At 47.1% G+C, this 140,020-nt stretch overlaps 7 protein-coding genes across 14 annotated transcripts; 5 read left to right on the top strand and 2 right to left on the bottom strand.

The window, feature by feature from the left end:
* Positions 1 to 22,877: 22,877 nt before the first annotated feature.
* On the top strand, positions 22,878 to 25,550 carry Tas2r40 (taste 2 receptor member 40). Its single transcript, XM_013122775.2, has 3 exons — positions 22,878 to 22,910; positions 23,459 to 23,463; positions 24,548 to 25,550. The coding sequence occupies exons 1-3, from the start codon at positions 22,878 to 22,880 to the stop codon at positions 25,548 to 25,550; spliced, it is 1,041 nt and encodes a 346-aa protein (XP_012978229.2).
* A 24,979-nt stretch (positions 25,551 to 50,529) lies between these two features.
* Positions 50,530 to 55,286, top strand: Gstk1 (glutathione S-transferase kappa 1). The gene is made up of 8 exons (XM_005083078.4): positions 50,530 to 50,709; positions 51,417 to 51,498; positions 51,664 to 51,792; positions 52,227 to 52,327; positions 52,469 to 52,504; positions 54,231 to 54,347; positions 54,666 to 54,759; positions 55,051 to 55,286. The coding sequence occupies exons 1-8, from the start codon at positions 50,638 to 50,640 to the stop codon at positions 55,098 to 55,100; spliced, it is 681 nt and encodes a 226-aa protein (XP_005083135.1). The 5' UTR covers positions 50,530 to 50,637; the 3' UTR covers positions 55,101 to 55,286.
* A 1,628-nt stretch (positions 55,287 to 56,914) lies between these two features.
* LOC101833092 (60S ribosomal protein L37-like) lies at positions 56,915 to 69,228 on the bottom strand. Of its 2 annotated transcripts, none has more exons than XM_040740451.1 (3): positions 69,220 to 69,228; positions 66,708 to 66,712; positions 56,915 to 57,266 (listed from the first exon to the last, which is right to left on the bottom strand). In XM_040740451.1, the coding sequence occupies exon 3, from the start codon at positions 57,251 to 57,253 to the stop codon at positions 56,960 to 56,962; it is 294 nt and encodes a 97-aa protein (XP_040596385.1). In that variant the 5' UTR covers positions 57,254 to 57,266; positions 66,708 to 66,712; positions 69,220 to 69,228; the 3' UTR covers positions 56,915 to 56,959. The 2 variants fall into 2 exon arrangements, with proteins under 2 accessions (XP_040596385.1, XP_040596383.1); XM_040740449.1 differs by having other exon boundaries at positions 56,915 to 57,271; positions 69,220 to 69,227.
* Positions 68,104 to 72,143, top strand: Tmem139 (transmembrane protein 139). 4 transcript variants are annotated; one of them, XM_040740447.1, is made up of 5 exons: positions 68,104 to 68,308; positions 69,243 to 69,323; positions 70,024 to 70,071; positions 70,559 to 70,820; positions 71,305 to 72,143. In XM_040740447.1, exons 4-5 carry the CDS (start codon positions 70,576 to 70,578, stop codon positions 71,711 to 71,713), a joined length of 654 nt encoding a protein of 217 aa, XP_040596381.1. In that variant the 5' UTR covers positions 68,104 to 68,308; positions 69,243 to 69,323; positions 70,024 to 70,071; positions 70,559 to 70,575; the 3' UTR covers positions 71,714 to 72,143. The 4 variants fall into 4 exon arrangements, with proteins under 4 accessions (XP_040596381.1, XP_040596379.1, XP_040596380.1 ...); XM_040740445.1 differs by having other exon boundaries at positions 68,105 to 68,308; positions 69,974 to 70,071; XM_040740446.1 differs by lacking the exons at positions 68,104 to 68,308; positions 69,243 to 69,323 and adding an exon at positions 69,519 to 69,662 and having other exon boundaries at positions 69,974 to 70,071.
* Positions 72,144 to 73,010: 867 nt separating this feature from the next.
* On the top strand, positions 73,011 to 91,048 carry Casp2 (caspase 2). 3 transcript variants are annotated; one of them, XR_002385638.2, is made up of 11 exons: positions 73,011 to 73,161; positions 75,500 to 75,650; positions 75,920 to 76,087; positions 76,236 to 76,317; positions 76,905 to 76,999; positions 77,262 to 77,438; positions 81,377 to 81,505; positions 85,257 to 85,347; positions 85,432 to 85,492; positions 88,248 to 88,397; positions 88,543 to 88,652. XR_002385638.2 is itself a non-coding variant. In XM_005083076.4 (11 exons), the coding sequence occupies exons 1-11, from the start codon at positions 73,088 to 73,090 to the stop codon at positions 88,927 to 88,929; spliced, it is 1,359 nt and encodes a 452-aa protein (XP_005083133.1). In that variant the 5' UTR covers positions 73,012 to 73,087; the 3' UTR covers positions 88,930 to 91,048. The 3 variants fall into 3 exon arrangements, 2 of the variants coding, with proteins under 2 accessions (XP_012978235.1, XP_005083133.1); XM_005083076.4 differs by lacking the exon at positions 85,432 to 85,492 and adding an exon at positions 88,798 to 91,048 and having other exon boundaries at positions 73,012 to 73,161; XM_013122781.3 differs by lacking the exons at positions 88,248 to 88,397; positions 88,543 to 88,652 and having other exon boundaries at positions 85,432 to 85,496.
* A 5,373-nt stretch (positions 91,049 to 96,421) lies between these two features.
* Clcn1 (chloride voltage-gated channel 1) lies at positions 96,422 to 126,923 on the top strand. Its single transcript, XM_005083075.4, has 23 exons — positions 96,422 to 96,692; positions 99,752 to 99,872; positions 100,313 to 100,444; positions 101,016 to 101,144; positions 101,331 to 101,464; positions 102,632 to 102,709; positions 103,820 to 103,898; positions 109,194 to 109,319; positions 109,613 to 109,697; positions 109,925 to 110,026; positions 110,479 to 110,563; positions 110,770 to 110,919; positions 115,510 to 115,579; positions 115,751 to 115,861; positions 118,052 to 118,265; positions 118,496 to 118,629; positions 121,077 to 121,309; positions 121,714 to 121,828; positions 122,044 to 122,123; positions 122,339 to 122,377; positions 124,113 to 124,217; positions 124,308 to 124,394; positions 124,849 to 126,923. The coding sequence occupies exons 1-23, from the start codon at positions 96,507 to 96,509 to the stop codon at positions 125,230 to 125,232; spliced, it is 2,979 nt and encodes a 992-aa protein (XP_005083132.1). The 5' UTR covers positions 96,422 to 96,506; the 3' UTR covers positions 125,233 to 126,923.
* On the bottom strand, positions 126,488 to 135,823 carry Fam131b (family with sequence similarity 131 member B). Of its 2 annotated transcripts, none has more exons than XM_005083073.3 (7): positions 135,677 to 135,823; positions 133,005 to 133,114; positions 132,657 to 132,692; positions 132,288 to 132,381; positions 131,829 to 132,026; positions 130,023 to 130,166; positions 126,488 to 129,805 (listed from the first exon to the last, which is right to left on the bottom strand). In XM_005083073.3, exons 1-7 carry the CDS (start codon positions 135,702 to 135,704, stop codon positions 129,333 to 129,335), a joined length of 1,083 nt encoding a protein of 360 aa, XP_005083130.2. In that variant the 5' UTR covers positions 135,705 to 135,823; the 3' UTR covers positions 126,488 to 129,332. The 2 variants fall into 2 exon arrangements, with proteins under 2 accessions (XP_005083130.2, XP_021090357.1); XM_021234698.2 differs by lacking the exon at positions 135,677 to 135,823 and adding an exon at positions 133,254 to 134,454.
* Between the last annotated feature and the right edge of the window lie 4,197 nt (positions 135,824 to 140,020).

Raw genomic sequence — 140,020 nt, 5'->3', positions numbered from 1 at the left:
TAGACTAGAATCTGGAATAAAATCAACTGACAAGAAGGGCCAGAGAATAAAGAGTAGCATAAAGGGCCAGAGAAGCAACGAGAAAAGACCCTTGCCACTGACACCAGATGTAAGGGTGAGTTAAAATGAGGCAGTTTGTTAACCTAAGGGTAAAGAGGCTTACTGTGTGACTCACTGTGCCACACGGCAGCTTCCATGATGAGATTTTTTTCCTTTTCTCCATTTTTTTTCTTTTTCCTTTTTTCTCTTAAATCTTATTTTGTTTTATTCCGAGGGGGATGGGGATATGGGTGGGGTCTGGAGGCACGACATGAAAGACACAAAGAATAAATAAAAAGAACGTTTAAAAAACGATACAACTTGGAAGAGACTAGCAAGATGCTTAAAATGCCTCGTGTGGGTCCGTAAGCCTTTTTCTGTCTCCCTGGCAAGCCTCTCTGAGGAATCTTTTCCATTCTAAATGGTCATGTGCCCTCAAACCAGTGCCTTCCAAATCCATCTGTCATGCCTGGCTCCTGGTCTGTAACAGCTCTCTGCCTCACAGACAGCCTCTCATCATGAACCTTTTTATTGGAACCAAATCATTTGCTAAATTAATCACTCCCTCTGTAACTGTTCTCCGCCTTGAAATTGAAAGCTCTTTGCGTTCTAAGAACAATTGTAGGTTGGCTCTGTGGCTGAGATGAAAAATAACCGCAGTAAACTCCCCACACACTGTATTTTCCTAAGGACCTGCGGGCTTAAAGAATGCAAATCAGACACTGATCCAACTGCTACCAACATGCCAGAGGAAAATGATGTCATTTGCATCTGCACTTCAGGTCCCCCAAGAGCTGCAAATAAATCAAGATCTGGTTGGAACCAGAATCCAGGCACACGCAGGGAGCTTGAGTGGAGGAGTGTTTGGAAAGAGAGGCAGAGGAGACACAGCTCAGAGAGTTGGGGGTGAATGAATCTGCATCACCATCCAGACAAAAAGAGGTGGGCAATTTATTCACACATACCTACCTAACCCCACTCCGGTCTCTAATTTTATCAATGGCAACTCCTTTATTTTAACCTAAAGTGAAGAATTCGAAAACCTGTACACCTGGTTTGGGGGATAACCTTTCCTCTGACTAATGTCTCCTAAAGTTCCCCTTTCTGCTAAACTATAAACCCTTTCCACCAAATGGGTAGAGCAGAAGAAAGGCTTGTGCTTGCATTGATCCGTTTCTTCTAATCCGTGCCCACCCAGCTCTGCCACTCAAACGCTCTCCCGGACTGGAAGTCCAAAGTTAGCAGGTAGCAAGCATCGTCCCCTTTAAGGACCATTCAACTTACATGCCGCCACCATTCTTTTCTGAAACATAATGGTTTACAGTTGTCAAAAAGTCAAAGTCTGCCAATAGAGAAGAAGTAAAACAGAGTGCTGAGAACAGTGTCGACCTGGATTTAGAAAACAAACATATGAGAGGGGGAAGGAGGAGGGAGAGGGAGGAGAGGCTTCACAGGATGATTCTCTTTGGGAAATAGCAGGGCACTGCACTGGGAACACATACGTCATAGTGAAGGATAGGCATAGCCAAAGGTATGGAGAGAGGGCCATTTCAAAGGCAGAAGTGGTTTGAGGAGAATGCTATAAAGCATTTTTGTAGCAATAATCTTTGGCCATGCTGATTAATAGTAAGAGGGGTATCATTTCGAAGTTAACTGGCTGGGCAAGTGTTCTGGAAATATACATGAAGAAGTATGTTTGGGATAAGATTGTTGTGACATTTGCATTAGGTGCTAGTCTGGTAGGGTCTTTCATGATAATTACAGATTCATTGTGTGTAGGAACACTTGCTTGGACCCGGAGAGACAACTCAACTACTAAGAGCATTTGTTTCTCTTGCAAAGGATCTGAGTCCATTACCCAGTGCCCACATAAGACTGCTGAAAACTGTCTGTAACCCTGCTGTATCTGTATTTGTGAGTACATACCCACATAGAGACAAACACATACACATAATTAAAACTAAAACACACCCCTCTCCTTTTCTTGAAATATGGTCTCACTGTGCAGTCTTTGCTGACCTGAAACTTGCTAAGTAGACCAAGTGGGCCTTGCACTCACAAAGATCTACATCCTTCTAACGCCCAAGTACTTAACTGTGATTAAGGGCTTGTGCATAAATCTTTTTAAAACATAAAATTAAGTTAAAAACTCTGCCTCCGCAACATCTCAGCTTCGTTTACTTTTTTTTTTTCCTTTTAAGGTTGACACAAGTGATCCCATTTTTGTCTTGCCAATTTTTACATTTCTTTTTAGAAAGAAGTCATTTAAGTATTTTTAGACATTTTAAATTCTGTGAATGTTGACCAACACCCACCTGTATATACACAAATGATAGCTGACATGTGTGTGTGTGTGTGTGTGTGTGTATGTATGATGGATGAGATAGATAGATAGATAGATAGATAGATAGATAGACAGATAGATAGAGGTACTTTGCGTTTCAGTGTTCAAAGCAGCTGTCCATGCTAAAGCAACTTATTTATGACGGACACATTTACAGTGTCGTGCAAGTAATTTATGAGGAGAGAGCAAGACAGTCACGTCTAAGAATCAGGCAACACAGAAAGGACACCTGTAGGAGGAAGCCTGTATGCCGCCATTAACCATGTGACTTACTAGAAGTGTATACAGATGAGATAATAAAAGAGCGGTTTACCACACCGCTAACCACACCCACTTTAGGCAGGACTAAAGACATATACGGACGGACATAAAGACGTATACGTACGTAGGCAATGAACTACGTCACTAGCCAGGCCCACTTTTGGGCATGGCTAGGGGGTGTTACGGGGGAAGGCATAAAAGACAGCACACAGGAAGTCTTGTCTCTTTTCCTGGATTTCGGCTTCCGGTTCGGCAGCGGGGGAAAACTACTGGGCTCATCTGGGTTACTTGTTTGGTATCTTGTGAGTAATTTCTACAATAAATACTTAGTTTTACTTTCAGTAAGTGTGCCGTTTATCGTTACAGCGTCCTTTGGAGCTTCATTTGGTGTCAGGAGTGGGATTCAAACCCACGCCTCCAAACATGCAACTGTGGAGCAAAAGATTAAACTACCAAACATGAACAGGGAAGGAGACCTCACCCTCCAAGAGAGATGGGACAGAGGCCTTAGGGCAGAAAATAAATTTTTAAAAAGGCAGTATTTCAGGGAAAACAGATTGATAGATGTGGGGACAGAAAGAATGTACATTATAAGGTCCTGAGCTACATGGTGGCCAAGAGGGATGGCTACCCTCCCTGGTGGAGTGATGGCTGGGCCCCCGCACCACAGTCCTGAACAGTACCAAGCACCAAAGCAGCTTTCCCTGCTTTCTCAGTCAGGAACCAGAGCTTCTCACACAGCTGACCGTCCTCTCCCGCCCTGCTTCCCGGACTCCTTACTCTCCTTCTCTCCCTCCTCCCTCCGCCTCTCCTTCCCTTCCTAACCTCCATTCTTCCGTCCTCACGTTCTTCCCCCTTCCTTTCCCTCCTTCACTCCCTTCAGGAGACCACCTTAATCTTTAAAGTAAAGTAGGGGCCAGCAAGACGGCCTCAGTGGAAAAGGGACTGAGTTCCACCGTTAAAAAAGAAAAAAAAGCTCGCAGTGGGAAGAGACTCCCCACCCACGCTGTGGCTCACGGAAGCGCACATCTCACGCACGGTTGGGTAAATAAGCTTAGCTCATAATTTCAAGTAAGAGTAACTATCCCAGAGTTAGCTAAGAATGGAAAACTGCACTGAGCAAGGCAGACTCTGTTGGGTACGCACCTGAACAAGCTATTTCTACCCAGGCCCTTTTCTTGGCCAGATGATCTGTGCAAGGCTCCGGAAACGAAGGTGCCATGTGGCCACGGAGATAGTCCCAGAAGCACGGCCTGAATTCCAGCAGCCACGGTGCAGCTGCGTTAGCGCTTTAAAGGTTTGTCGCTATTTCTGAACTAGAATCGGATTAATCCCACTTAGCTCTCTTTGCTCCCCCTGAAAAACCTTGTCTCATTTTACTTCTCATGTAAGAACTCTTCACAGAATGGTGGTAATAATAATGATAGCTGTTAATAATGTCATCTTGAAATTCTTAAAGTCACATACACACATTTCACCTGTAATAAAAACCACGGGCAAGGTGATTTTAGTCTAATGATTACCATGTACCATTTTAGCGTTGTGTGGGGGAATTCCCCTACTGCGCCCCTGGGTCCCGGTAGGACAGGATGAGGTTGGAGAGGAAGAAGACTCATTTACCTATGAGGGGACAATATTGGGTTTGTATCCAACTGGTGTCCTCAAGAAACCCACAAAAGTTTTCTGTTTATAGCTTGAAAGTCTAAGCAAGCCATCTCTTTATGCACTGGGAAGCATTTGGAGGCTCGGTTCTGAGCTGCTGAGATTCAGGCTGTATTCGCCTTTCCCTGGGTAGCCATATGCCCCAGCATTTCCTGCCAGCATAGATTTAAATATTGTCTCCTTGTTCTTCCTTCCTGAGCGGGCTGGTAGTCATTAGTCCAGGGTTCCCATGCTTCTCGAACTCCCTCCTTCTTCCTCTTACCCCTTTTCTCAAACATCTGAATAACAGAAACATAACCTTGTGCGTCTGGGGAAATAGGGAAATGCAGGAGTTTCCAAGGTCTCCAGCAACCTCCCTTTCTGTAAGAGACGTTCCAGTCTATGGCTGGCTCAACAGAACTTCAAAATTCCTTTTGCCTCCGAAACAGCACACTCCGGGTTCATCGGAACACCTGGATTCCAGGAGGCGTTATGAAGGGTGACTTTCTCTACACCATTGCCTTTCATTCACTCTTCAAGAGTTTCTCTCTCCAGCCAAGAGCAGTCAGTCTGGTACAGCCTATAGTTCTCAGACATGTCAGGAATTAGGACAGTGTGATTTTCAGGTTAGAAAAGTTTTGTCCTGTTTTAATTTTTTTTCAAGCGACTATTACCATCTAACTTAATGTTCTGCGATACTAGACCTGAACAATAGAACTCCATTCTTATTTTTAGCAATAAGAAAGTGAAGTGGAGTCTTCCGTTCCCTATTCTCCTTGATCAAAGGTACCAATCCCTCTGAGGAGTCAGAGAAGGAAGGAAGAACCTCAGGGATGTACCTAACTACACCATGATACTGACTGCATAGAATACAAAATAATGTCCCCAAAGAGGACAACCTTCTAATGTGTCCACAGACATGATGAAAGGGGACTTGCTGATGTGATTAAACAGAGAACTGTGCAATGAGAAAATGGCCGTGGGGACAGTCGGAAGGGCCAGCATCCAAAGGGGGATGTGACAATACAATCAAAGGTCAGAGTGCTGCCAATGCTGACTGAGAGCTGAGCTACGGACAGAGGGCAGCCTTGGAAAGCCAGGAAGGGCAAGCAAAGGAATCCTATGGACAGATCTCCGAGGGAGATCTTCCTGCCAGCAACCTGACATCCAAAATGATATGACATAATAAATTAGCAATGCCAAAATCGCTGTTACTGTGTAATTGAGAGTGCAAGGCAAGCTATTGAGCTACTCCCTTGTGTGATACTTGATAGATTTTTCCAGATCCCACAGTAAACCCTTCTGATAGAGTGGCTTTCTCCAAAACAGAGTTTCTTGAGCATGAGCACTGGTCAGCACGCCCAAGGGGGTATTTAGAATGTGTAAAGACATTCAAGGTGATCATGGCTTGCCCAAGGGGGTATTTAGAATGTGTAAAGACATTCAAGGCGATCATGGCTTGCCCAAGGGGGTATTTAGAATGTGTAAAGACATTCAAGGCGATCATGGCTTGCCCAAGGGGGTATTTCTAATGTATGAAGATGTTCAAGGTGATCATGGCTTGCCCAAGGGGGTATTTCTAATGTATGAAGACGTTCAAGGTGATCATGACTTGCCCAAGGGGGTATTTCTGAAAGACCCCGGCCCAGCACAGGTGGCTGAGGCCTATGGAAAATTCCTTTCCCCCACAGCTCGGCCGAATAGTCATTTTTTTGATCAGAAAGAAGCTCAGCTCAAGGTCTTTACAGCTGAATAGTCACTACTATCTCTGTCCAGGCAGGACACAGGTGTCTGCTATCTGCATAGCGTCCGCATAGCCAGCCCAGCAAGATTGGGCAGGCACAGAAACCTTTTGTTCTTCAGATAGGGCCAAGGCCGAGAATTGAGTTCTGAGAGAAACCTTAATTGCCCTCGTTCTGAGCCCCAGCCTCATTTAAATTACCCAATCAGGGTCCCGTAACTAGGCTTCTCGCTTCTGTACTGCGCTTTTTGCTATAAAAGAACCCCTGAGTCCCCAGCTCGGGGCTCTCAGTTCCCGAGACTGAGATGCCCCGGGTACCCGTGTATTATCAATAAAGCCTCTTGCTGTTGCATCCAAGCTCGTGGTCTCGGTGTTCCTTGGGTTCGGGTCTCCCGCCCGTGAAAGTCCCCCGCCTGGGGTCTTTCATTTCTAATGTATGAAGACGTTCAAGGTAATCATGGCTTGCCCAAGGGGGTATTTCTAATGTATGAAGATGTTCAAGGTGATCATGACTTGGGAATGCTTCTATCCTCAAGTGGATGTGCGAGCACCCCGCAATGCACAGGAAGCCCCAGAGCAAAGGACTGTCTGGTCCAGGACCGAAAAGCCTTCACTAAAGCAAGAAATAAACTCCTTTGACCTCATGTAAATCTCCTTCCCCTTCAGCACAAAGTTCCATCAGAGTCTGTCAAAAACAAACAAACAAACAAACCTGAACCTAGTTTAGGATGTAGCTCACTTGGTAGAGTACTTGTCTAGTATGAACAGAGAAGCCCTGGATTCAACCTCCAGCACCATGTAAAACTGGACATGGTGGAACACATATGTAGACCCAGAATTTAGGGCATAGAGGCCTCATGGCATCAGAAACTCAAAATAAACTGAATATGGTTAACGTCTACCGAGGGCACTTGGAGAGGAAAGCATTAATTAACCACACATTCCAGAACAGAAAAAACATTCAGAGAAACCTGCATGCGCTCTCTCTCTCTCTCTCTCTCTCTCTCTCTCTCTCTCTCTCTCTCTCTCTCTCTCTCTCTCTCTCTCTCTCTCTCTCTCTCTCTCTCTCTCTCTCTCGCTCTCACTCTCTCTCGCTCTTTCCCTCTCACTCCCTCTCTCTTTTTTCTGGAGGATTATATGAAAATTATATTCTCATGGAGGCTGGACAAATAGTTCAGTGGTTAACATTTGCTGCCCTTACAGAGGACCATAGTTTTGTTCCCAGTACCCATGTCTTCATGTGACTCCCAACTGCCTGTAACTCCAACCCAAGGAGATCAGAAACCCTCATCTACCTTCCATAGGCCCTGGCATGTGCGAGTGCGCGCGCACGCGCGCACGCGCACACACACGCGCATAAAATACATTTCTTAAAACCTTGACTCTCTGTTTCACAGTTTAGAGTGCTGAATGCCATTATGTTACTGCATCTCGGGCACGCTCCACGGCATGAAACATTTGTAATCTACAAAGCACTGCCCGTCGCAAGAAACGATGACTGCGGTGATGAACAGGCAGCCAGCTGACCTGCCTAGGGCGGGGTGTACATGTGCCAGACATCACACTGCCCTCTTCTCTCTGTGCTATCACAGGCAGCTGCGGAGCATCCTCCTTCAAGATCCACCACACTAGCAACACATCAACCTCTGTACGGATGTCGCCCTCAAAGACAAGGCAGTGCTCCTCAGAGAGGGCACTTTGTTCCCCACAGATGTTTGGCACTGTCTGACAATATTTGACTCTTTATAATTTGCCCAAGAGAAGTTATCTCCATGAGATCTGATAAAGGAGAAATTCAGAATTTTATATATATATATATATATATATATATATATATATATATATTCTATTCCAATAAGAGAAAAAGAAGGAGGGCTTCAGAGAGTCACAAAACTGTTGAAATTTGGAAGTGTGGAGGAAAAAGAATGGGTAACATACTAATAAGAAGTAAGCTGAACACAGATGTTAGCATGAGGCTCCTTGGCTGGAGTGGAGTGCAGAACATAAGCTGCATCCAGAATGTTTGTGAGAAGTGAGAAGAGCTTCCCTTGGGGCAAGCTCTCACAAGCTTCAAGTCCAGTGTCAGGGTTTGGTGGGAGAGCGATTCCTCCAGGACATGGGTAGGGGTGACTAAGGCTCAGACCTGCTATCTATATGACCCCAATGGCAGCAATCAGGCCCCACCTTAAGAGGGAACCTCTTGTTGGCTAAGAATGGCACCACACGCTTATAATTGCAGCGCTTGGGAAACAGAGAAGCAAGAGGTCAAGGTCATCCCTGGCTCCGTAGTAATTTTGAGGCCAGCCTGGGCTATGTAACCAAGATCCTCAGGAGGGAGAAGACATCCTGCTGTCAAGAGCTAAACTACCATTGGGCCTTAAAACAAACAACAAACACAGATCAATTTGGCCTGCTACAGCCCCTAAATAAGCGAAGGCCCATGTAGGCAGCTGTTGGGGAACAAGAGGACCAGAGGCCGATAAGCTAAACTGGGAATGGCTCAGGCAGGGAACTGCATAGAGACAGATAGGCCCATAGTCTGTGTCCAGAAGCAGTCCTCATTGTGGCCTGGGGTTTGATAGCTCTTAGCCCAAGGAAAAGGAGGTGACTCCACCGCCTGAAGCCACCGTGTATCGTTCACAGACCCTGAGAACTCTGAAACCACAGCAGTGGACTTGGTAGTCAAGGCCGCATCTATGTGCGACGTGATTAATACTCGGGGCATCTTGAGAAGTGAAGACAGGTCCTCCGCCTGTGCAGACCTCATTTCACACATGCCCAACATGCTGGGGATGTGTTCCAGGCTAGAACTGGAAGAGGAGAACCTGCCCAGCCCACAGACTGCAATGCCAAGCGAGGCCAGCAGAGACTCACGGCACACAAGAAAGGGGCTTGACAGTCATGAGATGACTCTCGCCCACACCAGCCCTGTGTGCCAGCCTCAGTCATGAGGAAGCCTAGGTTCCCTGAGCTCCGCTCATCACTCCGCACATGTAACTGACACTGTCCGTTCTCTAGGGGCCCAGCAAGGCTTCCTTTGCTTTCTGACTTCCGTGTTTCCTGGTCTCCTTCTTACTGAACTCCAGCAACATTTATACTGTGTCATATTTGGGGAGATGCTGTGCTTCCACGTTCTAATTAACTACACAATGTTGTTTATATATTTATTTCCACTGCTCCGTTCACAGTGGTTTTTCGTGGTTTATTCTTCTCCATGGCCTCATTGCCCTCCTTCATTTTTTCTACAAATCTTTTTTTTAATACATCTTTATAATATTTTTATTTCCTTCCATAAAATTATCTACAACTGTTTTTTGAACTTGTTCGTTATTGGAATTCCTTTCTACTCCCTTGCTTTTTTCCTTCTCCAACATAAGAGTTAATTTCCACACCTCTTTTCTTGGTTGTTTTTTTTTTCTTAACCTTGTTCTTTATTTCTCCACCATCTTTCTCCCTTCATTTATTTCATTCATAAATAATTTATTTTATAAATGACTTATAGCTCCATAGCATACTCTACAGCAGTATTTACATTTTCCGTTTTTTTTTTGAATTAGTGATGTCAGTGGGCTTTAATTCATTTTAGATTTTTCCCCCCTGTATGACTTGATGTTGGTGTTGTCACAGCAGTTCCTTTTTCTTCTCTTTGAGTTGTCCTGGGATTAAACCCTCATAAACCATTTCCTCAGTTAAAGAGAGAAAGAGATTCACAATAAACTGAAATTAGATCCAAAGCTGCAGGAAACCCAGTCACAACAGGGAAATTCTGGGAACACGGGGAAGCAGAGCCACCCGACGGCTCTGAAAAACCACGGCCTCTAAACTGATGAACTCTCAAGCATGCTGAAATAAGTTAGTTACCACACGCATGCGTCAGAACCTTCCTGTTAAAAACGATGGATGACCTACAGGTTTGCTGCAAGATTAGTCCACCACGGAACACTGCATGCTAAGTTCTGAACGCTAGGAAGGAAGTCTTTACTGCCAACTGGAGGCTGCCAGGGGAACTTGCCCCAATATGCAGCACCGAACCTTACACCCCGCTATCTTCTGTGCACAGAAACCACATCCTAATTGTCGTACTTCGGTTAGTAAGAAGTAGAACCGTTTAGGGACTATGGACTGGTCTTTGATGGATTAGGTCTTCCTTCCTGTTTTGGTAAATGTTGGGACCTATGTAATGGGTTTTGAAGTCAGAATGGTGCCTCCAACATGGCATCCATTGAGCTAAGGTCTGGGGGGGGGCTATTATAAACTGAATTCAATTCAGGACTTAGAGTTGGCAGTAGAGGTAAATCTCATCAAAACGGATGAAAGAATCAGCAATAAGCCTGGAAATATCAGCAGCATGGAAGGAAAGCGTCTCCAAGGATGTTAGGGTTTTGGAAAACTAAAAATCTTGAAAATGAAAAAGCTCAGTGAATCAAAAAACACAGTGAAAAGACTCATACGTAGATTTGATAGAGCAGAAAGAGAGCATAGGGATGGAGGGCAGGTTGATCAAGCACTGTATTCACATGTCAATAAATAAGATAAAGAAGCAAAAGAACTCTAGGACGCAGTCAAAGGAACAAGAAACTAAGGCAAATGGTAGCAGGAAAGGAAACCTCCTCAATGAAATTATACAAGAGGGTGTTCCAGATTACAGGGGGATCCTCTCACCTCAAAATGTCTGGATAGAAGGTGGGCCTTCCCCACATCAAACGTCCAGGTGCGGTCAAGTTGACAACCTAGAATAGCCATCTCAGTGCCCTACCAAGACACAACGGATGGCGGAAATCCAGTGGTCACACAGATGATCACAAAACAAAGCCAAAAGCTGTGACTCTGGGAAAAGGTAGGGAGAAAGAGGAAAATGATTGGAGTGGGAAGAGATAAGAGAGGGTGGGAGAAAAAATGATCAGGATGCACCCTACACACATATGAAATCAGAAAATAACAATAAAAGCAAAAGGAAGGATTACAAGGCAAAAAAAAAAGAGTATAATGTCAGGAGAAAATGCCACCTCGCCTACAAAGGCCGACATAAGGAATAGCAGTAGAATTTTCATCAGTAACCCTAGAAGCCAGGGGGAAAAAATGAAAGGACATGTTTATTTCAACCCCAGAAACTAAATAATCTAGATCTGTATCTCTCCTCCTGAACAGAAATCAATTCAAAATGACCTCAGTGGAAAACCTGGAGCTTTGAAAAACAGAGAAAATATTTCAAGACAGAGAGGTTAGGTATGAACGGCGACTTTCTGGAAAGATGACTGACAGCTCAAGAGACAATCCCAAACAGATGAAATTAAAAGGCTCCTACACAACAAAGGAAACAATCGTCAACGTGAAGAAGCAGCTATGGGATGGGAGAGAAATCTTTGCCAACTACACATGAAATGGACTTAATACCTAGAATATAGAAGAAAAACTGTGAAAACAAAACACCGACAATCATGCAGTCTATAAATGAACTAATAAAATGAACAGACAGTTCTCAGAGAAAGAAATGCAAACCGCCAGTAACTATCTTGGAGAGCGTCCAACATCCTTATCTATCAAGGAAATATAAACTAGTACTGGTTTGACATTCATACCCACACGAGTCCGAATGCCTATCAATTAAAAAAATTGATAACAAATACTGACAGGGTTCCTCAGGCTGACATCCTCCCACTTGCCCACTCTGGGATCTGCTGGCCAGTGGGACTGGGGCCACATCCACTCATCCCCAGAGGATCAAGCAACCAGTGACAGTGTCGGCCTACTCCCGCCCCCACAGAGGTGAGCTGCACCGCCCCCCCAGCTAGGTCTGGACTTCCTTCTGCTTGCCCTCTCTGGGATCTCCTGGCCTGGGGACTGCAGACAGGTCAACTCAACCCTGGCTCAAGAAGAAACCTCGAGACTGTTGACAGCACTGTGCTAATTCAGCTCCCACCCACCAGGAGAGGGAGTACCTCAGACACGTTTGCACCCACCGTGAGATATTGGACCTGCTTGCACCCACTGGAAGAAGGGATGGGAAGACGATAATATAAGAACACATTCAACAACACAAAAACCAATATGACGCCACCAGAGTCTACGGACTCTGCTACAGCAAGACTGGGCCATCACAACACAGGTGAAGCAGAAGAGAATGACCTTAAAAACAACTTCATGAAGATGATAGAGACCCTAAAAGAGGAAATGAGAAAATCCTTTAAAGAAATGGAAGAAAAGACAAACCAAACATTGCAAGAAACAATTCGAACAGTGCAAGGTTTGAAAGCTGAAATAGAAACAATAAAACCAACACAGTCTGGAATTAGAAAAGGTGAGTAAAGGATCAGGAACTACAGACGCAAGCATAACCAACAGAATACAAGAGTTGGAAGAGAGAATCTCAGGCGTTGAGGATTCACTAGGAGAAATAGATTAATCCACCAAAGAAAATCTTAAGTCCAATGAATCCCCAACACAAAATATCCAGGAAATATGAGACACCGTAAAAAGACCAAATCTAAGAATAATAGGGATAGAAGAAGGGGAAGAAACCCACCTCAAAGGGGCAGAAAATATATTCAACAAAATCAAACAAGAAAACTTTCCCAGCCCAAAGAAAGACATGCCAATGAAAGTACAGGAAGCCCAGAGGACTATACGCAGCAAAGCTTTCAATCTCAATCACCATATATGGAGAAAACAAGATATTCCATGACAAAACCAGATTTAAACAATGCATATCCACTAATCCAGTCCTACAGAAAGTACTGGATGGTTAAACATATGAAAACCTAACAATGTAATACACTGTATAAACAAACTGAGAAAGAAAAACTATATGATCAACTCACTCGATGCTAAAAAAAAAACCTTTGACAAAAATATTCAAAACACATACAGAATTAAGAAAGAATATTAAGAGCATACAGAATTAAGAAAGAATATTAAGAGCAGTGAAGGAAAATGGCCAAGTAACATATAAAGGCAAACCTATCAGAAGTACACCTGACTTCTCTATGGAAACTCTGAAAGCCAGAAGGTCCTGTATAGATGTTCTACAAACATTGAGAGACAACACCCCTTCATGATAAAGGTCCTGGAGAGATCAGGGATAACAAGAACATGCCTGAACATAATAAAAGCATATACAACAAACCTACAGCCAACATCAAACTAAATGGAGAGAAAATCATTACAATTCCTCTAAAATCAGGAACAAGACAAGGCTGTCCACTCTCTCCATGTCTCTTCAATATTGTACTTGAAGTTCTTGCTAGAGCAATAAGACAACAAAAGGAGATCAAGGGAATACAAATTGGAAAGGAAGAAGTCATACTTTCACTATTTGCAGATGATATGATAGTTTGCATAAGTGACTCAAAAAACTCTACCAGGGAACTCCTACAGCTGATAAACACCTTCAGCAAAGTGGCATGATACAAGATTAATTCAAAAAATCAGTAGCCCTATTATATACAGATGGTAAATGGGCTGAGAAAGAAATCAGAGAAACATCACCCTTTACAGTAACCACAAACAATATAAAATGTCTTGGGATAATGCTAACCAAACAAATGAAAGACCTGTATAGCAAGAACTTTGAGTCTTTAAAGAAAGAAATTAAAGAAGATACCAGAAAATGGGAAGATCCCCCATGCTCTTGGATAGGTAGAATCAACATAGTAAAAAATGGCAATCTTGCCAAAAGCAATATACAAATTCAAAGCAATCTCCATCAAAACATCCCAGAACAATTCTTCACAGACCTTGGAAGAAGAACAATCAACTTTATATGGGAAAACAAAAGACCCAGAATAGCCAAAACAACCCTGGACAATAAAGGAACTTCAGGAGACATCACCATCCCTGGCTTAAAGCTCTATTATAGAGCTATAGTCCTGAAAACAGCTTGGCATTGGCACTAAAATAGACAGGTAGACAAATAGAACCAAATTGAAAACCCTAATATTAACCCACATACCTAGGAACACTTGATTTTTGACAAAGTAGCTAAAATTATACAATGGAAAAAAGAGGGAGGAGGAGAGTGAGAGGGAGCTGGGACTGACATGTGAAGCAAGCTTGTTTCTAATTTAAATAAAAGTAAATATTAAATTAACTAAAAAAAACAAATACTTATGGGTACATGAGGAAAGAGGAACCTTTTAAACTGTTGATGGAAACATGAGCTCTCCAGTCACTACAGAAATTGGTACTGAGATTTCTCAAGAACCTAAAGACAGGTTCTTCCCATATTACCCAGCTATACCATTCATAAACATATAGCCAAAGGACTCTTACGTCAGCCTACCACAGAGATCCTTACATGTCCATGCTTATTGTTCCATATTTATTATAAGTGGGGAAAAACATAGCCTAGATGTCCATCAACAAGTAGAGTGGGCATAGAATAATGTGGTACAATGAAACTTGTAGAAAAATAGATGGAACTAGAAATCATTTTGAGCCAAATAAATCAGAGTAGAAAAGACAAAAGTTCCATATGTGGTACCATGTTGTCAGACTGCCTTCTAAATGCGTTTATACTCATAGACTTCTGCTGCTGTTTGCCTTGGTCAAAGAAGCTTCTCTTTGCAGTGGGCAAGATTATCAATTGGCCAAAGTATAGAATATAATTCCCAGGTCAAGTAAGTCACCAGGATCCTCAGAGGGGGCAGGACATGCTGGAAGTCAGGTACAATTGTAAGAGCTAGTAGGTAATAAGTCTGAACTATGCACAGGCCAAGCATTTGTAATTGATATTCAGCCTCAAAGATGGTTATTTGGGACCAGGAGGTTGGAGCAGGAAGCTTCCATTTACAGGATTTCTCTGTGTGTCCCCGGCTGTCCTGGAACTCATTCAGTAGTTCAGTCTGGCCTCAAACTCAGAGACGCATGTGCCTTTACCTTCCAAGTGCTGGGATTAAAGGTATGTGTCACCACTGCCCAGCTATGTGGCTTGTTTTGTTGTTGTTTATGTATATTTCTCAATGGGTAGTGAGACCTGGCGTTTTTTCCCACATGGCTTTTTTACTATTTCTGTTTGGAAAAAATCCCAATCCTTTGCTCATTTTTAATTGAGTTTTTCTTATTATTTATTAGTAAAAGTTTTTATATAACAACCTTACTTAAAAACCTCTTGTATAAAGAAAATATATAGTTTGAAAGTATATTCTTCCACTCTATAGAATATTCTTTTATTTTTCATGTGCATTTTCATTACCTTTTGAAGCACAAAAGGCATGTTTTTAATAAAATTTAACTTATTTTTCTTTGATTATTTGTGTTTTAGGTCTCATCTCTAAGAAACCATTGTCATAACCCAAAGTCAAGACAAGATATAGATATATAGATATATGTGTATTCTTATATTTAAGTTTTCAATCCATTTCTGGTAGAATACTTGACAACAACAGTAAACACTATTCTTTCTCCCATTTCATAACTGTCACACACTTGTAGAAAATCAATACTTTGATTGACATAAGTTGCCAGCTGAAATTACATCATTTTTTACCTATCATGTGTCCTTTCAAAACTCCATCATTCTCCTCCCTCCACCCTGTTCCCATCTGCACACAAAGTAAATGATTCTTTTTATGAAGACAGTTACATCTCACTTAATATTTATTTCCAGTGAAATATTGGGTACTTACTGAATATTCATGTTAGGAAGGAGACTTGAATTCTGCTGAGTAATAAGGGTCATTTTTGCACATCTGTACCTAAGTACAGATAACTACCTAAAAGAAACACACAACTAATTCCTGAATTGAATAAAAGAGGACTAATCAGGCAAGTAACTATCCACTGGTAAAGACACAGCAGAGAATTTAAATAGAAACCAAATACAAGTATGGAAAGCACCAGTCAAACACATACCTTGGTATTTCAAACATGATCTCAGTGGGCATATGGCCTCGGGTGACTCACTTCTTAGTCTACTTGCTCTGGGGTTAGACCAGCTCTCTCTCAAATGCCATTATTCTATTATTCTGATGCCTATTTTATTTCAAAACTGACTCTATCGTTGCCTGAAACTCCAGAAATTAGAATTTTTTTACTTGCAATTTACTCTGCAAAAATGGGTATAGCCACTCTGTTTAAAAAAAAAGATAATACTTGAAAAAGATATAAACCTAACCATGATAACAAAAAAAAAAAATAAGAAATCTCCCTAAAAGGTTGGGTTGGTAAAGCTCTTAGCCAACTGCCTAAAAGGAAGAAGGTTTTCTTCAGTGATCCCACTAGGAAAGACGGAACATGATTGCTCACCAGTGGATGAGCTGAGGAATTGCTCCACTTACAGAACACTCCGTTTTTCAGCTCCATCTCGTGGTGAAAAGAGAGAAGTATTACATAAATATTGAAGGTGCCAAACGTGCTCTGACAGGGTCACTGAAGACGTCTGAATCCACAGAAACCAAAGCCATATAAAGATATATGGTTAGCAAAAGAAAATTCAAACTAGCTACCTAGAAAGTAACCACTTCAGCTTGCCAAACCCTGCATAAGCATGTGCATACGATGACTGTTTTAAGTCCATTACTTAAGAGAAAGCTAAAAGTAGAAATATTTTATTTTTAACAATTCTCTCGCAGTGTATTTATACCTTTTGTTTTAGACCCAGAAATTTTTTGGCTTTCCTTTGATGAGACAACCGCTTGTCAATATGTCACTTTTCAATACACACAAAGAATTCAGCCTCGGTTAGAAACCACTCACTGTGGCAAGCATTCAGCTCTATGCAGTTTAACAATGGAAAGGAGCTGTTCACAAAGCTACTTAACAGGGCCTTAGTTTTAAGTGCATCTTGGGAGAAGCTACCTGGTTGCATTCTTAGCTGAGGGGGTAACTGGCTGCTGAGGGGAAGGAGAGCCGCTTTTCTTTAAGATTCTGACTATTGATGTATTGCCCATGTGGATGGCTACCACACCCATGCACATTTGGGGAGCAGTAACAGAACTCAAAGGAAAAAAGTGAATAAATCTAGAATTAGGAGGGAAAAGAGTTGGAGAGTAGAAGCTGGATACAATCAAGATATGTTGTACATGAGTACAAAGGTTTCAGAGAATAAATAAAAACATTTAGAAAATAATTTCCAAAAGGGTGTTTTCCTGTTAGTTATTTTTTCTTTTTACTGCTGTGACAAAATATCTGACAAGGCCAACTTAAAGAAGATAAGCATTATGGAAGCATAAGGGAAGCACGGTCCATTTACACAAGAGAGGCGGGGCAGTGGGATCTTGAAATGACTGTCACATTGGGTCCACAGTCAGGAAGCAGAGAGAGCAGCCTTTCTCCTCTCTGTTCATTCCAGAACCTCCATCTGCGGAATAGAGCTGCCCACAGTGAAGGAGAGTCCTCCCACCTCGGTTAATCCAACCTAGAAACTCCCTGACAAACATGCTCAGATTTGCCTCCTAGAAAGTTGTAGATCTTGTCAAGCTGCCAATCAGCATTAAGCATCACAGCTTTCCAAAGTGAGTCCTTGCACAGTTGTTTAAAGTGTTTGTAGGCGCTAAGCCTCCCGGTCGTCACTGCACTAAAATTTCCACACCGTCTGTGACACCAGGGATCAGCCTTCACTGCACAGGCTAGGACCTTGTGTCTCACTAAACCACAGGATTGCCTCCCCTAATCTGAACTCATAACCATATGGAGAAAATAACGCAGGACTCATCGTGCCCTCAGTAACATCCCTAAGAACTAATACACACACACACACACACACACACACACACACACACAAAGAATAAGAAATGAAATGCCAGATGTGTCTCCTCACCGTGTCTTATAACCACTGTGGTTGCCTTTGAGAGAAACATCCACAGGGTTTTTCCCCTCAAAAGACCGATTGTATGATAACAATCTTTACTGGTCAGCATAAGCACATTTTTCCTCCGTCAGATGATGTAAGTTTATTTCTTCTGACAGACCAACAACAGCCCTTTTGTTCTGCTGTGACCAAGCCTCCTGCCCTACATGCAGTGAGTGAACCACATGCTCTATATCTGATTGTCAAGTAGGTGCCTCTAGCTTGGCCAGGGGACTTAGTGCAAGTAGTGAGCAATGTCTGTGACAGCTTCCATTTTTAACTTCTAGCAAAACCAATGCCTGTTGAATAATGCAAATGATCCTATGCAAAGCCTGTGTCCTTACATAACTTGCCACATAAAACTCAAGTTTCATTGCGAGCCCAGAATTAACTCCGTACATCACAGAAACGACATTACACAGGCACACAGATCTATATTCAATTGTTCAAAAGCTTTCCTTTTCCACAAAAGCTAATTTCTGAATTACTTTCCAGTGTCTCATTACTTCACGCTGTCTAAAATATTTCCAATCGTAAAAATTCGCAACCCATGGTGAAGAAATAAAGTTAATTATTACATTAGCATATTTTAAACATGCGAGTGGATGACACTCACAGCAAACTTTTTACATAATTTATCTTTCAAATTCTTAACCATGTTTAAATAACACTGCTACAGAAACAATGTCATTTAGCATTTTTGCAACAGTGTTTCTGTTCACGTGCTAAGATCTTTATAGGATTTCCACTACATCTAATGGATACGTCCACAATTTGCTGTCTGTGACTAATTTCATTCTCTGGGCACATATATATTTCACTTAAATGCATAACTGCTTATTTTATAAACAGCCAAGATAAAAATCTTGTTGACATTTCAATTATTTTTCATTTCATTGGATAGAGTATTATCTTTCCATATCTCTGGTCTTTGTTCCTACAGTAGCTTGTTTCATAATGACCTCCAGATTATTTTCTTTCACTACATCCTTTGCCAAATATGCACATAAAAATATTCACTGATGGACAAAGTGGGATGTGTGCCCCTCTGGGGTCTACTTTTCTTTCCCTACTTTTATAGAGATACATATCCAAGAATTATGCTGCTTTCTAACACTAAATAATGTATTTATTTCCTATACCTTAGCCGCTCAATTGTATTTCCTTATACCTGATAGAAGAATACATCTTTTTTAGTGTTCCCCAGAAATCCTCTGTGTTGTCTCCCAAATAGAGGGTACAGAGTACCATTGTTTTTGTTGTCTCAGAATTGACTCCAGAGCCCGTATGATAAAGTAAAGGCAAGTCCCCTTAATGGGTGGTGGGTCTTAACATATCCCCACCACCTCTGATGCCTTACTAAGCAAAAACAGAGAGATATAAAATGCCAGTGCTTAGTGGTTCTCCAGAAAAAGAATTCGAAATCCGGTGAAGTGGCATGGGGACATGGATGTTTTTCACAAGGCCTTTGGGAAATTCAGATAATGACACTATATAGACCTGCAGAAGATAGGTCAAAAGAAAGCAGCCAATGACTAAAGCTAAATGCCAGTTAGAACGCTCATTAAGAGGCTTCAGTGACAGCTGATGGGGATGTCCTTCTGTGTGCTGTGAATATATGTTTCTCCTATTGGCTGATGAATAAAGCTATTTCAGCCAACAGACAGGCAGAATGTGGCCATGCAGGAAGTATAGGCAGAGCTACCAGACTCAGAGAATTCTGGTAAGAGTAACACAGAAAGAGTCTCAAAGAGATGCCATGTAGCTACTAGGAAGGTAGGTCATTTGGGCATTCTCCAGTAAGCCAAGACCATGCAGAGATACATAGATTAATAGAAATGGGCTAATAGTTAAAAGAGAGTTAGGCAGTAAGAACCCTGAGCCATTGGCCAAACAGTTTATAATTAGTATAAGCCTCTGTGTGTTTAATTGGGACTAAATGACTGAGGGACCAGGCAGGACATAAACTTTCACCTACAACCAGCTCTTCTGCAACCAGCCCAGACTCCGGTGTCTAGCTTCTTCCAACCTGTATTTAAACAAAAAAGGTAAGTAAATCTATTTATATAAAAAGAAGAACCCAATGCATTCTATCACGCACATGGATAGCTGCCATTCCAAAGGGCTAGATGGTCAAATGGTGTTGTCGAAGGAAGCAGTAATCACAGGAAAGCACGCGGTAGGAGCAGCCAATTATATAAAAAGAAACTCTTTCTTGTCTCCCACACTAGCTGGGACTTGAGGAAGGAAAAATGGATAGCTGAGAGCCCACCCCATGCCAGCCAATCCAGGCAAACAGAGTCTTAGCTACAACGAAGTAAGACAAAGGGAGAAAGTAAGATTCAAACCAAATAAGCAAATAAACTGAATTGTTAATATTTTATTATAATAATAAAAATCTGACCAATGTATCACTGTGGAATGGCAACTCAACAGCGCTCAGCTGAACCCATGTTTGGTTAATCCCCTTACGTGAGTTGACATGACCCATAGGGTAATTATATTTTTGTGTTTTTCTTGGTCACACCAACCAGCCTTATTATACATGTCCTTACTGGACTTTCTCCGGAGTTATCCTTTTTCCTCTCTCTGAGATGAAATGCATGCTCCTTTAGGGGTCACACTCACGTGGCGTGGTAGAGGGAATGGAATCTGTCCACAGCCTTCCATTTATTTTCATTGAATGTTTGACATTTTGTCAGAAACACTTTTTAAGTTTCACAGGTATAACCTCATGCTCTCCATGGGATTCATTAGTTTCTTCAATAGGGTTTTATAAGAGCTTAGTGGTTTTGCTGAGGGATGTTTTTGTAGCCCTGTCTGCACACCCACGAAGTCTTAAGAAGGTGATCAGAGCTCAGGCCTTTCTCATCGAGCTCCCTTCTTCTTCCTCCTCTTTTTCTTTCTTCTCCAACTCAGAAAGTCATTTTCTATCTATGTATTGATGGAGAGAAAAAGTATTTCCTCTAATTAAGTGTTCTCCCAAATCTGACAAAAATTTTCAGCCTCATAGCCGTGGCTCCTTGTGGGATCTTCCTTGGAGAGCAAGTGCCTCCTAGCTTGATCTGTTATATGCTATCATAATAGAAAGTCACAGGTAGGGCAATTTATTAAGATTAGAATTGTGCTGTTGCTGTTGTTTGCTTTTTATTTTCTGGGAGGTTTCTCTGTGTAGCCCTCCGGCTGTCATGGAACTCACTCTGTAGACCAGCCTATCCTCAAACCCAGAGATACATCTGCCTCAGCCTCGCAAGCGCTGGGATTAAAGGCAATCATCACCACTGCCTGGCTGGAAATTTATTTCTTAAAGTTCTAGAATCTGAGAATAACATGACCAGCTTTCTTCATCTGGCAAACATGTTCTTGCTACATCCTTCCACGGAAGAAGGCAGGGAAAAAAAAAACGTGAGCAGGAAGTGGCTGAACTCGTTTCTGTAATCAACATACTGCTGAAATAATACCAACCTACTCATGAGGGCAGGACTCCTATGACATAATCATCTCTTAAAATTCCCTCTCAAATGTTCAGACTTAGATGAGACAACTCCCTCCCCCACGGACTCATCTTCCAACATCTTAGAAAAGGAGTGAGGGGTAGAAAGATTGTATGAGTCAGAGGTTGGAGAGAAGGGCTGGCTGATAAATTGTGCCTTCTAGTCAAGCTAACACCACGGATGGCGCTCGGAATCTCACAGCACAAGACTAAGTCGCTCAAAATTCCAGCATGTATGAGAGGGAACCTCACAATGCCCCACCCTCAGCTGAGGAAATATTGGCAGCTGGTAGGTGCTTGGGAGTGGAAAGCAGTGTTGTTGTTGTTGGTGGTGGTGGTGGTGGTGGTGGTGTTGTGTGGCCCCTGATAGGTTGTCCTCGCTCCAGAGGATGACACTACACTCACTAGATAATTTCACATAGCACTAGTTGGACTCAATGAGTCATTTAAAAAAGGACATGAAGTTGCATGGGAAATGTGTTGGGGACATCTGGGAGGAGTTTGAGAGGACAGACATGATCAAAATACATCACACACAGATTTGTGAAACTCTCTAAAAATAAGTTTTTAAATGTTTTTTTAATCTTCCCCTCTCAACACTGTTGCATTTGGGGATCAGGTTTCCAGCATATGAACTTTAGGGACCGCCTTCAAGCCATTGCGCCTCCGTTCTAGATCTCCAGATCTACAAAGAAGTAGGTCAGCACCACTACAAACGGAGCACTGTGAGTGGTTTAGATTCGGCAGCCTCAGAGTTGCAGCCTGTGTAGAGCCAGAGAACCCATCCCTAGAGCCACTGTCTGCTGCTCGCCCTCTTGCTCAAGTCCCTGTGGCTGCAGGCAGACCCTTCCTAGAATGCCCTTCTGCTCTCACACCCTAGGAGCAAAAAAAAAAAAAAAAAAAGAAAAAGGCATGAATGAAAACCAACAGAAATGGTACTAGAAGAGTGGAAATCAGCAACTACAGATGAGAAAATTGTGCATATGTTATTTATTGCGAACTTATGTGAGTTGAGACAAAGTAAACAAAAAAACATAAAGATTGGAGCTTTATAATATGTAACAGCTGCTGACCGTCACTATGTTCCTGTCCTGGGAAAGGTGACCGAAGCCACAGGAAATGTCAGACTGGTCAATAAGTACTATTTCCTGTTCCTGCCTGTGATGACTAAAGCAGTTATGAGCTTTCTTGTGTAAGTCCCTACGTTGACATTAGGGGTTCTTTTTCTGTGTAGAATACTTTAGTCATTTTGTGACATCCATCTTTGTCTAGCAGTATTTTTACATGTCAAGTAACACAATATAATTCCGCAGGGTTTAATTTTTGTGTTTTATTTTCTGTTTGAGACACAGTCTTGCTGTATGTAACTCAATGCATCCTCAAACTGGCTGTCTTCTTGCTTCAATGTCTTGCATGCTGAAATAATAACCAAATTACACCCTGTCCAGCTACACAACTCAGGCTCATAGCAACACATTTTAACTTCCTTATTTTAAGTCAAATTAATTTAGGGTTGTGGAAATTCATTATTGATCATCCTTTTCACATGGTAAGACAAGCTCATGAGCAAATGATGGCCAAAATCAAATCTCGATGCCAACAGGAGGTAAGTACTGGACTATTCACTGTTCAGCTGAAAAGCATATTCATCATTTAAAACAAGCAACCTGCCTTAGTTAGGGTTACTATTGCTATGATGAAACCTCATGACCAAAAGCAACTTGGGGAGGAAAGGGCTTACTTCATTCAGAGTTCCATATAAATATCCATTTTCAGAAGCAGTAGGGGAACTCAAGCAGGGCAAGAAGCTGGAGGCAGGAGCTGATACAGATGCCATGGAGGGGGGCTGCTTACTGGTTTGCTCTTCATGACTTGCTCAACCTGCTTTCTCATAGAACCCGGGACCACCAGCCCAGAGGTGTGCCCTCCTGAATCAATCACAAATTAAGAAAATGCTCCTTAGGCTCACCTATAACTCACTCTCTCTCTCTCTCTCTCTCTCTCTCTCTCTCTCTCTCTCTCTCTCTCTTCTTTTTCACTTTTATTTCAATTAGAAAAAATCTTATTTTACATATCAGTTCCAGTTCCCTCTCCCTCCCATCCTCCCATGTCCCCTACCGACTCCCCCCATCTCATGCCCCTCCTGCTCCTCAGGAAGGGTGAGGCCTTCCATGGGGGATCATCAAAGTCTGTCACATCATTTGGAGCAGGGCCTAGGCCACCCCCGTGTGCCTAAGTATTTTGGTTGTGAGCCTAGCTTTTAATGGCTAAGCCATCTCTCCAGTCCTGCCTGCAACCCAATCTTATGGAAGCATTTTCACAGTTGAGGCTTCCCTCCTCTCTGATGTCTGTGGCTGTGACAAATCGACATGAAAACATCAAACTAGACAACGCAAAACCGTTGGTCAATCAAGTCTCTGTGCAAACTCAAAAAAAAAAAATTCTGGCTGCGTGAAGGATGCTGGTGCTGCTAGGAGGATCAGTGACCAGGTACATGGACCCACACCAAGCAGCCTGCCGGTCCTCACAGGACAGCAGGTTCATTCATGGTCCTACATCCATCCAGTAACCAGAGGTAGACAAAGCCGTCCCTCGGAGGAGAACTGTATCATCATCCTAGCTGGTCTTTTTCTGTGTACCGTTTGAGGCCTTTCTAGAGGGAGCTTCATTCTAAGTGAAAGATGTGAGCTAACGTGGCTTTGTTCTTTGCTTACGTGGTAACTGTAAAATGAGAACTTCTTGCAAAATACGGGCAATAAGAAACAAAGCAAGAAGACTAAACACAGTGGTGCATGCCTGGAATCCCTGCTGTTTAGACAGTAGTAGCAAGAGAATCGCCGACTAGCCTGGGCAACACAGAAAGGAAACCTGAGAAGGCAGTATGTTTTCACAAACAACAAGAAATAGCACAAGTCTTGTGAGCTAAGTTTTAAAAAACAAAAAAAAACCATGGGACACTGAGATACCTAACTCAGGATTCTGGTGAATATGGACTAAAATACATACGATGTGAAGATGCTGTGCTAGACATTCATTGTAAATTCTGTGGAATAAGTTTCTGAAAGCCACCAAGCAAATGGGTGTCTATGAAATGGAGTCAGAGCCAGTAACCAAATCCTTCCATAATTTGCATGCCAAGTCTCTTACGTGTAGTCATATGACAATCAAATGAAGAAAAAATAGGAAATGACTTTCAACTAAGAGGGGAAGTGTTGCTGTAACGCTGACTGTGGGAGGATTTAGCAACGGATACTTCTCAGTGAGGAACCTAAAAGTCAGAGTCAGTGTGGCGATGGTAAGCACGTATGTTACCGATTACGCCCCCAGGTACAAAGTCCTTATGACTTTTGTGATCTCTACAATGCACTGTATCATTGGCATCATTGGCAATGGTTTCATCACAGTCATCTATGGGACTGAATGGGTCAGGAGCAAAAGATTCCCCACTGGTGACCACCTTATGTTGATGCTGAGTTTCTCCAGGCTCTTGCTACTGATCTGGATAATGGTAGAGATTACTTGCAGTCTGTTCTTCAGGATCATTTATAGCCAAAGTGGCATGTATAAATTCTTCAAAGCTGCCACTGTGTTTCTGAGCTACTGTAACCTCTGGTTTGCTGCCTGGCTCAACGTCTTCTACTGTCTGAAAATTGCAAACTTCACTAACCCTCTGTTCCTCGTGATGAAGCGGAAAATCATAGGGCTGATGCCTCAGCTTATGAGTCTCTCAGTGTTGGTTTCTGCCAGCTTGAGCTCCTTCTTCTCTAAACACATCTTCAACGTGTACGTGAACAACTCTGTTGCCATCCCTTCCCTTAACTCCACAAAGAGGCAGTACTTCTCTGAGACCAATGTGCTGGGCCTGGCGTTTTTATATTATGTGGGGATCTTCATTCCCTTGTTCATGTTCATCATGGCAGGCACTCTGCTGATTGCCTCACTCAAGAGGCACACCCTACACATGGAAAACAGCGCCGCGGGCTCCAGGGACTCCAGCATGGAGGCCCACTTGGGTGCCATCAAGTCAACCAGCTACTCTCTCGTTCTCTACATTATCAATGCACTGGCTCTATTTATCTCCATGTCAAGTATCTTCGATGCCTACAGTCTCTGGAATAGCCTGTGCAACTTTATCATGACTGCCTACCCAGCTGGCCAGGCAGTCCATCTAATCTTGAGAAACCCCGGGCTGAGAAGAGCCTGGAGGCGGTTTCAGCACCAAGTCCATCTTTACTTTAAAAGGTAGAGCCAGTGACTGGAACCCAAGGAATATTCTAAGATCTGGTCCAACCAGTTCTGCTTTTCCTCACAGACATCTTCATTCACTTTTCCCACATACAAAACCTTCTCCTCAGGTAACTGAATCCTTACATGAATTCGAAGTTGGATTAACTTAAGGATCTAAGCAGAGGTAGCTAAACAAACTGAAGGTTGACACTTGAAAAAAATTTCTTGGCACAGATTGATTCATCTCTGGTGCCAAACTCTTTTTACTCTCCACAAACCCCTGAGTCTGGAGAGAAGTTGTCCAGTTTAGCCAGGAGAAGCTCTGATTGCTATCTGTTATCTACTGAACACCCTTTGGTCCTTGAAGATATCTTGATCTAGATAGAAAATTACCTGGTTAGTCTACTTTTAACTCCCTGATAACTCCAGAGAGTACAAAGAGGACTGCTATCGGGCTTCGTATTCAGGCCTAGAGGGAAAAGGGAAACCAGAATTCCTACAGAGAAAGGAACTTGGGAAAGAGCAGCTGACCACGGCCATTAAGATGTAAGATGTTAGGCCTTCCTAAAAGAGTGAAACATGGTGAGGCTTTGGATTTGATGCCATGGAGGCCATGCTTATCACTAATGGAGTGATAGGGTGGCATCCAACTTCCAGAAGCCTCCGGAGAGGGAGATGCAAAGATGAGGGCAAAGACCAAATAACACAAGGATTTCTCTCCATTAAATGATGAACTAGAGGGTGGAAGACGGAAACATACGCGGTCAACTGAATGACTTATTTTCCCAAAGGGGAGGGGATGAAGAAAAAAAGAGAGAGGGAAACACAAAAATGGGGGGAGGGTCAAAAACGAGCACAAAGGCCAGATAAAATGTCTATGATGTGTACTAACCAACTCACTGGCAACCAGGGGGCCACCCACTGGCTTCACCTATTCCAGGCTACCTTGAAGAAGCTGGTGGGGAAAGGGCGGGTCCCACGGGGATAGCTGTGGAGAAAGAAAGCATCCCCCTTCACTGTCGTCACTCTTCAGCATAGCATTGGCAGCAGAGTTTCAGAGGACTGTTCACAAAATGGGAGCTTGACTATTCCCTCTACTGTGTGCTTTGTGAATTAAAGTTAATGAGGAAAACAGACAGAGAAACGGCTGCCCGTAGGAAGTTAGGAAGCCCCCGGATGAAAACCGAGACTGACAGCCAAGACAAAGACTAATCATTCTGCGCTCCTTGCCTCTCAGACTCGCGTGAAGGAGTGTATTACACCCAGAAACAGCAAACTGAGGAAAACAAATCTCCACAACACACACATATCCACTCGCTCAAATATGTTGCCTGGTGATTGCGAAAATGCATTGTTTTTGTTTTTTTTTCAAGTGATACCTTATTTTATTTAAGTGGCGATCGCCTTCTTATACTTGCCATTGTAAAAATAAATTAGATTGCAAGTTTCATTCCAGTTCCTATGGGATAGAGAAAAAAAAAACATTCTCCAAGTAGCGGATGCTGACAAAGAGCTTCCACACCCACTGTCTATATGCTAACTCATCACAAAAGAAGCAGGCAGATGATTTGGAGCTGATGGTGCATTAACACGAAGGCTGACAAGAGACTGACATGAATAATGCCTCTCTGGGTGGGCTTGTTCTGGAGAAGCGGCACCTCCTTGTTTGCAGGCACCTACAGCAGCAGACAGGAAACTGAGTAGCTCCACACTGAGTGGCTTCTCTGAGTGTCGGGGAGTTTGCAGGTGACTTCATTTTTCATTCCCTCCTGCAGGCAACGGATTCGGGGGGATGGGGGAGAATGCTCACCTTCTGTGTCCTCCTCCGGGAAGAGGTAAGCAGAAGTCCCTTGTGATGATAAAAAAGAAGACGGAAATACTCGGGAGCCTGTGGCTAGGAGCAGACAAGTCTGGGCGGGAATAATGTGGGAAGAGGAGCTTGGGGAGGAGAAACTACGAAAGGGAAGGAGAGGGGTGTGGAGAGCTGAGGGTCCGTCTTGGCCAGAGCTTCACATCCAGCAAAAAAGGGTCGTCCAAGAGTGTTCCCAAGCAGCATTTCTCAATAGGAAGATTCCTGGTTAAGAATTGGTATGGCACAGGTGCATTCATCTACCAAGAGCCTCCACTTAGAAAATAAAATGTTCTGGTTCATCTTTCAGATAAAAGATGTCTTTTATGTACATATTTATATTTAAATATAATGGATGTATATGTTATTTATACATACATACACAATGTTTTATAAATGCTGACTCAAGTTGCATCAGGAAAAAAAGACATAATGGGAAAATAATTGGGGGGGGATTTTTTGAGACAGGGTTTCTCCCTATTGCTTTGGAGGCTGTCCTGGAACTCAATCTGTAGACCAGGCTGGCCTCAAACTCACAGAGATCCGACTGCCTCTGCCTCTGGAGTGCTGGGATTAAAGGTGTGCGCCACCAACGCCCAGCTTGGGGGAGAGGGTGGGATTTTTTTTAAAGTGATACAAAAAAAGAGTTGGAGAGAGATGGTTCAGTAGATAAGAGCAATTGCTGCTTTTGCAGAGGACCCAAGTTCAGTCCTCAGAACCCACATGATGCCTCCCAACCCTGTATAACTCTAGTCCCAGGGGAATAGAAACCCTCTCTGGCCTCTGTGGACATCAGGCATGCACATGGTGCACATATATCCATGCAGGAAAACATTCACACACATAAAAACAATAAATATTTTTATTTTAAAAAAAGTGATATAAAGAGAGAAGAATCCGTGGTTCCCTGGGTTTGGGTGTGACTGGGTAGCAAACCAGGATGCAGAGGAGAACCCCAGATTGGAAAGTTAATAGGAAAGCTTTGGGGATCCCTTGCAAAGTGGCACCTCCACCCCCATGTAGTCCTTACAGGCAGGAAACCATATCCGATCCCTGGCTCTGATCTCTATTAGTGTGGGCTGGCGGCTGCATCTCTGAGCCTCTGTAAATCCTAACACCCACCCCTAGACTCAGTGTCCAGAGCCCACTCAGACCCAGCTGGATACACGGAGCACTGGGCGTGGACACTTCTTAGACTTGGGGCAGAGCGTGGCCACAAGGTCAGTAACTGTCTGTTCCACTTGAGTGGAAAGTGGAAAACAGAGAGCCGATACCCTGGAGCCTTCAACCCCTGCGTCTGCCCTGGGCAAGAAGAGACCTGGCTGACAGGCAGCAAGCACTCCAGCTTTGAGTGCCTGGCGACTGTTTCCCTGCTAATTTGAACAAAACGGGGCACCAGGTCAAGGCTCAGCCAACCTTTCTACCGAAAGCTAGATAGCAGATGCTTCAGTTTTTGTGAGGTGCAAGAAGTCTCTGTCACGGGGACTCGGCTCTCCTGTGGCAGGAAAAAAACAAAAAAAGAAAGAAAAACAAACCTGTAGGAAACAACTTTTAAGAGAATGGGTGTGACTATGCTCAAAAACAATTATATTTATGGACACCAAAATTTGAATTTCATATCCTTTTCAAATGTCATGAAATCCTATCTGCTCTTGAGTTTGTTTAATCATTGAGAGTGCCAGGCATGATGGCACATGCCTTTAAACCCAGCACTGAAGGCGCAGAGATAGGTGGATTTCTGATTTTGAGGCTAGCCTGGTCTATTCCAGGACAACAAGGGCTACTCAGAGAAACACTTTCTTAGAAAACAAACAAACAAAAAGATTAAAAAATATTCTTAGTGCCTGACCTACCAAAGAGGAGAAGGAGGAGGAAGGGAAGAGGAGGTTTAGGTTTTGCTCAAGCCAGAGCTGTAGACACTATGTGGCAGTTAGGTTGCACTGTGGCAGTTAGGTTGCACTATGAATCGTCAAAGCACAAAGTAACAACCTGTGGCTTTCAGCTTTCCCAGTAATGTATCTCTTCCTATTTCTCCGCTTGTTTTCCACTCCTTTTTAAACCTCTCAAACACAACCCTACAGAAAGAACCATCTCCCATAAGCTGTCCTCTGACCTCCATAGGTACTCAGTGACTTACGTATGTTTGAGGACACACACACACACACACACACACACACACACACACAAATAAAAATAAACAAACAAATAAATACATGTGAAAAAATAAAATTAGGTCCAGTGAGCTGGTTCATCAGGTAAGGAATGACCTAAATTCAATTCCTGGGATCCACATGGCAGAAGGAAAAAAAATCGATTCCAGCAAGTGGTCCATACTTGTCATCCTGTCACTTGAGAGGAGCAGGCTGTGGAGGATCAGAAGTTCAAGATCATCCTCAGCTACAAATCAAGCATGATGCCTAAAGAGAATGCATAAGGTTGTCTTTTTTTTTTAAACGTAGCCCTTCAGTTCCTTGTAAAAACATAACATCTGGTTTAATAGTTTCCTCTGTGAAGGGTGTTACACAGGCCATGGTGTTTTGTTTTTTATTTGTTTGTTTGGTTTGGTTTTTGTTGTTGTTCTTTTTATTTAAATTAGAAAACAAGCCTGCTTCACATGTTAATCCCAGCTCCCTCTCCCTCCCCTCCTCCCCCCCCCACAAATTCCCCATCCTATTCCCCCTCCACTCCCCGGGGGAGGGTGAGGCCCTCCATGGGGGATCTCCAAAGTCTGTCATATCTTCCAGGGCAGAGCCTAGGCCCTCCCCCATGTGTTCAGGCTGAGAGAGCATCCCTCCATATGGAAGGGGCTCCCAAAGTCCATTCCTATGCCAGGGAAAAATACTGATCTACAACATGAGGCCCAATAGTTTGCACAAGACCTCCTCACTGATATCCACGTTCAGGGGGTCTGGATCAGTCCCATGCTGGCCTCCTAGCCATCAGTCTGGGGTCCATGAGCTCCCCTTTGTTCAGATCAGCTGTTCCTGTGGGTTTCGGGCCTGGTGTTTTGAAAGATGCTCAGAAACCACTCGTTCATTAGTCAAAAACAGCATAAATAGAAAGAAGTGCACAGCTCCCATCTCTATGAGAGCTTCTGAAGGCATTATCTGCATCTTTCAAATAGTCACTTCCCTGTCAACCAACTCTGCTAGGCTGAACCTCAGGCTAGACCTTTTCTCTTCCTGCGTCTAACCTGCGTGGCAAAGCTTTTGCTTTGTATTCTTTTCATGTGTAAGTTACAGGCTGGCTTAGTATATGATGACACGTTAGCTTCGCAGTCCTTATGGTCTATGAAGAACACACGCTCTTTGATGCCAAAGCTCTAGATTTGGATTTCTGCTATGGTGATCATGGATACCACTCTGAGCCATCTGGAAAGCAGAGATAACCATAATACCCACTTCCAGGGTTGCTGTGAAGCTCGAAGGTAATAATAAGTATATAATATACTAGAAAGCACCATATGAAGATTGATGCATGCATTCATCTAAATGAATATATATTCGGCCATTCAAAGATTAAGTTAACAAAAATCTCTTCCTGTAAGAGTGAATCGTCGGAGGCGGGAAGGCTGACTAAATTATATTTGGGAGCTACTCTGTCTGAAGCTGGGGTGGGGAGAGTCTGTACACTGTGGGTGGAGTCAGGAATGTAAATTAAGCCTCAAGTGCACACCATTAAACCTTCTACCCCCAAAATTATAAATGGTTTCTAAATCCTTGCCCTCCCCCCCCTCTTTTGCTCTTTTGCCAGGGGAAGGAGAGAACATGGAGAAAACCTCTTGATCTTACTATTTCAGTTAGAAGACATCAAGACTGGAAGAAAAGGGAAATTCCTGCTGAGCATCTTCAGAGACCCACATTATAGATGATGCTGCAAATCAGAAAAGGGTCCTATTACACTCCGCCCTCCCTAGGGAAAGCTGCTATTTGCGTGTCCTGCTTAGAGCTCAAAGACTGCAAATGAACCCCCCTGGCTTAGTCAAATCATTGAGTGGATGATACATTGAGGTCCCGATTGCAGCTGGGATCACGAATGACAGACGTGTTCATAAGGAAAAAGGTGGCAACATAACTCTCAGAAAAGAGAGCTCCAGAACCACGCAAGCCCCTCCCATTCTCATCGTGCTCAGCCGTGGGATATCATCACACACACCACACTCGTATGTGCAGTGAAAAGGAAAATGTGTTTGTCTTTGCATTCAAAGGCCCAGAAAAAACACCTCTGAAACCAACAAGTAACACACAGAGTCCAAAGTAAGCATTGACTATAGTGTTTAGTCACAAAAAAAAAAGAATAAGTCACATAACTTTTCACGTCTCTGAAGTGTCTCTAAGAAAATAGGGCCACCCTCCAAGGTTTAGAAAATCAGTCACCACATATTGATAAATAAGCTCAGAGTCCAAGCTGAAATCACAGGAGTCTGCATGGCCTAGAACTGTTCTCTATGCTGCCTCATACAACCTCTGACCAAACGAAATCAATCGCTTTCCCCTTGGAAGACTAGGTCATCTTTTTTTTTTTCACCCAACCTTAACCCAGGCCCTCAGTCCTAGCACAGAGTAACCACACCAAGAGGACTTCATCAGGAAACCCTCCCCCTAGACAAACCAAGAGAGTCGGTCACCCCAACACCCCCACACCATCCAACTACAGCTTTCAGTAACGACCTTAGAACTACAGCTGGTTTTCATTCTAATGCCATTTGTTTGTGTGCAGGAGACATATGCACCCACGTGCCCCTGAACTACATATGCACATGCACACACAGGCTCACACACACACACACACACACACACACACACACACGCTCACACCACCTACTTAAAATCTTCCAAAGAATTCTGATAGCCGTAGATGTGTCCACTCATGTGAGAATCACCACCCACCCTCGCACCCCCCACCCCTGCACCCCCCACACCCACACACCCCGCCCCCTACCCCCGCTGCATCTCAGGTCAGCCTTTTCTTGACAGTTCTGGATATTTTTTCTTTATTCATGCACCCTGGCAAACATAATCCCCTTAAAGAGCTTGATGGTTTGGCTCCCTTTACGATTTTGATTTCGGAAGTTTTCACTCATGCAGAAAAAGTAGAAGAGATACCACATTGTGCCGACCTCGGCCTTGGTAAGGGGTTGTTTGGGGTCTGAAGTGTCGTCCCCCTTCCCCCGAAAGGCTTAGGTGTTAACAGCTGTATCCCTGGATCTTAGCAGAATGGAGAGTTACAGGGTCAAGAGGACTTAGTCAATGGATGACTGCTCTGCTGAGGGCCCTGACCAGGAGGAGCGCATGCCTGGGTGGGGAGCTGCTTCCTTGAAGGGTGCATGGGACCCTGGGCTTCCCCTCACTCCTGGCTCTCCCTCCTTGTAACCTCGGTGTAATGCGGAGCTCTTCTCCACAACCCTCCCTGCGGCACCACAGGCCCACAGCGATGGGCCAAGCCACCCGCCAACGGAAGCTTCCGAGATCGCACACCAGAATAATTCTCTCCTCCCTTAAACTGTCAGCCCGGGGGTCTTGTCACAGCTCCCATCAAACGTTTTGCCAGAAACTGACCGGCGAAGGCTGTCGAGGGAGGTTACTATACATTTTTAGTATTTCTTGAGTCTCCAAAGCTAAAGATGTCTATGGGTCCTTTGACCTCACGTACATTTCTACTTCATATATATATATATATATATATATATATAATGAACGGGGCTCCAAAATAAGTCTTTGAAGTGTAGACTGAAATAACACCAAAACGCAGCAGGATTCAAACTACAGACGGGTTGGCTTAGCTCCCTTAAGAACAAAGAAACAGAGACAGACTCCGGAGATTCCGCTTTATTGAGTACAGCATTATATTTGTGGCGTTAGCAGGTGCTCGGCTCCCCTAAGGCTCGGTTTCCTCACCTTTAGACGGGAGAGATAAAAGCGTGTCTCGGGGATGAGTATTGATTGCGCTTAGACGTTTTCAGAGTGCCTACCATGGTGACTTTTGGACGTGTGCCACTAGATGGCGACCGAGTCATTTCTTCAGCATAAACCTTTTCTGTAATTGTCTCCCATTCGGATTGACGAAGTTTATTTTCCCGTCCGCAAACTTTTCGTTATGAAAATTTTTGATACTGGCCCTTGTATGCGTGCGGCCGTCTCTCAAACCCCATGCAGGAGCTAGTCTCCATTTGGGGATGACTAGTTCCCAGTGAGGTAGGAGAAAAGAGCGCTAACCACCGCCACAGCTGTCCCTGAAGGGAACAACCTCACGGCTTTGCCGCCCATCTCCCTGGAGAGAAGACAATGGGGCTTCAATTCCGACCTCCGCTGTCACATTTCCCCTCCCTAATCAATGAAAGGAGATCACGAATCAATTCAAATAGTTTTATGGGTGGGTTCTGGCCAAGCAACAGTGCTCGGCAGATGGAGTATCACACAGAGGCCAGTCTTCCCGCAGACAGAGGAGGTAAAAGCAAACGAAGTACCACAGAGAAACAAAGAATGTACATTGACTAATTCTCCTCCGGTGCCGAGAGGGGGGTGCAGAGATGAGCGCTGGTTCCTAACAAGAAGCCATGTCCAAATGACAACCAGTTACAAGAGACAATTACTTTCCTCCGATGGAAAACCACACTTAAGGAAAGCCTCATACCCATCAATAGATGGCCAATACGAAATGAATGAAATGGTTTTTGTGAAAATGTTTTTGCTGTTGTTGTTGTCATACTGGCCTTTTGCTTGTGTGTTACGGTTTATGTTGTGTACGCGCACACACACACACACATATACAACACCAACAGGAAGGTGATAATTCTTTGGACTGGTGGATAGAGAAGGCATCCATGCTTGCTAATAGCCAGAAATATGTCTGTTAACAACAAGCCAGGTGGTGGTGGCACATGTCTTAACCCCGGCAGCGCTTGGGAGACAGAGGCAGGCAGATCTCTGTGGGTTCACGGCCAGCCTGGTCTACAGAGTGAGCTCCAGGACAGCCAGGACTGTCTGTTACAAAGAGAAACCCTGTCTCAGAAGTTGACTGATTGATTGATTGATTGATTGATTGATTGATTGATTGATTGGAGAAACAAAAGAGTGAGGTTTAGCCGCCTCTACGTGGCCAGGGCTTCAGCTATTGGCAACTCAGTCACCCACAGTCAACCAGAAAAAACAAAAAGGCAGGAGCTGCACCACGAGATTTTTGAGAGACTCCTCCATGCCCACGTGACCTCTACCACAGCACAGCTACAGCTCCCTTCATTTCATCATCAACCATTGTTAACCTCTTACTGCGACGCATTTACACATTACACTTTACCGGGGGGGGGGCTGGGGAAAAATGATACGTATGAAGTTCGGTGCCCTCTTCAGTTGCAAAGATTCACTGGGGGGTCTTAAAGATCCTCAGTAGATAAAGGGTTGGGAGACCGTCTCAATATTTGATTTCCTTCAAAAAAAATTACGGAACTCGGAGGGGTGCTTCCTGCTGCTGACTGGAATACCAGACTGCACTGTCATTCCGAATATGCCGTGCACATCTCGAACGCCCTTTGACTCAGAGACCTGCCCCCTGGGGAGGTTCCAGGAGAAGTGCTGGCGCCCGTTGATAAAAAGGGACACAGATAAGATTTTCGTGTCATTGATGTAATGAGTCAAAGCCTCCCCTGTGGGGAGAACAGGTTAATGGGGCGTGGTGGGCAGCCTGGGTAAAGTGTGTGGGAGTCAGAAGCAATTAGCTTTGTGTGTAGGCAGCACTGCGTGAAGGACATTAAGAGGAAAAACACATGACACGCAAAATGACACCGTGCGTTAAAGGTAATACTTAGGCCCGAGGTCGACATCAACCGCAACAGCTGGTGAATCTAGGACACACACACACACACACACACACACACACAGGCACCCAGGACAGGACATCAGATAACGCAGAAGTTAAAGGCATGGCTTCTACATCGGGGCACGCCCTGACTCTGCTACCAACTTAAAAAGAAAACGAGAGCTTTCCGTTGTAACTCTTTCTACAGAACTGTTTTAAGGCACTATTGAGTGACTATAAAGTAATCAAAAAGTGTCTGGCCACTGTAGAGCTATTTACTATTGGCAATCACTGGCTGCCGGGAGAAGAGGAGACAGTTTCCTCTGAGAGTGCATTGCAGCCCCTGGTAAGTTGACCGTGAAGGGAAGAAAGACGGCACAGCCAAGAATATTTGGGCAGCACAAAATTGTCTTGAAATTTTTGTTTCTCTTTATGGGGAGGGGGTGGATCTGAGAAAAGTCGGGGGAGGATGAATATGATCAAAGCATATGGTACCAAACTCCCAAAGAACGAGTTTTTACACGTGCCTGGCTTTAGAGAGTAAAGTTTTATTACAATAACAATATAAGCAGAGGATCAGGAATGAAGAGAAAAATAATAAGGTCTTTGTTAAACAAAAGAAAACACAGAGAGGGAGGCAGGTATGAGAGTACCTGTGTCATCCCAGCACTCACCCAACACCATCAAATATTAATTTCAAGGCAAGCTAGGCTACACGGTGTGAGAGAGGTCAGTCTCGCGTTATAATATGGGAAGGCCTGCGGTAAGAGATTGTGCAGATAACACAAAACCACAAAAGAACATTGCACTCTGTGAATTGAGGATCTTCAGAAAGGCATGACTCGGGGCCTAAGATTTGGGACACAAGTCAGGGTTACAGTTATGTCTTCATTTTCAGCAAACAACATTTCCAGGCCAGCATCACCTACAAGACAGCCAGGTCCTGTGAATACGGTACTAGAACTCAGAGAAGCCTGTAAGCCTCGCCACAGCCTCAGCTCTGGTCAGACTTCTCTAAAGGTAGTTACAGCCTTAAAAAAGCCATGCCCAGCATGCCTTCAATCAACTGTGTGTGTGTTCCCCTGGAGTCAGGATGACATGGCTCCTTCTCGCTCTGTTCAGGATGTGTAGAAGGGGGCTAAGTTCTTTTTTTTTTTTAAGATTTATTTATTATGTATTCAGTATTCTGTCTTCATGTATGCCTGCAGGCCAGAAGAGGGCACCAGATCTCATTACAGATGGTTGTGGGCTACCATGTGGTTGCTGGGAGTTGAGCTCAGGACCTCTGGGAGAGCAGCCAGTGCTCTTAACTGCTGAGCCATCTTTCCAGCCCGGCTAAGTTCTTTTATAATCCTCAGCAAAGAGAAAATGCAGGGCATGGTGGTCATATCACGTCTTGAGAGCAACGGAGGCAGACGATGATGGCAACCTTTAAAATCAGAGGGAAGCAAAATTAACAGCCAGAGGCAGAGGGTCCTTGAGCAACTGGCTCCCAAGTTCCTTGGCAATCCACACTGTCATTGGCAAGCATACTGGAGGCTACCAGCTGCTATGGTAGAAAGAAATCCAGCAGGCATATCGACTAAATCGGTAGCTTGGATGTTATTTCATCCTAAGAAGATGGATCTTGGTCCAAGAGCAGGGATTTGTTCACTGGAGGGCTTACAAATTCCAGCTGAAAACATGACCAAGGCCTTTTCACATTTCTCATGGAGGAAGCACAAAAATGGAAAAACACTTCGGCATCCTGTAATTTACTTACGGATGCACCTTACAAGCAAGGGTGGAAAAAAAAAGAAAATAACAGGGATTCTGTCCACTCCCTGTGGACAGAACTGAACAGCTATTCTCTAACATTCCTGAGACGAAGTTCAGATGGGGTGTCGGCAAGGTTTATTCTTGAAAGCTGTGAACACCTCCCGAGGTAGTTGTCACCGACGTTCTGTACAGAGTTTGCAGAGGTAGGCTCAGGATAGCAAAGCTGCCACTGCCGTCTCCAACACCTTCATGATCTATGTCAAGCACACAAAGTTCCCCACTAGTGTGTAGGGATAATAGCAGTGACTGACAGCACTCACCTGCTTCCAGGGGTTTTGTTTGGTTGGTTGTTTTTTTTTTTTCTACTGTGATAAAAAACACCAAGACCAAAGCAACCCCTTGAAGGCAGCACTTATTGGGGCTTGCGGTTCCAGAGGGACACCATCACGGCAGGGAGCATACAGAAAGCAAGTAGGTAGGCATGGTGCTTTAGCAGCAGCTGGGAGCTCACGTCTTGAACCACAAACAGGAAGCAGAGACAGCACAATGGGGACAGTGGGATGCTTTTGAAGCCCCATTAAAACATACTGATGCGGGATGTCATTCTGTGTATATGTTGTCTTATTGGACGTTGTTGAATAGAGAACTCACTGTTGGCCAATAGGGAAGCAAGATAGGTGGGACTAGTTGTCTGGGAGGAATCTGGGAAATGTAGTGAGGTGGGTCGTCGCCGTATGATCCTGGGGAAAGGACACATGACACCGTGCCCTCGGAAAGATAAGTCCTTATAGAAATATGTATTAGTAATTATGGGTTAGTACAGAGCTAGCCGATAGGAAACCAAGCAAATGGCCAACAGCTTCATAATTAATTATAGTGTCTTGGGTGCTATTTGGGGGCTCAGACAGCACGGCAGGGCCCAACCGGCTGGCGGGAAGAATAAACGTTACAACACACCAATTTCAATAGACCACACCTCTTAATCCTTCCCAGAGAGTTCCGGTAACTGGGGACCAAGTGTTTAAACACACTCTTGGTGGTCATTCTCATTCACAGCTGTTTGAGAAGTTTTGTCAGTTTCTTAAAAAGTTAAGCACGCTTACCATTCATCTTAGTAACTCCACTTTTAGATTACTCAGAAGAAATACAAATGTGTGCCCCCTGTTGCAAGTGTTTACAGCAGCATTGTTCCTAATGTCTAGTGTCTGAAAACAACCCCATTCACCGATAATACAAAAACTATGATACAATCCATACAACATGTTTTTGACAGCAGAGAGTAAAACACTAATGTCACATGCTGCAACATGATGGTCACCTCAACAGCATGCCAGCTAAGCAGAAGCCAAGGGCAAAGGGCTGTGTGCGATATGACATCCGCATGCGAAGTCGCAAAAGACAGATCTATTGACGGGAAGCCCAGAGCAACTTGCTGAGGCTGGGCTGGGAGGGGGACTAAATACAAGCTAGTACAGGGGAAGTTTTGGGGTGATAGTAATGTTTTAGAATTGGATCGGGGTGATGGTCGTAAGCTGTGTGACTGTGTGTATCCTAAGACCCTTGAATAGCACATGCAGTGAGTTAATCATACGGTAAACAAAGCTGCTAAAAAACATACCTAACTCTGGGTTGTTAAACTAGTTAACACTTAGGAAACACGATAGTATGGAGCATAGGGAGCTCAATGTGTTCTTCCTAAATAATAAAAAACAAACAGTTTCAGTTGTGCAGCTAATCACTGGAAAGATATATATTAACCACTCTTGTATGTGCTCCTGAGAACTTCATGTAAATTTCTCTCTTCTGTGAAATGTTTATAAAATCACAGTGAGTTTGAGGTCAGGTCAGTAGAGACATAATCTCAGCACATAACCTGTGTCTGCCTGTTCTGGCTCCAACCTCCAAACCCATTGGCTGAAGAGAGCTAACTTCGCCCGTTTTTGTTTTTTTGGGGTTTTTTGTTTTTGTTTTTGTTTTGTGTGTGTGTGTGTGTGTGTGTGTGTGTGTGTGTGTGTGTGGTTCCAGTTAAGGAGGCTGTGCAAGGGGCTGGCTCACTGTGGAATATTCCCTCTCATCTCTTCTGTGCCTTAGAATGGATGTTTGTCTCCCAACAAAATCATGCTGAAATCCTAGACCTCTAGGAAATATTATTAGGGGACGGGACCTTTTGGGGTGAACAGGTCAAAAGGGAGGAGCCTTATGGAAAGGGAGAAGTGCCCTCATAAAAGACACCATACATTCTCCAGGACACAAGGAGATGGTTGCCTGAGAACCAGGAGTGTGTCTTCAACAGACACCAAATCCACTGGTACCTCCAACTCAGACATCTGAACTTCCAGAACCATTAAAAAAAAAACTTACTTTGTTTATAAACAACCTAGTCTGTGGTACCCTGTAATGGAACCATTGATTAAGAAAGTGTGCATGCAATGACAGCTGACTGGACAAGGGGGAGCTCTTGAATCCCAGACTGATGGCTGAGAGGTCAACAGGGAACTGATCCAGACTCCATGAATGTAGCATCAGTGAGGAAGCCACAGAAATCTCTGGGGCCTTGGGTAGTAGATCAGTGTTCACCATGGTTTATGAATGATCTTTGGGAGCCCATTCCAAATAGAGGGATGCTCTCTCAGCCTGGACATATGGGGAAGGGCCTAGGTCCTGCCCTGGATGAAATGACAGACTTTAGAGATCCCCCCCCAAGAAGGGCCTCACCCTCCCTGGGGAATGATGTGGGGATTGGGTGGAGGGGCTGGGGGACTGGTGGAGGGACAAGGGAGGAGGGGTGGGAGAGGGAGCTGGGACTGACATGTGAAACATTCACATTTCTAATTTAAATAAAAACATATATTGAGAAAAAAAGTGTGCATGATCTGTTTCCTAACGGTCCTTCAATCTTCACTTAAAGTCTCTTCCACTTTAGGTTTTTCTGGCTTTTGTTTTTGCTCATTGTGCTCAGTATGCCTACAGTATACAGAGACACAGACACAGACGTGCGCATACACACACACACACACACACACACACACACACACACACACACTGCAAATGTACTAAAGTTACCAGCTAACCTTGCCTTTTGGTTTCAACTTCAAAAGTTTAGCTGAATGCTTATATCCCCCAAACACTGAAAACAGTACATGAAGGGAGAAAGGACACAACCTAGATGCCCCTCAGCCGAAGAATGGAAAAAGAAAATGCAGTACATTTGCACAATGGAGTACTACTCGGTGGGGTGGGGGTGGGGGAATCTTGAAATCTGCAGGCAACTGGATGGAACTAGAAAAAAAAACATCCTGAGTGAGGTAGCCTAGACACAGAAAGACAAACAAGGCATGTACTCACTCATAAGTGAAATGTTAGACATAGAGCAAAGGATAACCAGCCTACAATCCACAGCCCAGAGAAGCTAGGAAACAAGGAGGACACTAAGAAAGACGTACATGGACCACCGCCCCCAAGAAGGGGAAAGGGACTTGATGTCCTAAGTAAATTGGGAGCATGGGGTGGGGTAGGAGAAAGAGGAGGGGATAAAGGGATCAGAACATGGGGGATCAGGAAGGTCGAGTTGGGGGAAGGACAGGGAAGGAGAGCAAGGAAAGAGATGCCTTGATAGAGGGAGCTGTTATGGGCTTGACAAGAAACCCGGCACTAGGGAAATCTCCAGGAATCCACAAGGATGACCCCAACTAACAATCTAAGCAATAGTGGAGAGGTTACCTTAAATGCCCTTCCCCTATAATGAGATTGATGACTACCTTAAATACCAACACAGAGCCTATCCAGTAGTTGGGGAACCAGTATAAGATCCAACCAGGCCCCCTGAATGTGGGTGTCAGTTGGGGGACTGACATTTAATGACATTGTCATTAAATACATGCAGCCTATGGGGGCCCCTGGCCATGGAACCAGTATTTATTCCTAGTACACGAATGGGCTTTGGGAACCCCTTCCCTATGGAAAGACACTCTTTCAGCAGCCTAGATACCAAGGCCCTCCCCCAAATGATGTGACAAACTTTTTTTATGATTTCCCCCATGGGAGAGTTCACCCTCTCTGAGGAGGGGATGGGAGGGTGGGATGGGGACATGGTGGGGGGATGGGAGGACAGGAGGGAGAGGGAGCTGGGATTGGTAATGTAAAATAAGATTGATTTGAATTTAAATTTAAAAATTAACCAAAAGAAGAAAAAGAAGGAGAGGAAGAGGAAGAAGAGGAAGAGGAGGAGGAGGAGGAAGAAGAAGAAGAAGAAGAAGAAGAAGAAGAAGAAGAAGAAGAAGAAGAAGAAGAAGAAGAAGAAGAAGAAGAAGAAGAAGAAGAAGAAGAAGAAGAAGAAGAAGAAGAAGAAGAAGAAGAAGAAGAAGAAGAAGAAGAAGAAGAAGAAGAAGAAGAAGAAGAAGAAGAAGAAGAAGAAGAAGAAGAAGAAAGAACTCAATGACCTGCAGCACAGAACATTCTACCAGAGTGGTCTTAACACCACCCAGGGATATTTAGCGACTCCTTCACCTCAAAGATTGTCCCCGTGCCAATTTTCAGCCACTCCCTCCCATTGCCAGCCTGCTGATCTGCTCTCTGTGTTTTGTTTTTTCTTTTTACAGCTGTTTACTTATTGGATGTGGGGTGGCATGTGTAGCTGTTTTCTTATTGGACGAGGGGTGGCGTGCATAGCTGTGTTCTTATTGGACGAGGGGTAGGGGGCGTAGCTGGGCACACAAGCTGGAGGACAACTTACAGGAGTTGGGACTCCCCTTTCCACTGTCTGGGTTCCACGAACGGAACCCAGGCTCCGAGTTTGGCAGTGTCTTTACCCACTGAGGCATCTCAGTGGCCCTGGGCTCCGTGTGTTCTAGAAATTTCATGCGAATGAAATAATACATAGTCTGCTCTCATATGGCATAATGATATTGACTCGGATGAATGGGATTCAGAGAGCTGCTGGGTGTGTCCTAAAGAGTGGAGACCAGAATGCCACAAAACACCCTGTAATGAAAGAAACAGCCTCCTACAACCAAAAATTACTTTGTCCTATGTCTCTAGTGCTGAGGTGGAGAAAGTCTGCACTGGAGGGATGAACGTAGGTGTTAATTAGTAGGCAGATGACTCTTTCTTCAAACTTGAATTCACAGATTATTCTTAGTACCCTTTCAATTTCCTTTAAAAAATCTCTGAAAAAATTTCCATCCATCTTCTCATATTTATTAATTGAATTTGTGTCGTTTCAACAAAAAAACGCTAGGACAATCAAACCAAAGGAAAAAAATATTCATTTAGATTATTCTGGGGACTCACGTTCCAAATCGGATTGCATCACTCTGCTTCTTCTGTTCAAAGAACTCGGTGGGACAATGCAAATAGGATTGGAAAGTGAGTAACGCTGGGAGATTCTGCACGTGCTCCCTGTAAGCATAAGCCAGAAGACAGCGGTTCTCAGCCAGCTCCTAGCTTTCAGTATTAAGCTAAGCAAGGCCCGTATCTCCTACCCAAGACAGTCCATATCATATGGTTGATTCACCAAGGCCAGTACATTCAGATTCCAGAGAAGTCGGAAGGGCCAGCCATCCTAGGTCCATTACAGGCTTGCCTTGGGGCCTTTGGTGAGGTATTACATAGGGCTTGGGATGCAGTCCGGCGATAGAACACTTGCGGGATTTGCTCTCAACTTCCACTGGGCTGGATTCTTCCCCCGTCCACCCCTGTCCCCCTCACCCTCCCCCCCCCCCCCCGTCTCCCCTCTTCACCTCCTGTTCCCTCCCTTGTCCGTATTCTCTCCTCCTCCCTAACCTACTCACCGCTTCCTTTCTCGTTCATAGACCACGATAATAAAATCAATCCCACTCCAGCCTCCGTGACTCCATTGCTCGGCCGTGACTGTGCCGAACAGCGACTCTGGCTTCTGAAAGTTATTTAGGAACATGGATGTTTTAATGCGTAGAAAATTTACCTGCAGAGACACTTGGGAGAACGGGCCCTGTACCTTGCCTGGGAAACTCGATAGAGACAACCCTGACGGCGGAGGAGGTATGGATGAGTCAGCCCCAAAGCAGCCAGCAAGGGAGAGCTGTCCTGAGGTGACATGGGTGGGGAAAAGCTCCCCCCACCCCCCCACCCCCCATCAATGCCTGAGGCACGAGGGAGACCTGGTTCTGAGGTCACAAGAGAAGGAGAGCTAACCCTGCCCTCCACCAGCGGCAACACTTGGGAGAGCAGGCCCTGCGCCTCACCAGAGTAACACAAGAGAGCCAATCCTGTGGGCAAAGGTATAGGTGAGCCCAAAGGTGTAAGCATGGGAGAGCTGCCCCCACGACCCATCTGACAGGCCGACACTTAAAAGGTGCATGCTCTAAGTATGGGCAGCTGTAATGCAATAAAGCTGTTTAACAAAAAAAATGAAAGGGGAGAGGAGAAGGTAGGATTAGAAAAAACGAGGAAAGGGAGGGATATGGGGAAGGGTTACATGGGCCTTATGTTTGAAAAGTCTGAGAAACTAAGAAAATTGCGCATGATCCCTAATACAGCTACTTTCTTTTCCTTGCCTTTGTCCACGTGAACACGTGTTTTATGTGGCAGCATACGCTTGCTGTTCTCGGACGTGATGTTATCACCTTGGCTTGCCCTACTGAACTCCGGGGTGGAGATGCATATTGTCAATCACATACAGCACATCCTACGTTGCCAGAGTTTCTGTCTTTGAATGCAGAGTGTGGTAGGCACCAGGGTAGAGCTGCGACGAAATCAGTTCACTGCCTCGCACTCCGGTGTGGCTGCTGGGGAAGAAAGCCAGCGCACAGGATGCTGCAGCACCCTCGCTAAGTCCCTAGGAAAACGTCAGCCTCCGAGGACTCGTGGTGTAAATACTCAGCGGTGTCTTGGCAAACGTTACGTCGACGCTGTTTCACACATGCTGCAGCACAGCCTTCAGGAGCGGAATTTTCCTTAAATCGAAGTAAATACGTAAGCTGTGCTGCGTCCCATAAATGATAACTGTCTCCGAGATCCCTGTGCTAATGGTACGAGTTCCTAAAGCAAGCTTTCCTTTATTAATTTTTCTTTCTTTCTTTCTTCCTACTTCAGTCCTTTTTTCTTTTCTTTTTTTTTTTTTTTTTTTTTTTTTTGCTAAATCCTCACGACTCCCTGCTTCCTTCTTTCACAATTGACTTTCTTTCTGGGTGTATTACATACTCTCATTTTTTTAAAGCACACAAATATTAAGTGTTACACTCAGCAACGGCTCTCTCCTACCCTGGCTGAACTCCTCAAAAAAACAAGCATTCTTCGTTCGTTCTGGGAGCTTTGTGTCACACAGTATACCCTTTTGTTCAATCAGCTTGACTAACACGTGTTCGTTGCAGCAAGTCACTGGTTTAGTTTAAGGCCTCTGGTTTCTGGAACATCGTCCTCACTGGATCCTCTTGGATATCCCGAGGCTGCCCCGAGTCATGGAGGTCCTGCAGATACCCTCCCACAGGACCAGTCTCTCCACCAGCTCCAGCAGGTCCTTGATGGGGGTAGATGGGTAGAGCGGGCCAACCCAAGGCCCGGCTGTGGGCCTGGGTGGGAGCTGAGCTGGTCAGTCTGAGCCACTGGGTGTCTGGGACCTCCGGCCATCAACCCTCATAGAGAGTACCTGGGAGAGGTAGCCCTCTGTGCTGCCTGGAGACCTACCTCGCAGGGCAAAAGGTCGGGAGGCAGAACCTCGTGTGTTGCTAGGTAACCTGACCATAGGTCTTCACTCTAGCTATCTCAATCTTTCCCTATTGGCCCCGCCTATCTCCTGGCGGAATTGGGGGCTTTCTGTTGAGCTGACCTTTAACTGCTAATTAAGCTGCGGGCCTGTTTCTGGAACTTGGCAGAGGTAGCAGGGTGGTCCAAAGTCACGTACAAATGAAGAATGTTGGAGAAGCGGGAAGATGGAGAGACGCGAAGGGGTTTGGGTTTTTGCTGTTGTTGTTGTTACTGCTTTTGATTGTTTGCTTGCTTTGTTTTGCTAGGGCTTGATTTTTTTCTTAATTTTCTTCGGGGAGGGCGCTGTAGGGGTGAGATGAGGCTGTGAAGGGACTGAGAGGCGTGCAGAATTAGGGTGCGTGATGTGAAATTCATAAAGAATCAATAAAGGAATTATGTTAAATTTTAAAAAAGAAGATACGTATAAATGAAGTGGGCCAATGTATAAAGACTGGGAACGCTAATTATCATTCTACTAACAGCGGTATACAAATTCAACTCTATATCTTTCAAATTTTCATCGTAACTTTCCACGTAATTAGAAAAACAAGACTGAGGTAAATGGCATGGTGAATACGCTACTTAGCTCAGTGCAATCATTCCACATTGAATGCGTACTTCAAAATTTGCATCAAACCTCAGAAATATATAGAATTATGGGTTTGTTTGTGTGTTTGTTGTTTTCAGTTAAAAAATGCAGGGCCAGAGAGGTGGCTCACCAGTTAAAAGCACTTGCTGCTCTTCTAGAGGACGCAAGTTCAGTTCCCAGCATCCATATCAGGGGGCCCCCAAACATCTGTAGCTCAAGTTCTAGGGAACACCGACCCACTATGGTTTTTCAGGGCACATACACGTGGCATACAACACAGATACAAAAATAAGAGAGAAAAATGTTTTACAACGCAGATACAAAAATAAGAGGGAAAAATGTTTTACAACACAGACACAAAAATAAAAGGGAAAAATGTTTTTGTTCTTGAAATAGGGTTTCTCTGTGTAGCCCTAGCTGCACTGGAAGATCAGGCTGGCCTTTGTTGAGCAGGCCTTGTGCTCAGAGGTCCACCACCCTCTGCCTCGCCAGGGTGAAGATTAAAGGCATGCGCCACCACACCCAGACAAAAAATAATCAGTGCACACATAAATAACTCTGTGCCGCATTATAATGCATCATGTTTCATCATAAACTCCCAAAGTTACTGGAGTCAAAGGGTCCACGCTTTTGTAAATTAGAAAGCTTTGCCAAAGCGCACCCCCACTTAGTGCATAAGAAAATGGCTTCTCACAAATCCCTGCCAACAGTGAGTCATCAAACATCTTGGTTTCTGCCAGTTATGTAGCCAAAAAAAAAATATTGTAGTATAACTTAAACTAGAAATTTTTGTAAGTATTATAAGCAGGATTTTATTTTATATTTGAGAGCCGCCTAATGTCCGTTTCTTGAATAGTTTATTCTTTTCACTTACACATTTTCCCATTGTTTCCTTTGATTTAATACATTGAACTTCAGTTCTTTCTACGCCAGGATAACTAAAGTCAACTTTTCAGTATGAAACAAACACAGATTATATTTACTCATTTTCTCCACCCACTAGATTTTGCCAGACATACATTTTTTTAACTGTATGCAACCAAATGTGTCTGTCTTTTAAGGTTTCTCCATTTGGTATTATTACAGTTGGCCAGGCGGTCTGTCATTCCAGACATGTATCAAATGCTTGCTTGTAACTATCTCAGGTACTTTGCTCATTTCTCTTAAACCATTAGTTGTTTGATGTTTCAACTATATTTTATTTAAAAATCCCTCAGGCTAATATCATTTATTAAATAATCCATCTTGTACTAAATTGAAAAGGCAGCTTATGTAAAGCGTTCCAGGGTTAATTTATAGCTCTGTGTTTATTGAGATTGCGAATACAAGCAGTGCCTCTGAGTTACATGCAGAAGATGAGAATCCAATGTCTAATGAGAATCTGGTTTGTAGACCCGTCCTCCAATGTCTAATGATTATGATTATATTTAGTTCTTCTACTGTGCCCTTTGACTCTTTTATATAATTTTCTTTGACACTTGGTTTCCACAGCTCTCGTCAAAGTTACGGTTCAACTGAGTAAGTACATAGCCAGTGGCTCCAGTAGCTGCAGACTATCTCTGTATCTTGAACTTCTATTAAAAAGAGTTGGAGTCCAATGAATTAGAGAAATAAACCGAGACCTAACTTAGGAGTCTGAGTTTCCCAACAGGCAGCTGGATTCCATGCCATTATATAAGCCTCTCAGGTCGATGATTCACAGGTACTCAACCATATAGATAATGCCCAAGTACATCATCCAGCTCCTCACCGTGACCAGCTATTTCCAGACCTTTTTTGTTGTTGTTGTTTTTTGTTTGTTTGTTTTTCGAGACAGGGTTTCTCTGTATTGTTTTGGAGGCTGTCCTGGAACTCACTCTGTAGACCAGGCTGGCCTCGAACTCACAGAGATCTGCCTGCCTCTGCCTCCTGAGTGCTGGGATTAAAGGCGTGCGCCACCAACACCCGGCTTATTTCCAGACCTTAATCACTTTCTTTGTAAATACTGGTTGCCCACATTGCAGAGTGGAGTTCTTTGAACTGTCCTGATGCTCGCTCAGTACTGCCCGAAGCATTCTTTGATCAAAAGTACTCCTAGTTGTCTAAAGGTGTCTTTTAACACTAGGTACTGCTCTCAGCAGTGTAAACATTAAGGACTATAGAAGTGAATATGTTTTTAATCTGTGTGCGTGTGATGTGTGCAGTAATGTGGGCACCTCACATGAGGAGATTTCTTCTGGCCTTCCACCATGTTTAAATAAGCAAGGCTTCCTGATAATCAATAGCTAGGGAGCTTCCAAAGAGTGTCCTGTCTCTACTTCCAATCCTGTTTGGGAACCCTGGGATTGCAGGCGAACGTCACTAAGAACAGCATCGTGTGTATTCTGAAGATCAAAATTTAGGTCAACAGAGTCGAACAGCAAGAACTGTACCCACTGCTCTGCCTCTATAGACCAGAAGTCAACATGTCTTTGTTGTTCCCCCCAATACCGTCTATAATGCCCAAACTTTTAATAATAACAAGTAACAGTAATATATGAAGAGAGACTATGGCAACTCGGGTTAATAGTTAATAGTTACATTATGTTTAAAGTAAATATTAGTTCATACTGATAAGAACAAATATTTGGTAAATAAGTGATAAATGGGAAGAAAGGGGCAACTCTTGTTTCAGAAGAATTCCCATTAACAAATGTAAAAGAAACAGGGAAGCAAAACAATCACTATTTAAACACCGCAGTCCTAAGTGCTGTAGGCAACTGATGGATGCTAAAATTGGTAGCAGACGTTTAATGAGCCATGACGGAGCTGCACGGCTTCGACGAAACCCCCCCAAACAGTGGTTCTCAGCCTATGGTCCCCTTGCCAAACCTCTGTCTTCAAACATATTTACATTATGATTCATAACAGTAGCAAAATTACAGTTATGAAGTAGCAACAAAAAATGATTTTATGGTTGGGGGTCAGCACAACATTAAAAAAAAAACTGTATTAAAGGGTTGCAGCATTAGGAAGGCTGAGAACCACTGCCCCAAAGTACCCATTCATTGCAATAGTGACTTTAATGTAAATCCTGAGATTCTCGTTCTTCCCACTGTGGGTGGGCTTAATGTATTTAACCCTCTCCTCGAGAGTGAGCAACACTGACTGATTGCTTCCCAAACTAATGGTCGTGAAATATGGAGCGGGGAGGGTTGTAGTTGATTGTCTCTCCCTCTTATTCTTTTGCTGTTTGGGGAGGACGACCACCCAACTCCTAAATAAACGACATGGAGGTTGGCTTACTCTTTCTTAGGAACGAGAGGCCTTAGCTTGGCTTGTTTCTCGCCAGCTTTTCTTAACTTAATTGTCCTTTGCTTCTGTGGGCGTTTACCTTTCTCTATTATATATGCCTTTCTTCACTTCTTGCTCGATGGCTGGCTGCGAAGTTGGGGTGGCTGGCCCCTAGCAATCCTCTTCTTCCTTTCTTGTTCCTTCATCTTTTCCTCCCAGATTTCTCCTCCCCTTTATTCTCTCTGCCTGCCAGCCACGCCCTAGCCTTTCTCTGGCCTCGCTATTGGCCATTCAGCTCTTTATTAGGCCAATCAGGTGCATGAGAAACACCATGACTGAAAGCAACCTGGTGAAGGAGAGGCTTTATTTCGGTGTACAGGTTATAAGTCCATTATCAAAGGGCGCCAAGGGCAAGAGCTCAAGGCAGAAACTGAAGCAGAGTCTCTGGAACACGGCTTGCTCTCAGGCTCCCTTCGGGATAGCTTTGTTATACAGCCCATGCAGGCCTGCAGTCCAAGGAAGGCAATTATTTAATATTGAGGTCCCCTCTTCCCATGCGTGCCAAGTTGACTGAAACCTACCATGGCAGCCCCAGTGACCTGAAAACCCCAAGCCCCCACCTCTGGATGTTTCCACATCTTAATAGTACAAACCTTGGAACCCAGAGCACTTAACCACTGACATTCCAGTCTAAACTTCGCATTTTCCAGGCAAGGGAGAGATTTGCTCTTTGTACTGAGATAGCTTGTGATTGTTTACTTGTGAGCACAAATGAGAAGTGAAATGTTTTATGTGCTTCACAACTAATAAATCCTTTTCAAAATAATTTAATTAAATGGGATTTAAGATGCTACATTTCACTGTAGCAAATAACACCCCAGCTTGCTGTCACCTGTTTGCAAATTAAAATTCCCTGACAATCACTGCAGCAGAGAGGCCCCTAGCCCTACTAACACTGTCTCCAGAATTACATTAAAATGTCCTCCATTTTTAAATGTTTTGCTGCTTTTTTCCCCCCGGCGGCCTTAGGATCAGACATACCAAAGTACTTGAAACATCAGGTATTAACTCTATAAGCTGTACTATCTTGTCATAAATCCTGGAAGCTGTCGTTGTCTATATGCCTCCCTAGATGGAGACAGAAGCACTGTTTGGACCACAATAGTATCTTCCTTATCTAAATTTCACTTCCCACGGTTTTACTTCCCCTCAGTAAACATGGTCTAACATTGGCAAATGGAAACGAAACAATAAGTTATTGATTGTTTGCCCCAAGAACAGCTTGAGGCAAACTCAGGAGGACTGGTGAGAAGGCTCAACAAATAAAGGTGCTTGCTTCCAGACTGTGCAAGCCTGGCCACCTAGGTTTAATTCTAGACACTCAAGTAAAGATTCTGACCCCTATATGCGTGCTGGGGCACACATACACAAACACACAATAATAAATGACAGTAGAGCCAGGCACAGTGTTGCACGCCTTTAATCCCATCACGTGGGAGGTAGAGACAGGGGAATCTCTGTGAGTTCAAGGCCAACCTGGTCTACATAGGGAGTTCCAGGGTTGACAAGGCTACATAAGAGAGACTCTGTCTCAAAGAGCCAAAATAAGTAAAATAATCATAGCTGATGAAGCCCTGTGCCTTCTCTCTTGGGATGCAAATCATCCTTTTGCTAAGTATGTCCACACAACCCACCTCCTTTTCTGTGGTCACCTCCGTTATCAGATCAAGTGCTGTAATACTGAAATACTTGTGTTCAAATACAAGGCACCGGACGAGAAGTGATAGTTATATTTGCATCCCTCCGAATTCGTCATCCTTAAGCATTGCGTCTTTGCTTGAGAGATAAAGTTCCAGAGACGTCTAGAGGTCTCACACACCCGAGAGGCTCTGCTGGGTCTTGCCTTCCCCTTTTGCATCAGACTCCGCCCTTGTGGCCCTTGTGGCCCTGCAGGGCGCCCTCGTTCGTGGACCGGCTACACACCCCCTGGACCCGCCCCCTGGACCCGCCCCCCGCAGGGCGGGGTCTCTCCCGGAGGCTGCGCACTAGGGCCCTCAGCGGTCCCACCTGCAGTTCCCGGGGCTGGAACTGGCTGCTTAACTCGCTGGCACTGTGCTCTTCGCTTTCGCCCTCCGCAGCACTATGGGGCTGGCGCCGCGCACCCTGGAACTGTTCTACGACGTCCTGTCCCCCTACTCCTGGCTGGGATTTGAGGTGACACGGGGAAGCCGCCAGGGCTGCGGCCTGAGGGCGAGTGCCCGGCGTTGCACTGGGCACCGGGCTGCAGAAATTGCTGGGGCTGCCCTCAGGTTTAGGGCAAGCACAGACTGTTCCCGGCCGAAGTCCGCTTTGTGCCTTTAAACGGACTGTGTCTCCGAGTAGGGTGCTGGTTTCCTAAGGTCAAACATTCTCTCCCCCACGGGGCCCTGGGAATAAAACAGAGGCCACTCCAAGGCCGCAAGTCAAGTTTAGGGGGTTGGGGGAAGTCAGGGGCGCCTGGATGCTCTACAGCGGTGGTTCTCAACCTTCCCAACGCTGCGACCCTCGCGAAAGTATTTTCGTTGCTACTCGGTAAATGTGATTTTGCTACTGTTATGAATCATAATATAAATATCTGATGTGCAGGATCTCTGATGTGTGACTCCTGCGAAAGGGTCGTTTGACTTTCTCCCGCCAAAGGATCACTACCCACAGGTTGAGAACCCCTGCTCTTCGGGGTGGGACCCACACACCAGAATGAGGATTCCGGTATCCGTTCCAAAGAACTGGGAGTTTTGTCCTTTTAAACCAAGCGGCTCAGTGTGGAGTAGTCGTCCCTGCTCTGCACTTAGAACCAGGAGACAGCCTAAGGCCACTTGAGTGAGCCACCCGACCTCTCCAGATGTCACACACAGGCTCCCTCTCTTATCTCTACGGGCTAGGTCCTGTGCAGGTACCAACACCTCTGGAACATCAAGCTGCAGCTGCGTCCCACGTTGATCGCTGGGGTCATGAATGACAGCGGTAAGCGGGGAGAAGCCCTCCAGCTAGGCAAGGAGGGTTGTTTTCCTGTGGTCTGAGGGGCCGGTCCTACACGGAGCGTGCAGACAGACCTCAAACCTCCTAAGCCGGCAGTCTGCCCTCTCCCCGGGAGGGGTTCCCCAAGCCTGAGGCCCTCTGACTCTCCAGGAAATAAACCACCAGCCCTGGTTCCCCGAAAAGGCCTGTACATGAGCAAAGATCTTCCTCTCCTGGGGCAACAATTCCAGGTTCCCATCAGTATGCCCAAGGATTTCTTCGGTGTGATTCTGAAGAAAGGTAAGGAGAGGTTTGGAGCAATGGCTCAGCGGTTGGGAGCACGGGCTGCCCTTCCTTCCTGAGGACCGGATTTGATTCCCAGCACCCACGGCGGTGGCTCCCAACTCTCTATAACTCCAGTACCAGAGGAAATAAATAGAGACAAAATAAGTTAAGTAAATAAAGCGTGTCAGAAGAGATGGAGAACAGAACAGTTGGGTCTTTCATAGGAGATCAGCCCAGCTTCAGTTCTCGGAAAGGGGAGGGCGGGCGGGGCACAGAAATAAGGGCTCAGCACAGTATATCAGCGATGCGAGACTGGTATTGAAGACAGACAGCCAGTGATTGAGACCGGGGGTGGAGTGGGTGGGGGGGTGTCAGAAGTAAGGCTACGCTGGTCCTCTGTCAGGACGCAAGGAATAAGAATCCTAGCTCTGTGTGCCTGTGCCCCACAGGAACTATAAATGCCATGCGCTTCCTCACCGCTGTGAGCATGGAGCAGCCAGAGATGTTGGAGAAGGTGTCCAGAGAGCTGTGGATGCGTGCTTGGTCTCGAGTAAGGGATGGACTCTGAGTCCTGGAGGGAAGGGTCTGGTAGCTAGATGGCATTAATGACCCTTCCCAGGGCAGTTTCCAGAGATGGGACCCTGCTGTTATACCCCCTCTCTTCTTCCTGCTAATGTTCTCATTTCCTTAGGATGAAGATATCACGGAGTCCCAGAGCATCCTGGCTGTGAGTGTCTGAACTGGACCCCCTTCCCCCCACACACACACACCAGTAATGTTGCAGGGAATCTGAGAAAAAAAATAAAAGGTTCTTAGTGGCTTAGAAAGAAAAGTCTTGTGTCTAGGGGGACAAATGACCGTGAAGTTGGAACTAAGAGGATCCTTTCAAGAATGTTACGTTTTCTTGTAGCTAAATTGTAGGAGTGCATGCTTAATCTGCCTGAGGCCTGAGATCAAGCCTTGAAAGGAGTCACACAAAGGATGCCGGGAAACGGTAGCTGGGTATTTATTAAGATAGATAGAAGTAACTTACATGAGAAGCTGAGAACTGAGTCAGTGCTCTGTGGTCTCCGAACCTCAGCTGGGACCCAAGAGAGGGAGAGCCCAACTCCTGTCAGTCTTTTATCCCTGACTTCTCCCACTTACCTGTGACCACACCCCTAGGGGGCTTTGTCAATGCTGCGGGTAGGTGATCTCTCCCTACACTTGACAACAACAACAAAAAATGTCTACCTGGGTAAAATGAAATTGATGAAAGGGATGAGCAAAGCCAGTGTGAAAGAGAGGACCAGTTTGGGAAGGCCAGATGGGGAAGGATGGAGCCTTCCACACACACAAGCCTCGGAGACTCCTGACACAAACTTCACTACTATACGCCTGCTACCAGGCGGGAGGCTTTACGCAGACGATGAAATAACTGACAAGTGAGACTTAAACAGATGCTCGACGGGAAATAAATGGAAAGGGCTCAAAACACGGGGGTGCATGCCAGACAGAGAGAGCTTTAAAGGTCAGATGCTCTTTGGAATGAAAGTCAAGAAACTCACAATGATCTTTTCCTCCTGTATGTGCATGACAGTTGGATCTTATTCTCTTGACACGGGAGACATCAAATCACCCCTAAGCTAGATATGCAAAGAACGGCTAGGTTGTCCTCTAGTGTCTATATCTGGCTCCTAAAAACGTATGTGTGCGTGCACAATGTTAGCCTGCTTTTACTTAACATTTAGCAAATCTTCCTATAGCCCACTTCTCTTATCCTTTCCCCCTGTTACTCAACAGCTCTTTCATTTAACTGTCAGATTGATTTATGGGTCAAGCTGTAGCTTCTCTACTTGGGCTGTACACGGATGTCACCGGGAGTGCCCAGTGTCACCCCCAGAAAGGCTGATGTCATCATCTAGGGAATGGCCTTCACACTGGGACTTTTTAAAAAAGCTCCCCAGGTTAAAAGCCACCAGTCCTAAACTTCAAGAGACACCCCAATCAGGTATCCCGCTCACTCTCTGGAAGCCAAGCGGGTAGCCGTAGCGATGACTGCATTCCGAGCATCAGAACCCAGCCTGAGACGGTTAGGAATTCCAGGGCAGAGGGAAGAAAGCACTCTGGGCTTGAATGCCAAGCAGATGGCATTTAGTTCTGCTGCTGTCAAGCTCTGTAAAGCAAGTGGATGCATGGCCGTTGGCTACTGTGCGCTGACTAGAGATGTGGGCCTCGCCGGTCGCTGCGACGTCCTCTGGTGCTGTTTCTGTGGCTCCGACGTCTGTCTGGCCTTTGCCTTCCCCAGTTATTTCAACACTTTGGGGAAAAGAGACAGCCTGCCTTGACTAGGATAAACACCCTGCTGCTTGCAGTTGGGCAAAGGTCTTTCCAGGAAAACTTGAGGTCAGGGGACAAGAGTCGCCCTCTTCCCTTCTCCTGACACAACTGTACGCTCTTCCTCATCTCCCCAGGCTGCGCAGAAGGCAGGAATGGCCACAGAGCAAGCCCAAAACTTTCTGGAGAAAATAAACACAGCGCAGGTGAAGGACAAACTCAAGGAGACCACTGAGGCAGCTTGCAAATACGGGGTGAGCAACTCCATGTATACCCCGCCCCCTGGGCCCAGCCTGAAGGGAGAGAGGGGTTGTCACCGTGGGTGCCCATGCTCCTCTTCAGCCCATTGTGAGTCCTCCCCATCCCCTGGAGACCTCATCCGCTCCCTCCTTCCCCTAAGCCTAGTCGAGGAAGGAAAGGACGTAGATGATGGATTTTTTTTTTAAGTAAGGAGCTATGGCACAGCTGGCAGAGAAGATGCCTCTTGCAAACGCTGTGTCACCGAACATACTCTACCTCGGCCTAATGAGCGCCTGCTCTGTCGCCTTCCTTCCTGCTCTGTTTTCCTCTAGGCCTTTGGGCTGCCCGTCACCGTTGCCCACGTGGATGGTAAAACCCACATGCTATTTGGCTCCGATCGCATGGAGTTGCTAGCTTACCTGCTAGGTAAGTTCAGGTTTCCAATCTCTTGAGCTTTTGACCCCAGCCCAACACCCATTATATCAGATGACAAGAACAACAACAGAACTTCCTGGTATTTCCAACAAGGGAGCCTCACACAGTCGGTGCTGGTCAGTGTTAAATGGGGGTAGACAGTCTTCCCCATAGGGGAGAAGGAAGCCTTCTAGACCTTGAAGCCACGCAGGTCCTGGAATGGCCTAGGGCATTTTGGGACCGTCTCCTGCTGCTAACGTGTCTGAGAACCAAGTATAGACATATGCTATTTCCTTTATCTAGGAGAGAAGTGGATGGGCCCTGTACCCACAACTCAATGTGCCAGACTTTAAGTTTGCCTTCAGAAGTAAACTTCGATTTCTCTGTTTGACAAAGCTGGCTTCCATGGCTGGCCCTGTGGGCTGACGCAGGAGTCTGCCTTAGCTGTGCCTGCCTTTACTTCTGTGCCTCACAAGGGCCTTTTGGAGAGTCTTGGGTTCCTCATTCCCGTAAAATAAACCTGATGCCACTAGACAAAACATCTCTGGGTCTGTGTCTGCCTGGCTGGTGTTGGTATACCTCGATCCTGTGATCACATGCTGCCCACCTACTCCACAGGTTGGGCATGAAGAGCTCTTTCTGGATTCTCAGGCGAGATAGTATCGCCTTCCTCTTACTCAAAAAAAAAAAAGTGTATGTCTATCGGAGACAGAAGACTAAGCTGTCTCTGAGCAGCCAGGGGCACTGAGAGGGGAGTGTGCCCCGGGACCCTGTAATAATGGACACTGGAGAAGAGCAGCAAACATTCCAGCCGTGCTCAGATTTGCCGCGTGAGTCCAGCGGCACAGGCCAGCAGAACCAGAACAAGGCAGTCGCTGGCCACGCTGCTAGGACCTGGGGACGTCGTTTAATTGTTCCGTTTTCTTTTGTTGCTGTTGTTAGATGGAATTTCTCTGTGTAGCCCCGGTTGTTCTGGAACTTCCTCTGCAAGCTAGGCTGATCTCGGACTCAGAGAAATCCACCTGCCTCTGCCTACTGAGTGCTGAGGTTAAAGGTGTGAACCAGCACAGCCTGGCTCACGCCCTTTAATTATTCATAACACCCTGAGATCCTGAGAACACACCAGGCCTCGGTGCTCAGCTTGCCTGCCCCCCCACACACCCCGCTCCCCCCACCTCCCCCACTCCCCCCCGCCCCCCCGCCCCGCTCCCAAGTGTCTTCAGCTTTTCCATTCCTCCCTCCCTCTGACCAATTTTTGTTTTGTCTTGTCTTTTGGAGCCTATACCAGAACTCGCTCTGTAGACCAGCCTGGCCTCGAACTTACAGAGATCCGCCTGCCTCTGCCTCCTGAGTGCTGGGATTAAAGACACTCGCTACCACTACCTAGTACCTAGTATCTTACCTTAATCCTCACTTACGGTTATTCCTACATTTTTGACGTCATGCTAACTAATGTGGTAATGCCATTCTGACACACATGCACACCTGATGGGAGCCAGGGGCAGCTTTAAATCATCCCTTCGCGCCAGCTTCTCTATGCTGTCTCCCTGGGTTTTCTCAGTTTATATCCCGTTTTCCCCCCATCCCCGGAGACCCTATTACTTTCATCATCCTGTCTCTTCCACGACCCCTGCATCTTCTAGGATCTAAAATCATCTTTGCCCAGATTCACTGTGTTGTAAAGCCAGAAGTGCGCCTCAGGTGGACTATTCCCTTCTGCAAAGGAGTCGTATAGTACACACAGCTCACCTAAAATAAAAAAGTGTGAGGCCCTCCCAGTGTTTACAAACATAAGGCCAGGTTAAAACAGCGAGTAGCTTTGTGTGCTGTAGAGTCACCCAGGCAATAGCGAGTGTAGAGTTTTAGGGATGTGTGACTCTGTACTGTCTTCTCATGTAAACACTGTAGCTAGCCAGTGAGACGGACCAGTGGGTAAAGGCGTTAACTGCTAAGCCTAGTGACCTGGGCAGCATACTTAGAACCTTCAGAGTGGAAAGAGAGAACTGACTCTTGAAAGCTGTCCTGAACCACTCCACTCCACATGCACAATACGCACCACGGCATCCAGGAGCCCGCACACATACAAACACAAATGTAGTTTAGTGGTTTTGTTTTTTTATTTCAAAAGCATACTTTATGCACAACAAATGCTTGCATATTTTTTTTTGTTTTCAAAACCAGAACATTTTATTTTTATGACTGACTGAAATCCTCAAGATGAACTGGATGCTGCAAAAGCTGCCCTCTTGGGTTTAGGTGTCTTCCCTTCACGGAATCCATGTCTGAATCTTCCATAGACAATTTTTAGGTGCCTCATCCGTCCAGTCCCGGTAGTGTTTCGCCTCTTAGCCTTGGCACTCCAATTACACTTTCTCTTGCGCTTGGCAGGGTAGCCACATTTGCCACAGGTGGACGTCTGAAGGTGGTAGGCCTTCGAGCCACAGCGGCGGCACAGCGTGTGCGTCTTGTTGCGACGCTTTCCGAAGGATGACGTTCCTTTCGTCATCTTGCTTCTGCCGCCGAGGCCAGAGACCGGAAGAGCCAAATGCTTGCATATTAAATACCACAATAGAATAATTTAATATCATCTTAAGCAGAAGGAAAAAAATCAAGAAATTTCAGTTTACAGAGTCTCTCACTGTGTAATTACTTACAAGGTCAAGGTTTCCTGATATGCCTGGCAGGAAATTAAACCAGGCTTGGGTTAGAGTAATCTAACAGCAAGTCTCAGGTTGTGAAAATTTTCACTGAGAGCCATCAGACTATTAATCCCCTTGTTATCAGAAACAGAATACGATGACAATTGCCAGGATCGATGCAGTTTTAGTTTCCAGGATGCAACGATGTTTTCAAGCTATACAGGGTACACAAGATCAATGTTAACAACAGTTGTCCTGACGAGCGTCCATGCTTCCTTGACTTCCAAGGGAACATATGGAGAAACACAGAGTGGCCTTGTAGGGAGAGGTCTCCCTCTCCCGGACCTGCCTCACGGACCACGCCCAAACCCTGAAGCAGCACTGACCACGCCCAAACCCTTCACTGCCTGAGGGAAGGCCTCGGTTTCTCAGTAACTGAAAGGCACATAGTGTCCTAGGAGCCGTGGACTCTAACCTGAAAAGTCTATGATGCATGCCTCTCAAGGCAGCTGGGCCAGGCCTATACCTCACCTCAAAATATCTTTTAATCCCTTGTCCAAAGTAGGTCAGTATAACAAATGTGTTCAGTGCCCAGTCTTGCCTTGTTCCTATTGCACCAATGGCGAGTAGAATTACGAAGAAAGCTCAGCTTTCACAATTGCTGTCTCAAAGGAGCAACACGTGTGGGAATCCTATGAAATGTAAGAATAGGTCTGGGTACTTTAATAGACAGTTGATAGCGTATGAAAAAAAAATTATGATGGAACTGCAACTAGAAAAAAGACAGCTTTATATTTTCGTTCATGTCCCTTTGTCTGCATTCCATCCTTCCTCGTCGTCTCTCCCATCTCAGTTTTAGATTGTATTCGTCACTTTCCTGCTTGATAAATATAATGACCAAAAGCAACTTATAGAAGAAAAATAAAAGAACATACGTTCGCTTATGGTTGCGGAGGGACGATCCACAGAGGAAGGGGAGAGGCAGCGGCGGGCAGCCGGAGCAGGAACCTGTGAGGTCATCCAACAGCACGCGGGAAGCAGGGGGCGCAGAGACGAAATGGGGTGAGGGTGCAGGCCCTCAAGGCTCAACTGTGGTGACGTATGTCAGCCGGCAAGGCTGCGTCTCCCCCAACAGTGCCACCGACTGGGGGGGCAAGTGTTCAAATACATGAGCCCGTGGGGGACAGTTGTCATTCAAACTACAATACCCACTGGTGACTGTGCACGCACGTGTTTACATCGTATGCCAGGATCCATATATGAGGAAGAACTCATGGTTCCTTCTGAATTTGGATCATCTTGCTTAACGTATTTCCCAGGTCCTTCCTTTTTCCTGAAAATTTCAGGATTTCGGTTTTTGTTTTCTTTATAGCCAAGTAGTACTGATTTTGTGTATGTGCCATATTTTCACTGTTTTTTCACATACTGATGGAGATTTAGGATGGTTCCATTTTCTGTCGGTTGTGAATACAGCATCAATAGGACATGGACATGCAGTGTCTCTGCAGTAGGATATACAGTCCTTTGGGTGTACGCCCAGGCGTGGTGTATATGGATCATATGGCATTTCTGCTTGAACTTTTTGAGGAATCGCCAAACTGGTTTTCATAGTGACGTATTAATCTGCACTCCCCACAGCCAAGAATAAGAGTTCCTATTTCCCCACATCCTCTCCAACATCTGACAGATTTCTTGATGACAGTGGTGATGCATGATTTTAGAGTGGCCTTAATTTACATATCCCTGCTGGCATTGAACACTTGAAATAGTTATTGGCCATTTGTGTTCCTTCTTCTGAAAACTGACCATTCAGCTAGCTCATTTCTTTTTTTTTTTCTTTTTTTTTCTTTTTTTTTTTTGGTTTTTCGAGTCAGGGTTTCTCTGTGGCTTTGGAGGCTATCCTGGAACTCACTTGGTAGTCCAGGCTGGTCTCGAACTCACAGAGATCCGCCTGCCTCTGCCTCCCGAGTGCTGGTATTAAAGGCGTGCGCCACCAACGCCCGGCTTCAGCTAGCTCATTTCTTGATTGGTATTTTGTTTTATTGGTGCTGATTTTTTGAGATCGTTGTAAAATTCCGGTTATTAATTCCCATTCTTAGGTGAAGACTTCCTTCCATTCTGTGGGCTGTCTGTTTGCTCTGCTGATGATTTCTTTTGCTCTACAGAAACTCTTAAATTTCATGTAGTCCCATATGTTGACTCTCGGGCTAAGCTGTTGGAATTCTCTTCAGGAAGTTGCTGCCTATGCCAGTGTCTTCAGTACTCCCCCTGTTTTTCTCTAGAAGTCTCAGTGTTCTAGGTTTTAAATTGAGGTCTTGCATTTTTGTACAAGGCAAAAGGTTCACATCCAGTTTTATCCTCCTCAGGTGGATACCCACTTTTGCCAGCGCAATTTGTTGAACAGGCTGTTTCCCACTGCATGCTTTCTCTGCCTTTGTCAAAACTTAGGTAGCCAAAGCCAAGGCTGGTTTATAATTCTTTTTAATTTCTGGCAAATTAAACATCTAACAGCAACGGGATGCTCCAATAACGTTGATTCGTTCAGGAAACAATGCATCACACATCAAAAGTTGTGTGTGTAGTTTTTAAGAACACTGGAAATTCTTAGGATATAATATGGATTGGGAAAATACAAAGCTATATATACCCACACTTCTACATGTCATCATAAGAATATTGTAGCAAAGGCATTAAGATATTAGCCTATGAATTATGGATTATGCACTGGGTTAAGCTTGAATGAGGAGAGGCTGCTCTCTTATCGCCAGGAAAGAAAGAAGCTTGAATCAAGGGTTTGGATCCTGCAGGGACATCCTGCTGTTACGAAGACCTCTCTTTGTCAGGCTTCCTCTGACTGTGGTAAGATACCTGACAAAAACCGCTTAAGAAAAGAAGGGTTTGCTTTTGTCTCGCCATCTGAGGTGAGAGTCCAACATGGCGGAGCAGTCAGGGCAGTGGGGGCCTGAAGCAGCTAGTCTCAGTTCATCTGTAGTGAGGAAGAAGAGAGACATGGTCGCTCATGCTCGGCTCCTTTCTCCTCCTAATGAAATCCAGGACCACAGCTTAGGAGACTGCGCCACCCGTAGTGTGGGTCTTACTCGGGATTTTCTATCGCTGTGAAGAGACACCCTGATCACAGCAACTCTTTTTTTCTTTTTCTGCACCCGATATAGATTCTTTTAGTATGACAATTTTCATGGTTACCAGAAATACATAGGAAGTACATATGATGACAAAGCATATTCGAGGTAATGAAGATTACAATTCAGCTTTGTCTGTTGCCTTACTTAAGGAAGCAAGCTAGCCAAACAAAACTGATGGTCAAGCCCCGTTTTCCTGACCATGCTCAGTATTCTGCCACAGAAATCCATTCCCAGAACAACTTAAAGTATTTTCAACACAATTGTAGGACTCGATGAGTAGATGTAGTTGACTGATAATCTTACATAAAAATCTTAGCCTAATTAGTCAAATATCACTTGCTTTTGAAGATACCATCTGGGTGGACAAAGAAAATTTAGTAGCCACAGCAACTCTGTTAAGGAAGATATTGAATTGGAGCATCCTGCTTACTGGTTCAGTTTAGCCCATTATCATCACGCCAGGGAGCGTGGTGGCCAGGGAGCGTGGTGTCGTACAGGCAGACTTGGTGCTGGGGCTGAGACTACTACATCTTGCAGGCAACAGGAAGTCAACTGACTGTCTCACTGAGGGAAGCTTGAACCAAAGAGACCCTAAAGTCCACCCGCCCATAGTGACATACTTCATCCAGCACGGCCACACCTCCTAATAGTGCCACTCCCTTTGGTGGCCATTTTCTTTCAAACCACCACAGTGGACAAGTGTTCTTCCCATCTCCACCTAATCAAAATAATCTCCCCATGGGCATGCCCAGAGGCAACAGGGTTCTAGATCTCATCAAGGTGACAATTGAAATTGAAATTGACTAGCATAACCCCTGATAAAAGTGTGTGGACATCTGTGACTCTCTCTATGGAAGAGAGAAGTAAACAAGCCCTCTACGACCAGACTTTTTTTTTTTTTTTTTTTTTTTTTTTGGTTTTTCGAGTCAGGGTTTCTCTGTATTGTTTTGGAGGCTGTCCTGGAACTCACTCTGTAGACCAGGCTGGCCTCGAACTCACAGAGATCTGCCTGCCTCTGCCTCCCGAGTGCTGGGACTAAAGGCGTGCGCCACCAACGCCCAGCCTATGACCAGACTTTAAGATTGCCCTGTGGGGCTGGAGGGATGGCTCAGCTGTTAAGAGCACTGACTGTTCTTCCAGAGGTCCTGAGTTCAATTCTGGGCAACCACATGGTGGCTCACAACCACCTTGAATGAGATCTGGTGCCCTCCGATGGCATGCAGACAGAAGACTGTATACACAATAAATTTTAAAAAATTAAAAAAAAAAGATTGTCCTGCAAACTCTTCTGCTTAAAACCTGCTTCCCCTGAAGACACTGGGATTTGGAGTTTTCTGTCTGGTCTGTCTGTCTTCCCAACTTTCCCCTAGGCATGCCAGAGAAGCTGCCGTATATCTAGCAGTCACGCTCCTAGATACACATATGAAAGCGCTGGAATCAGTCAGTCAAAGAGATGTGTGCAGCCACATTCATTGCTGCATTATCCACAGCAGCCAGGGAATGAAATCGACCTAAATTTCCGCTAACAGTTACCTAAAGAAAACACGCTGTGATTATGACGCCATACTCAGCCTTAAAATAAGAAGGACTTCTGATTGCAAAGCAGAACCTGGAAGATAATATACTCATTCAAATGAGCCAGGTGTAAAAGGACAAAAAAAAGTACTACGTGGTCTCACAGGTAGAGTCTAAAATTCAAGCTGGCTGCTGGGGTACACAACTGGAATCATGGCACCTTAGAGGCTAGAGACAACCAGATTGTAGGTTTGAGGCTTCTGGGGGCCTGTTACAGTATGAAACTGCTATAAAGAAGGGAGAGAGGGTAGACAGACAGACAGACGGACAGATGACAGATGGTTATAGCAGAACAAGGCAGAGGTGAGGTGGATGCTGGGCAGATATTGACCAAAGGCTACAAAGTGCATGCTCGGCGTAAATAATGACTTTTCAAGACCTCTTGAATGTTGTGATGACTGGGGTTTATTTCCAAGTTGTAAAGAAATTTATATTAAATATTTTCATTGCATAAAAATGCAGGTGGCATTAATCAACTCACTGCAGTCTTTCCACAGTGTAAATATACATATCAAAACATTGTAGCCCGTAAATATATAGTCCTAAATGGTTGTCATTTGGGAAGTCATTGATCAAATGAATAGTTCCCTTAAAAGAGAAGAAAATCAGCGGAGCAGGGTCACTCACACCTTTAATATCAGCACTTGGGAGGCAGAGGCAAGCAGATCTTTATAGGTTGGAGGCCAGTCTGGTCTACAGAACAAGTTCCAGGACAGCTAGGGTAATACAGAGAAACCCTGTCTTGAACCCTTTCCCCAAAAGACAGACAGACAGACACACACACACACACACAAACACACACACAGAATAAAATCAAACATTTATGTCTTATGCTATAATATGTTATTATTTTAAAAGATGGCAAGAAAAACAATGCATGCCCATGTAATAGACTGAGGGACTGGATACTTTCTGGGTGAGAGTACTGACTTGCATTTGAAATGACACTTGATTACACAGGCTTATGTCAAAAGCCAGGGAGTGGCCCCCTTTAAAAAAATCTGTGTTTCATGGGAGAAGGAAAGAACTTACAAACACTGAGATCTATTTTGTATTTAGGCAGAAGTATATTGATGTCTGAAAATCCCTTTGAAATGTAACAAAAACTAAGGTGTATTGAAAAAATGGATAAAATGAGAAACCAATAAACATTCGAGTAACAAAGCAAGTACAGCATAGTGTTGATTATAAAAACATATGGTGAGTATGTGTATTCATTATAAAATTGTGTTCTCTATTCCTAATGCTTAATAATAAAATGGTATATTTTTGAAAAAGAGCAATCTCTAATGTGTAGTTACATGGAAAAAGTAAAATATCAATCAATATTAATGGCATGCTTCCAAACACATTCAGGGAGGTTCTATCAGTTTTTATCTGTTCATGCTCTCTGGCTGGGCAAACTGATGGCCTTTAGGGAAAGATACTGAGGTTAAGTAAAGTTTGGGGGTAGAAAGAAATGTTTTATATAATCCTCTTAACTATTAAATAGTGTACCAAAAATATAGATTGCTTTAATGAACTGAAACAACTATATTTTAATGAAAGCGATTTTTGATTTTTTATAGTTTCCAGACCATCACTTATCACTATTTAAGTCTGATGAGTGTCTTATCACTCTGCCTACTTCACAAAACCCTGGAGACCAAAGTCACTCGTCTGCATAGGTCCCTGGGAGGTTAAGTGGGGCTCTGTACAGTGTAAACAAGTGCTCCTTAATGGAATCAGGTCCCAGTGACAAGATGGTGCCCTCTGCTGGCCCTACCAGACACACCCATTGCATTCAAATCTGGCTGCAGTTTCAGAGAGAGGCGCCGGGTGGGAAATCATTGGTAATCAGAGGTTGTTTATTTTCACAGGCTTATTAGAAACTGGTGCTCAGAAAACCCACCCAGAGTCCTGTAAGAGTCTTCAGGGGACCAGGTTGGTCAGTCTCTAAACCCCCTGAGGCCTTCTGCTTGTTGGTATTTAGGGATGCATGCATGTACGTACAATTCGTTTATCTATCTGCCGCTTCCTTGTCTGTTTACTCATCTATTTACGTTTTTCGAAACAATGTCTTACTGAGTGACCCAGGCTGGCCTGGAACTCATGAATCTCCTGGTTCAGCCTGTGTTAGTCTTGTTCCTCCACTCCTGGCTACATGTGGGTCTCTCTCTCTCTCTCTCTCTCTCTCTCTCTCTCTCTCTCTCTCTCTCTCTCTCTCTCTCTCTCTCTCTCTCTCTCCCATCTGTTGACATTTGTAATAAACCCAGTGCTAAGCTTGAAGTAAAGCTTCTATTGTTACTTGGCAACAACTATGATCAAGTTCTCAAATTTCATTAAAGCTTTTGGTGGTTTGGTGAATACCTGAGTTAGACTGGCTGCCTAAACCCCACTGTCCATTCCATTCCTTCCTAGTGAGTATTGTGCTATCTTAAGCTTTGTTTTTGAGGGTGAGATCATGTATTTACCCTTCCATATTGGAGGGTTCCCAGCTCCGTGGAAGCAAGAAGGGATTAACAAAGAAAGCACTGCTGAATTAACAGGTCAAGGTGTGTCTGGTCTTAATGCATTTACTATATCTGAACTGGCTGGATCCTTCAGAGAATTAAAATGATAACGAGCCTTACCCAACGAGCTGGGGGCCAAGGGACAAACAAGACCATTAAAACAACAACAACAAAAACCAGGGTCTCATGTAGGCCCAATCAATTGTTTCTATTCAAAAGATGTATGTATATCTGTGATGTATGTCAGTCAGCCTTCTCCAACTGTAACAAAATATGCAAAGAAAAATTAACTTAAGGTTTGTTTGGGTTCGTGGTTTCAGACGGTTCGGGTCAGATGGATCCGTTACTTCAGGCTGAGGAAAGGTGGCCAAAGCATCGGGCAGAGGAGGCTACTCACCTCACTGTGGCCAAGAAACAGAAAGAAAGATAAAGGCAGGGAGGGTCTAGGGATAAAACACATCCTTCAAAGGCATGCTGCCATGACCTGCTACCTTCAACATGGCCCTCCCTTCTACTTAATTCAGCTATGAACTCATCAATGGACCAGTCTGTTAATAAAGTCAGCATCCTCCTGGTCCATTCACCCCTCAATGAGCATTTGGGGTGCAACTTTATGTCCAAACTGCAGCATGCTTTAACAGGAACCACCGATGCTGAGTCTATGCCTATTGGGTCTTCATTGGGCGATGGAGGGTTAGCATCTTGGTGCAGTAGTATACCCATTACTTCCTCGCTCTGCCTCGTATGGCGACACCTTTATTTGGGGGGGGGTTGTAATATCCTTTGTCACCTTGCTGTCTGAATACCAGTCGTCCCTCATGATGCCAAACAAGAGGAAATATTCCATCTAACCATCTCTCAGGGAAGAGCAGAGTGACGCTTGCAGAATGTCAGAGGCGTTTTCATGAAGTTATCACTAGAAGTGTCCCCCAAAAGTATTTGGTGGGGGCATATAGTAGTTAAGAATCAGGGTTCTAATTGACCCCGCCCCTCCCATCTGTGTTCCCCGTTCATTTGAAACAGGGTCCCATTTAGCCCGAGCTAGTGGCCTTGAGTTCTCTGTATTTGGAAGTGACCTTGGATTCTTGCTTCTCCTGCTTCTACATCCAGTCCGAGTCCTGCTAAAGATACCGAACTACACCCCCAGCCCCTGCATTCATTAAGTTTCTGACCTTATCCATAATGTGGAAATTATCACAGTAATTATTTCAGGTTATACACGTTGTAACTTTCTTACTTTGAGTCTTCGACAACAGTGAGCAGTACACACCAAACACCCTAAGCCACAGTTAATAAAGGAGATCCAGATCCACAACCACAACACTGCAGAACTAACTAAAAAATTAACAGAGATAAACACGTCAAGAACCTATTATCTCATCTGCTTGTCACTCCATCATCCCTATCTTGGTTGTTTTTTGTTTGTTTTGGGGTTTTGGTGGTGGTGGTGGTTTGGGTTGTTCTTCTTCTCAACTAGACACAACCTAGGACCATCTGGGAAGAGGAAACCTCAGTGAGAAAATGCCTCCTTCGTGTTTGCCTGCAGGCAAGTCTGTGAGGTCGTTTTTTTTTCTTGACTAATGATGGATGCTGGAAGGACAGTGCCACCTTTGGGAAGGGGGTTCCAGCTGCGTAAGAGAGTAAGGTGAGCAGTCCACAAGGAGAAGGCAGTAAGTAGCACTCCTCCACGCTTCTGTTTCTGTTCCTGGTTCCAGATTCCTGAGTTGAGTCTCTGCCCTGATGTCCTGAGATTTGGAAGATGCAAATAAACCCTTCCCTCCCCAAGCTGCTTTTGATCGTGGTGTTTCTCACTGCAATAGAAACCCTAAGACAGGGGCCGGGCAGTGGTGGCACACGCCTTTAATCCCAGCACTCGGGAGGCAGAAGCAGTCGGATCTCTGTGAGTTCTAGGCCAGTCTGGTCTACAGAGTGAGTTCCAGGACAGCCTCCAAAACAATACAGAGAAACCCTGTCTCGAAAAACCAAAAAAAAAAAAAAAAAAAAAGAACCCTAAGACAGTCCCCTAAGATGAAGTGAGAATAATGGACACAGGGAGTAATGGAACTCAGTAGAATCTGTCAAAGGCTAAAGATACTGTGGTGGTTAATTTTATCGGCTTGATTGGATTTAAAAAAAAAAAAAAACCTCTTAGGACATTAGTGGGGCATACTCCGGGAATGTCTACCGGTGTTTCCAGAGATGATTAACGGAGAAGGAATACTTGCCCTGGCTGTAGGCAGTCCGTCATGTGAAAAGCTAGGTGACACTGACATTCTCCTTTCTCTGCTCCCTGATCTGCCACATCTTTCCTGTCACAAAAGACCTTATTCCCTTAAACCCTTAGTGGAAACAAATCTTTCCTCCCTTAAACTGCCTTAGCCATTGTCTCATCAAAGTCACAGAAAAGTAACTAAAGCAGACGCTAAGCTGATGAGAACAAAAGGGAAGAAAAACCTTAGTGAACACTGGCCATTTGTATTCAGGGCAATAAAAACTTTCGCATCTATTCGTCTCTCAATAAAAACCTACACTAGATTTTATTCGCTTCTCGGGATTCTTCATTCAATCCATAAAAACTAGGAGAAAGTACATGTAAGATGTTCAGGGCGCTGAATAGTCTTTGAAGTACACAAGTCACACAAGTCACCACTACTATCTAGTACTAGGATGTCTGTCACTATGTGAGAGCCCCATTAACTCCTCTACGCTACCCCTATCCTGGCCCTGGCAACCTCCAGACTCCTTGCTGTTTCCTCCAGCATATTTTTGTTGTTGTTTTCTGTTTTTTTGTTTTTCGAGACAGGGTTTCTCTGTATTGTTTTGGAGGCTGTCCTGGAACTCGCTCTGTAGACCAGGCTGGCCTCGAACTCACAAAGATCCGCCTGCCTCTGCCTCCTGAGTGCTGGGACCAACGCCTGGCCCTCTAGCATATTTTCTAATAATGAAAGTGAATAAGATAGCTGGCTCTTATCGAATAAAACTTCAGAATGGTGTGTTAACAGAATTATGGGTTATCTATTCAATAAAATGTTGCAAAGATTTTAGAAATAAAATGGGGCTGATAACATATAGTTCAGAGGGTTTGTTTAATCTATGAAAGGCCCTGAGTTTGACCCCTAAACAGAAATTACTCTGGTAAAGACTTCATCACCAAGTGAAAGATATGCCACCTAATTTCTAAAGCTTTTTTAAGTTTCAAAGTAATGAATGTACACTAGCATGAACCAGAGTATGGTCTGTTTCGTGAACAGCCTAGAATTATAAAACTTTTACATGGTGTCAATATAATTACTAATCTTCATTTTTCCCTTATCTTTTAAATACTCTATAAATGAAACTAATGCAATTGATTTCAAATTACCGGGTTAGGGAATTAAAGAACGCAGACTGCAGACAGTCCAGACTCTCTGACTTATACCTAGTGCTGATCACAGTTATCAGATCTCAAGGTCACAACCTCCTCAGGCAAGCAAGAGCCTTAAGCTATAAAGATCCCAGCTCTCCCTTCAGGAGCACAGCCAGGACCTCATGCTGTAGGCACTCCGACCCACACCCAGAGGCCCTTTGCCTCTTACCCCGTCCCTCTCCCTCGCCAAACTCACACCTTAAGAAAATGTATACCAAGGACTCCTCGCCAACTTCCTTCTGGTGAAGCATTAACGGAGGGTGTACGTCTGGATTCCAGCTACACTTTCTCCATACGGGCTGAACGGTAAGGAGACGGGCACAAACAAAAGGGATCCCTTGGTGCCGGCAGAATACCAAGCTGTCCTCCTCGTTCCCACTCCTGCTTTATGTGGAGCTGCACCTCACATGGACACTCCAGCCTTTCATGCCGCCCCATTTCCTCCGGAGCAAGCTGGGGCAGGGGTTCACTCAAAAGTCCCACCACAACCCACAAAACGCTACTCAGTATGTTCTTTCTCAAATCTATATTCTCTCTCTGTCTCTCTTTCCCTGTCTCTCTGTCTCTCTGTCTCTCTGTCTCTTTCCCTCCCGCTTTCTCTCTCTCCCTCCCCCCCCTCATCTAGGCCCACAACTCTTCTTGGAGACCCTGGATGATATTTGTGTCCCCATCTCTCCCGGGTCTGTCCATTGCTAAGGCAGCGAAGGAACAGAGTCCCCTCTGTTCCGACTCTGGGACACAGCAAGGCCCCAGCCACCTCCCAGCCTCCTTCTCTCAGCCAGACCCACAACTAGAGCACCCGAGTGAGCACAGTTCTCGATCTCGGCCTCATGAAGCTACCCAGTGTCAAGAATCCCCTCACTTTCGGGGATTCGAGGAAGATTGAAAAGAGTCACTTGTCTTGAGAAACTCAAAGTGGAAAATACTATATAACCAGGCAAAATGCTGGAGCAGAGAACGGAGAAGGGTGTGGTTATGCGGTGGGTGCAGACTTCAAAGCAGGCTTCATCTAGGAGTTGGATTTCTTTTTTTTTTTTTTTTTTTTTTTTTTTTTTTGGTTTTTCGAGACAGGGTTTCTCTGTGGCTTTGGAGGCTGTCCTGGAACTAGCTCTTATAGACCAGGCTGGTCTCGAACTCACAAAGATCCGCCTGTCTCTGCCTCCCGAGAGCTTAGGAGTTGGATTTCTAAGAAGCCAGTTTTACCTGAGCTTGGAAACAAGAGCACACCTCTCTCCCCCAGACAAAGAATCCACAGACACTGCTGCGGAGGCCCCAGGCGCCCACTGTGATTCCCACCAGGGCTCCCTCTGTACCCAGCAAGGTAAATACGCCACAGTCTGTGCTCCAGTCAATCAGGAAAGACGGGTACAAAACAGATCAGCAAGGTATTTGTGCTTAGGATTGTGATCAACACCCAAGACGCTTTGAGTAAGACGAGGGAAAGACTAACTCCCGGATTCCAGTCCTAAGTACAAAGGCCTTGGAGAGGAGGAGGGGACAGGGCTTTAGTGGTGGGTGAAGGGGAAGCTAAGGCCGTGAACCTAGAAAAACTAGGCTTGAAGGAAGGGTTGGGGCAGAAGAGAGGGTGGGGCAAGTGGGCCCCGCCCTCTGCCCCTGAGTTCCAGGTCTGTGACTGGTTTTCTGCGTCCCTAGGAGACAGGTGAGCCAGAGCTCCTGAGGCCTCCAGGAGGGGCGGGACGCAGGCCGCCGGAGTCGGGCTGGTGTGGGTGGGGAGGGTCTTGGAGTTCTTGCAACCGGAAACTGACAGGGAGTTTGCCTGGTGGGGGCTGTCTTGAGAGTGAAGGTTGCTGTTTTTCTCGGAGAAAAGGTGTCCCCTTCCCACGCACCTCCCAGCCTCTGTGCTGACAGGAAACTTGAAATCAGAGCTTAATGACTTGGGGGGGGGCTTGGGTCTGGACTGAGTGGGGTTTAGAAAGCATTAGGACTTTCTAAAGATTCCTTCGCACTTAGTTGGTGTCCCTGCGGCCTTGGGTCTCGGGTTCACATTCTCCTCCATCCAGAGCATGGGTTGACTCAGCTGTGGCAGACAGCAGAAGTCGGGCTGACAGGTAAGCGATGAGCCCTCCTCCCTCCTTCCAGAAGGGTCATCCTGGGGGAGGGGGCCTCTGGCTGGGAGGAGAAGGATGGTGGTCTGATCAGAACGGAAGAAGGGAAAAGGCTGACCTGTCACCTGGATTCCAGAGATGCCTGTGTGCACTGAGGCCAAGGGCAGTGGATCCTGCGTGGCGCACTTGGGAGCTGGAAGGGGACCGCAGGGGAGGGAGAAAGAAAGGCAGTGAGTGGGCGCCCTGGCATAGTAAGCTCACAGGAGGCTGAGAGTCCCGACCGGGCTGGGTTCCCCGCTTTCCACACCAATAGCCTAGAGAGAACGATGCAGCCCCAGAGGCCCTGAGGATGGTTTGTTTCAGACTGAGAACCGGGAACCAAGCAGAGGAGCATAATGTTTTTACTCTGGGTTCTTGCCCGTCTGTGGTGCCAATGGCTAGCTAACACGCAAAACAAAACAAACAAAAAACCCGACGCGTATTTCTGCAGGTGCCCCGAGAGGGACCATGGTGCCAAGGCGATTGTGGGGGAAACTGAAGCAGCCGTTTCTCTTCCTGAGCAGCGCCTCGCTTCTCCTGGGGCTGGCTTTACTGGTTATACAACCTGATGTTGCCCCTGTGGCTTATTTTTTCCTCTGCTTGGCTGCCTTCTGCTTTTTTGCCTGCCTCCTGTCCTGTGTTGTGGACCGGGGCCTTCAATCAAGACAGAGGTCAAGGCAGACCGAGACTCCAGAGGCCTCGGGCAACGCAAGGTGAGTTAATGGGGAAAGAGCAGGATGGCACGAATGTGCCCTTAGGCCAGTGGTTCTCAGCCTTCTTAATGCGGTGGGTGACCTTTAATACAGTGTCCCTTTAATACAGTGTCCCTTTAATACAGTGACCCTTTAATACAGCGTCTCACGATGCGTGACCCCCCACCACACAATTATTCATTGCTACTTTGTAATCTTGCTACTGTTATGAATAATAATGTATATATCCAGTCTCCAGGATCATCTGATGAGATCCCCTCCCCCCAAAAAAGGGGTCGTGGCCCACATATTGAAAACCACTGCCATAGGCCCTTATTCCCTCCGTGCCTTTAGTTTCTGAAGCCTGGATTCTGCTTTCCTCAGTCACTGGTGTCGTTAAAAGCGAAAGCCAGCTGGCAACAGAGGGGTCTTTTGCAAGAGCAGAACAGGAAAAAAAAGGACTCCTTTCAGGCAGCCACTGAGGACCGTATTTCTTCCCCCGCAGGGACAATGCAGCTTTTGAGGTGCCCACCTATGAACAGGCCGTGGTGGCGATGGACGCACCGTCACAGCACCGCGTCCAAGAGCTGGAGCAACCACCCCCTTACAGCAGCGTGGTAGCAGCCCCAGGCGCCGTCGAGGGGCCGCAGCCCAGCCAGCTAGACAGGCCCAGCCCGGGAAGCCCGAAACGGCAGAGGCGAGTAGGCTCAGAGGGGACAATGACTCGCCGAGGAAACCCCGGGCGAGCTCTTCGACTCAGGGGTCCGCGAGTTGTGTCCACCGCTCCTGACCTGCAAAGTTTGAGGGTGGCCCCCAAGTCGGAGCCCACGACCCCACCCCCTGCCTACGAAATCTCGTTCGCGTACCCTGAGGATGACAACGTTTTCTACGAAGATAAATGGATACTCCCCTAAGCGGTGCTCTCAGAACCTGTCACGTCCGCAGTCGCTGGCTGAGCGTTTCCTGGTGTCTGCTTAATCGGAGACTGGCTTTGCCCAGGACATCACACTTGGGGTCTTCAAGCCAGCGTGGCGTCGAGTCGGGCTACGGCGAGTGCTTCCCACTTGAGATACAGGTGGCACAGCTGGATTCTTCTGCAGGAACTCTTGGAGCCCTGCGTGGATAACCAGCGTCTGCTAGAGTAAGGTGGACAACGACAAGAGAGGAACCGGAGCAGTAACCTCGGAGTGGCGGCTGTGTTTCGTCGAGCCTGGCTTGAGGTCCCTGGTAGGGTATTGCTACCTACCAGGGTAAGGAGAGACTGACTCTAAGGGTGAGGGGGAGTAGTTTGCACGTCAACGGGGATGCCGGTAAAAACATAAAGATAGCTCGAGTCAAACCCCACTCTCCAGTGCCTACTGTTTTCAATGCGAACCGGGCGATGCACACGACTTTGTTTAACCCTGTCTCGGGACAGCTGGTAGGTAAGAGAGAGAAATCTGAATGCAGACGACTTTGTTTAACCCTGTCTCGGGACAGCAGGTAGGTAAGAGAGAAATCTGAATGCAGACGACTTTGTATAACCCTGTCTCGGGACAGCTGGTAGGTAAGAGAGAAATCTGAATGCAGACGACTTTGTATAACCCTGTCTCGGGACAGCTGGTAGGTAAGAGAGAAATCTGAATGCAGACGACTTTGTATAACCCATCTCGGGACAGCTGGTAGGTAAGAGAGAGAAATCTGAATGCAGACGACTTTGTATAACCCATCTCGGGACAGCTGGTAGGTAAGAAAGAGAAATCTGAATGCAGACAGAACGGGGAGGTCACAAGCGCGACCCAGGGCGGCCCCAGCCTCGGAGAAGAGCGCCTTCTAGAGTTTTCCATCCCCTATGCACCCTGGCCTTGGAAGATCAAGGCGGGACAACGACAAGCCCGGGCCCCCTCCGGTCTCCTTTCTGGTAGTTATTGCAGAAGGGGCGGGGAGGTACCAAGGGGAGGGGGCTGCGGTTTCCGCGGGAATCGACAGCCAATCAGATCCCTAGGTGGGAGAAGCCCCGCTCTTTTCCCCGCCCCTTCCCGTTTCCCCCGAGCCTTCTCTCTCACTAGCTCTCTGCCCATTGGGTTGTCCCTCCCTCCGGCAAGCAGTGTGCGCTTGCGCGTGGTGAGGCCCGCCTGCGGGCGGCGGGGCGGGGCCGTGCGCAGGCGCGGCGAGGGGTTGGGGGCGGCTCTGGGGGGTGGGGTGGGGAGGGATGCGGGAGCTGGCGCGGCCCGGCGTGCGCGCTCGCTCCCGCGCGCGCGTGTGTGTGTTGTGGGCGGTGCGCGTGTGCATCCCGGGAAGAGCTGGCAATGGCGGCGCGGGGCGGGAGGCCGCAGCCCACTCTGCACAGGAAGGGGCTGATGGCGGCCGACAGGAGGAGCAGGTGAGGAGGGCTGGGCCCGGGGGAGGCGGCCGGGCGAGCATCGCGCGCCCGCTGGGCCTGGGCCTCTCCCCACCACCACCACCACCGCGCGCGGGCAGAGGCTGCGGCCGCCTCCCTTTGTGCAGTGCAGGGCGAGCCTGCACGAGACGTGGGCCTGGCGGGTCCCTCCGGGTGGCGCCTGCGGCGTCTCTGCAAAAGGTGCTCCGTCCCTTTCCCCGCTCCGGTTCTCGCCCGAGGGTTTGGACTCGAGTCTTAACCCCACCCCCAGAAGCCAGGGAGACCTCCTGCAGACGGCGGCCTGGGCCGCTTTTGATGTGGGTTTGACCGAAACGTCACCCGCACTGCTTTCCCTGCAGAGCAGATGCTTTCGGCGGGTGTCAGGGGTCTGAATCCTTTGAGAGGACGACTAGAGGTGGCTCTGAGTGTCTTCGCCATCCTCTCCCCCCCCCCCGAGGGGCACTTTGGATGCAGACGGGGCCCAGGAGGATGTGGTGTCTTGTTTCCCTGTCCAGATCTGCAGCGTTAACTTAGAAACCTTCCGAGGACACGGAATCGAGACGTTAGAACCCCCTTACCCCCTCATCCTCCTTTCCACAGCTTTTTTAAAACTCCAGGTGATTGGAAACTCTTGGAAGGAGTTCATATTTCAGCCTCTTCTCGTAGTTTTAAGAGGAAGGAAGTAGCAGCAGGTGTGCCGAGTGGGGTGGTGCTTCGGGTAAAAACGGTGTGTGTGTGTGTGGCAGCCCGCTGCATAAAAGGGTGACAGTCTGGGACCCAGACCTGGAGTCAGTAAGTGGTGCCTGTGGATGGAATTTCCTAGGGAAGAGGCTTCACCCCTCCCTACCCCACCCCCAGGGTCGCTCTAGTGCAGTGTCAGCATTTAAAGGCTGCCAGGCTGTTGCGCCCGGCACCCCCGGAGGGGGGGGGATGCAGGAAGAGGGTCAGGACTTGTCTGGCTTACACACATCTCCAGGCCTACTTAACTCCTGTCAAAGGGGAGGAACAGGTGCTGGGGAACAGGTCAAATGGCCTCTTTAAAAGGAAACAAACCGGCGTGTGTTGAGCTGTGTGGACCTGGAGCAGTGTGGAAGACAAGCTTTTTAAGAAGCTGAGTGTCCCCCGTGAGCAGAGCACTCACTGATTATGTACCTGAGGACAGCAGCTGCGACACTGATTTTTGTTCTCACCAGACTTTGTTTATAGCCCTGGCACCGTGTTGTGGTCTTGTAAGGTGGCTCTCAGATGAAGGTTTAGATTCATGGAGATGGTGCTGTGGCAGGTTCTAGTGGATTTTGAGGAAGCAGAGGCTTTTTAAATACGTGATCTGCCTCTATACCTCTCGGGAGCCCAATTTCCCAGGACCCTGTTTTTCCATCTAACTATGGGCCCTTTGAGCTAGGGACGTTTGGCCAGTGCTGGTATTTCACTGACTGAAGATGCTTATTTGTTCCCCTGTATTTTTGCTCTCTTTAAAATCACAGTGCATCTAAAAAAAAAAACCTGTTTTGTTGTATAAAGTGAACCTGTTGCAATATCTCCTCCTCCTGCCTTCAGACCCTAAGCATTGTCTCATAGTAAACAAACTGAAGGTCTGGGCTTACATACATTGGGCACATAGAGGACACACATTGGAAATGGTGTTTTTCTATTTGTGAACAAGCTTGACAGCAAAACTAGGGACTCAAATACAGCTGCTGCTGGTGGATTAAATCACCAAATAATTTAACCATTGCTCGCCCTGTCCTTGTGACTACAGGTTATATTGTGTTCAGCATTGGTGTCTCTCCACTGTGGGCTTTGTCAATTTCCACTCACCCATACTTTGTACGATTTCTTTAGTATTAGTCTATCTTGGAATTGTAAAATATTTTTTGATATAACTTAATGTGAGTGGTCTAGAGAAAGTGTGTGTGTGTGTGTGTGTGTGTGTGTTAAAAACATGCCTGTTGACTTTACATTTTACACTTGAAAGTTCCTGTCCTAAGATCATTTTTTTTTTGTCTTAGGTTAGTTTCCTAAAGAAAAAGCCGTGTCATGTTGTCTATCAGGGGAGTGTTTCTTGGATACATTTGTGCTTCTTTATATTAACTTGACCAAGATTTCCTCTCCTAGCCAGATCATTATTTCAGATAGCCTGATGGAAACTTTCTCTGGAGGATTACACCTTACTTGCTTAGGGTCAGCGTGTTACTCTTAGTACGACTGGTTTGGAGAGACTTGATAGACTGTGCCTCATCTTGCTCCTAAGTCCGCTCTGATCTGCTTAACCGCTGCTCTTCCCCTCTTCCGCATCCGGGCTTACGCCTAACGATCCGTCCGTCCGTCTGCCTTTCTGCAGGGTACTGGCGGTGTGTGGCATGCACCCTGACCATCAGGAAACCCTGAAGAAGAACAGGGTGGTGCTGGCCAAGCAGCTGCTGCTGAGTGAGCTGCTGGAGCATCTCCTAGAAAAGGACATCATCACTTTGGAGATGAGGGAGCTCATCCAGGTATCGAGGTGAAACAGAGGCGCCAAGGAGACAAACCGGGGTGGGACAGAGGGAACCTCTGGAGAGGGTTGTGTGTGCTCCCTGGCTGAGGAGGAAGCGGAATGCCGTGCCCCTCTCATCCTTTGAGAGCTTCACGGGAAGCCACGCCTGAGAGTGCCCCGAGATGGATGAGAACCGCCACTTAGAAAGCACATGTGGGAAAGTGGTATTTATAACTAGATGAGTAAATGTAACTTAACGTTACATTTTTGTGTGTGTGTGTGCCTTAGGCCAAAGGGGGCAGTTTCAGCCAGAACGTGGAACTCCTCAACCTGCTGCCCAAGAGGGGACCCCAGGCTTTTGATGCCTTTTGTGAAGCCCTGCGAGAGACCAGACAAAGTCACTTGGAAGACTTACTGCTCACAACACTCTCTGATATTCAGCATGTACTCCCACCGGTATGAAGACCTAGAAATATATCCTGGGGTGGGTTTGGCCAGAAAGGGTATGGAGCAGGGGGCACAGAGAGATAGAAGCTTGATTTTGTTTGATTTGGACAGAACCGTGTCTCTGAGGTCTTTGATGGTGAGTCTTCATTTCTTACAGTTGAGCTGTGACTATGACACAAGTCTCCCTTTCTCGGTGTGTGAGACCTGCCCCCCTCACAAGCAGCTCCGCCTGTCCACAGGTAAGAATGAATGGGACAAAAGACCCCCCCCCCCCCACACACACACACTGGCTTACCTGCTTTCTGAGTGGTGTCTGGCTTTCCCCTAAAGGTGAGGTATATTTCATGATAGGGACAGTTCTTTATGAACTTTTGACAGGCTACAGGGCAGGTTAGAAGGAATATAAGTTGTACCCATTTCCCTCCATCACAGGTAGTCTTCTTCAGAATAATTGGCTTTTTGTGCAGCTTATTCAGGTGGGAGCTGTGCTTTCTTGTGTATGATTTGAATTGTCTTCTCTTTAAAGCCAAACAAGAAACAGCTACTTCACGCAGTGCTCCCTGTCTGTATTGGGGTGGTCCTAAAAGCCTTTTCCATCATTCATCGAGTTGAGTATCTACTGTATGAAGCCCGTATGTGGGGGCCCAGTGAAGAGCAGAAGCCAGCAGGGTCTGTGGCAGCATGGGGCTTAGTGGTGGAGGACTAAGAACAGTGTTCCTTGAAACCTCAGTCTGAAGGACTGGCCCCAACTAAAACGATTAATTATTGGAGTTACAACGAGCAGTGTTGAGATGTATGCTAACTTTTGGCGTTTTCCCTGCCACAGGTACTATGGAACACTCCTTAGATAATGGCGATGGTCCTCCCTGCCTTCAGGTGAAGTCTTGCACTCCAGAGTTTTATCAGGCACACTACCAGCTGGTGAGTTTGCATTACGTGTCCTGTTCTTCTGAACCTGGCTTGCGTGCTTTCTTGCGGCTCTGTCAGACAGCCACTGCTGATTGGTGCCTCCTGTGGCGTTTCCTTTTTACCTGGTATGGTGAAAACCGGCAGAGGTTAGATTTGGGGAGGTGTCTGTTGGGAGGAGGGTTGTTTGGGATTTGTTTTGAAACGCTCGATCTCATAGGGTAACCACATTGCCTGTCATCAAGAGGCTCGTGTCTAATTGGTCTCCTCCTCCTAGGCCTATAAGTTGCAGTCTCAGCCTCGCGGCCTGGCACTGGTGCTGAGCAATGTGCACTTCACTGGAGAGAAAGACCTGGAGTTTCGCTCTGGAGGGGACGTGGACCACAATACTCTAGTCGCCCTCTTCAAGCTTTTGGGCTATAACGTCCACGTTCTACGGGACCAGACTGCACAGGTACCTGCGCGCTGGAAAGGCTGACGTGGAAGTTGGGTGGGCTGCACTTTGCGGCTGGGTGCTTCTGTCCCTCCTGTGCCTGCTGGGTGTTTCCCACTCACTCCGTTGAGCTGAGGCCTAGTAAAAAGAGGCAGGGCAAGCCAGTCGTCTGATCATTGCTGTCTGGGGGTAGCTGTGCTTTCATGGCGTTCCTTGGCTGAGGGCTGGCTTCCCACATTTATGTGTTCAGAAACTTGACTCCCAGTCACTCAGGAAGTGATGAGACACTGAGATCCTTCCAAACAAACTCTGAAAGGATATTTATAAATCAGGCTACACAGGCGTTTGCTTCACAGTCGATACCATTACTTGAGATCCCAGTTATTGTTTAAGTCATCACTTTTGGCATATTCGGTTCTAAAAGTAGGAGAATATATGCGAATGCTATTTAGTGATAGTCTGATTGAGTCGGTGTTGGGATGCTTTAGGGTAGGCTGCTCCCGAACGTTCTCCCACATCATAAGCATTCGTTGTGGGTCGCCCCTCACTGACTTGCTACTTTCGGAATTTCTATTTTGAAGTTGATAATAACTCCTCATTTGTATATTATTCTAAACTGTTTTTGTTCTGTAGACTTGGTCTTTGGTCTTATCAGAGGTATAATTTAAAATTCTAAGCCATGGTGAGACGGGAGAATCAGGAGTTAAAGTTTTAAGACCAACCTTTACCTAGAAAGTTGAAGGGTAGCCTGTGAGACCCTGTCTTTAAAAAAAAAATTCCTTTTGGGCTCTTGAGGTGGAGGATCCTGGTTTTGTTTTGGAAGTTAGTTGTGGTCCTCTTGGCTGTCCCATTTCTGTGAGAGGAGCTGAGTGTTTGCTGTGCCTTGGGCGTGGCCAGTCTCGTTGGTAGGTGCCTCGGTGTCCCTCCTGACATGGTGCTCTGGACAGCTTGCCCAGAATTGCCCATAATTACGGTCCATTCTTGGTTCACAGCCATGGCTGGGAGTTGAGTTTGTGGCTTAGTGGTCAGAGGGATTACCTAGCATATGCAAAGCCCTGAATTTAATCCCCTGCACCAGGAAAAAACAAAAGCCCCAGCTGGGACAACGTTTTCCACCATGGAGGGCACTGGAGTAGGTAGCTTGTCCACCTCAGTCACTTTTGGAAGGTCACCTAGCCAGACTTATGCTGTGTTTGTTTTCTAAGGGTATGGTCTGTCCGTTCCTTATAGTTTTCTAGGAAACTGTTTTGTAACGGTTTTCTAAATAATATGTTTGATAATGGATTTTAGATACCTGATAAAGGATTCAATACTGTGTCACTAATACAGTTGAATGCTGCTGGGGTTTTTTTTGAGACATCAGGAGACTTTATGAGTCCGTGAACTATACTTTTTGTGAGCCGTTTCCATGTAGAGTGTATCTAAGGCAGATTCAGAGGCTTCTGGATTTTCGTTACCAAGTTTTTCTGTCACTTGAGTCTCAGTGAAGCTAAGTTTTGAGCACTTTGTGCTTTGAGGGCTGTTAGCAGGCGCACACACGTTGAATGTGGTTCTGAATTCAAGGGTGGATGTGGAGGGCGCTCTCAGAGTCAGTTTGTTCCCCTGCATCACTAATAGAGCTGGGGCTTCTACTCTTACTGGAGGTGAAAGTTAAACCACCTGAGGAGATGAGGGGAAGGGTAGACAGAGCAGGAGGAGCTCCTAAGGGAGACAGCCTGGGCAGGGAGAGCCGTGTGCAGATGATAGAGGCTGTCACAAGCCACGTGGCCGCTGTGAATAGCCTGCTTTGCTGCGTTGGAAATGTGCAGAAGGCCCTCTTCCTATAGGGCCTCCCTAAAGATGCCTTTTTATCATACGATTATGTGGCAAGCAGAGAAACAGAACCAAGCAATCTAAGATCCTCTTTTACCACCATCAATCCTCTTTGACTAGTGTTGATTCCCTTCAAATATAAGAGTATAGCTAATGGCGGAGAATCTTTTCCTGCTGTTGGTGCTGGAGAGCACACTAACCAGTGCTTTTACCACTTAGTTCCGTATGCGTTGTGTCTACCTCGGGAGGTAACTTGACTCTTGAAAATAGTTTAGCACATTAGTAAGTGGAGGTGTGTTCTGAAGTGGTAACTTTTACTCTCACCGTATGCTATTGCTTTTTAATTTGCATTTGGGCTACAGATGGCTGGGAGAATGTAAGGATGTTGTGAAAATGGCAGCTATCTCTATAGCTTTGCATTTACTTATAGATGGTACATTCCTCAAGTGGCCTCCAGCCCCCAGCCAAAACATACCCAAGAGCTACAAGCCGTACTATTTATAGAAGTACTGTACTTTTATAAAAAAATAAGTCTACAGATCGTATTAAAGGTATGTCACTTGTAGAAAAATCCACCCAAATAACTAATCTACATTTGTTGAATGATTTATTTTATGTTCAGTTACAAAGTATGTATGTTCTTAGCTTTCTTGTACTCCTCTTTACTGATATAATCAACAAGTTTAAAATGGCCATGTGTATGTATAAGATATATACTATATACGGCATTTTTATTGCATTCTTCAAGCAAAATTAACTTTATAACCAGACTCTGTAGAACACTTGCAGTTAACTCATTTTTGTGAAAGTATATATCTTATAAACAAATGCTATGTTATGGCTTGCTTCTGCTTACTCAGAAAAATCTCTGTTTTCTCACCAAAACTATTTTCGCCATCTCTAGTTATATTACAGTGTACTTAATCAGAAGTATACATATAGGCCAGGTATGATAACGAGTATTTGTGGTCCCTGCAATAGCTTAGGAGACTGAGTCAGGAAGACTTGAGAGTTCAAAGCCAGAAGGAGCTGAATAATAGCCTGCGCTACATAATAAGGCCCTGTCTTTAAAAACAAAACAAACCAAAAACCCCAAGTATTTCCAAGCAGAAGGTTAGCAACTCTTCTGGGTTTTTTGTTTTGTTTTGTTTTGTTTTTGGAGATGGTGTTTATGTGTTAACAGCCCTGACTGTCCTAGAACTCACTCTATAAGTCAGACTGGCACAGAGATCCGTCTGCCTCTTCCTCAGGAGAGCTGGCCAGATTAAAGGCTTGTACCGCCATGCTTGGCTTTGATTAGCAGCTCTTAAACTTTGAAATACCAGAATTAGTGGGAGGGTTTATGAAAATGATTTGCTGAACACAGCCTTTCTTCCACGTTTTGCACAAGTTCTGAGTGCTGCTGCAGTAACTGCTTTGGGAAACCTCCTTTAGAAACTCCAAAACATGAACGAGTGAGCTGCTTACTGAGAGTGGAGGAGTCAGAAGTGTGAGGCTGTGTGCTGTGACTGCTCTGCCTAGGAGCAGAGTCATCTTTGTAGTGTTCCTTCATGTCGCAATAAGATGAACACACTTTTTTTTAATGTATGTATTTGTGTTCACATATGTTTAGGCGTGTGTGTGTCCATGGGTTGTCCTAGGGTTGATGTCAGGAGTCTTTTATCACTTTCTACTTTGTTGAAGCAGGGTTTCTCAGTTGAACACAGCGCGACCAATAACTAGCCAGCTTCCTCCAGGAATTCTCCATGTCTTCCTTCGAGGTGTTAGAATTACACAGAAGCCCAATGACGACCCTGTACTACTAATGTTCTGGGATACAAGCTCTAAACCTCAGACTTTCATGGCAAGCACCCCACCTACTGAGCTATCCCCACACACACCATGTAGCTTCTTTAGAAATTCACTTTAAAGCAGGAGTTCTTATCAATTTCAGTGAACCTGTGACTCCATATTCAGAGTTTGATGTCTGAAGTCGTGTGCATTTTTCGTTTTCAGAGAGTTTGTGTGTCTTATCAGTGATCGCAGGAATAGACAGGAAAGCACTTTTATCTTCAGTAGGTAGGGTTTCTTTCAGACAAGCCAGAGGTTACTGTCTATGTTGATGCTGACTGCAGTGAACAACACTAGCAGGTGTCTCTGTCTTCTAGCAAATGCAAGAGAAACTTGAGAATTTCGCACAGTTGCCTGCGCACCGGGTCACAGACTCCTGCGTAGTGGCGCTCCTCTCACATGGTGTGGAAGGCGGCATCTACGGTGTGGATGGCAAACTGCTTCAGGTGGGTCTAATTTTGTGGAAGCTGAGCGTTGAAAATAGGCCACTCTGCCTCCTGCCTGTCCATCTATTTTAGCTACCGCGCCCTTGCTGTGACCAAACACCTGAAGAAGCTTCTTAAGGGGAAGATCTATTCTGGCTTATGGTTTGAAGGGATTCAGTCCATCTTGGCAGTGAGAGCATAAGGCACTTTGTTAAACTACATCAGCTAAATATTTATTACTGCCAGACAGAACATCTTTAGTGTTTTTCAGAGTTGGTTAATTTTTTATTTTATAATCTTCAGTGCTAAGAAAACCATCTCACATGAATATATGGCATAAAATGACAGATGTATGTTTGGTGCTGTTCCAGAAGTTCTTGAAAAAGCTGTCCCAATCCAAAATTCATGAAACTCAGTCCATCAATTCAAACAACATTTTTGTTTTGTTTTTTGTTTGTTTTTCGAGACAGAGTTTCTTATATTGCTTTGGAGCCTGTCCTGGAGATCACTCTGTAAACCAGGCTGGCTTTGAACTCACAGAGATCTGTCTGCCTCTGCCTCCCGAGTCCTGGGATTAAAGGCATGTGCCACCAACGCCCAGCTTCAAACAGCAATTTTTATTAAAGATTTGTTTATTTATTATGTATACAGTGTTCTGTCCGCATGTCAGAAGAGGGCACCAGATCTCATTACAGATGGTTGTGAGCCACCATGTGGTTGCTGGGAATTGAACTCAGGACCTCTGAAAGAGTAGCCTAGTGCACTGAACCTCTGAGCCATCTCTCCAGTCCCTCAAACAGCAATTTATTTATTTATTTATTTATTTATTTATTTATTTATTTATTTATTTATTTATTTATTGGTTTTTTCGAGACAGGGTTTCTCTGTGGCTTTGGAGGCTGTCCTGGAACTCACTTTGTAGACCAGGCTGGCCTCGAACTCACAGAGATCCGCCTGCCTCTGCCTCCCGAGTGCTGGAATTAAAGGCGTGCGCCACCAACGCCCGGCTCAAACAGCAATTTTTAAAATCAAACATTCTAACAGTTTAGTCCAAAGATGACCAGTCTTATATGTCTGTGCTGAAGAGTGCTAGTAGAAAAATATTAAAAGTCCGTTTTCTATAATTAGACCATTACGCTTCTCTAAAGAGAAAACTTTGTATGTCCAGAAAAGACGCTGCAGGGATCTAAGCAGGTGTTTGAGGCAGCTTTGCTGGCACACGCAGGGTGAAGTGCCTGTGTTACGTGTGACAGCCGAGGCTGAAATGACATCACATACTAGAACACCAATAAGCACTAACAGAAACACCTCGGATTCATTAAGCATTTGATTTTGAATGAATTGTTGGCCATGCAGAAACTTGGTGATAAACCTTTCGACAGCCCCACATTTAGACCTCATATGAAGTTGTGACCTATGGTTTAAGCAACTGGATTCTAGGGGCTAGAGGGATAGCTCGGCAGTCAGGAGTACTTAACTGCTGTTTTCAAGGACTCCGGTCCCATTCCCAGTACCCGCATCGGGCCGTTCAACAGCCTGTCATTCCAGTTCCAGAATATCCAGGACCCTCTGTCATTCCAGTTCCAGAATATCCAGTACCCTCTGTCATTCCAGTTCCAGAATATCCAGGACCCTCTGTCATTCCAGTTCCAGCATATCCAGGACCCTCTGTCATTCCAGTTCCAGAATATCCAGGACCCTCTGTCATTCCAGTTCCAGGATATCCAGGACCCTCTGTCATTCCAGTTCCAGAATATCCAGGACCCTCTGTCATTCCAGTTCCAGGATATCCAGGACCCTCTGTCATTCCAGTTCCAGAATATCCAGGACCCTCTGTCATTCCAGTTCCAGAATATCCAGGACCCTCTGTCATTCCAGTTCCAGAATATCCAGTACCCTCTGCCTTCTGTGGAAATCTGCAAGCACACATTGCATATAAACTGGTGTAGGCATATCTTCAGGAATCTCCTGAGACTTAACTACTTCAGTACTGTTCAACAGGATAAGCTTCAAGTATTGTGGGTCTGAGGGTACAATTACAAACAAACAATTATACTCAATATACAATGGCAAAGTAACCATTTTTGTTCAAAAAAGAAAAGGAATGGGATCATAATAAGGAAAGTGGATGAAAACAAGACTGAACACCCTCCCCTCCCGCCCCACCCCTGAGTGAATACCCAGTCCCGAAGCTCCGTGGTCAGCATCCGGGCTTCCAGCTAATGTAACAGATAAACTTGCGCTTCCAGCTCTGGTGTATGGCTTACATGGGCTCTGTGAGGTCTGCTTCACTTGTCCAACAGCTTTCCTTAGCAAAAGTTACGTGTTTCTGGTTTCCCTCCTACCTGGGGTCTCCATGTACAGCTTAGACTTCCCCTTGGTCCCCATCTGCTAGGAGCTCCATACAGGTGCCCAGTCCTGCTAGGCTACACTGCCCGGCCGCGGTGGCTCCTCTGGTGCCTCCGTGTAAGGTCTGTGATTCTAGCTCACCCTGCTGCCAGCTTGAGGTGTAGCCTGGCCCTCATGAACCACAGCTACCTCAGCCTCTGCTGTTTTAGCTGAACCTTGGAAGAAACTATCCTGGGTAGCCTTTATCCAGAGGATACACCTAAGGATTCTTTTTTCAGGTATTCTCCGTTGTGAGAATTTGTGCCCTCCACCTTGGTTGGGATTTTTTTCCCCAAGGCACCTTTGCTACTCTCCAATACAGATTTCGCTTTAATGGCTCTAATAAAACTCTCTCCCACGGTGTCTACCGAGTTCTGTCATCCTTGAAGACCTTTGACACTGGGAGTCTGGGGTGTTCTGGTTAAAAAATAAAGAACCCCCACGCTACCCGGAACTTTAAGTAAACTCCAGAGCCTTTCTTCATAAAGCTGTTTTTATGTCTTTATGTTGGACACGTCACAGACTATAAATGTGGTAAATTTAGTGAGCATTGGCCATGGTACACAGCTTGAATGCTGTGCTAAAATATGCTTTGCTAGACGAATTTGTCCATTATTTTACATTCAAGCTCAAGTTTTCAGGGTATGGACAGACTGCGTCCGTATTCCTCACCAGAACACAACACAAGCTGAGTTCTTACTCCAGTCCTTCCTTGTTTCGTTTTGATCTCTTGAGCCTAGCCTGTGTTTGGGTTTCTCCTGGCACTTTGGTCTCTTGAATTCCCACTAAAACGGCCCATGAAACCCTGCTTCTTCCTTTCTAGGGTTTTCTTTGAGGCTGTAGCTTCAGACTCCTTCACGTCCCTCCAACAGACTAGCTCTACAGACCTGTGGACCATGTGGGAAGGGTTATTACTCTTATTGACCCCGGTCTCTGGCATCAGTTTCCACCGTTAGTTACTAAATACTTAGGAAACAACTTAGGGGAGAAATAGTTTGTTTTGGCTCCCTGTTTAAGTGGAAACCCACCGTGGCAAGGAAGCCAGCTCTCCTCTGGAGACGAGCACAAGGCTCTGTATGTACTTAGGTTTGAGCAGATTGTGCAGCTCAGGAGAAGAAATGCTGGCATGTCTGGCTTTGTTTGCCCCGTAGCGTTCTTTCAGCCTGGGCTCCCTGCCTTTCCTCTGCAGTTAATTCTTTCTGGAAATTCAGTGCCCTGGTAGGAACACTACACATGTCCCCTAAGGGATGATAAATCCAGTCACGTTGACAAGATCAGCCGTCCGTCACCCCGCCTTTCAGATGGCGGCTGCATCTGTGTGTGTTGGTCTTGGAGAGGTCACACAGCTACCTAACTTCCCTTCTCCCTCACTTGTCTCTGGTAGCTCCAGGAGGTTTTTCGACTTTTTGACAATGCTAACTGTCCGAGTCTGCAGAACAAGCCGAAAATGTTCTTCATCCAAGCGTGCCGTGGAGGTGAGTGCCCTGGCGAACCAGCGTCTGGGTGGCGGCTCCTGGGCGGCCCCCACCAGCTCTCACTTTCCTGTTTGCTCCTCTCAGGTGCTATTGGACCCCTTGGGCACCTCCTTCTGTTCACTGCTGCCACCGCCTCTCTTGCTCTGTAAGTGTCCCAATGCATGGGGTGTGCTCGGACTGGGGCAGCCCGTGGCTCTCGGTCTTACCAGCTCTGTGCACCTCCCGTCCTCAGGGATCGCTTGCCGGTGTCTGCCCTTTCTCCTAAGAACCGGACTCTTCTCTGCTTACTAACTGCCAGTTAAGGGTGTCTGCTTGTCTCCTCCAGATCTTCCTCTCTTACCCCGTTTCCGTTTTCTGTCTGTGCCGTCCTCACGCTCCCACACCCTTGCCTCCCTTCTCGACCATTCTTGGAGCATGCAGGAGAAGAGGACAGAGCCCGTGTCTGCCTCGGACTCTCCTGAGCTGCTTCTGTCCTCCTTTCTCTCGCATGCCGTCTCTTGTACATCCTTTAAGAGCCAGGCCTGTGTAACAAGGCTCAGAAGACACACACGCCTCCTTCTCATCCAGAGGAGAGCAGTAGTAATCAAGAGTCTTAAGTCTGGAATCAGATTGTGATTCTGCTGCGTAATAACTGTGTGAAGTTAGAGACGCTATCTCACCTCCCTCCCTAAGCTGCGGACAGTTGTTATACAAAATTCCTTTAAGCCGTGGTGATGGTTAGTGAACTTGCACCTAAGTGCTTACTTGGCTTGTACCTGGTTCCTGGCAAATCTGGAGAGAAAGCCTGCTGTGGCCATTACAACGTGGTCAGCATCCTCAAATGCCTTACATTTGGGTTAAAGTTCACAGTATCCAAACATGCTTTCCCTTTGTGTCACCAGAGAGTATATTTTAAGGTCCTGCAGTGTGACTAAGGCTGTAAAGCAGAAGAAAATATCTAAGCATGTTTAAGTAGTACACGGATTACTCAGGGAACTAAAGCAAGTGTACGTAAAGCAGCTTGAGGCTGGTACTCGTGCAAGGGGGAAATTTGTGCAGTAGCAGAGTGCACACACACACATCGTTTTATCTGAGGTTTGTTAGAAGAGATATTCATGGATAGAAAAAGGCTCAATTTGGACTGCAGATACTTGCTCTTACCCCCGTGTGGAGAGAGTCTTTCAGAGAAAGAGACGGTGCAGCATGGCAAGCCTGAGATTATAAGACCCACCCTAGTTTCTATGGTATGCCACCATGCTCCCCATTGTGTGACATGCCCACAGTGCTCAGATATCAGAAGCTCGGCGTCTCTGTAAGCAATGTCGTGAGCCGTGGCTGATCACAGGCTGTTGCTCTAAGCTAATTGCAAACCTTTAGTCGTAGCTGAGGTTTTGAGCTTCAACAGATAATGCTTTGGAGAGTTTACGTAGGAAATGGTACGGTGTGTTTTCCCAGGAAAGTTACAATGGCTGGGAAGTGCACCAAGAAAAGAGCACGTAAACGCTAGCGTTTTTTCATTCATCGATGTTTTCACAGGGCCAGAGCACTGCTTTACACACAGCAGCACTTAAAAGGCATGAAATTTAGGTGGAATTTATGTCTGAAAATTGTAATGATATAGGAATCAATTGTGAAGAAAAGATGATAATGTTTATTGAGTAATAGCCCTGAAGACAAGCTCCCCATCCCTTAAAGGACATGCTTAGCCTGGCCTAGATTGCTTAAGAGGCAGAACAACAAAATAAAACATTAGTGGTCGTTTTCTTCCCACCTCAGAATTATATGTAGTGCTAGGACTGGATGAAGAAATTGCTTTTTTTTTCTTTCTGGAGTAATTTGAATCTTTGTTGTGCCTGTCCAGTCCATATCTAAAATCTAGTCCATAAAGTGTGACCCAAAGCTGATGCTTCTTTGAAAATATGAACTTTGCCAATTTCTCATAATACAGAGATTGAATCTCAGACTAGAGGACGGGCTTGATAAGAGCATGGTTTCTGGTTTGACTCTGTTTTTAACTCAGTGTGTCCTCCATAGACTTTAGATCTTAGTAGAAAACAGTGCATAGTGCTTAATTCCGGAAAAAAAAAAAAAAAGAAACAGTGAGCTTTCACCAAACGTTCTTTGAGCATTGGTTTGTTCTTCTCTTTAGAATCTTGGGTCTTGAGGCTCACGCAGGAAGTCCTGTGAGAGGGTGCACTCTTAGGTGATGACCCGTGTACCCTCACTCTCCTTCTGCAGCCATGATGCCTGCCTAACCCTAAAGTAAACAGCGAGTGTTACTATTTGATGATCTTGTTGGAGAAAATATTTAGTATTTCTCTGATTTTAAGTTTGTCCTCTTTTGAACTTCTCTAAGTCTTGGCTGCCTACTATAATTTGTCTTACAAACTTAATAAACAAGTAGGAGAAAAGTTTTAGAAGTGTGCAAACCATCTCAAAAAGCTCTGATCGCAATTAGTCCTACAGATTTTTTTTAAAACTGGTTAACATAGTTTGAGGTTGTAATTTTAATGTAGAATATGAATAGTAAGCAGGCTTGTTTTTTTCTTAAAAGACTAAATATCACTGTTTTATTCTCTAATACAGAAAAAAAGGGCTATTTTGGTACATTACTAACTGAACAAGTTAATGTGATGATTGCAAGGAGTACTTAGTTTGGCATTTCCCCCTTGTGCTGAATGAGACTTGTTCTGACCTGTGTAGGTGCATGTGCCTTTAGAAGTCACCTCTGAGCAGTGAGTTTGTGTTAAGTAACGATATTTTTCATTTAATTTTTTTTTTAACTCATTAGCCATAGGTTGGAGCAACGGCTGAAAATGGCCCCTCAGTGGCGATTATAGGGACTTTGGGTGTACATGTGACAGGTGTGTAAAAGATGGGAGGCAGTAACGTCTGTCTCTCTTCTGTTGGTCTTTCTACAGACGAGACAGATCGAGGGGTGGACCAGCAGGATGGGAAGAATCACCCACAGTCCCCCGGATGCGAGGAGAGTGATGCTGGCAAAGAGGGGTTGATGAAGATGAGACTGCCCACCCGCTCAGACATGATATGTGGCTATGCTTGCCTGAAAGGTATTTGGAGAAGCAACATGAGTGCAGCTCACACTGTCCCACACTTGGGTTCCTTTTGTTTTCATACCAAGGCCTCTGACTAGAAGAGACCGTAGAGGTCTGTCTTTGTGAGGATTGTCCGTGACCTCCACGCCTCTGGTTTTAGGCACTGCTGCCATGCGGAACACCAAACGGGGTTCCTGGTACATTGAAGCACTCACTCAGGTTTTCTCTGAAAGAGCTTGTGACATGCACGTGGCTGACATGCTGGTTAAGGTAAGTCCGCACCATCTGGTGCTGAAAGCGGTGTGTCTGCTTCCTTCTGGCCTTGCACACTTCGGGGGTCTGCCCTTCCGGTTAGTCTGAATCATAGAAGCGCAAAGTGATCTCAGACTTTGGACCGTTGGTTCTGCCTTCCCAGGTGAATGCCCTTATCAAGGAACGTGAAGGCTACGCCCCTGGCACAGAGTTCCACCGATGCAAGGAGATGTCCGAGTACTGCAGTACGCTGTGCCGGCAGCTCTACCTGTTCCCAGGCCACCCACCCACGTGATGCCACCTGCCGCCCGTGCTGCTGGAGGCCACTGGACCACTGGGCACAATGGAGCCTTCGCTTCGGATGGTTTTTGTTTTTTCTTTTCTATCTACCCGCTCAGGGATATGAGACTCTCCCAGGCTTATTTCCTGCTGGCCATCTCCATCTTTGAGTATGAGACTTAAGGACAGCTCTTCGGTGTGGTGCTCTGTCCCTGCAGAGCCGGCTCTGAATGGATTTGTTGCCAGAAGCGTTTTGGTTATAGCCGAAGAGCCTGGAAAATGACATTGTGAACACAGTGTTACTGTGGAAAGAGGGCATGGGGATTTCTCAATGTTTGATATTTCTGTTCCCAGGGCTTTTAGGGGTACTTTGGTCACTGATTAGTCACGTCAGTTAAGGTATCTCAGAGATCATCTCCTGTCTTTTTTTTTTCTTTTCCATCTCTACAACCTCGTTTGTCCCAGAGTAAAGATTTGGAAGATGTCCCACTTTAACGTAGGTGTGTTCGTCTGTCTTGATGAGGCAGATGAGAGTCGGGCCGTGCTGCTGTGAGCAGAAGTTCCCGAGCATGCCTTCGCGTGCAGGCCCTAGTGTAGGGCTGTCTTCTCAGCTCCTTCGTGCTCTCTGCAGCCAGCCTTCGACAGAGCCTAAGGTCTGCGTGCCGTGACACTGGGCGCTACAGAAATTCCCCGGGCCATAGAAACGCAGTGACAGGTGAACACGCCGTGTCTCACACTGTCCCGTCACCAGGATGTCTCCTGCCTTACTGTGATTTCCACTATCTGGCCTCCAGAAGGTTCTTGCTTTGCACTGACGTGCCCCTCTTTGTCTTTCGTCCTGTTCGCCGCTTCTGCCAAGTCTGAGGTCCTCCTTTGCAGGCTCTTCTGGCCACTGAAGGTCTGTAGCATCTTCTTCCTTCCTTCCTTCCTTCCTTCCTTCCTTCCTTCCTTCCTTCCTTCCTTCCTTCCTTCCTTTCTTCCGTTTCTTGAGGCACTACCCCTCCCCCCATTGTTTCCTTGTGTCAGTGAGGATAGTACCATACATGATATTCCATTAACCTAAAGCACTTGTTTCTGCTTTTATGAAGCTTTATTTTTGTTTGTTTGTTTGTTTGTTTTCGAGGCAGGGTTTCTCTGTATAGTTTGGAGCCTGTCCTGGAACTCGCTCTGTAGATCAGGCTGGCCTCGAACTCATGGAGCCCCTCCTGTCTCTGCCTCCCAAGTGCTGGGATTAAAGGTGTGTGGCACTACTGTCCACCAGAACTTTATTATTCTTTAAAAACCTTTGCACTTCCATTTTTGCCTCTCTTCCAGTTTATCTTCCACATAACAGTAGTTTCAGTTTTTAATATATCTGATGATGTCGCTCCCTGCTTAGAGCACTAGCTTCCTTTACACCTCATCTGAAAGTCAAATCCTTACCCAGTTTACAGGATCTGGCTCTTACTTCCCTTGGATCTCAATAAATGGTGATCTCTCGCTGTGCTCCAGCCTCTCAGTGTCTCCTATCAGTGTCGCAGGTGTTCTGAGCTCTTCTTTAGGACAGTGTCTGATTCTCGAGTCTAGTGGCGCCCTCTCCACAAGCTGTCCTCTTTTGACTTCATTGTTCTTACTGCAGTTTGTAGCGGCACGTCCCTACCGAGCTGAAAGCTCCCAGAGAGCAGCACCGTGTTTCTTACTGTATACCCAGTGCTTGGCACTTAGTAGGTCTTCAATGAATGTTTCTTGAAAAACAAGGAGTCAAGCAGCTAGCTCCAGTTAAATCCTACCTTTTAGCAATTTCTAAATTGTTCCTACAGCATACAGTTTCATTAGTATTTGTGCTCTTTGGGGTTTTTTCAGGTGTTTTATTTTCATCCACTGATTTCTTGTTTGTTTTTAAACTGTTTGAAGACACGTCACGTGTGAGACAACTTCCTTCGCATCTCCATGGTGCCCAGCATATTTGAGGCCTATGGTAGTTGAGGTGCTCTATTAATGTTTGTTGTGTGAACCAGGTGGTTTGAAGACTTGCTGCCAAATTCTGCCTTTGGGTCAGTATAGGATGCATATATCTGAGTGGTAGAATCTTCACACTTCCCACTGCCAAGATTTTGTATTGCCATCAGGTGCCAAATAAATGTTGATACTTATTACTGATGTGTGTCGGGTGTCTATTTTTGGGGGTGCTCAGTCTTCGGAAGCTTTCGTATTGCATGTCCTTACGCTGCATGATTTCTTCCCCTCATTAGGTACGCCTTTCTGAAATCCCCAAACTTCGCTATCACTGTCTCTCGGTGTGGCCAGATGTGGGCCCGTCTTCATTGGCATGGCCCCGGCATGTCTCATGTTCTCAGGAGTTAGAGGAACAAGCAGTAGTTGCCCTGGCTTATTAGGTTATAGAATGGAGGCTGAAATAGCAGAGTTAAAGAGAGGAGGAGGTAGAAGGGGGAGGAGATACTGGAATTTCATTTTTCACCTGGCCCAAATTAGATTTAAGATTTATCAAAGCAGAAAAACTCAGCATTCTAGGTTGCCCATAAAAAGATGTGAACAGTGGGCTTCAGGTTGGGGTGCGTTCATGGAAAGGTAGCAGATGTTTAAGTAGTGGCTAGGGAGGTTTGTGAGAAGCAGGAAATTCTGTGGGGGCATTGGAGACTGAGGAGCCGAGGACAGGGCTGGCAGGGGTGTCTCAGCCAGCTGGGTAATTAAAGCTTGTCTCCAGAGTGGGGGGGGGGGCAGGCGGGAGGACATTGGGTGCAAAAGAGCCTAGGATGGGGAGACTGGCCAGAGTTCCAGCTCAAGTGAAGCTGGAAACGAGGTCTACAAGTTAGGTGGACATAGCTACCCATTCTCAAGACAGCAAAGACACAGACACGAGAGGTGTGGTCTCGGGGAATTTTGGAGCGGGCGCCTGCCTGAGCTGGAGTCCATGTCCTTCCCACCCGCCCTTGAGTGAGGGTGTCAGGTTGGGTTTCATGGCTCTCCTCCCTTCCCTTCCCCCACCCAGCTTACCTCTGCCAGGGGATTCTCTTCTAAAATTAACCCCCTTCCTGAGGTGGGGACTGTCCTGTACTGCCCTTCCCCATCCTGTTTTCTCCAACAGGAAAGGAAGAGAGGAAGCGATGAAACCACTGTTCATCAGAGCAAAGCTGGCAGAAGGGGAGGGAGGCAGCTACAGCTGATGCCGGGTTGTCGGCGGGCTCCTCGCTGGCTGGGAGACTGCTTCCCTGGAGTCCCATGAGGGAGCTGCTTTCCCCTGCTTTTCCCCAGGAGAGACAGTAAGGCTCACACTTTGAGCATGTCTTCCAAAAATCACATAGCTCTGATTTCCTCATAGTGCTGCCTCTAATGCTGCTGAGACACGGGCTAAAGGAGCTGAAAGAATCTGTTTGCCCTTTTCTAAAAGGAAGGAAAGGGTTTGTGTCTTAAAAAAAAAATCACTGTAAGGGTTGAAAGTGATTATGCCAGGAAAACCCTGTAATGGAAAAGAGAGACAGGTGAAAAAAACTGGTATAGTACACCGGAAGGCCTAATCTGCAGAGCATGGGAAAAGACCAAGGGTTCTTAAAGGGATGGAGAGAATGAAACCTGGTGTGGCGTGGAAGAGGCTGGAGCAGTGAGGCGTGCTCGGGACAGAGTGCCCTGGAGAAGTTGTGGTTGCTTTGCTGAAACACAGGACCGAGGTAGCTGGCGTCCATGCTGCCTGGATACACACAAGGAAAGAGATGAATGGAAACGTCCTTAGAGTGTGATGGTCAGGGTGTGGTCCCTTTGTGCCACACCCCTCATCAGACCCCTTGTCTAGTCTGCCCTGGAGCACGCTTCCTTCGGCTGTGATGAACCTGCCCGTTTCACACATAGACGGTGGTGTTTGGGTAAGAGTATAGCTCGGCGGTAGGATGGTGCTTCTCTAGCATGGCCTCTCTTTAGTTCTCAATAATACAAAGTTAAGCGTCATATTTGTTGCCCTATGTACTGAGGAGGTCAAACTAGCAGAGGTTGGAGATGGAAAACGAGCATAACCTGGAAAGAAAAATCTGTTTTTAAATTTGGGGGTAGAGATGCTAAAAGACAAATCTCATGACTGCTTGCTCGTGTAACACGGTTTTAATCTCAGTGTCATGGTCCATAGGAGATGGTTTAGAACCTTAAAAGAGCTGGATGCTGGTGGCGCATGGCTTTAATCCCAGCACTCAGGAGGCAGAGGCAGGAGGATCTCTGAGTTTGAGGTCAGCCTGGTCTACAGAGTGAGTTCCAGGACAGCCAAGGCTACACAGAGAAACCCTGTCTCTAAAACCAAACAACAACAACAACAAAACCTTGGAAGAATACACATAAGTGCTATGTGTATTTTCAAATTTAGGACCTTGTAAGACCCGAAGCCCAACTTGGGACCCTCCGCATCAGAACCTAAACACTTGAGTTCAATAAGATGTTGGAGTAATGGAGTTTACATTTGGTTCTCTTGTAAAATAGCTCATCGGATTTAAACTCTTAATTTCAGACACAATCTATTTCAACTCTTAAATCCCTGCAGTCCAGCCCAAGTAGCCTATATGTGTTGATGCCTCTGCAGGGAGAATCAGGATCTTATAACTGCACTCGGTACTTTTCACGTGGGCCGCATGCTTCCCATTCAGCTGGCCAGGGCGTGAGCATGTGGAGTCGCTGCTAGTCGGTGATTTCAGATCTCAGTCCATGACCACACTGCTGTTCTGCTTTAGGGTGCTCTGGGATGCTTTGGAAGCACCAACCACACCTGACACTTGTTTCTGGAGGTTTCCTACAGAAGAGTGGTAACCTTCAGAGAGCCAGGCTCCACAAATGGGGAAAATCTGTCTCTGAAGCCCTCCAAGAATGTATATATATAGTCTCTGTTCCTTATTAGGAATCCCTTGATCTTGGGTTTTCTATTGTCTTCATCTAACTTATCACTCCCTCTGCCATCCCAAGTTAGTAATTTTTGTGGGTGGATTGTAAGCCGTGCAATCTCAGAGCTGACTCTAGAAAGGGTGGTTTTTTTTTCTTTTATTTTCAGCTTTACTGGCGTATAATTGGCCATTAGAAATAGTATGCATAGCGAAGGCACACAGCCTGGTGTACTAGCAGATATGCTTTGTGAAATGATCCCCAGGATCCAGGTTCTTACCCATCACCTCACATTATGCATATGTGTATGTGTGGACACTTGAGACCTACCCCTAGCAGGTTTCAGGCACACGGAACAGTGTTGCTAACCGTAGCTACCACGTTTAGCAGCCCCTCTAAAACCCAGAGCCGAATAACTGGTGTGTGCCCATGACCAGCGTCTTCCCAGGACTCCCAGGGCCCGCCCCATCTCGGCCCATGGCCTTCAACCCTGTACGTGTTGTGATTCTGCGTGCAAACGGCATGCACGGTATTTGAGTGTGTCTGACGTCCTTACCATTCTCTGAAAGAAAGTGCCTCTCTTGACGCTGAGTCCTTTGTGTTTGTGCCTTCGCCTGTCGACGGACGTAGGAGTGACTCTTTTCTGGGCTGTTGTGAATATGCCACGGTGAACAAAAGAGAACAGATAGCCGAGAGACAGTGGTTTGTTTTCCTTTCTCCGCAGAAACGCCAAGTAGGGTTGCTAAGTCTCACAGTGGTTCCATTTCTGACTTACTGCTTTCCGTGAGGACCACGACGGCATCTCCCACCGTTGGTACCCAAGGGCTCCCCTTTCTCTGCATCCCCACCAGTACTTGGCCGCATTTGTCCTTGGCGTTGGCCATCCTAACAGGTGTGAGGCGGTTTCTCTCTGAGCTTTGCGTGTCTGCTTCCCTTTGGTAAATGACAATTCAGCACCTAGAAATGGGACTGTTAGGCCAGCAAGACAACTCCGTGGAAGGATTACTTGCAGCCTGATGACCTGAGTTTGAGCCCAGGAGTCCACATGGTGGAAGGAGAGACTCAGTTCCCAAACATTGTTCTCTGACACTCACACACGTGTACACACTCACACACACTCACACACGTGTACACACACACAAACACACGCACACACACAGTGATTTTTCTTTTTTAAAGAAAAGCCAGAGAGATGGCTCAGTGCTCAAGAGAACTTACCACGTTTGTAGAGGACCAGCCAACAAGCATGTTGAGCCACTCTCAGTTGCTGTAACTCCCCTGCAAGGGGATCTGACAACCTCTTCTGAACTCATGGGCACCTGTACTCATGTGAACGTCCACACAGATTCCTAGTTAAATTCCTAGCCTCCCACCTTGAGAAATTCCACTTAACTTAGGTCAGAACCGTATTGCAGACCAGAGACTTTGCGTCCATACCTTCAACCCCTGAACTTGGACTTCCTCCGAGAGAGACCCCCCTTGGTGGTGAATCCTAAATTTAGTTTGCCTTACTTCCGTCTATAATGACCTCATAGGCAAAGAATGTCTCAGAAAAGTCGATGGGCCAGGAAGTGCTTGCCTTTAATCCCAGCATTCTCCAGATAGAGGCAGGCAGATCTCTGCGAGTTCAAGGCTGGCCTCGTCTCCAGAGTGAGTTCCAGGACAGGCAGGGCTACACAAGGAAACCCTGTGTCAAAAACTAAACAACAACAACAAAAAAAGATAAGGGAAATTGATGGGAAAAGCACAATGCCATATGGAGTACTTTGTCCTTTCTTCATCAAGCTTAATTTATTGACTAGAAAGGAGAAGGTTACTTCTCCATTGCTTGTTTATTAAGTTCCCTATGACTCTATCCTACTTCCTCTTCTCACCTGTTATCTAACCTACCCTGGTAGAACTGTCTTGGGTACCACATTCCAGAAGGAAGCTCAGCCCCTCCCTATTGGTGGGGCTAACATGCGTGTCTGGGAAACGAGAGATACTGCAGATACCCAAGGGTGTTACCCCTGCTTCCCACAACATCCCACACCCAGTGGGTGACAAGGGTGGCATCCAGGGGAAGGGACTCAAGTGTCTTTAGCTGCCTCCGGCAGACTTAAGGGCAGAATCCTCCGAATGGGATGCGTGTGGAGAGCTGGCCACAGAGATGTTCAGGGTCCGGATGAGGACAGAACCTTGAAGAGATAACTGAGCTGCAACCAGCCAGCCAGGGGAGATGACAGAGAGGCGGCGGCTACTCTCCCAGGTGAGCTGTCTGTCTATTGTCCAGAACCCTGAGTGGCTTCATTGAGCTCTCCCTACCCTCTCCTCCCACGAGGTCTTCAGGGAAGGCTCAGCTCTACACACAGCCTGGAAACTGCACTAGGAAACCTTTCATCCTAGTCCTGATGATATTTATAGAGGGACGAGTGACCTGGAGCTGTGAGTCCTCCTAGGGAAGGGACAGTGCTGCTGGCTGGCAAAGGGAATTCCCTGTTGGACTGTCCCATAGGTTTTCATCCTAACCCCCCAACCCCCACACTGCACTCACACCTGCTTCGACCCCAGGGGGATCAGATGTGGCGGTGGGGGGGGGCGGAGGAGGGGTCATGTGATGGAGAGGCAGCTATAAATAGCTGGAGGTGGGCATGGTGCCCCAGACGCCTTGGGGACAGGCAAAAGCAGAGGCTTAAGGAGCTCCTGGGGAGAGATAGGGAGCCAGCAGGCCAAAGGCCTGGCTGGGGCTTGGGGGTTGGACGCATGGAACGGTCCCAATCCCAGTCCCAGCAGCATGGGGGTGAACAAAACTGGTGGGGTAGTGCCCCCCAGTACCAGTACATGCCGTTTGAACACTGCACCAGCTATGGACTGCCCTCAGAGAATGGGGGCCTTCAGCACCGGCCCCGAAAGGACATGGGTCCCAGGCACAATGCCCACCCGACACAGGTAAAGTCTGTGCCCTGGAGGGGAACAGTGTCAGTGGGGGCCAAGGGTTGCTGAAAATTGGGAGTTAGGTGCAAGGGGGAATGGCATTTATTTTTGAAGGTTAAACGGTAAATGTGTTCAAAATATGTGTTTATAAAGATCTGAGCTTGGCGTATTAAAGCTTGTGTGCACTTTCAAATAGCGTGTGGGAAGCCAGCAGAGCCGCCTTCATGGTAACACAGTGTAGAGGGCATGCTTACATGCTTGTATAACGAGAGTGGTTCTCTAGAGCTGAAATGCTATGAGGATCTCCTCTGCCCACACCCACGTGCAGACAGCATGGGGTTTCTCCACCCCGTGGATGCCCTGTAGAATGCTTGCATAAACACACACACACACACACACACACACACACACACTTCCACAAAAGACAGGAGGAAGGCACCAGGACTAGCAGGGAAAACAGTGAGTGATTTATCAGTCATCAGTGACCAGTATTAAAGTGAGCACAGAAATGGTGACAAGTTTTAAGGGTTTGGAGGTAGAATTCTGGTGGAGCATTTACCTAGCTTGTATGAGTCCTTGGGATCTTGTTTCTGGGGGGTGTCCTTGTAATTGTTAAAAGGCCAACAAAATGGTTCAGTAAGTAGCTTCCAAGCCTGAGAAATTGAGTTCAATTCCTGGGACCCACCCACGAGGAAAAGAACACACTCCTACAGGTTCTCTCTCTCTCTCTCTCTCTCTCTCTCTCTCTCTCTCTCTCTCTCTCTCTCTCTCTCACACACACACACACACACACACACACACACAAACATACATACACACACACACACACATTAATTAATTATAAAGCAATGTAAGATTTCTGTCACTTAGGAAAGTGCACAACTGTGCCCAGAGGCAATTGCCACCCAAGGCTGGGGGATCAGTGGTGTATGGACAACTAAGGGAAGAGAAATGGGGGTGGGCACAAGACAGGGGAGGTGAAATTGCCTTGAGGAACTTACAAGTCACCATTCACATAAGTAAGTGTGCCTCTTCACTACAGAGAATGCAGAATGGGACCGAATGGAAAGGGGGGTCGGTGGGAACAAGATCAGACCTCGGAAGGGTTTTTCTGACAGCGCTGTGGTTCTGAGTCAGGGTGAGAACCTGGAAGTAGGCTGTGTGGGAGTGTCAGCAAGAGGGATCCGTTCTCTGAGCAGTTGAGAAGGGTAGGTTCACAGTGGGGAGGGAGGTGTGTTGAGAGGACCGAAAGAGGCAGCTCCTCCTTCCTCTAGTGCTGGTCATTTCTGGAGAAGGCAGGCTGGCCACTTGAGCAAAGGTCCAATTAGAGCATTTTTTCTTTTTTGTGTTTTTAAAGACAGGGTTTCTCTATGTAGCCTTGGCTATCCTCTGCTATACTTGCTGTGTAGACCAGGCTGACCTCAAGCTTACAGAGATCCACTGGCCTCTACCTCCCAAGAGCTGGGATTATAGATAGGTATGCACCAGCACCACCTGGCTGGTTAAGGCACTTTCTGATGACGGGACACTTGGCTAAAGGAACTCATGCTTCAATTAGGAAAGAATGGCAAGTTAGTTTGGGAGCAGGGTTCATCCAGATCCCAGTGTGCCTTGAAAGCAAGCAGGAATGCGGTGTTTTCTTTGTCTGATACTTGCGAGGGAAAGTACCGTACTTACACAGAAGCCAGGATGTCATAATGAGCTCCCAGGATGCAGCAGTCATTAGCATTTTGTCAGGATGGTTCTGACCCTCATTCCCACCCTCCGCCCTGCACACACCAGAGGACTCTACACTTGCAGACATTTCATCCCTTGTACGTTTTGGTTTTGATTTCTCAGTCCCCTCTAAACATGCCGTAGTGTGGTGGTTACTGCTGGACCAGCAGAATACATCTGGCTCTTACAGTGTTTTCCCAGCCTGGGTGTTGGAAGAGAGCACACTGTTTCCTCATTTCTCCCAGTCCACAACTCAGAGTGCTTAGGCGACCCCAATAGTTGATCCTCAGTGGAAGTATTTCCTGGTTTGTTGGGTGTGTTTGTTTTTGACACAGGATCTTACTACGATCCCCGATTAACCTGGAACTCTCTATGTAGATCAGGTTGGCATCAAACTCAGAGAATCTCTGCCCCCACAGTGCTGGGATTAAAGGTGTGCGCTACCGGGCCCAGCTGGGAGTAATTTTTGTCTCTGGCTCACGGTTTGAGTTTGAGCAGGATAATTATTAGTATGTGCCTGCTCGGGACCGCAACATTAAACTGCTGCTCGTATTGTGAAATAAGATCTCTTCCACCCAGGCTCTCCCAGAATCAGCCACATGGCCTGGCCTGACCCTGGACCCAGAGGATGGATTAGTATAGGATGTGGGGAGGGGGGCAGCATGAAATTATTAGCACTCATATCCTTCATGGCACAAATGCCAATGTGGGTTCAGGGATGCACCCCTTCACTTGTTGGTAGGATCCAACAAGTTAGCTCACTTTGGGAAGTAGATTAAATCACCTTCTTGGACCCAGTTCCTGTTTGTGTCTACAAGCTCTGGAATGTGAGCTGGGTGGGCTTTGTACAATTTTAATAGGGAGGCCAAGCATCTCAAGGCGGACAGGCATCGCAGGGCAGAATGCAAGCAGTCACCCTCTAGCCCTGTGAAAACATAAAGCCTGTCTCTAGCTAGGTTAGTGTGGCCTCTCTTTGTCTAGGTTGGTACCCTGAGGTAGGAAGTCAATGCAGGGGTGCCAGGAGAATATAGAGACGCGCAGAACATGGGTGATACATGAAAATTATGATTTCCGTGCAGTTCTTAGTACCTTTACTTCCAAGTAGAAGTTAGCTGGTGTGCCTGGGTTAGGGGAAATGTATGAAACTGTATGAGAAACAGGACGATAATAGGCATCTGTAAATGGACGGTAAAGATATGAGAGAAGTGATGGCCATAAGGTACCCTGAAGCAACCTTCAATGCCAGATTCAGACCATTTCCTCTTTGCTCCGTAAATCTATGTCTACATAATGGTGTCTCCTGTATTCTTTCTGACTCTTCAACAAGGTAGACACTGACCATCCTTTACCCCATACAGATATATGGCCACCACAAGGAAAGTTATTCCTACAAGGAGCAAGACGGGGGGATGCCCAAGAAGATGGGCTCCAGTTCCACCGTGAACAGCCTGGATGAGGACCACTATTCTAAATGTCAAGGTGACGGGGACTGAGAATTAAAGGAATCTGGAATAGGAGGCACAGGGATTGGGAGAATAACCTGGATGTTCCCATTACACATTTCCCAACACACACACACACACACACACACACACACACACACACACACACACACACACACACAAGCTCCAAAGCCCTCTTTTGAGTAAGCGAAAGGCATATCCACCCCACCCCCTTAGTTCTTTGCCTTATTTCTGCTTTCCCAATAGAAGGAAACTAGCTTTACATGGAAATCCATGTATCCGTGGGGATTGCAGCCATAGGGCTTTCTGGCCAGGATAAGCACAGCACCTGGCAGAGATGTAAAGAGGTGTCCAATGACTAACGCACAGACGACTCCAACGTCCACTCTTCAGTCCGCTCCCCAAGAGATGACTAGAAAGCTGCCTCCCCCCTCATTTACCCTTCTCTCTTCCTAGACTGTGTCCACCGCCTGGGACAGGTCGTCAGAAGGAAGCTGGGGGAGGACTGGATCTTCCTTGTGCTCCTGGGCCTACTGATGGCTCTGGTCAGCTGGTGCATGGACTACGTTAGCGCCAAGAGCCTTCAGGGTAGGTTCTCCCGGGACTGTTGCCCCTGCCTTCTCCATATTGGAACTGTTTCTGAGCTCTTTGCCTACACCCAGGTGTGTTTGGGTTCTAAGGTATCTCGTGAGTGGTCAAGCGTAACTTTGACTCCAGATTAAAACTAAACTTAGGAGAACCGAATCCCCACCCACGCCTTTCCCGCTAACTGCTACCCAAACTGTGAGTGTCCCTCAAGAGGGGGTCAACTTTCCCAGGGTTCTCCCCATTTTCGTCACGAGATATGCGAGTCTCGGGAGTCCCTTCGATTGTCAGTGGACACCTCTGGCCTCTAGCCAGGTGCTACAGCCTCTTACTCAACGGTGATATGCACAACAGCCACCAGCTGCCTCTCTGCCAGAGGGGGACTTGGGCAACAGATAATCAATCACCTGGCTCAACTCAGGGGAGTTCCTGCATGTGCAGTGGAGGGAATTCCTGGGGCCAGGCAAATAAGAGGAGCAGGGGCGTGAGGGCAAGCTGGCACGGTGGTAAGACAGTTTTCACTGTCCTTTCCTGAGCTCTGACTGCCCCAGGTTATGTGTTCCTGTCCCCGCAGCCTACAAGTGGACCTATGCCCAGATGCAGCCCAGCCTTCCCCTGCAGTACCTGGCCTGGGTCACCTTCCCACTTATCCTCATCCTCTTCAGTGCCCTCTTTTGCCAGCTCATCTCTCCACAGGCTGTGGGTGAGTGCTTTCTGTGGGACGACACAGTCTGGCTTCTTACAGACCTCCTACCCTGAATTCCCTCCACCCTCCAGACTCCTTGGAGGCCTCAACATGGTTATCCCTTTCCCCATCTCTACGTTCTTCTCCCTTTTAAACTCTAGCTCAAACCTGTGTGTTATCCTTTTTTTTTTTTAACCCTCTTAGGCTCTGGAATACCTGAGATGAAAACAATTCTTCGTGGTGTTGTCTTGAAGGAATACCTCACACTCAAGGCCTTTGTAGCCAAGGTGGTGGCCTTAACGGCTGGGCTGGGCAGTGGCATCCCTGTGGGAAAAGAGGTAGGTCTGTGTAGCTTAGAGAAGGGCTGGGAGAGCTGACTGGACTCGGCAGAGGCCAAAGAGCAGTAACAAGGGGAAGCCTTGGCCGTTCCTCACCCTGGAGTTGGGGATGGACTGTACAAGCTGGGCTAACCTTACAGCAGCCCCTCCACCTGGACATAAGTATGGTTAGGGGTTGGAAAACTCTGCTGGGAAGAGGGATGTTGCTCTGGGCCCTGTGGGAGGCTAGCGTTATCCCTGGCTTCTAACCAGAGACACCGGTAGCAGGCCCCAATTATGACAACCAGAGTATCCCTAGAAAACACCAACCCTGTACGTAACCTGAACCATTCTCCTTGTATTATTTATTTTTCATTTATCTATTACTTATTTTTGTTCTGTGTCTGGCTGTTTGCTTGCTTGAGATAGTCTCGTTCTGGAACTTACATGTAGGCCAGGCTAGCCTCGAAGTCAGCACGGTCCTTGGGTTTCTGCCTATTTCGACGTGAGGAAGCCGAGACCTACATTGAGTCTTCTTTCTTGGAGGTGACAACGAGGCTCCTCCAGCTCCATCCCTGTGTGAACTCTCCTCTCCATCAGCCTTCCACACAGCAGCCAAAGCGTCCTTCGAAACGCAGTCGGACACGTCTGACCTCTGTATGGTCTCGAGAGCTTGCCGTATCACTTAATTAACATAAGATCTTCACTCCCAGGCTGACCTACCTCCTCCTGCCTGTCCGAGTCTCCAACCTCACCTCCTGGCTGCTCCTCTGTGCTTGAATGACGAGGCTTTTTTTCCACCTTCTCATCATGCCATGCTTGTCCACTCGGGACCCCTGAGTTCGCTGTTCCCTCTGCCTAGGACACTCTCCGCCTGGCACCCGTAGACTCGCTCCTGTGATTATCACCGAAGGCGCTAACGCGGGTGGTGACTGGCCAGGGAATGACACCTTCTCCCCCACATCCTACCTCTTTGTTTGCTTCCTAGCCTTGGCATTATCTGAAAACGCACTGTTTTATCGTCTCTTCTTCCCTGGGATGAGTCTCCTTTAGGGCAGAACTTTTCGTCTGGTTCCGCTCTTCCCGTCACCTAGCCCCGGGCTTTGGAGCAGGAACTTCTGGTTCAGTGGAGTGAGTCTCCATGCTTCTCTCCCATCCCTGATGCCCGACTTTCCTGTTTTCCTGCAGGGTCCCTTTGTTCATATTGCTAGCATCTGCGCCGCCGTCCTGAGCAAGTTTATGTCCATGTTCTGTGGTGTCTATGAGGTAAGGGTGAGGCAGTATAGCCCAGCAGGGGCTGGCTGGTAGAAGGAAGGAAGCCCTCGGTGTGCGCAGAGAGCTGGGGAGGGTTGCCTGCTCTGGGCTGGCCTTGGCGCTGAAGGCGGCATCTCGAGAACTAACCCACGCTCCGGTCCTCCGTGTCGGTGCCTGCTGACCCTAGCCGTATATCCCCTCCGTCCAGCTTCCGTCTGTCCTCCTAGTGTCTAGCCCTTCCTGACCTGTGCCTTTCTGAGGTGACCTGAGCCAGGCCTGCCCCATGCTGCCCACACGACTGTGTCAGCCCCTCTCCATGTCCCCTCCTGCGCCGCCCCTGTCCTGACCCCCGTCCACCCTGGTTCACACGCTATGCCGCCCGCCCGTGCCACCTGCCTTGCCCGAAGTGCTTCTCTGTTGCAGACCGTGCCTGGGCAGCTTGATCTCCTGGCGCCAGCCTGTGCAGTGGGCGTGGGATGCTGCTTCGCAGCCCCTGTCGGAGGCAAGTTTCACTTCCTCCCTACTCGGGTTGCCTGAGCCAGACTTGGAGGGGTGGTGGGGGCCTGCTCTAGCTTTTGGGCAGAGGGGCCGTGCTCACCGAAGGGACTGATGGGTGGGCAGCCAGGGAGTGACTGGATTGTAGCCTGTGGTCTCCAGGGGCCCATGTGCTTCTTCTAGAGAGCGGAGTGTTTCTTTTGACACCGCTGCTTTTTCCTGCAGGCGTTACCACTACTTTGTTCGGTTGGGAGTAAGAGTCCTTGCCTGCCTCTTGCTGCTTATCCTCAAGGCCCTCTTTGTGTGGTCATTACTTGTCCATTTGCCTGCCTGACATCTACTTACTTAACACCTTTCCTTGGTTTGTTTTCGATTGTTGGCCTTGAGCGTGTGCGGTCACTTCTTGGTTGCCATACTTATTGAGTTCCCCCGACCCGTAGAACCAAAGGGATGTTGGGAACACGTTTACTCCTGTGATGTAGGCCTCTCCTTCTTCTTTGTTTCTCACCCCCGACTTATTCTCTCCCCATCTCTCTGCCCTGCCCTTCTCCTGTCTGTCTGTCTGTCTGTCTGTCTGTCTGTCTGTCTGTCTGTCTGTCTGTCTCTCTCTCTCTCTCTCCCTAGTAGCAGCCGTACTATTACACCGACATCCTGACAGTGGGCTGCGCCGTGGGGGTTGGCTGCTGTTTTGGAACACCACTTGGAGGCAAGTCCACGCCGTCCGCAGTGCATGGGCCCCATTTGCCTTACCTTGCTCAACGCCTGGCTCCGGTCAGCTTCACCGGGATCTTGAATTAACCATTTTTCACCATAACAAGAACTGCCACTCTTAGGAGGCATGTGCCCTGTGCCTTGTTCTAACCATCTTACGTGGATTCCCATTTAACAACCGTGAGTGTGGCTTGATAGAACTGCATTATAGAAAGGGCACATTGTTAGCGCCTACAGAGCCAGAGATTAGAACCACAGCAGCCCCCCCGTCCCCCGTCCCACGCACACTAAAGCCTTTTTCCATTGCCAGTATCTTTGCTTTACATTTACTTTTGTGTAGCGGGAGATTTTGCGTACTTCCTTCTCCAAGGGAAAACTTACCTCTTGTTGTATTTTATCAGAGACACTAGGGTTTTGGTAGACTGTAATAGACTAATGGTGAACTTTAGAACGAGAAGTACTTACAGGAGCTTTCAAGAAAGTTGTTTCTTGACATGCCAGCAATTTACAAGTGGGTTTTACTCTTTCTATCCATATAAGGGCAAGATATTATCATGGGCTATTAGTTACAGGACATAGTCACAAAAGGGATCATTTCCTTATCAAAATTGAGCTGCAGCTATGTTAACAGGGCAGGGATTAATTATATGGCTCACTCACTGAAATCTCTAATGATGAAATTTCATGTTGATAATTGAAGAAATACAGTTATAGGAAGGGTATGTGCTTTTTTTTTTGTTTGTTTGTTTTTTGTTTTTCGAGACGGTTTCTCTGTGGCTTTGGAGGCTGTCCTGGAACTAGCTCTTGTAGACCAGGCTGGTCTCGAACTCACAAAGATCTGCCTGTCTCTGCCTCCCAAGTGCTGGGATTAAAGGCGTGCGCCACCAACGCCCGGCAGGGTATGTGCTTTTTAGACAACAAACTGCTAGAAGGCTTTTTTGTTTTTTTTGTTGTTGTTGTTTTTGTTTTTTAAAGAAGGCTCTTTTCAGTGATGAGTTAGTCTTTTCATAGATGAGTTGTCGAGGTATCTAAAATGGCGTGGCTCAGAAATGATGTATGGGTGAGAGTTCAGAATTACTGAGAGCATATCCCCTACGCCTTGTCCTCACATGGTGGAAGCCTGCAGCATGAGGAAACCCAGGGTGCGTGTAACCACCGGCATCCGATTTGCACTTCTGGTGTCTACTCCAGTCATTCAAGTCATCAGCCGCTGTCAATGGATGGTGGTGTGTCTGAGTTTCTGCATGTCGGATGCTCACGCCTGTATTTATACACACATTGCCCCTAGCCTTCCAAATGAAAGAAGAGTGTGTGGTTGTCTTCGTTTTGTTAGAGACATGTCCAAGTGAAGAGAGCCTGCATTCTCTTCCTGGGACTCCAGTTTATGAGGAGCCAATGGGTTCTTTCTGGTCTTGTGACAAGGATGGGAAGGAACGTCACCCTAGGAAAGTTTGTTCTGGACACAAGGAATTGTTAAGCACTTGCAAGTCAAGGGGCTGTGCTCAGGCTGTTCACATTATGCTGCACATGACAAACCTATCTGCAGGTGGCAGTACTTGATTCTTTTTATGAACACAGAATAACTGAAAGGGAAAAAATGTAGTTTTGAGATCTTTTACTCACAGCATAGGCAACTCCTAATTCCTTGTGCTAATCAAAGAAATGTAATTCAGCATCCTGTTGGAACAACCAAAGCCCTATTGTTTCCATTTTGTGCCGCATGGTTGGTTGGTCCTGCACTCTCAAGTGGCTCAAGGAGGCAGGCACAGAGAGATCATCACAGGCAGTTAATGACCCTGTGCCATTCCTAGGCAAAGTGCAGGAACCCTTCACAGCAGCCTGGGGGTGCCTGAGAAGTTCTATGAAAGAGACAGTGTTTGTTATGGGTGTCATTAGTAAGTGGAGTCTGCAAGGAGGAAAGAAAACCCTGAACAGAATGGACCGGATCCAAAGTCAATATCTGCCCTTAATGGGTAGTACGGGGGAGAATAGGAAAGTGGAACAGGAAGTGACTCAGAACAGATAAGTGGGACTGAATCCTGATGGTGTGCACAAGTCATGCAGGGTAGTACAGGTTTTACCCCCTGGGGGAGTGTTTGCCCAGATACGTTTTACAGAGAGCACAGTTCTTCCCGGTGCTAGTAGGTGTAAGGGTTGAAAACCCGTCGCAAGTTCCAATTGATTAGAAAATGCATGGTTAAAAAGAACTATAAATAAATAGCTAAAAAACTAATGAACTGCAAAGTTTATCAAAACCCCTGAGATGCCGGGATGCGTTGTGAACACCCAGGGTAGCTGCAAACAGCCATTCCCCACCAAGTCTCCTTTGCAGACACCTTGTCATAGGACTTATGTCACCTCATGGGACTGACCTTGTGAGGTACAGTTGTGGGTGAAGTGAAACCGTGGAAGGATTTAAAACAAGGAAGGGGCATGGTTAGCTCGGCCTGCTCATCCAATCCCCTTGGCACGTGTGTGCAGGGCAGATTAACAGGAGTGATCTAAGATTAACAAGAAGACTATTGTCATCGTCCTGACGCTAGGTGATGACAGACAGAACTGGGCAGCAGAGGAGGGGCTGGGAAATTCAAGTGGCATCAAGTCAAATCGATGCTGCGGGTTGGCTAATTTTTACATGAGGGGAGGAGAGGGAGTTCTCCGCCAACATCCATGCTCGCAGCACCGGCAACGCAGTCGATAGCGTAGTGATATTCGTGCCTATGAAGAGGACACGGGAAGCTAACTGGATCTGGAGGGGGCGTGAGCATATTTTGCTCGGAGGATATTGAGTTTAGAGTTCCTGTGGCGTGGCCAGATAATATAAAGTAGGCAGCTAGTTAGATGAGTCTACAGTCCAGGGACTGAGCTAAATCTAATCGGTAGCCCGTGTCCGTGATTGATACCACAGGCATAAATGAAACAGAAAGAAATTACGTCTGCAAGTAGCAGGAGATAGGGACCAAGAGCAGTCGATGTCTTCAGAAGGGCAGAGGTGTGGGAGCAAGAAGAGAAACTAGAGAAGGAACCCAGAGTGGAAAAGAGAGAGAGCAGTGTTCCCGACCGAAGGCATCGGAGTGGCTAGCAGCTGTTTTTATTTATTTATTTATTTATTTATTTATTTATTTATTTATTTATTTTTTGGTTTTACGAGACAGGGTTTCTCTGTGCTGTTTTGGAGGCTGTCGGTCCAGCCCGGCCTCGAACTCACAGAGATCCACCTGCCTCTGCCTCCTGAGTGCTGGGATTAAAGGCGTGCGCCACCACCGCTGGCTAGCAGCTGTTTTTAAAGCTCTCTCTTAGCAGCACACCTCATGCTTGTCTCAGGTAATAGGAAACTTAGTTCTCGCTCCTGATCACACTCTGACACTCAGACTGCTTCAGAAGAGCCTGCCAGGTCTCTATGAGGGGGGTGGTGGTTGTAACATAGAAGTTACATAATGGCACCCGAACAAAGTAAAGCTGATTTTACTTTTATTATGGCAAACCAAGGGAGAGAGGCCCACTCCACCTGATTCCTACTGTGGATTTCTCCCCTTAGGGTTTTTTTTTTTTTTCTGAGACTGGGTTTCTCTGTGTGACTCTGGTTGTCCTGGAACCCGCTTTGTAGACCAGATTGGCCTCAAACTCAGAGAGACCTGCCTGTCTCTGCCTCGTGAGTGCTGGAATTAAAGGCATGTGCCACCACTGCCAGGCATGATTTACTTATATTTACTTTATGTAAATTGGTGCTTTACCTGCATGTATGTCTGTGTGAGGGTGTTAGATCCGCTGGAGCTGGAGTTACGGGCAGATATGGGCTGCTATGGGGTCCTGGGAATTGAACCTGGGACTTCTGAAAGAGCAGTCAGTGCTGTTAAGCACCGAGCAATATCTCCAGCCCCCTTGGCTCCATTCTTTGAAATTCCCCTGCTGTATTCTTTCCTCTTCCGTCTCCTCTTTTCTCCTGCCCATCCCAACACAGGCATTGAGCCCCAAATGGGCACTTACCACTGTGCTGGGACTTAGGAACCTCTAATCCCAGGGAAACTCAGCAGTATAGACAGATCTGAAAGTGGAAAATAGAATAACCCGAAATGCCAGGAGAGTAGCATGAGAAATGAATCTTCCTTGACAAGGAAGCGGCATTCCAGAGGAGACACAGGGAAAACCCTCTGCCAAAACACAGCTTTGGCTCAAGGAGACAGCGGCACCCCACTACCGTCTTCTTGGTATGTAGACTCAATGTGACTAATCACTGTCCCCTGCAAAAAGGATTCAAGAGATGTGACTTTTGACTACAGACTGGAGGAAGAGAACTCCTATTGTGTTAGCTGCTGTCAGAAGAGGGAGGCGATGGCTGGCCTTGAACAGACCAACAATTTACCCTGTGGAAAAAGAAAAAGACCAAGCCTTGTTCATGTTTTGTTTTGTTTTTCCTCCAGGGCTGGTCCTCATGTCCCCTACCTCAGTTCTCTCTCCTGTTTGCTGTGGATGAGACTTAGCCAAGTTTTAGGAATGTCATTGGTGCCCTAGAGAGATCAATTCCCTTATCCTAAGGCGTGCGGGCGGCTTCTTTTCTTTGCTGTTTCAAATGGTGCTTTTATGGCTTCATAAGCATCGCTTCCTTTGGCTCAGCTCTTCCGGTGTGTATGCTCCTCCTCCTCACTTCCTGCTTGCGCATCTCCCCTCAGAACAAGAACCGGCGACTAGCAGCCAGCTTCCCTTGTATCTCTCTCACCTGTCTCAGCATGATGGTTTACCTTCTTCCCGCCTTGGCTGTCCTGGCTTCCGTCCTTGGGGGCCCGCCCCATTTTATAAGCATAGTCCTTATTATTGTTAGAGTGGCTCTGCTTTCTTTGCCCGGAGTACTGAATTCAGTAAGCTCGCACAATGCCCCGATCTGTTTTTCTGGAGCAGAAGAGGGCGTCAAGGAATATGCAGATCCTGAGGTCTCTGTCAGCAGCGCTGTCCACCTGCTCCGGAACCTTCCTTCATTTTAATATTTCTGCAGAACTGATTTGGTTGTCCACGAGTCTCCCTGGATAGTTGACAGCTGTGAACCCCATTCAGTCCTTTAAGTGCACAGATACTTGAGCCTGAAGTTTGGGAGTTAAGAGCCTGTCCATTTCCTGTCTTCTCTGTAGCTCATTGGTCTGGGGCCGGGTGGGGTGGGGTGGGGACCTTCCATAGGCACGTGTGTGGTTTATTGCAAGGAGCAACAAGAAAGTACAGCTTTCCCACTGGCCCCTCCCAGACCAGCAGTGGGAGGCGTGGGAGGGTGGGCGCCTGACCTGCTCCCCCCCCCCCCCAGGGGTGCTGTTCAGCATCGAGGTCACCTCTACCTACTTTGCCGTCCGAAATTACTGGCGAGGCTTCTTCGCGGCCACCTTCAGTGCCTTTGTATTCCGGGTCCTGGCGGTGTGGAACAAGGATGCCGGTAAGGGGGAGGCCCCGGTGGGGGCGGTGTGGCTTGGGGGTGATGGCGAAGCAGCAGAGAGCACACCCGGAGCCCTCCAGAATGGGGCGAGCGGATGGTGCCGTCTGGGAAGCGGGACTGAGGCCTGGGGTATAGGGAAGGGTTTCATCATGGAACCACGGAAAGACGCGGGTGGGAAAAAGAGAAGAGGCGGGGGCTGAAGGAAGGGAAGACACTTGAGCGTGACCTCTCTTGCCCTACCTGTGGCTTCCCGTGAGTCCCACCCACAACGCTCCCCTTCTCATGCCCTGCAGTCACCATTACCGCTCTATTCAGAACCAATTTCCGAATGGATTTCCCTTTTGACCTGAAGGAACTTCCAGCTTTTGCTGTCATTGGGTCAGTGGGACCCCTCTTTCCGGGTGTGGGGAGCAGGGGTGGGGTTGATTGTGGACTTGCTGTGGGGTGGGGATGGGGGGACGGACTAGAGCCGGGATAAGCCGTGGAGGGAGGGTGTAAGTAAAAGCATGAACCAACCGTGAGGCCGCTGGTAGAAAGGGAGGGTGGGGGGCGCTTGTCCCTGCAGCGTGGCTCAGAGCTTCAAGCCCTGTGTCTTGCGCCCGCAGGATCTGCTGTGGGTTCTTGGGAGCTGTTTTCGTTTATCTGCATCGTCAGGTCATGCTTGGTGTCCGAAAGCACAAGGCTCTCAGCCAGTTTCTTGCTAAGCAGTGAGTCATTGCCCTTCCCCTGCCCTGCCCACTTACCATCTGACGTCCCCCAGCAGTTCATCCTGGAGGTGGGGCTTTAGGTCCCCTGAGGTCAACGGTCCTCAACGCGTGGATCTGAGATCCTGCGTGTCAGATATTTGCACTACAGTTAATAACAGCAGCAAGATTGTAGTTATGAAGTATCAGTGAAATAATTTTACGCTTGGGGGGGGGTCACCACAACGTGAGGAACTATATCGAAGAGTCGAGAACCACTGCTTTCGGTGGAGCTATGTGCAGCTGCGGGAGCCCTGATATTGTTGGTAGGGGCTCGCCATGCTGGCTCTTCCCGAGTGGTTACCTTCCTGGCAGAGAGAATACGCTTCTCTGAGAGAGTGGAAGGCTATGGCTGAGTGTGGACGCATCGTGTGCCGACTAAGTGGGGGATAGCGTTAACCCTGTTTCTTTTCCAGCCGCCTGCTGTATCCCGCAATTGTCACCCTTGTCATCGCCTCACTGACCTTTCCACCAGGAATGGGTCAATTCATGGCTGGAGAGGTCAGCTCTAGGGGCGTTGTGAGAGCAGGGGGTTAGGTCACACCTGTGGGGTTGGGACTTGAAGCCAAGGGTGGGGCTGCTGCTCAGACTCGGGGCTTATGGAGTCTTATCCAAGGGTAGACTTTCTCTTGGAGAAAGGCTGGGGATGAGTTCTCTAACACAGTTCATGGCTGGAAAACCTGGCTCCTCTGCTTCTCCCCTCACAGCTGATGCCCCGTGAAGCCATCAGTACGCTGTTTGACAATAACACGTGGGTAAAGCACATAGGGGACCCCCAAAGCCTGGGCCAGTCAGCTGTGTGGATTCACCCCCAGGTCAACGTGGTCATCATCATCCTCCTCTTCTTCATCATGAAGGTACTCTGCCCCGTGGCAGCTCCTCCACGCTTCTGTTTTCAGGAGAGGAGCCCAGACCTTGTACAGGAAGGATAGAACTTCATCTGGCCTCCGGCCAACCTACACAGAAACCAGGAGGAAACCACAGCGTAAATAGCCTGTCTATCAAAATGAACCCCACGGTGTAGTTTAATTGCCCCATTCATGTCAACTTAGTGATGCTTGCCATGACTCTAACAAGTCTTCTAGTAGTTCTACTTGTTATTTTTTTTTAAGGCATCAAAGCAGTCAAGTAAATTTGAGCAAGGTAGAGTTTAGCATTATAGATAACTGTGTAAAGAACCCCAGACCAATTAACCAAATTCCTCCCATGTGTTAGATAATTAGATACTTAATCTCCATGGATCTACTATTCACTTTCAGGTGATTACTACTCAACTCTTTTATCTCTTATCTAGAAATTTGAAGGTGATGAAATACCAAATCAGCCTTACTAATGAGTATAAATAATTCTTACAAATGTAATTATTCTCCACTTAGGCCGTGAGAGTACAAGGATTTTTCTAGACAGTTTTTCCTAACATTTACTAGTTAGAAAATAAGAGTAAATAGCTTTTATATCCTTTCTGTTTCAGATCTGTCCATCCCAAATCATGAATGTAGATGCTTCATATTACTACCCTACACAACGATTTTTTAAATTTCCAAACCTTGTTGTGACTTATATTATACCTGTTGATTGTCTATTTTTCCTTTCTGATGTTTGCTCTTTTGCTAATAGCATGCCTAAAGTGTGGATATCTCTGTCCAGCCTAAACTCTCATGCTTTTCAACACCTAGCTCTTATTTGTAATGCTTTTGTGACTCTGTATTGTATAGGAGTGCAGATCACTAATATATCGATACTGTCCTTATAATACAGTGAATTAGTTTACTCAATACATGCCATGGAGCAGCATATGACAAGCACATAACTCTTGGTCACTGGCCTTTGGCTAATTTTACATTTCCCTGTTTTTTGCTGCTGCCTGTCGATGTACTTTTCAATAATATTATTATTAAAGATAGCAGGTGGACTTACTGAATCTATAGCATCCATAGTTTACCCTTTTTGTTTCTTTCTTTAAGATATGTGACAATTTTTTTGTAAAGATATCCCAAGAATCTTGTTAGGGATTTGATATCTAGACTTTTATTTATAATTCTCATATTCTCTAATTTATAAGTTTTGGCTTTCTATACTGGCTGAGCTTTGGGGGAACATAGGGAGTAAAGTAAGGTCTTATTTTGTAACTCAGGGTAACATTGAACTTGTCCTCTCTTGAATGCTGAGATTTATAGCATGAGCACTAACACATGGGCTGTGACTTACCTGTCACGCCCGTAATCCCATCTACAGTAACCTAGTCTGTGTTTTGGTGTTATTTCAGGATCTGTGATCTGGTAATGATAGAGCTTGGTCTAATCTGTATGTTACCTTTGGGGTCATATAGACTGTTAAAATGTCAAGATTTTGAAAAGTTTTCTAAAAATAAAAATATTTTTTTCAACACTTACTCCTTACCCACATCTCCAGATTTCTAGCTATGTATCTTCACAAAGTCAAGCTTATTTCCAGAACCCCACTTGGATGGTATAGAAAGGCTCATCTGTATGTCACTATAATTAACTTCTCACTGAATTGCAGCCTGGAGAACATTCATATTGTAAGTGTATAAGGAAAAGAAACACATTCTGGGCTATATTTCAAGCCCAACAGTTTGCACAAGGTCTACAATATTCTTTAATATTTCTAATTACAAAAGTATTCCCTGCTGCAAATTCAGTTTTATCAGCCCCTGCTTCCCAGCATTTTTTTTTTTTGCCTAATCATTGGACTTACAACAGTACTCTTATTTTTTTCCAAATGTGAAAAATAGAACATGTAGCCAAATTAAAATATAAAAGTACTTATATCCATCTATTTTTGTTATGATAATTAAATGTCCAAGGAAGGGTCTACCATATAAGGAAAAGCATATTTTGGGCTCACCGTTCTGGACATCAAAGGTCACAGGGTTACACCAGTGATGGTGCTCCTGCTAGCAGAGTCCTCAGCTGTACAGAACGTCACAGCAAGGAGCACCTGTGTCTGTGTACATCTCCTCCTCCATCTTCACTCCTCAGAAAGCTGCCGGGAAGCCATCATTGACGTTTCACTTCGTGTCTGACCTAGTCCTAAACGATTCCAAAGTCTCCACTTGTAAGCACCACAGCTGCATTAGGTCCTCACCCTCTTGATATCTCACAACAGAGACGAGGTTTCCAAATGGAATCCCGTGAGACACTCAAACTATGTGCAGTCCAAAGCGGGGACTAGAACGGTATTTAAAATCTGGCCCATGTGGCCTTCTGGCAGTGTCGGTGAGGTAGGTCCCAGTCTTGGTTCAGCTGTCTCTTAATATTGGTGAAAGGAACGTCCTACTTTCCCCGTTTTCCCAATTTCAGGGTGTGCAAGGTATCATCATATTGTAAATCAAGAGATTTCCCATGAACATGATTATAATTCCAACATCTCCTCTCCCTTTTAATAAGGCTAAGAGCATTGTCTGGTTTTGTTGAGTTTCCGTGTAGGCTGAGGCTCTGTGGAAACCTTCTTGCCTGATTTTCGTATTATTCAGTCTTGTGATGGGGTCTAAATACAATGAAGTCAGTGCTAACAGGTTTCCGGTTTCTCAGTTCTTCAGAGCTGGATCTTTAAAATCTTAAAAGTTCCTTGCCTGCCACATCACTCATGGTTTTTTCCCTTCACGTGCCAACAGCTAAAAAGGTTTGCTAATCTCAGCCACCCAGCTTTGTGCCGTGGGATTTGTAACTTCAACATTACCTGTTCTTGATCTATTTGTTATACTTATCTGTGAAGATAATCTGCTTTACCCTCTGAAGTTAGACCTGTCCATCACCCGTCTGTGTCACTGGGGCTCTCAAACAACCCAAGCTGACAGAATCCCTCTCTCTCCCATGCACTTAGTCTAAAGAGATGGCACATGAGAGTGTAAGGCTTCTTGACGTGTCATCACTGAAGAAGCTTCAGCAACAAGTGCATGGAATCATGCCTCCAGGTTGTCTTCAGAGACCTCCGCTCATCTGCATTTTCAACAAGTTCTCTGGATGAACATTACTTTGGGGTGTTTTAGTGAATATTAAGCTTTGAGGATCTTTTACTGTTTGGCATGAATATCGCCCCATCAGGTTTGTGTCTTCCTTTACTTCCCTCCTGCCTACATTTATGCCACTGGAAAAGAAGGCGGAAATAACAAGGTTCACCCTCTTCCCCCAAGAAATTGTCAGGCTGCATTCTCTTCATTTTGCACATTTAACTCGAAGTTCTCAGCTGTCTTGATGGTCATATTGTGACCTGAAGCAGATGTTCTGCTTCTGCTCACATTTCTAGAGTAAAATTTCATCGGGGTCTTCATCACTGCCTCTTGGGTTCAGCTTTCCCTTAAAAACTGCTTTGTAAAGTTCATAAAGTTAAGAAATTTATTTCTCATTAGTATATCATACACATGATTCAAGGAATTGCAGATACTTCCATCTTAACAGCTTGTTAGACATTTAGCTGCTTTCATCTTGTACTCAATTAGAATGGAATCCTAAGACTGATTAAACCAGAATTACCTTTAAAACTGTGTCTCACATTTTTACCCTTTTCTTTAGATATTTACTGTTCGGCCACTCTTGTTGTTATGCTCTGTTTCTCAATTCTTTTGCATTCTTTGCCTCAGAGTGTTCATACTGCTTTTACTATAATTGTCCCAATTTCTGTTGGAATAGTGCCTTACAAAGCTGACCTTGGATATCTTTTCCTGTTATATTGAAAGACTAATCAGGTTCTCGGTTTGCCCCTGTGGTACAGCCAAGACAGATCTTTTTTTTCTTCCTCCCAGTACTGGGGATTTAACACAGGACCTCACAAATTCTAAGAATATACTCTATCACTCTGTCCCTAGGATTCAGATACAATTTTGATCCTTGTTTAAGGTGGTTTGATATCAAAGACAAAGGCTCAAACAGAGCAGTCTTCTCTTCGGGTTCCTGTGAACTCACCTTCCGCGTGGCTTTGTAAATGATCAAATCAAAGTTAGATTATCCATACAAAAATCCAGTAGACTTCAAAGTATCCACCACATTGACCTGGGGCTTTTTTATAGCAATAAGGTGAGCAGGAAAAAGCATCCTCCAGCTTAGTGTCTGGGACTACTCCACACACGTGGGGTGGGCTTGCTGAGCTCACTGGGTGAGGGTCTTTGGGGAACAGTGAAAGAGGGGTCCTCTGGGACTTCCTTGTTCTAGATTGCAAAAAGGAAAATAATAGTCACTCGACATTGGAAAGGTCTGTGTTAGCCATCTGGAGGAACTTCCTTATCCTGATGTCGTTGTTGCTCTCTCAGTCTGAAGGCACCAAGTTTTTCAGACTCTGGAGAATGGTGACAGACAAGGTTTACAGGGTTAGCCATCCCAGGACATTTCAATTGTGACTCTCGAAGAAGGAAGGAAGAGGGCAGCGAAAGGAGAGGGGCGTGCAGACGCCTTTGGAAAGAGTATCCTAACGTTTCTTTTCTGTCTTAGTTTTGGATGTCCATTGTGGCTACCACTATGCCCATACCCTGTGGAGGGTTCATGCCTGTTTTTGTCCTAGGTAAGGGTCCATGGCGTCACACTGATAGCTGTGACCTGGGTGGGTGGTGACAAAGCAGGAGAAAACTTAGCACACTGGGAGTTTGTGGTCTTAGTGCCTAAGCGCAGATTCTGCTGAAGACACAGAGACAAAGAACATTGTCGTAATATTTGCCTTCTTTATCCTCCCTAGGAGCTGCATTTGGAAGGCTGGTAGGAGAAATCATGGCCATGTTGTTCCCTGAGGGTATCTTATTTGATGACTTCCTCTACAAGATCTTACCTGGGGGCTATGCAGTAATTGGTGAGACATATTCCTAACCTCTATAACCAGACATTGAGTACCCCAATTCCCTGCAATCAAAGTCTGCTAATACGTCTCCTTTCAAGGTACAGCAATTTAGTTTAAATTCAACACTGTTTAATTCAAGTTTTGTTCAAACACCCACTCTTGGCTCTGCCTCTCGCCCTTTCTTTTTTGTAAGCCTTAGTTCCTGCCTGAGGAAAATGGATCGTAGGCATCAAATAATAAAATAGAGATGGTCCAAGACCAGCCTGGTCTACAAAGTGACTTCCAGGATAGCCAATGCTATGCAGAGAAACCCTGTCTCAAACAAAACAAATAACAAACAACAAACAAAAAAAGAAAAGTCAGGAAGGATTGGGTTCCTTGTGTTGTCTTTGCATGTTTAGTAGGCTTCCTTTTTTAAGAATCAAGGAACCAAGGCCAGGCGTTGGTGGCGCACACCTTTAATCCCAGCACTCGGGAGGCAGAGGCAGGCAGATCACTGTGAGTTCGAGACCAGCCTGGTCTACCGAGCGAGTTCCAAGACAGGCTTAAAAAAATACAGAGAAACCCTGTCTCGAAAAACTAAAAAAAAAAAAAAAAAAAGAGAGAATCAAGGAACCAATAATGCAGGTGATGGGCCCCATCCATCCAAACTGAACTATTTTCATGTTAATAGGGACTAATAACACAGAGCAGAGAAATATGAGCCTTGGACTTCAAAAATAACCTTAGAGGTAGACCTAAGAATGGCACTCTACTGCCTGATCCTAGTCCATTTACAAGAGCTTCATTTATCAATAAGAATCTTCTGTTTTCTCAAGTGTCTCTCATCTTCCATGACGCACATTTCCCAGTATACACATACTATGTAGGTTATGTTCTAAATGATGCTCTGTGCATTACCTACTAGGGTTATATCTCACAGTATTAGGCTTTTGTGACCTTTTATTGTTGTATTTTCAAATAAGCCTTCTCTTATATTTTCCCAGTGGATATTTCCATTATTTTATTTCAATACAATATTTCCATTATTTTATTTTATTTATTAGTGTTTAGGTTTTTTTTCTTAAGACAGGGTGTCTTAGTTAGGATTTCTATTGCTGTGAAGAGACACCATGACCACAACAATGCTTATAAAGGAAAGCATTTCATTGGGCTGATTGACAGTTTCAGAGGCTTAGTCTATTTTCATCATGGCAGGACATGGCAGCATGCCGGCAGACAAGGTGCTGGTAAAGGAGCGTAGAATTCTACATTTTGATCTGCTGGCAACAGGAAGTGAACTGAGTGCCACACTCTGCATAGCTTGATCACAGGAGACCTCAAAGCCCACCCTCACAGTGACACACTCCCCCAAGGTCATACCTACTCCAACACAGTCACACCTCCTAATGTTGCCACTCCCTGTGGGAGCCATTTTCTTTCAAACCACCACACAGGGTCTCTTTACATAGTCCTGGCTGTCCTGGAAGTCACGATGTAGACCAGGCTGGCCTTTCCCTCGTGTTTGAATAAGAAGTACAGTTAAAGTATGAGTGATTATTGAGTTGATAAGAAGACAACTTAAAAATACATAGGATTGTTTCTACCTTTGGACGCCTTATAGAATCATAATGATTTGGATATGTAAGAATTTTAGAAGTTATTGAGTGACATTTTCACCATGTGGATGAGAGCATGGATTCCCAGGAAAGAAAATATTGTTCATATGGTAGACGCAGTCAGGGTCTGCAGGTCCTGATCAGTGGGAGACTTGTTGCTCTATGTCCACAGCATGGCTCTAAAATTTTCATGCTATTCATTCATGAACTGTTGACACCAATCCCTGAGGCTCAAAGTAAGATGCCATTATTGGGTTTTTTAATGTCCAGTTGATAGTGAGCCAAACTTTGAAAAAGCACAGAATGGATGAGATATCACCCTCTCCACAATACAAATGAAAAGTTCTGCATGTTCGTAGATATTTTATGACTTACTGAAGGTTTTATATATATATATATATATATATATATATGTTAGATCAAATGGATAATCTGTGGAAAACCCCGGCATGTTCAACCCTACTCTTGAAAGGTAGTCATCCCGGTAAGGTTGGCACCGAGCAAGGTGCTGCCGATTCCTCTGTATCATTGTCACTGTGCCCTCAAGTATCCCCCATGCCAGGAAAGACAGCTCTAATGCATCAGTCCCTTGCTCTCATTTCAGGAGCAGCAGCTCTGACTGGGGCTGTCTCCCACACAGTCTCCACAGCGGTGATTTGCTTTGAATTAACTGGCCAGATCGCTCACATCCTGCCCATGATGGTGGCTGTCATCCTGGCCAACATGGTGGCTCAGAGCCTGCAGCCCTCCCTCTATGACAGCATCATCCAGGTCAAGAAGCTTCCCTATTTGCCAGACCTTGGTTGGAACCAGCTCAGGTCAGGGCTACTAGCTAGAATCAGTTTAGATATGCTGGCATGTGGGAGGTCCTGAAGGGGAGAACTAGGCTAGCATTGGGAAGGAAGCATGTTTTTAAAAAGTATTTTCATGTTTGCACATACTTAATAAATACTATGAGTGGAAGAATTCGTGGCAGACCTTGTGGGAAGAAGGAAGGGCCAGCACAGACCCACAGTGGGCTAACCCAGGATGCTTTCTCCCTCCGTAGCAAATTCACAATCTTTGTTGAGGACATCATGGTACGTGACGTGAAGTTTGTTTCAGCTTCTTGCACATATGGAGAGCTGAGAAACCTACTCCAAACCACCACAGTCAAGACTTTACCATTGGTTGATTCCAAAGGTAGGTAGGCAGGAAGCCGACCTCCCAGCTGGTAACCCACACAGGGTTGATTGTGCAGGAGCACCTAGCTACTTTTTTTTTTTTGAGGCAGGGTTTCTCTGTGGCTTTAGAGGCTGTCCTGGAACTGGCTCTGTAGACCAGGCTGGCCTCGAGCTCACAGAGATCCGCCTGCCTCTGCCTCCCGAGTGCTGGGATTAAAGGCATGCGCCACCTAGCTACTTTCTAACACTGATGTTAAAACAGATGAAGGGAAGAAAAGCTTACTTCTGGAGAGTTCAGTCCATTGTTTGTAGAGAGAGACTGGGGGACAGAGCATCACACATCAGGGCAGTCCAAGATGCCTAGGAAGGGAAGCCTAGAGCTCAGTTGGCTTCATCCTATTTTCCCCCTCCTATTTATCTGAAATACAAAGCCGTTAGATTGTGCTACCTGTATTCAGAGTGGATCCGCACCCCCTTGTTTAATCTCTAGAAATGTTCTCATAGAAGCACCCAGAGGTGTGCCTCACCAGTCTCCTGGGTGATTCAGAATCCAGGTAAGCTGACAGTAGGATTCACCATTGCAGGCATGGACTTGGATTTAGCGCTACCCAGCTACTAAGGGAAGCTCAGCTTATATTCATTGAAGAATGTACTTTTCTTTTAGGATATGAAAAACACAGCCATAACATATGCACACAAAAGCAGTTAAAATCCGATTAAGGAAATACAGGCAATTCTTGCTATTCAGGGCAGCCATGAATCTTAAAGTCTTCATGTGCCTGGAATTAGTGAACAGTTTTCAGAACAATTCTCTAAGAGGAAATACAGAGCTGAGTCCCTTGACTCTGGTCACAGAATTTTTGCCAAACAATCAGTACATAGCCATGTTGTCTGTGTGTTTCTGTTTTAGGATGACTTGTTTAATAGACTTTTTTTTTTTCATTTATTAACTCTGAACTCATGGCCAGACGCACTATAATCCTATCTAAGTAAAACTCACCTAATATATTTTCTCAATGAGGTAAAGCACAGCCTTCCCTTCCCTTACTTAGAATCAGTAGACAGCACATCAGCAGAACATCTAGGATATACATTGACAGTAGGGTCACCACACAAAGCACAAAGATCGCAAAGACAGTGTGGCATTACACAGACTGCTGACCGAGCACTGTTTACTCGGGCCAAAATGACAAGGCCGAGTGCTGGTTGTTCAGCCTCCACTGGGAGCGTGAGATTCAGGCAGCTAGCTCCCTTGTTGTTTGGTGCGTGTCTGTGGATTACAGCAAACCCATCTCTAGCATTAGAATCGCAGATATATCCATGGTGGGTAAGCGATTTCAGAAGTGGAGACTTCATGAACAATGGGGGTCAACTGAAAATCTTGGGCCCCTCTCCTGGCTAACTCAATCCTGTCATTTCTTTAACGGCCAAGCTAAGGAAGAGTGAAAAACGGTTCCTTGTAGAGAAGTAAATGGCTGTCACAAACGCTGGTCTCATCTTTCCTTTCACTCGCCGATCTTCCTGCCCACCAATAGCGTTTCCCTCTGCTGTGTATTCCTTCTCACCGTAGTCTGTCTTTCCCACTAGACTGGGAAAGTCCTTCAGTGTAGAGGCCATAATATCCATATCGTTAGAGTTCTAAGTAGCAGCTGGGCATTCAGCGCTCACTTCTCTTGTCTGTGAATTTGAGGGACAGAAGATAGACACGAGGAGCTATTTGGAGCCAGGAATAACGTTAGTTTTTGCTTCAGGCATTCAGAGTGTCTAAATCTTCCAAACTATTAGTTCAGACATTGCCCCTAAGCTCAGAGCCTTCCAAGTAGCTTCTGAAGCCATGACTCTTCCTTAGAGCAAAAGTGTGCAGCCAACAGGGTTAAAGACTGTCATGATGATGATAAAGATGTGACAGTAAGGCGTGTCCCAGTGCCCTTGATGCTGTGCTTAACTTACAGGAACATTCAGCCCTGTAGCAGGATGTCTGTAAACACATGAAAGACCTCCTGGAAAGGGAGTGTTTTGTTCATGCACTATCAGGGCCTCGGTGCTTTGAGGGATGAAACTTCTTCCAGGATCGAGGACCCGATGCTGGTGTTGCTTACAGACTTCTTTTGGAGTGTGTTTGTGCTCCAGACTGTTAAAACTGCCTCTTGAGTTTCATTACCTTTGCATAAGGTTAACCAGCATATTTTAATAGTGAGCTTACATATTTGCAAATACTGTACTAGGGCATCATACAGATAAGTACGGATTAGCACCAATTAGCGTGCTGCCAATTGGGTCTGTAAGTGCTAAATGCGTGAAATTAAAAGGATCAAGCGAGGCCGCGCTGGAGGAGTTTTAAGATGAATTTTTTGGTAAGAAAAGGCAAGAACTGGAGTAAGAAAAGGCTCTGAGCTCTTGCTGCGCCTGACTTGCTAGACATGTGGGTGCGGAGCAGGCCCTCAGGAAAACGTGGTTGTCCCCCAGAATCGATGATCCTGCTGGGCTCCGTGGAACGCTCGGAACTGCAGTCCCTCCTACAGCGCCACCTATGTGCAGAGCGAAGGTTGCAGGCTGCCCAGGCTATGGCTCGCACCCTATCAGAGATGCCCTATGATGGCAAGGCGCGGCTGGCTGGGGAGTGGTACCCTGGTGGTCGGCCTGAGTCCTTTGCTTTTGTGGATGAGGATGAAGATGAGGACCTCTCCAGGAAGACGGAGGTAACCAAGACAGAAGGGAAATGTCAGTAGGGGTCGCTAGTAGGGAATTTTCAGTAGGGGTCGCTGGTGGTATCTCTCCTGTGGATGGCTGGGGGCTGGGGGCTGGGGACTGGGCTGGGCTTGGCTGGGCTGGGCTGGGCTCTGGGCTGGTCTCTGAGCTGGGCTGGGCTGGGCTATGACAGGTGCTGGAAGGAAGGAAGGAAAGGACAAGGGAAACACTGAAAGTGACCATACTGGATCCAGTGCAAAAGAGGCCACTGTGTGTGTGGTGTTTTGAGAGGGGAAAAAGAAAATGGTGTGTGTGGGGGGGGGTGTACAGTTAGATCTCCCAGGACACCTGCTAGTAAAGGCAGCAAGGCATCATGAGGCCTCTTTCCTGAGACTATTTTATTTTATTTTATTAGTTTCCCCAACCTCCTCCTCCAGCTCCCCTCTTTCCTGCCACCCCGTCATACCCGGAAGAACCTAATGGGCCGCTGCCCAACCTCAAACAGCCACCTGAAGCCCCAGACCCCACAGGTAAAGACCTCTCTGCGTGCCCTGGGAGTCCTGCTTGGACTCACCTTTCGCAAAAGCTACTCTTGTAAGGAGCTGCCAGGCTAGATGGTTCTGAGAGCCACCTCTAACTGATAAATCCCATGATGCTGAGGTGCAGCAGAGAGGAGACACGGTGTCAGGGGCCATTGGAAGCACCGGGCCACCCGCACCCTCTGTCTTCTCACTGCTCCTTTCAGGTCAAAGAGCATCCACCTTCCGGCGCCTGCTGCACTGCTTGCTGGGCACAGCTCACTCTACAAAGAAGAAAATGGCGCAGGTAAGTGGCGCTGTGTCTGGGGGAGGGGCGGTGTCTCGAGCTTGTCTTTGAGGAATGACAAACCAAAGTGCTTAGAAGGGCAGAGGTCCCGCCAAGGGCGATGGTTTGAAAAGGTAGCTTATCCCACCGGACCTGCCGGGGAAGACATGGTCTCTGCTTCACTGAAAACTGTAGCTGGCCTGAGAAGAAAATGGCCCTGTGTCTTTCTTCCCTAGGACTCGATGGATTTAGTGGATAACATGTCACCTGAAGAGGTAAGAATATCCACAGCCTGGAATGGATTGTTTCATCCAGTGAAAGCATTGCTTTTGTTGTTGTTGCTGTTTTGTTTTTGAGGTAGGGTCTCACTATGCAGTTCCTGGCTGGCCTGGAACTCACTGTGATGGCCTCAAACTTACAGGCATCCATCTGCCTCTGCCTCCCAAGTGCCACCATTTTTTATTGTACCAAGAAGACTGAAAACCAGCCATTCGGTGAATGTGGCCCTTGAATGCCTGTTAGGAATAAAGTGCATCTAGGTATAAAAAGAAGGCTGATTATATATTTATAGCGCTTATCTTTCCCAAAAACAGATATTGAGGAGACATTTCTAAGGAATAAAGCCCAATAAATGTGCAACTTCTGTATATTTTGAGAGATGACAACCTTGACAGTATCAAGATGTTGATTTTGTCAAAAGTCATAGTGAGTCAAATTAGAGAAAGCATTCAGTGGCTGCACCTGCTGTGAATTAAATCTCACATTGTGAGAGCTGTGGTCTCTGACTGTTTGTTGAACTTTTCATAAGAGCCAGCTCGAGCAACATCCTGTCCGCCTTGGACAGAAACCGGTGGTGTATCGGGTGGTCAGTGCGCAAATGCTAGAGTCTACCAATTGCTGTCTTTGGAGCCTCCGGCAGACTTAGCGCCGTGCGTCCCTATGTCTTCATCTGCAAAACGCAGACGAGGGTAGACGTGTTAGAAGGAGTCAATGAGCCAAGGCACAGAGAGCAATTAGAATTCGGCCTAGTACAGACGAAGTGCTTGGCAAATGTTCTCTGAAAATGTTGCTTCCGTTGTTATTGGTGAAGGGGGCAGGGAAGCTAAGATGCTCTTTGCAACATTTCAGGCAAACATCCTCTTATACTGAGAGCCAGTTAGTTTAGGCTCCATGTAAACCTGTAGTTAGGACCATTTACAGGATGCATTACATGACACATGGAGGGGCCTCAATGTGGACTCAGTACTCAGCCCTAGGGCAAGCAGCTAGCTAGCCTTTGCTGGTGCTCTCTGAAGGTTGGAGGGCAGATTCGCACAAACACACCTGAAGTGTGACATCACTCAGTAGGACCAAAGAACAGCTTAATTTATGGGTCCTGGAGAGAGCGGCTTATCTGGCATCTTGGGTTGTGCATGTGTAAATCAAGAGGGTAGCTGGCTTTGAGCCTTAATGATTTGGCTAACAGACTGGAAAATAAAAACAAGCAAAATACAGACAGTCCACGTCAACTCAATACCAGTGGGTGCAGGGAATCTACTCAGATTCAACAAATACTCACTCTGCCCTCCACATAAGTGACAGCTTCCTCCCTACCAATGAGTGTGCAGCCAGTAGGCAGAGGAAAGGCAAGGGCCAACCTAAGGCTGAGTATAACCAACGCCGTTTCTGAAAGGCAAAGGCTCACAAAGTGTCAAGGAGTGAGAGGCATTACTGGATAGGAAAAGCATACATCCGAACGGCAGCGTCATTATGACATACGACGAAGGCTGGACGTGAGTGTTTGGAGACCAGAAGGACACAGAAGACTGTTAAGAAGGACCCCTATTCTGGGCACCTGGGGGTGAGGTGTGGACCGTGAGGCCAGATAGTGGAGAAGGGAGCTGTGGCCCTCTGAGAAGAAAAGGGTGTGCCTACCGGTCAGGAACACCTGTGGTGGTCCCTGCGTGGCGGAGCTGAGCTCCTGAAGTTGAAGGGGGGGGGGGGGGTGTCTTTGTGACGTTCTGTCAACAGATCGAGGCCTGGGAGCGGGAGCAGCTGAGCCATCCTGTGTGCTTCGACTGCTGCTGTATCGACCAGTCTCCCTTCCAGCTGGTGGAGCAGACCACGCTGCACAAGGTAAGCCCTCGCTGGCCGCTCATCAGGGCTATGGGGCGGGCGGGAGTGGGGGACACGCTGACCTGCGCTTTCCCCCCCCCCCCCCGCCAGACTCACACGCTCTTCTCGCTTCTTGGCCTCCATCTTGCCTATGTGACCAGCATGGGGAAGCTCAGAGGCGTCCTGGCTCTGGAAGAGGTAAGGATGCCTAGGCCCCATTGACCAGAGAGAGGGAGGAATGGACTCAGGACTGGGGGACGTGGGTGGGGAACCCGTAGTGCAGAGATATCCCTCCAGAAGGGAGAGCCTGCGAGGCATGTCGTGGTCGGAGTCCTCCAGCTCAGGAGGGACCCGTGTGGTCTTCTCCCGGTGGCCTGGCTTGGGCCAGCTCTAGGGAGGGATGTGGGAGCACGCCCACCCGCCGGAGGTGCGAAGCAATCACTGGGAGGCTCCCGGAGGCGCTTTCTCGGGGTGGCTGGGGGGGTAGGAGGTGTGCGGGCGGGCGGGCGGGTGCAGCTTTGCCTGTCTTTCCCCATGGCTGTTCCCTGGCGGGTTCTGCTTCTGCCATTCTTCCCATCCCTGCCTTGTCTATTCCCTCAGGACTATCCTCTTTCTCTCTCCCATTGTCTGTTTCTTCACCTCTCCTCCCCAGCTACAGAAAGCCATCGAGGGCCACACCAAATCTGGGGTGCAGCTGCGCCCTCCTCTTGCCAGCTTCCGGAATACAACTTCGACTCGGAAGAGTGCTGGGGGTCCCCCGCCTCCCTCAGAGGGCTGGAGTCTGCCTGGGGGTGGAGACGGGGCTCCTGGGACAGAAGGCATGGTCCCTCCCGTGCCGGAGACTCCTGTACCACCACCGTCCCCGCCGTCCCCAGAGGCGCCTCGCTGCATGGCCCCAGCCAGAGTGGAGGCTGAGCTGGAGGAGCTGGAGATGGCGGGAAGCCAAGCGCCTGAGGAGGATGACCTGGCTGACATTTTGCATGGGCCCAGCCTGCGGTCCACTGATGAGGAGGATGAGGATGAGCTGATCCTGTGAAGAACCAAGCTCTCTTCAGAAAAACAAAAACAAAACCACAGGGCCCGTGCCAGAGAGTGGACTCATGTGTGACAGGGGTGCCTTGAGGTCGGGGAGGCCCCCCCTTCATCTTGTTCCTACCCCCACTGTGAGAGGTGATGTCTTAAAGAGAACCTGACCTTGAGAAAAGGGAGGAATCTGGGTCTGTCACACCCCTTCCGTCATTTCCAGGCAGGGCTCAGGGCCCCCGTGCTTGGAAGAGCCCTGTGTTTTCCTGCTCTGCAGGTTCAGTCCCCATCGGGTCTTTAACCTCCCAGGGCTCCCCGTGTTGCTCGGTCACCGCCCTAACCCTGCTGGTCTAGGTTTCGATGTCCGCGTGGAATTGAGAGTGGAGACCCAGACTGATCGACTCTGCAAGTGCCGCACTGGAAGGGGCGAGGGACCCACAATATCGCCCGGTGGACTGGTCCCCTTACGGCGTGCCCGCCCCCAAGCCTGCCAGCCCGACTGTCCACCTGTTAGCTCTCCACAGTCCGTTTCCAGACCCCGTCCTTACTGTCACTGCCTCATTCCCAGGCCAGGCCCACTTTTTCAGAGCTGAGAGAGCCAACTCTTGGTTCCAGGGAACCAAGTACATACAGGCCCCCGGAAAAGAGGGGACAAAGGCTCTGTGTGCAGAGGAAAGTGTCACGGCCCATTGTGTGTGTGTGTGTGTGTGTGTGTGTGTGTGTGTGAGACCCCCACGGCGGAAAGCTCTCTTGTGTCCACTGGCTGTCTGCTTAGTTCCAGGTTACCCCTAGAGCACGCATACTCCGTCTCACCCGCTGCAGTGGCCGGCGAGCCTGTCAACGGTCGCCTCTGCCTTGGAGTCACCCTTCCTGGGCCCACTCCTCCCCAAGCCTCAGTAAGGCTCTCATCTAGCAGTGGGTCACGCAGATTCCAGACGCCGATTCCAGTTCCTTATAATAGCTCTTTGGAACCTGTTGGCATAGACCTGGGGGTACCCTTGGGGTGGCAAGCTTCAGCTTGCCCCGCCCTTAGAGGACTCCCATGCTTTTCCTTTCAAGCCACCCAGGAGCTTGGTAGCTGTACTGCACAGCAGCAGCTTGCTTCACCTAGAAAGAGATGCCTGTGCTCTGAGCATCCAGACGCCCGGCTCCACTCACTGTACGCCTTTAGTTCTGCACCCCAGCCCTCAGACGTTCTCTGTAGGCCCCTCCCCCTTGCCCAGGTCTCCTCTGCGCCCCCCCCAAATAAGACACTCATAGTCAGAGGATGCCGCCACACTCTGTTTAGTGTCGTTGAGCACAGCCTTCTCCAGCATGGGGTCCTTCCACCTCCCCAGGCCAAGGAAGACACTGAGGCCTAGGTAGGAGAAACAGCCGGGGGCGTCCAAGCCCATGCCCGTGTGTGTATATAATCTATAATACTTTATATATATTTATTTATATTTATATAGAGTTCTCTCTGCAATATATGTCATAGAGTCCTTCCTGGGCCTGGTGTGAGTTCCACGTTAAGGAAACATGCTAAGACTGACCATAAAAATGGGTATGTCTCAGACCTGGAAGACAGAGTGTGGGATATAAAGGGGGTGAGGGTTCCCTCCTTGACACAAGAAAAATAAGGGAGGTGTGTGAACTGGGGAGGGCGATGGAAGGGAAGAATGGAAGGTTTGGATTTTCATTTAATAAAGTCAGTTGAAAGTGAAAGTGTACCCCCCTAAAAAAATCATTCAGCAAGAGCAGTTTCATTCACAAGAATATAAAAAAACAGCCCTGCTCCCCAGCTGCTGTAAAACGTGCTGCACAGCCTTTAACCCCAAAGGAAAAGCAACCCTTCCCACCCACCCCTAACAGCCTCTTCCTGCACATGCTCCACCCCTCCCCTTAAAGTAGGCTAGAAGCAAACCCCCATGCACCCTGCCCCAGCACCAGAGAGGCGGTCCCTCCCTCCAAAAAAAAAAAAGAGTTCAAAACGGTCCTGGGCCAGCTCCTCAATCTTCTCTCTTCAGAGTGGGGTGGGCCTCACCACCGTGGTGGCAGCATGCCAGCAGCCTGGAGAAACCAAGGCCCTGCTCGGGAGCAAACCCTACTAGGTTCCTTCAGGCCTTTTGTAGTCTTTCACTGGGGACCATTTGGCTTCCTTGAGGAATAGGAGGAGGAAAGAAAGCAGTCTTCCTAACTCTCGGGGGTCCTGAGCAAAAGGGAATCAAAGTGAATAAACCTGCTCACTGGACTCGAGGTCCACCATCACCTGGGGGAAGAATGCGGGGGGGGGGGAGGGGCAGAGATGAGACACAGAGCAGGATAAACAAGGCAGAGAGAACCCCCCCCCCCCGGGAGTAGGTTAGCTTGAACATGCAAATTCCCAGGGGGGCTAGGACAGGAGACGGGTCAGGGGCAGTTACCAGAGTTGGCAGGCTAGCCCTTCCTAGTCCTAGAAATGAGGTCCTGATAGGCTAAACCACAACACACTAGCAAACACGAGGTATCTTCTCCCATTCAGGCAGCGATAGATGAGCTAAGTGACTGTTCACCTACCTTGGCTCTCCAGGTCTACTCCCATGTTTCCTACATCAACAGACCCCAGGCTCCCAAGCTTCCCCATCCCCTGGAGGATGTGGGACACCTACTCCGGATACACTTCAGCGTATGAGTGCGGAGCAGGACGGAGTAACGGAATAGCAGAATCACTCCCAACTCTGAGCCTCATCAACCCTGTGGGTGGGGGGAGTACTTCAGGACCTCTGACGGTTTAAAGTGGAACACAAAACCTTGGGACTGGAGCCTCGGGCAGACAGGAGGACGAAGAAGAGCAGGGTGACGAGCTTGGACATCTCCTATCAAAACTCCACTTATGCCGAGGGCCATACTCAGGCTGCAGCTGCTCCAGCACCCGCATAGCAATACTACACTGACCTTCAGCTGTTCCTTGTCCCCACTCCAAAGGGGATGTGGGAGCGCAAGCTTGTGTCTCACCACCACCAGCCCCATAAGGAACAATGGATGAAGGAGCCCTGCGAGCCGCTGACAAAAAAAAAAAAAAGCAGAAAGAGCCAGTGTCCACCCTAGCCCTCAGCAGCCAGCCCGGCCCAGCCCAGCCCAAAGGCAGTGACAGCACCAGACTCCCCACTCCACTCTGCTCAACCCTGAGTCCCCAAGAAGTTATAAAAATGTAGAAAAGGCAAAGAGAAAAGTGTAAACAGCTCCAGAGGGTAGGGAAAGGTAGAGGGAGGCCCGGCCCTCATGGTACCCCCCCACTGACGGGGGTACACTGCATCCTAGGTCAACAGTCTGAGACTGATGCCTGCTGGCCCTCCTTGGGTCTGGGCTCCAAACGGAAGAAGGCAGAGAGGGAAGCCAGAACTGGAGTAGCCAACCCCATTGGGCCTTCTCCCAGACCTTTAAGGTCCTCCTTCCGGCCACAGGACATCCAAGTGGCGGTGTTTATTCTGTCTCATCGGTGACCCTCTTGTCTCCGAGTAGGCTTTGGATATAAAGAAGCATACTGCAACCCCTGTAATCCCAGCTGCCACGCCCATCTTGCCGTTGGCTCCCGACCCCCCCGAAGCCAGAGGTGGCCTGAATCGGGCACACTGTCTATGCTAAACACAGAAGAGCCGTTCAGGCCGCCCTGCCGACCCTGCCAAGCCACGTCCAACAGCCCCTGAGGCCCGCTTCCCGCAGTGGGAACGCACCGACGCCACGGCCAGAGAAAACAGAAGTCGGGAAAGCAAGAGTGAAATGGAGAGAAAGGAGGCATTCAGACAGCACAGCCAAGCCTCCTGGAAGACGAAATCAGGGGCGTGTAGGAAGTGAGATCCGGTGTTCAGCACGACGCACCGGCGCACGGACCCAAGAGCCATGGCTCGTCTCCCACCACCGGGCCAGGTTCATAGCCGCCTGATTGCCTGGGTCTCAGTTCCTGGAATGATGGTTTCTGGAGTACAAGCCTAGATAAAAAAATCCCTGCTGGTCCTTCACTTTCCAGGGCTGCTAGTGGAAGCTCCCGGTTCCCTGCTGTCTTCTGCCCGGGGTTTCATCTGTGCTGCAGGAGCTTGGGGGGCGCCGGGTATGGGTTGCAGCCATGGCCCCTCAGGTCAGTGGGGTGGGAAGAAGCTAGTTGTTGGCATCCCCCTCCTCCTCATCAAAGGACTGCACACCCGAGGATGTAACGTCAGACACCTTCCGGCTAAGAGCGGTGGACATCTCCGGGTCTTCTCGTGGGGAAAGCGACTCCAGGTCCCGGCATCCTGCATCCTCCTCCTCCTCAGGGGCCAGTGGTCTCTTCTCTTCCTCTACAGATCCCCTGGCCAGGTCCACCCCACCAACCTCTGGCGCCCAGTCAGTGTCCACCCCCAACAAAGGCGGAGGCTCGAGGGCAGAGTATCCTGAAGCAGGTTGGGAAGGCCCCATGTCATGCAGGCTGGGCTGTGAGTCATCGAATGCAGGGCCAAGATAGGATCCCGTGGCTGGAGATGCAATGAGAGACTGATCGCTAGCTTCCCAGGCGTCTGACGACCCCAGGCAGTACATGCCCTGGGACACATAGGAGTGAGGCCATCCATCCACGGGGGCTTGAGCTAGTGCGTCTGAAAAGAGAAACAGCAAGGTTGGAGGAGCCACGGAGTATCACGGGCAGCGAGAGGAGCCCACAGAGCTGTCTCTCGGTGATGACACAGGCATGCAGGCGCTGGAGAAGGGGAGGCAAACGGGAAAGCCCTAAGAAAACAGAAAAGGGTAGAGGGAGCCTAAATTGCTGGGAAGCCTCTGAGGCTTCAGGGGCTGTGGTCTAGAACCGTCTCTCACCCTGACTCTCCATCAGCTCCTGGTAATTGTCACTGTAGTTGCAGTCCAGTGGCTCCTGAGTAGAATTGACGCTCATGTCCTCACCATCCATGGAAGACCAGGCCATAAGTGTAGCCTCAGAAATAGCAAACTGTTCCATGACCCCTATGAGAAGAAATGAAATTATCATTAAGAGTCCTCAAGTAACCCTTAGGCCCCTGAAAGGGGCGTGGAGAAGCCTGGTACAGCATGGAAGTAAAATACAAACCATGTATCATCTCATTCAAGAAAACTAAACAGAAACAAGTGAAATTAGTTTGTAATAACAAATCTTATTTAAGTCAATATATAACCAACATAAACATAATTAATGAGGTATCTTACATTCTTCATATGAAGTCTCTGAAATTCAGTTGGTACTTCACTTATATCACATCTCCACTGGGACAGGTCACATTACGAATTTCCCATGTAGCCGGTGGCTACCCTATTACTCTGAAACAAGGCTAGACCGTGGGGGGTTTTCCAGAAGATCACACTTAGGATTCCTAGTCGGGGAAAAGACTGGCTCTGGGTGAGAAACCCTGGAGACTAAAGTTAGGCGTTCCAAAAGTTTGTCCTTGGAGGCTATAGAGAGTTAGAGAGATGGCTTGGGGGTAAAGAGAGCTTACTGCTCTGGTGGAGGGACCTGAGTTTGGTTCCGAACACCCACGCCAGGCAACTCACAACAGCCTGGAGCTCAAGCTTCAGGGCCTCCAACACCCCTGGCCTCCAAGGTCTCTTGCATGCATGTGGACATACACATATGCAGACAAAAAACATATGAGCATACATGAAATAACAGATATATTTTTATCTAGGACAGAGGAATCTAGATAGTAGGTAAATGAAGGGTTCCCAGGAGAGCCTCAGGTGAACGTGGGACCCCAGTCATGTAAGGGACTACTATATCAAGAGACGGAAAGCAGGGAGGGCATAATAGTAAGGATGAGAGTATGGCGGGTCTCGTCCAGTCGGAACTGTAAGCTGAAGCTTCCGTTGCTGTTCTTTGTCCTCCCTCTCTGCCCTCCACCCCTGTCATCCAGCTCCAGACTTCCTCCACCACCCTCCACCTGTACCACCACCACCACCACCACCACCAACACACACACACACACACACACACACACACACACACACACACACACACACACACACACTCACACACTCTTCTCTTCAGACCTACCCCTCTTCTTGGGTATCTTCCTCAAACCTGTCAAGGGGGTTAGTTCACCTTGTATGTGCACCCCATACTTGCCGTCAGACCCGTATCACCGCCACGAGAACTAAAACACCATCTCCAGGGCCATTCCCCTTATAATCATCCACTAGCTGTCACAGTCGCGAGTCCAGTAAGTCAGTTCGTGAAATCAAATGTTTACGAGCATGGGCTAGAAGAAATTCCAGAGGCCTCTCTCATTTTTAGAAACAAATATTAAGCAGAGTCATCTGAAGTTCAAGGCCCCTGTGTTTTCCTGTGTACTGAGAGCGGCCGGGGGAAAGACAGTGCCATACCAGAGGAAAGAAGACATCTGGGACACATGGCTTCGCAAATCTCATCCGAGTCCCATTTTCTAAGGGACCATAATAAAAATATATTGGATAACCCTTATCAGAATTAACCCCCCCCCACACACAAAACCTTGAAATCAAGGCTGTTAGGAAACGTGAGCCTGTGGTCAACATGCAGGGAGGCCATTTTGCCATCAGGGAACAGACTGGAGAGTCAGCCTCTAACCATCCAAGACAAAACCAAACGTATCACTTGAGGGCTTGGCATACAAGTACCTGCCAGGAATCGAGCCTCCTTCTCTCCATCGCTGAGGTCAGAGTAAGCGTCTGTATCCCTGCGCACAGCCTCGTGGCTGTGCTGTGGCTGAATGGTTGGGGCCTTCCCCCAGCCCTGCCACTCAATCATGTGGGCCACCCGCCCTTGCCCCATGGCGGTAGGCTTTGTCACGTGGTCCTTCATGCTTCTGGAGATCCCTACGGGAGTCAAACAACACCCACATCCATCAGGACCTCACACACAACACTCGAGGCGGATCCTCCCATCATCCCCACCCAGGTTCCGTGGGACCCCACCCATCGGAGAAAAGTGTCTCCCTGACACCCCGAGGACAGGGGAGGCTTGACAGAAGAGCAGGTGTTTCAGAGTTGTGAGGATGGGCTCTACAAACACCTTGAGGAGCAGGGGCCACAAGGAAGACCCCGTCAATATTCCCATGTCCAGGTTTGGTGCCTCACCTGAGAACGATGACTTGGCCAGGGCCCCAATGCCATAGGCGTTAGAGTTTCGCTTAAGCTTGGGAAGGATGGAAGTGGTGTCCTCCATGGAGAGCTGGGACAAGGACGGTAAGAGAGTGGGCAGAGGAATAAGAAGACTTGGGTACCTTACATATAGAATAGAGATTTTGGCTCCCGGGAAGGTGGATACCCAAGGGAGCAAGCAACAAAGAAAACCAAGGAAGTATATACGTGGGCACACCCCTGAAAACTATGGGGGGTCAGCAGAACAGGGGAGGGCTCGTGCATCTTGCCTACAGAGGGTCCCAATGAACATAATGAAAGAAGGGTCGGGGTAGGTTGAGGAGGGCTAGAGGTGGCTACACTCACGTTGATGCCGTCCCAGGAGAAATCTGTCCGCGTTTGCTGTAGGAGAGAGGAAAGGAGAAGGTATCTGGGCACCCCTGCCTTCCTCGGAGGGACTTCCAGATACCCCACCCACAGAGAGGTAGTCCTTCCCGAGGCTGAGAAAGATCCCAGCGTGGGGCATTCGGTGTGTGTTTCAGGGAAGCAGGAAGATGAGGTCTGTTTGGGTCTACAGGAGCGTTTGGGATGTTCCTGCAGAATTTATGAAGGGACTTTCCCCTTGGGGCTTTACGGGATGATGAAAGTGGCCAGGCAGCTAGGAACCTGGGCGAGGCTGTTGTAGTGGCTGGTCTCTGAAGTGCCCAGCCTTACCTCCGTCGAAGGCCGATGGAGGCTGCTGCCGTGCAGCGAGCTGGTGCTGTCCATGTTGAGCTGGTCCACATCCTTCAGGCCTTTCCAGTCCACGGCGATCACCTCGTTCCCTGAAGCAGCCGGGCCCCCGGGAAGGTTAGTTGCTCACCCTCATCCCCCTGGATCTTTGCTTGCTCCCTTCCCATGAAATGGCAGAGGCCACACCCTAGGGTCCAGCCCTTCCTCCCCTGCCCCCCCCCAGTGTCACACCTTCTCACTACCCGTTTCCTTCTGTGACTTTACCATCCCCACATTTCTGGTGAGAGAAATAATAAGTGAAGCAAAACACTCATTTTCAGCTCAATGGGGGAATAACACACTTAGGGGAAAAAGGAAAATGCTTCCTGGCCCTGTCTAGTGTTGTTTACGCAGAAAGGGAGGGAGGGGTCAGAGATTTGTTTTGGATCATGAAAACCATTTTCCATTCTGTGCCGAGGAATCCTTGAGATTGTCTTTCTTGGACCCGGACTTCTCACAAATTGACTGCCCTGCAAACAAGGGCACAGCTTTCCAGGAGAAGCTACTCTACTGTGCAGCTGGCTTCGACGTTTGAGGGATGAGAGGGATGTGACTTTCCCCTTTGGGCCTCCCCAGTAGTCAGGGAGCGTGGTTGACAGGAAAAGATGTGGTGGGTTATGGTGGGGACAGAGGCAGGTTGTAGGTGACAACTTGACCCCCACCGGAGCCAGAGAACTCGAAGTTGAGATGGAGACTTTGAGCCCAATTCTCTCTGGGGGGGGGACAAGAGATGGATTCAAGAGCAGAGAGAGAGAGAGAGACAGACAGACAGACAGACAAACAGACATGAACAAGAAACTAGAGGACTTGTGGTTCGAGAGCTAAAGGAACAGGAATCCAGGTGAGTGGACAGAAGACAGTGTGTGTGTGTGTGGGGGGGGAGGTGACCAAGACACTGAGAACTGCTGGAAAGTGAGGGACCAAGGGAAACCCCTGACCTGAGTGCAGGGAACCCTCTGGGAGTCTTGGGGGAAAGGTTTCCTGAGTATTTACAGAGAGATTCAGCCTGGGCCATTTACCCTAAAGCCCTTGCCTACATGAACTTTTGGATTTAGGATTTATAGGTCCCTTCTCTGGAAGAAGCGTATTGACTGGGTCTTGGTCATGGAGAGGCATTCAGCACGGGGCGATAGAACGAAGGTGGGTTGGAGGTCCCAGGAACCGACAGGTAGGGATCTCCATATACCCCAGCTTGTTCTGGTTTCTCTTGGGATCTTGTGAAATGATGAGGTACGTGAGACCAAGACCTGTGGCTGGGTCAGAGAGGAGAGACAGCTGGACCTAGCGGTGATGGGGCAGGCAGGGAAAGCTCTTGGAGGAGACTGCCTGCAAAGGAGAGGGAGGGGAGGTGGCCTTTGAGGAAGAGGGGGAGCTGAGTCAGAGCCCTGGGGAGGGGGGCAGGGAGATGGAGGGCAGGAGAACGGGGGGGGGAGCAGAGGAGGGTCTCCATGGAAATAAACTGGGATTCAGAAACCAGGCTTCTGGAGAGTGAGTTTGTTTGTAATAATAATACAAATTATTCTCTCAGCCTGAGGTCACTAGGGCGTGTAGGCGGGAGAAATTGGGAGTTAGGAAGGGGAAAATTGGGGGGTTTGGGAGAGGACTGTATTAAATGTGTTCAGCCCTAAAGTGGAATGGATGCGTGGGGTGGGGGTAAGGAGGTAAGGGGGCGGTAGCAAGACAGGCTGGAGGAAGAGAACCACTAAGGAGGCGCCTTTCTTCCCTCCCCCTGTCAAAGGTAAATAAAGAGCCGGCCCTGCCCCGCCTGTCCCCCGCTGACAGGTGCAAGAGGGCCGGGGGGCTCCTAGGGGGACCCCACCCTTCTGGGAGGCGGACTCCCATCCCCTCTCGGGGCGGTAAACCTCCACCTCCTCTCCCCGAGTCCACGGTTCTCCCCAAGCACCCCGGCCCAAGCCCATCATTCCCTCCGGGCGTGGAACCCGTTCCCCTCCCGGTGGCACACGCTCTTCCCGCCCCCGCCCCAGAGGGAAAATGCACGTGAACAAAGCAAATCCGGCGGGGGAGGCAGGAGCGACGGGGGGGAAAGGCTACCAAGAGGGAAATGGTCGGGGGGCAAAACACACAAGCCTTATGGAGGGGACGGTGGAGGGGCGAGGGTGGGAAGGCGCGTGCGGAAGAAGAAAGTCAGGGCTGAGGCTGGGAAGGAGGTTCTGAGAGGAGGGGCTGCTCCAGAAAGAGGGGCGCCGCCGGGAGGCTCCGACCACAGCGGGGTACAGACGTGTATGGCCTGGGGATGGAGGGATGGGGCCGCCCGGGAGTAGTGAGCAGCGCCGGAGCCACGAAGGAAGCTGGCGGAGAGGCAGTCAGGGAAGGACCGCGCCTGCGGGAGGGCGATGGAGAGGAGAAGGCAACCAACCGGCCGAGAGGCAACGGGAACCCCGGGGAGGCGCGAGGGCAAGAGGGATGGAGGGACCACAGCGGATGGAGGGAAAGTGAAGGCGCGAGGCAGGGCCGGGCGAGCCCGGAGGGAGGTCCCCAGCCAGGGGCGAGGATGGGGATGGGGGATGGGGGGGGAGAGCCGGGAGGAGAGCATCCCCCCCCTCCTCCCGGGAGGGCGAGCTTGCCCCTGACCCACGCCCGGCCGCCGTACCCACCCACGGTCCGCGAGCCGATGCAGCCCATGGCTCCGGGGGCCGCCGGGGCCCGGCCCTCACCGACTCGGGGCGCGCGCCGGGGGGAGCAACGGGAGCCGCGCCGCCGCCGCCCCAGCCGCTCTGCAGCGCCGCGGCTGTCTCCGCTCGGCTCCGCTCCCCCCTTCCCTCTCCATCCCTCCCCACGGCAGCCTCCGCCGCCGCCGCCGCCGCCTGGCTCCCCCCGCGCCCCGCTCCGCTCCGCTCCGCTTTCGGCGGCCGGGGAGGGGGCTGCTTGGGGATTGGCTGCGCGCGGCGCCTCCCCGCCCCGGCCCCCGGCCGGCCGCCGCGCTCCCAGCGCCCCTCGCCGCCCGCGTCCCTTCCCTGCCTGTCCTTCGCAGCCTCCGCCCCAGGGCTCCTCGCCCCATCCCCGCTGGGTGCTCCCGGGAGATGCTGATGGAGAGTGGCTAATAACCGGTTTTGGGTCTCAGGAGCCGGGTCAGGGACCCAGGGCCCACCCGCTAGGGTCTGCTCGGTGGACTTTGAGGTCTGGGGAGGGGGGAGCGGGTAGGGGGTTAAGAAGGCCATGAGAGAAAGCGGGGTGGAGACGAGAGGACGCCCTGCTTGCTGAATAGCCCTGGGTACCAAACCCCGCAAACGCTTGTTTTTCTCTCCGCGGCTGCATCTGGGACGCACGAATCGGGATTGGACGCCGTTCTGGTTCGCCCTGCCGTTTCACGTGCGTTGTTTTGCCCACCCAAACAGATCGTAAAGTCGTTGCCCAGTGCATGCTGAGGGATGCTTCCCTGTCCTTTAGCGGTTCTGGGATGGGTGTGGGGCTGGAGCTGGTCATGTAGCTCTGGGCCTGGGTGGAGATGGAAGGAGAACGGGAATGATTCTACTGCAGCCACAGACGAGTGAAAATAATCAGGACCCGAAGCCGACAACAAGACATTGATTTTAAATCAGATTTAACTTTTCTGAGCCTTAAAGTGGATATCCGGAAGCAGCAAAGGGAGTATACTGCCCCCTGCCGAGAAGGGTCAGCACGACGACACCACCACCACCACCACGAGCCCTGTGGGAAAGGAGAGTCGAAGGGGCACTGTTATCTAGACATTTTCGTCTTAACTGCAAATTGTGAGCAAGAAGAGAAGCAAACACTAATTTAGGATACAAATCTGTAGGTTTTGTATCCTTCCTGGGTCCAGAGGACATGGGCAGGTGCCTTTCAGGATTAGAAGAAGAGAGAAAGGACAAGTATTTTTTTTCTTTCCTTTTTTTTTTTTTTGTTTGTTTGTTTTTCTCGAGACAGGGTTTCTCTGTGGCTTTGGAGGCTGTCCTGGAACTCGCTCTGTAGACCAGCCTGGCCTTGAACTCAGAGATCCGCCTGCCTCTGCCTCCCGGGTGCTGGGATTAAAGGCATGTGCCACCACCGCCCAGCCAAAAGGACAAGTCTTATAGATGTAAGTTTGTGACATTTAGATGATGATTACAGAGTTACAGCCTATGAAATCTCAAATGAACATGCCGGAGAGGATATGAAATGCCTGAGACCAGGAAGTTTATAAAGACTAGAAGTCTGTTTGGAGGCTGGGAAGGTCAAGAAAGAGCCTGGTTTAGCAACTGTTACAAGTGTAGTAAGGGTCTTCATGCATTCTAACACTCAGAGGACATCACATGGTGAGGCAGGATGAATATGTTAGTGTCAGCCACTAGTGCCAACCCCTGTGACCTCACCTAATCCTTATTACTGCTCTGAGACCCTGTCTCCAAATACCATTAACATATGAATTCAGGGATTGAGCCAAGCCATGGATTTGAAGGGTCCTTTGAGACACCCACAGTAACTATAGATCAGGAAGGTGGACTTAGAAGAGAGGAGCGCGGAGACTTGGTTCTGGCCAGCTGCCTCCTGATCTCCACAAAGACAGTGAGTTACTTCTCATCAATTAGGGGCATTCTCTCCTACTCTCTGAATCTTCTGATCCAGGACTTAAATTGTTCCTGATCTCAGAACCGAAACAAGCTTTCCAGAAAAACGACTTGACAGTACTGGTCCAGTATATAAAAATATTTAAAACTGCACCTGCTCTTACACATACATACCTTCACACAAGCTATTCGGGAGACCTATTGGAAGGGAGAGTTCAGAAGGGCTTGGGTGAGCGCTTGCTTAGACTCTGCGAGGCCCTGGGCTCAGTTCCTGGGAACACACCTTGTCCTGGTTTGCTGTTTTCTTCTGTGATAAACACGGTGACTGACGGGTTTGTTTCATCTCTCGCCTCGTGGTCCATCCTCCTGGGAAGTCAGGGCAGGGGCTCCAGGCAGGAGGCTGAAGCAGAAGCCACGGAAGAATGCTGCTCACTTACTTACTCCCATGACTTGCTCAACTCACTTTCCTAAAAATAACCCAGGGCCATCTACCTGGCCAAACTTGGCACCACCCACAGTGGGCTGGGTACCTGAGACTTGCCTACAGGCCAGTCTGAAGGACACATCTTCTCAATTGAGGTTCCTTCTTCCCAGATGACTCTAGCTTTGCCGATTTGACAATAAAAACAAACAAACAAAAAAAAAACAACAAAACTAGCTCACTCACGGGCACACACACTCCTTAAATCCTTAACATATGCAATGCTTTCGTTGTAAATTATTATAAAATTATTCTTTTTATAAAAATATTCTGAGGAAATAAAAATACAATATGGGTGGACAAAAATTTAACCTGCATCTCTTACATTATGCCTGAGACGAACTAGGTAAACTGTGGTACTTACCTGTAATAAAATAATGTGGCCCTTAATGTTTCATTAACTACATTAGTCATCACGGATAATCATGCATAGCAGATTTTAATACTATTAAAAAGCAGGCTTTAAGCCGGGCGGTGGTGGCGCACGCCTTTAATCCCAGCACTCGGGAGGCAGAGGCAGGCGGATCTCTGTGAGTTCCGGGCTGGACCGACAGCCTCCAAAACAATACAGAGAAACCCTGTCTCGTAAAACCAAAAAAAAAAAAAAAAAAAAAGCAGGCTTTAATGTGAAACTACAGCTTTTAGTTTTTTTTTTTTTTAAATACATGCCTTCCTGCCTTCCTGGTATTAGTCTTTCTGTCTAAGAAATTGATGGAATGATGGAATTTCCCGAGGATTGCTCATGTTAGACACAACTCCATCCTAACCAAAGATTACAGTTTGACCCTGAGCAAAACCCTTGCATTAATTGCTTCAGGCCCAAAGTCTCCAAATCCAAGCCCTTGGCAGAATGCCCCCCCCCCGTGTGACACTCCTAACTGCTTCCCTTTGGGAAACAATCCCAAGGTGAAACATGTCTTCCCTCCTCTTCTCACTGGTGCACACCCGTGTCCTTGGGGCAGCTCTTGGACAGAAGGACACAGTTAAGTTCAGGGACAATACTGTGCATTATGGATCCATGGACAGAATGAAAAACACATAGACTTGTGTGGGAAGAAACTAGCGGGTAACTGAAATTCTTCTTTTACTTGAGCTGCACATGTAGGCGGTAAAACCACAATGGTGCTAACAGGTAGTGTGTCTTTATCACCACAGTCAAAGCCACAGATGCTTATACTACAAAAAAGTCACTGGAGCCGGGCGTTGGTGGCGCACACCTTTAGTCCCACCACGCAGGAGGGAGAGGCAGGCGGATCTCCGTGAGTTCGAGGCCGGGCTGGTCTACAAAGCTATACAGAGAAAAAAAAGTCACTGGAAATTTTTTCTATGGTATTCTTTACATTCACCTCACCACTCCTTTTGAAATTATTAAAAATATATTTAAAGTTGCATCTGCTTTTACACTTGTCATTAATGAGTTATTAATTTAATGAGATCAGGGATGTAGCTCAGTGGAGGACCACTTGCCTGGCATGCTCGAATCCCCGAGTTTTGTTTTAGTTAAGCCAATGATAATTATTTAATTTTTTGAGAGTTTCATGTACATATACAGGGTATTGTGTTTACATTATCTCCCATTACCCTCTATTACCATTTTCCCTGTGAACCCCACTTTCTTCCCTCCAAACCCCAGGAACTATACCATTGACGAAAATGACACCCCGCCCCCAATCTGGTAACCATGAGCAGTCAACAGCTCCTTAGGAAGGGTCTTACATACCTTCCCTGTCTGCGATGGAGCGCCTAAGGTCCAGTCTTCTCTAGGTACCCACGACTGTTGTCTGTTCCTGATTCCAGCAGTCATGGAAGGCAGCATTTCATAGAACGCCCACCTCATCTCCAGCTCTTGAGTCTTTCATGGCCACTCTTTCACAATATTTGATGCTGGGTATGGTGGCCAAGGCCTCTAATACCTTTTCACGGGAAGGTGAAGAAAGGAGGATCCAGAAATC

Source organism: Mesocricetus auratus, unplaced genomic scaffold (genome assembly GCF_017639785.1).
Source record: "Mesocricetus auratus isolate SY011 unplaced genomic scaffold, BCM_Maur_2.0 Super-Scaffold_100694, whole genome shotgun sequence".
Lineage (NCBI taxonomy): Eukaryota > Metazoa > Chordata > Mammalia > Rodentia > Cricetidae > Mesocricetus > Mesocricetus auratus.
The sequence above is the reverse complement of the archived record's forward strand: the minus strand, read 5'-3'. Positions and strand labels throughout refer to the sequence as shown.

Bases quoted from the DNA above. Each gene is read 5' to 3' on its own strand.
- Tas2r40 (XM_013122775.2), top strand. From the start codon at position 22,878: ATGGCCAAAATCAAATCTCGATGCCAACAGGAG.
- Gstk1 (XM_005083078.4), top strand. From the start codon at position 50,638: ATGGGGCTGGCGCCGCGCACCCTGGAACTGTTCTACGACGTCCTGTCC. The intron at 51,499-51,663 runs GTAAGCGGGGAG...CTGACTCTCCAG, and splicing joins TGGGGTCATGAATGACAGCG to GAAATAAACCACCAGCCCTG. The intron at 52,505-54,230 runs GTGAGTGTCTGA...TCATCTCCCCAG, and splicing joins AGTCCCAGAGCATCCTGGCT to GCTGCGCAGAAGGCAGGAAT.
- LOC101833092 (XM_040740451.1), bottom strand. From the start codon at position 57,253: ATGACGAAAGGAACGTCATCCTTCGGAAAGCGTCGCAACAAGACGCAC.
- Tmem139 (XM_040740447.1), top strand. From the start codon at position 70,576: ATGGTGCCAAGGCGATTGTGGGGGAAACTGAAGCAGCCGTTTCTCTTC. The intron at 70,821-71,304 runs GTGAGTTAATGG...CTTCCCCCGCAG, and splicing joins GAGGCCTCGGGCAACGCAAG to GGACAATGCAGCTTTTGAGG.
- Casp2 (XM_005083076.4), top strand. From the start codon at position 73,088: ATGGCGGCGCGGGGCGGGAGGCCGCAGCCCACTCTGCACAGGAAGGGG. The intron at 75,651-75,919 runs GTATCGAGGTGA...TGTGTGCCTTAG, and splicing joins AGATGAGGGAGCTCATCCAG to GCCAAAGGGGGCAGTTTCAG. The intron at 77,000-77,261 runs GTGAGTTTGCAT...TCCTCCTCCTAG, and splicing joins ATCAGGCACACTACCAGCTG to GCCTATAAGTTGCAGTCTCA.
- Clcn1 (XM_005083075.4), top strand. From the start codon at position 96,507: ATGGAACGGTCCCAATCCCAGTCCCAGCAGCATGGGGGTGAACAAAAC. The intron at 110,564-110,769 runs GTCAGCTCTAGG...CTCCCCTCACAG, and splicing joins GTCAATTCATGGCTGGAGAG to CTGATGCCCCGTGAAGCCAT. The intron at 115,580-115,750 runs GTAAGGGTCCAT...TATCCTCCCTAG, and splicing joins CATGCCTGTTTTTGTCCTAG to GAGCTGCATTTGGAAGGCTG.
- Fam131b (XM_005083073.3), bottom strand. From the start codon at position 135,704: ATGGGCTGCATCGGCTCGCGGACCGTGG. The intron at 132,027-132,287 runs GTGAGGCACCAA...TGACTCCCGTAG, and splicing joins GGCCAAGTCATCGTTCTCAG to GGATCTCCAGAAGCATGAAG. The intron at 130,167-131,828 runs GTACTTGTATGC...TTCTTCTCATAG, and splicing joins GGAGGCTCGATTCCTGGCAG to GGGTCATGGAACAGTTTGCT.